Source organism: Wickerhamomyces ciferrii, contig 00180 (genome assembly GCF_000313485.1).
Source record: "Wickerhamomyces ciferrii WGS project CAIF00000000 data, strain NRRL Y-1031 F-60-10, contig 00180, whole genome shotgun sequence".
NCBI classification, from domain to species: Eukaryota; Fungi; Ascomycota; class Saccharomycetes; order Phaffomycetales; family Wickerhamomycetaceae; genus Hansenula; species Hansenula ciferrii.
Genome location: NW_011887560.1, coordinates 1 through 130,276, shown reverse-complemented (window position 1 = coordinate 130,276; position 130,276 = coordinate 1). Strand labels below are relative to the sequence as shown.

The 130,276-nt window shown below is 31.1% G+C and overlaps 52 protein-coding genes across 52 annotated transcripts; 21 read left to right on the top strand and 31 right to left on the bottom strand.

Moving 5' to 3' along the window:
• Positions 1 to 3,557: 3,557 nt before the first annotated feature.
• On the top strand, positions 3,558 to 4,772 carry BN7_4736 (glycosyltransferase family 15 protein; the record flags this gene model as incomplete). The annotated part of the gene is made up of 1 exon (XM_011274735.1): positions 3,558 to 4,772. One exon carries the CDS (start codon positions 3,558 to 3,560, stop codon positions 4,770 to 4,772), a length of 1,215 nt encoding a protein of 404 aa, XP_011273037.1.
• Positions 4,773 to 6,230: 1,458 nt separating this feature from the next.
• FTH1 (Fth1p) lies at positions 6,231 to 7,469 on the bottom strand (the record flags this gene model as incomplete). Its single annotated transcript, XM_011274734.1, has 1 exon — positions 6,231 to 7,469. The coding sequence occupies one exon, from the start codon at positions 7,467 to 7,469 to the stop codon at positions 6,231 to 6,233; it is 1,239 nt and encodes a 412-aa protein (XP_011273036.1).
• A 284-nt stretch (positions 7,470 to 7,753) lies between these two features.
• Positions 7,754 to 8,983, bottom strand: MFM1 (Mfm1p; the record flags this gene model as incomplete). Its single annotated transcript, XM_011274733.1, has 1 exon — positions 7,754 to 8,983. The coding sequence occupies one exon, from the start codon at positions 8,981 to 8,983 to the stop codon at positions 7,754 to 7,756; it is 1,230 nt and encodes a 409-aa protein (XP_011273035.1).
• A 390-nt stretch (positions 8,984 to 9,373) lies between these two features.
• Positions 9,374 to 10,981, top strand: BN7_4733 (uncharacterized protein; the record flags this gene model as incomplete). The annotated part of the gene is made up of 1 exon (XM_011274732.1): positions 9,374 to 10,981. The coding sequence occupies one exon, from the start codon at positions 9,374 to 9,376 to the stop codon at positions 10,979 to 10,981; it is 1,608 nt and encodes a 535-aa protein (XP_011273034.1).
• Positions 10,982 to 11,155: 174 nt separating this feature from the next.
• SUI2 (translation initiation factor eIF2 subunit alpha) lies at positions 11,156 to 12,064 on the bottom strand (the record flags this gene model as incomplete). Its single annotated transcript, XM_011274731.1, has 1 exon — positions 11,156 to 12,064. One exon carries the CDS (start codon positions 12,062 to 12,064, stop codon positions 11,156 to 11,158), a length of 909 nt encoding a protein of 302 aa, XP_011273033.1.
• A 407-nt stretch (positions 12,065 to 12,471) lies between these two features.
• BN7_4731 (Helicase domino) lies at positions 12,472 to 14,090 on the bottom strand (the record flags this gene model as incomplete). The annotated part of the gene is made up of 2 exons (XM_011274730.1): positions 12,472 to 13,586; positions 13,964 to 14,090. The coding sequence occupies 2 exons, from the start codon at positions 14,088 to 14,090 to the stop codon at positions 12,472 to 12,474; spliced, it is 1,242 nt and encodes a 413-aa protein (XP_011273032.1).
• Positions 14,091 to 15,383: 1,293 nt separating this feature from the next.
• BN7_4730 (Oligopeptide transporter) lies at positions 15,384 to 18,026 on the top strand (the record flags this gene model as incomplete). The annotated part of the gene is made up of 1 exon (XM_011274729.1): positions 15,384 to 18,026. The coding sequence occupies one exon, from the start codon at positions 15,384 to 15,386 to the stop codon at positions 18,024 to 18,026; it is 2,643 nt and encodes an 880-aa protein (XP_011273031.1).
• Positions 18,027 to 18,606: 580 nt separating this feature from the next.
• Positions 18,607 to 19,872, bottom strand: BN7_4729 (Ribonucleoside-diphosphate reductase small chain; the record flags this gene model as incomplete). The annotated part of the gene is made up of 1 exon (XM_011274728.1): positions 18,607 to 19,872. The coding sequence occupies one exon, from the start codon at positions 19,870 to 19,872 to the stop codon at positions 18,607 to 18,609; it is 1,266 nt and encodes a 421-aa protein (XP_011273030.1).
• Positions 19,873 to 21,682: 1,810 nt separating this feature from the next.
• Positions 21,683 to 22,972, top strand: PCT1 (choline-phosphate cytidylyltransferase; the record flags this gene model as incomplete). Its single annotated transcript, XM_011274727.1, has 1 exon — positions 21,683 to 22,972. The coding sequence occupies one exon, from the start codon at positions 21,683 to 21,685 to the stop codon at positions 22,970 to 22,972; it is 1,290 nt and encodes a 429-aa protein (XP_011273029.1).
• A 232-nt stretch (positions 22,973 to 23,204) lies between these two features.
• On the top strand, positions 23,205 to 23,688 carry BN7_4727 (uncharacterized protein; the record flags this gene model as incomplete). Its single annotated transcript, XM_011274726.1, has 2 exons — positions 23,205 to 23,333; positions 23,398 to 23,688. 2 exons carry the CDS (start codon positions 23,205 to 23,207, stop codon positions 23,686 to 23,688), a joined length of 420 nt encoding a protein of 139 aa, XP_011273028.1.
• A 418-nt stretch (positions 23,689 to 24,106) lies between these two features.
• Positions 24,107 to 28,690, bottom strand: BN7_4726 (pleiotropic drug resistance family ABC transporter; the record flags this gene model as incomplete). Its single annotated transcript, XM_011274725.1, has 1 exon — positions 24,107 to 28,690. The coding sequence occupies one exon, from the start codon at positions 28,688 to 28,690 to the stop codon at positions 24,107 to 24,109; it is 4,584 nt and encodes a 1,527-aa protein (XP_011273027.1).
• A 1,930-nt stretch (positions 28,691 to 30,620) lies between these two features.
• Positions 30,621 to 33,440, top strand: ADE3 (trifunctional formate-tetrahydrofolate ligase/methenyltetrahydrofolate cyclohydrolase/methylenetetrahydrofolate dehydrogenase ADE3; the record flags this gene model as incomplete). The annotated part of the gene is made up of 1 exon (XM_011274724.1): positions 30,621 to 33,440. One exon carries the CDS (start codon positions 30,621 to 30,623, stop codon positions 33,438 to 33,440), a length of 2,820 nt encoding a protein of 939 aa, XP_011273026.1.
• A 167-nt stretch (positions 33,441 to 33,607) lies between these two features.
• Positions 33,608 to 34,579, bottom strand: TES1 (palmitoyl-CoA hydrolase; the record flags this gene model as incomplete). Its single annotated transcript, XM_011274723.1, has 1 exon — positions 33,608 to 34,579. The coding sequence occupies one exon, from the start codon at positions 34,577 to 34,579 to the stop codon at positions 33,608 to 33,610; it is 972 nt and encodes a 323-aa protein (XP_011273025.1).
• Positions 34,580 to 35,218: 639 nt separating this feature from the next.
• On the bottom strand, positions 35,219 to 35,768 carry ESS1 (peptidylprolyl isomerase ESS1; the record flags this gene model as incomplete). The annotated part of the gene is made up of 2 exons (XM_011274722.1): positions 35,219 to 35,704; positions 35,766 to 35,768. The coding sequence occupies 2 exons, from the start codon at positions 35,766 to 35,768 to the stop codon at positions 35,219 to 35,221; spliced, it is 489 nt and encodes a 162-aa protein (XP_011273024.1).
• A 554-nt stretch (positions 35,769 to 36,322) lies between these two features.
• Positions 36,323 to 39,425, top strand: APE2 (M1 family metallopeptidase; the record flags this gene model as incomplete). Its single annotated transcript, XM_011274721.1, has 2 exons — positions 36,323 to 36,399; positions 36,842 to 39,425. 2 exons carry the CDS (start codon positions 36,323 to 36,325, stop codon positions 39,423 to 39,425), a joined length of 2,661 nt encoding a protein of 886 aa, XP_011273023.1.
• Positions 39,426 to 40,163: 738 nt separating this feature from the next.
• Positions 40,164 to 42,698, top strand: BUB1 (protein kinase BUB1; the record flags this gene model as incomplete). Its single annotated transcript, XM_011274720.1, has 1 exon — positions 40,164 to 42,698. One exon carries the CDS (start codon positions 40,164 to 40,166, stop codon positions 42,696 to 42,698), a length of 2,535 nt encoding a protein of 844 aa, XP_011273022.1.
• A 66-nt stretch (positions 42,699 to 42,764) lies between these two features.
• On the bottom strand, positions 42,765 to 44,573 carry GPI16 (GPI-anchor transamidase subunit GPI16; the record flags this gene model as incomplete). Its single annotated transcript, XM_011274719.1, has 1 exon — positions 42,765 to 44,573. The coding sequence occupies one exon, from the start codon at positions 44,571 to 44,573 to the stop codon at positions 42,765 to 42,767; it is 1,809 nt and encodes a 602-aa protein (XP_011273021.1).
• Positions 44,574 to 44,843: 270 nt separating this feature from the next.
• HSH155 (U2 snRNP complex subunit HSH155) lies at positions 44,844 to 47,990 on the top strand (the record flags this gene model as incomplete). The annotated part of the gene is made up of 3 exons (XM_011274718.1): positions 44,844 to 44,854; positions 44,916 to 45,244; positions 45,340 to 47,990. 3 exons carry the CDS (start codon positions 44,844 to 44,846, stop codon positions 47,988 to 47,990), a joined length of 2,991 nt encoding a protein of 996 aa, XP_011273020.1.
• A 28-nt stretch (positions 47,991 to 48,018) lies between these two features.
• Positions 48,019 to 50,454, bottom strand: APL6 (AP-3 complex subunit beta; the record flags this gene model as incomplete). The annotated part of the gene is made up of 1 exon (XM_011274717.1): positions 48,019 to 50,454. One exon carries the CDS (start codon positions 50,452 to 50,454, stop codon positions 48,019 to 48,021), a length of 2,436 nt encoding a protein of 811 aa, XP_011273019.1.
• A 327-nt stretch (positions 50,455 to 50,781) lies between these two features.
• On the bottom strand, positions 50,782 to 52,548 carry PUT2 (1-pyrroline-5-carboxylate dehydrogenase; the record flags this gene model as incomplete). The annotated part of the gene is made up of 1 exon (XM_011274716.1): positions 50,782 to 52,548. One exon carries the CDS (start codon positions 52,546 to 52,548, stop codon positions 50,782 to 50,784), a length of 1,767 nt encoding a protein of 588 aa, XP_011273018.1.
• Positions 52,549 to 52,914: 366 nt separating this feature from the next.
• BN7_4716 (putative sucrose transport protein SUC7) lies at positions 52,915 to 54,792 on the bottom strand (the record flags this gene model as incomplete). Its single annotated transcript, XM_011274715.1, has 1 exon — positions 52,915 to 54,792. One exon carries the CDS (start codon positions 54,790 to 54,792, stop codon positions 52,915 to 52,917), a length of 1,878 nt encoding a protein of 625 aa, XP_011273017.1.
• A 7,316-nt stretch (positions 54,793 to 62,108) lies between these two features.
• On the bottom strand, positions 62,109 to 62,663 carry BN7_4715 (uncharacterized protein; the record flags this gene model as incomplete). Its single annotated transcript, XM_011274714.1, has 1 exon — positions 62,109 to 62,663. The coding sequence occupies one exon, from the start codon at positions 62,661 to 62,663 to the stop codon at positions 62,109 to 62,111; it is 555 nt and encodes a 184-aa protein (XP_011273016.1).
• A 1,404-nt stretch (positions 62,664 to 64,067) lies between these two features.
• On the top strand, positions 64,068 to 67,241 carry DOA4 (ubiquitin-specific protease DOA4; the record flags this gene model as incomplete). The annotated part of the gene is made up of 2 exons (XM_011274713.1): positions 64,068 to 64,399; positions 65,126 to 67,241. The coding sequence occupies 2 exons, from the start codon at positions 64,068 to 64,070 to the stop codon at positions 67,239 to 67,241; spliced, it is 2,448 nt and encodes an 815-aa protein (XP_011273015.1).
• A 109-nt stretch (positions 67,242 to 67,350) lies between these two features.
• DOS2 (Dos2p) lies at positions 67,351 to 68,511 on the bottom strand (the record flags this gene model as incomplete). Its single annotated transcript, XM_011274712.1, has 1 exon — positions 67,351 to 68,511. The coding sequence occupies one exon, from the start codon at positions 68,509 to 68,511 to the stop codon at positions 67,351 to 67,353; it is 1,161 nt and encodes a 386-aa protein (XP_011273014.1).
• Positions 68,512 to 68,783: 272 nt separating this feature from the next.
• On the top strand, positions 68,784 to 69,398 carry OCA6 (protein-tyrosine-phosphatase; the record flags this gene model as incomplete). The annotated part of the gene is made up of 1 exon (XM_011274711.1): positions 68,784 to 69,398. One exon carries the CDS (start codon positions 68,784 to 68,786, stop codon positions 69,396 to 69,398), a length of 615 nt encoding a protein of 204 aa, XP_011273013.1.
• A 4-nt stretch (positions 69,399 to 69,402) lies between these two features.
• Positions 69,403 to 70,707, bottom strand: DDI1 (Ddi1p; the record flags this gene model as incomplete). Its single annotated transcript, XM_011274710.1, has 1 exon — positions 69,403 to 70,707. The coding sequence occupies one exon, from the start codon at positions 70,705 to 70,707 to the stop codon at positions 69,403 to 69,405; it is 1,305 nt and encodes a 434-aa protein (XP_011273012.1).
• A 228-nt stretch (positions 70,708 to 70,935) lies between these two features.
• Positions 70,936 to 71,961, top strand: MAG1 (DNA-3-methyladenine glycosylase II; the record flags this gene model as incomplete). Its single annotated transcript, XM_011274709.1, has 1 exon — positions 70,936 to 71,961. The coding sequence occupies one exon, from the start codon at positions 70,936 to 70,938 to the stop codon at positions 71,959 to 71,961; it is 1,026 nt and encodes a 341-aa protein (XP_011273011.1).
• Positions 71,962 to 72,786: 825 nt separating this feature from the next.
• On the top strand, positions 72,787 to 73,485 carry PAA1 (polyamine acetyltransferase; the record flags this gene model as incomplete). The annotated part of the gene is made up of 1 exon (XM_011274708.1): positions 72,787 to 73,485. One exon carries the CDS (start codon positions 72,787 to 72,789, stop codon positions 73,483 to 73,485), a length of 699 nt encoding a protein of 232 aa, XP_011273010.1.
• Positions 73,486 to 74,102: 617 nt separating this feature from the next.
• On the bottom strand, positions 74,103 to 76,451 carry BN7_4708 (SLC26/SulP family anion transporter; the record flags this gene model as incomplete). Its single annotated transcript, XM_011274707.1, has 1 exon — positions 74,103 to 76,451. The coding sequence occupies one exon, from the start codon at positions 76,449 to 76,451 to the stop codon at positions 74,103 to 74,105; it is 2,349 nt and encodes a 782-aa protein (XP_011273009.1).
• Positions 76,452 to 79,978: 3,527 nt separating this feature from the next.
• Positions 79,979 to 81,139, bottom strand: BN7_4707 (gag protein; the record flags this gene model as incomplete). The annotated part of the gene is made up of 1 exon (XM_011274706.1): positions 79,979 to 81,139. One exon carries the CDS (start codon positions 81,137 to 81,139, stop codon positions 79,979 to 79,981), a length of 1,161 nt encoding a protein of 386 aa, XP_011273008.1.
• An 814-nt stretch (positions 81,140 to 81,953) lies between these two features.
• BN7_4706 (uncharacterized protein) lies at positions 81,954 to 82,601 on the top strand (the record flags this gene model as incomplete). Its single annotated transcript, XM_011274705.1, has 1 exon — positions 81,954 to 82,601. The coding sequence occupies one exon, from the start codon at positions 81,954 to 81,956 to the stop codon at positions 82,599 to 82,601; it is 648 nt and encodes a 215-aa protein (XP_011273007.1).
• A 661-nt stretch (positions 82,602 to 83,262) lies between these two features.
• NDI1 (NADH-ubiquinone reductase (H(+)-translocating) NDI1) lies at positions 83,263 to 84,894 on the top strand (the record flags this gene model as incomplete). Its single annotated transcript, XM_011274704.1, has 1 exon — positions 83,263 to 84,894. One exon carries the CDS (start codon positions 83,263 to 83,265, stop codon positions 84,892 to 84,894), a length of 1,632 nt encoding a protein of 543 aa, XP_011273006.1.
• Positions 84,895 to 85,378: 484 nt separating this feature from the next.
• Positions 85,379 to 86,407, bottom strand: INP54 (phosphoinositide 5-phosphatase INP54; the record flags this gene model as incomplete). Its single annotated transcript, XM_011274703.1, has 1 exon — positions 85,379 to 86,407. One exon carries the CDS (start codon positions 86,405 to 86,407, stop codon positions 85,379 to 85,381), a length of 1,029 nt encoding a protein of 342 aa, XP_011273005.1.
• Positions 86,408 to 87,150: 743 nt separating this feature from the next.
• On the bottom strand, positions 87,151 to 88,620 carry PRP9 (SF3a splicing factor complex subunit PRP9; the record flags this gene model as incomplete). The annotated part of the gene is made up of 1 exon (XM_011274702.1): positions 87,151 to 88,620. One exon carries the CDS (start codon positions 88,618 to 88,620, stop codon positions 87,151 to 87,153), a length of 1,470 nt encoding a protein of 489 aa, XP_011273004.1.
• A 234-nt stretch (positions 88,621 to 88,854) lies between these two features.
• On the top strand, positions 88,855 to 89,562 carry TRP1 (phosphoribosylanthranilate isomerase TRP1; the record flags this gene model as incomplete). Its single annotated transcript, XM_011274701.1, has 1 exon — positions 88,855 to 89,562. The coding sequence occupies one exon, from the start codon at positions 88,855 to 88,857 to the stop codon at positions 89,560 to 89,562; it is 708 nt and encodes a 235-aa protein (XP_011273003.1).
• Positions 89,563 to 89,619: 57 nt separating this feature from the next.
• On the bottom strand, positions 89,620 to 90,486 carry IPP1 (inorganic diphosphatase IPP1; the record flags this gene model as incomplete). The annotated part of the gene is made up of 1 exon (XM_011274700.1): positions 89,620 to 90,486. One exon carries the CDS (start codon positions 90,484 to 90,486, stop codon positions 89,620 to 89,622), a length of 867 nt encoding a protein of 288 aa, XP_011273002.1.
• A 771-nt stretch (positions 90,487 to 91,257) lies between these two features.
• Positions 91,258 to 93,370, top strand: BN7_4700 (Mg-dependent acid phosphatase; the record flags this gene model as incomplete). Its single annotated transcript, XM_011274699.1, has 2 exons — positions 91,258 to 91,539; positions 92,264 to 93,370. 2 exons carry the CDS (start codon positions 91,258 to 91,260, stop codon positions 93,368 to 93,370), a joined length of 1,389 nt encoding a protein of 462 aa, XP_011273001.1.
• Positions 93,371 to 93,722: 352 nt separating this feature from the next.
• ERV14 (cornichon family protein) lies at positions 93,723 to 94,133 on the bottom strand (the record flags this gene model as incomplete). Its single annotated transcript, XM_011274698.1, has 1 exon — positions 93,723 to 94,133. The coding sequence occupies one exon, from the start codon at positions 94,131 to 94,133 to the stop codon at positions 93,723 to 93,725; it is 411 nt and encodes a 136-aa protein (XP_011273000.1).
• A 301-nt stretch (positions 94,134 to 94,434) lies between these two features.
• ULS1 (translocase ULS1) lies at positions 94,435 to 97,959 on the bottom strand (the record flags this gene model as incomplete). Its single annotated transcript, XM_011274697.1, has 1 exon — positions 94,435 to 97,959. One exon carries the CDS (start codon positions 97,957 to 97,959, stop codon positions 94,435 to 94,437), a length of 3,525 nt encoding a protein of 1,174 aa, XP_011272999.1.
• A 413-nt stretch (positions 97,960 to 98,372) lies between these two features.
• BN7_4697 (uncharacterized protein) lies at positions 98,373 to 99,413 on the top strand (the record flags this gene model as incomplete). Its single annotated transcript, XM_011274696.1, has 1 exon — positions 98,373 to 99,413. One exon carries the CDS (start codon positions 98,373 to 98,375, stop codon positions 99,411 to 99,413), a length of 1,041 nt encoding a protein of 346 aa, XP_011272998.1.
• A 436-nt stretch (positions 99,414 to 99,849) lies between these two features.
• Positions 99,850 to 100,893, top strand: BN7_4696 (L-threonine 3-dehydrogenase; the record flags this gene model as incomplete). The annotated part of the gene is made up of 1 exon (XM_011274695.1): positions 99,850 to 100,893. The coding sequence occupies one exon, from the start codon at positions 99,850 to 99,852 to the stop codon at positions 100,891 to 100,893; it is 1,044 nt and encodes a 347-aa protein (XP_011272997.1).
• Positions 100,894 to 101,275: 382 nt separating this feature from the next.
• On the bottom strand, positions 101,276 to 101,695 carry BN7_4695 (uncharacterized protein; the record flags this gene model as incomplete). The annotated part of the gene is made up of 1 exon (XM_011274694.1): positions 101,276 to 101,695. One exon carries the CDS (start codon positions 101,693 to 101,695, stop codon positions 101,276 to 101,278), a length of 420 nt encoding a protein of 139 aa, XP_011272996.1.
• A 333-nt stretch (positions 101,696 to 102,028) lies between these two features.
• Positions 102,029 to 102,682, bottom strand: BN7_4694 (uncharacterized protein; the record flags this gene model as incomplete). Its single annotated transcript, XM_011274693.1, has 1 exon — positions 102,029 to 102,682. The coding sequence occupies one exon, from the start codon at positions 102,680 to 102,682 to the stop codon at positions 102,029 to 102,031; it is 654 nt and encodes a 217-aa protein (XP_011272995.1).
• Positions 102,683 to 103,448: 766 nt separating this feature from the next.
• Positions 103,449 to 104,336, top strand: BN7_4693 (sucrase/ferredoxin-like domain-containing protein; the record flags this gene model as incomplete). The annotated part of the gene is made up of 1 exon (XM_011274692.1): positions 103,449 to 104,336. One exon carries the CDS (start codon positions 103,449 to 103,451, stop codon positions 104,334 to 104,336), a length of 888 nt encoding a protein of 295 aa, XP_011272994.1.
• A 521-nt stretch (positions 104,337 to 104,857) lies between these two features.
• Positions 104,858 to 106,444, top strand: BN7_4692 (putative transporter SEO1; the record flags this gene model as incomplete). The annotated part of the gene is made up of 1 exon (XM_011274691.1): positions 104,858 to 106,444. One exon carries the CDS (start codon positions 104,858 to 104,860, stop codon positions 106,442 to 106,444), a length of 1,587 nt encoding a protein of 528 aa, XP_011272993.1.
• Positions 106,445 to 106,564: 120 nt separating this feature from the next.
• Positions 106,565 to 107,641, bottom strand: BN7_4691 (uncharacterized protein; the record flags this gene model as incomplete). The annotated part of the gene is made up of 1 exon (XM_011274690.1): positions 106,565 to 107,641. The coding sequence occupies one exon, from the start codon at positions 107,639 to 107,641 to the stop codon at positions 106,565 to 106,567; it is 1,077 nt and encodes a 358-aa protein (XP_011272992.1).
• Positions 107,642 to 108,889: 1,248 nt separating this feature from the next.
• KHT15 (sugar porter family MFS transporter) lies at positions 108,890 to 110,578 on the bottom strand (the record flags this gene model as incomplete). Its single annotated transcript, XM_011274689.1, has 1 exon — positions 108,890 to 110,578. One exon carries the CDS (start codon positions 110,576 to 110,578, stop codon positions 108,890 to 108,892), a length of 1,689 nt encoding a protein of 562 aa, XP_011272991.1.
• Positions 110,579 to 114,273: 3,695 nt separating this feature from the next.
• BN7_4689 (uncharacterized protein) lies at positions 114,274 to 114,666 on the bottom strand (the record flags this gene model as incomplete). The annotated part of the gene is made up of 1 exon (XM_011274688.1): positions 114,274 to 114,666. The coding sequence occupies one exon, from the start codon at positions 114,664 to 114,666 to the stop codon at positions 114,274 to 114,276; it is 393 nt and encodes a 130-aa protein (XP_011272990.1).
• Positions 114,667 to 115,264: 598 nt separating this feature from the next.
• On the bottom strand, positions 115,265 to 119,809 carry BN7_4688 (uncharacterized protein; the record flags this gene model as incomplete). The annotated part of the gene is made up of 1 exon (XM_011274687.1): positions 115,265 to 119,809. The coding sequence occupies one exon, from the start codon at positions 119,807 to 119,809 to the stop codon at positions 115,265 to 115,267; it is 4,545 nt and encodes a 1,514-aa protein (XP_011272989.1).
• Positions 119,810 to 120,889: 1,080 nt separating this feature from the next.
• Positions 120,890 to 125,359, bottom strand: BN7_4687 (uncharacterized protein; the record flags this gene model as incomplete). The annotated part of the gene is made up of 1 exon (XM_011274686.1): positions 120,890 to 125,359. One exon carries the CDS (start codon positions 125,357 to 125,359, stop codon positions 120,890 to 120,892), a length of 4,470 nt encoding a protein of 1,489 aa, XP_011272988.1.
• A 508-nt stretch (positions 125,360 to 125,867) lies between these two features.
• Positions 125,868 to 126,116, bottom strand: BN7_4686 (uncharacterized protein; the record flags this gene model as incomplete). Its single annotated transcript, XM_011274685.1, has 1 exon — positions 125,868 to 126,116. The coding sequence occupies one exon, from the start codon at positions 126,114 to 126,116 to the stop codon at positions 125,868 to 125,870; it is 249 nt and encodes an 82-aa protein (XP_011272987.1).
• Positions 126,117 to 127,974: 1,858 nt separating this feature from the next.
• On the bottom strand, positions 127,975 to 129,537 carry ERG9 (bifunctional farnesyl-diphosphate farnesyltransferase/squalene synthase; the record flags this gene model as incomplete). The annotated part of the gene is made up of 2 exons (XM_011274684.1): positions 127,975 to 129,229; positions 129,479 to 129,537. The coding sequence occupies 2 exons, from the start codon at positions 129,535 to 129,537 to the stop codon at positions 127,975 to 127,977; spliced, it is 1,314 nt and encodes a 437-aa protein (XP_011272986.1).
• Between the last annotated feature and the right edge of the window lie 739 nt (positions 129,538 to 130,276).

Here is a 130,276-nt window from a genome sequence, read left to right as displayed (position 1 = left end):
TATATATCTCCATCAAATAGATAGTATGATTATCGATGACTGATAGTTCCTTATACGAAAGTTTAGTAATTCTACGTGCAGTCACTTATTTGTTTGAAGATAAAACAAATCACAAATCCCTTCAAAGAAAGTATGGGGTAATTGTGATTGATTAACCCGGGGATTGGATCACGACAGGGAAAGGATCCCGATTTTCGAGCTAGCTGCTAACTTCTAACTTCTAACTTCAAACTTCCAGCTTTCATTTGTCAACTAGCCTATTAAAGTTTACGTTAGGAGCTTTATAATATCGGCAAAATAAGTAGCGTGTTTCTTTAAACTTTAAATTTCTCCATAATGGTTATACTTTTACAGCTTAGCGCCTATTTTAAAGTTCAATTAACCTTTTTAAAGAAGGCTATCTTAATATCCTTGTAGAAAATAATTAGGCAGAATAGGCAGGTATTCAAGTAAATTTAAGCTACCGGAGAATTGATAAAGTTTCATTGGAAGTTCTTGTGAACGCGTAAATTGAAAATTATTATTTAGTAACTTCTAAGTAAGGTACTCTTGATCATGTATCTAGGCATTACATTGGCTAACTAATAGGCACTTGGTACCAGGTAGTCTTGACTCTTAACTCTTGAGTACTCTTGAATATGAGCCTAGAGGGCTTAGTATGCTTAATAGAGTTTTCAAGCATGGCATAGGCATAGCATTAACATACGAAACAATTGGTTTTGTCTAGAAAAAGCTGAAGCGGCGCTCCCCAGTTAGTTCCAAGAATCAAGAATTCTTCGCAGGGCTGCCTAGCTTTTCCGTCTACAAAACAATTAATTGAACCTTCTTTTGCCAATTAACATCGACTCCGATGAAATGCTCTCTTAATTGGTTGTTGTATACATAATTCAACAATCACTACCAGCCTAATTCGGGCCTTTTTAAAGTCAACAAATACTGTAGGTGTTTATGTACTTACATATTTCTGCCCCGGATACTTACATTTCAAACCTTCTTCAAAAATATTACAGCTTGGTGGCAAAAAAAAAGGATTCCACCGATCACCGATTCATACAAATCTGTGGAACGTACATTTCTGGGTAGTACCATGGTACTTTCAATTTGTTTTTGTTTACTATTTTTAATACAGTCATGTTTTAAATTAAGCTGTCGTGCTGCTAATGTTTAGCTGCTTAAACCTTCTAGATTCTATTAAGATATGGGTTTATCAACTAAAAGGTCAAAACTTATGAATCGATTTTGTGGGGTGTATGACTCTAAATTAACAACTCTAGGCCTCAATTTCAAGACTTGTAATCTTCAAAATTTCTCTTTACTTTATCAAATTACAAAATCTTCAGGAACCACTGACCAGGAGGAAAATAGAGGCCCGTTTAGTGCTAAATTTACTTTGAAATGAGACTGATATTCACTGTTAATCATACAAAGTTGTATTCCGAGGGTATTTATTAATTTGTAGATTTTTGATACGCGCTCGCTAAACATAAAAATTGATATTTTGTGATTTGTCAAAAGCATGAAGCATGAACTTGAGCTACCTAGGTACCTACTACTACCTACCCATATCAAACAGAGCAGCCATTATTGAAGGCACAACGTATTCTCAAAGTCTGTGGGGAATTTATATAAATGTTATCTTCAACTAGTGAAAGCTCAAGAGTCAAGACCCAACATAAGCAATATGTAAGTGATATATGAATGATGTTAATCAAAGATGTTCAAATTGAAATGCCAACCAAGTTCAACCAAAGCCTATAGAAAAACAAAGAAAAATTAACGTTGATTTATAATTTACGCGTAATAAAATTTAAGTATATACTATGATTGAATATATACGTATCAACTTCTAACAATTACTAGTTGATTAAATGAAATCTGGAGAAGGCTAAGGCTGAATCTTGAGTCCAAAATGAGAGCAATCAAGAAATTGACATTAATTATAATGACGTCAAAATAGAGTACCTAGTATATACAGACTACCTATAAGCTATAGATCATTAAGCATACGTTTGAAGCTTCTAGTAAACGTCCTTCAAAGCTCAGAACTTAACCAACTCTAGTTTTGCACTACCAAATGTAATCTTTGTAATTTTATATACTGGAACTGCTGCTTATAAGTTTGAGACTCGAAATTCAAATATTCAAAGTTTAGACCCAACTTGAAAATTTAGCCCCAAAATTCAAATCAGGTACGGCAAAAGAAATGAAAGTTAAAACTTAACACAGAAAGCTGGCAGATTTTAGACTATAATTTCGCGGGTTTTGAAAATGTGATATTTTTTTAGACTAGATACATTCAAAAGCTGTAAAATTTTCTGAAGATGAAAAGACCTGAAAGCTCACACGCTCACACGTCAAAAACTATAGACAACTTCAAAAGATTGTGTCTTGATTATATCTGAAAAGTAGACAGATATCATGCGATTAATTAAACTGAAAAGTTTTAAATAAGAATAATGCCTGGATTCGACTGATGTTCATTTCTTTTACTATTGCTACTTTCTTTTGAAAATTTTTATTCAGAAGAAAAAAAACCGATTAAACTCAAAAGTTTAAAATACAGTATTACGACATTCCAACATTAACTAAAATTCATCCAGCTTTGAGTCTAAGATTTGTTGATCAATAGTCTTTGAATTTGTAATGTATTTTATTTGGTCTTGACTTTTGACTCAATTTATAACTCTTTAGTATTGTAATTACTTCGACATTTAATTAATTGACCGTGATTCTACAAATCTAACGTAAACTCTTCGAAAAAAACTAGATCGAACTTTTTCTTAAATTTCTATTATATTTATCAACTCTCGAATGTCAAGAGCTTCAGGTGGATTGTTGGTTTCTGGATTTTATCATGCTGAGTGGACCCTGGGAACTGATCATTCTCTCAAAATATGCAAAGAATAATTTAAAGCAGGGTCAATTACGATATTTTTTTTGTCATGAAGAGCTTATACCAAAAACAGCTGCCTCATTATAATCCAAATAGTCACATATGTACTAAACAGGTATCATTGAATTTCTTTCTTTGGTGATTATAATAGATGATCTTCAAGATAGTTTTTGCTTTTTCCACTATGTTATTGTGTCAATTTGCTGGTTTGTTTATATATATTATCAGCTAATTAACTAATTTGGGAAAAAGGTCTCGCTTATCGTGAAATCATCAACAATAGAAAACGGTGAAGTGCTCCAAATTTAGAACACAACTTGAACTATGAAATGGAAATTGATTAAAATTTCCAGAGTGTCATAAAAGTAAAAGACAGCAGTTCAGTTACCAATAATAGGCTCACAAACTTCCTGAAGATGCCTACTTCTTAAACTCTTTGGCGTCTAGCCCAGCTTATTAAAGTCGCGATCGCGATCGCGTTTTCCATTATAAACAGGGATTAAAAAAAGACACGTCCAGTTTAAAAATACTACAATTTATTGGAAAAACTTCGTTGTTGATCAAAATTTGTTACATCGTCTGATTCATTTAATCTAGCAGAAAGAAACATTTCTCATCCTGTCAAGTCATCAACACCTTTAGGAAGTGAGAAGTTGTATCTATCATGGCTCGTTCAGATGCTCGTTTGATTAGGTTTGCTGCCGTAGCTGCTGCTGTCCTTTTAACCATATTCATCTTATCAAAAGGTTCAACGACTACTTATGTCCCATCAACATCAAATAATAACAATCAACAAAGTTCAAATGCTGCTCCAGTTGATCCTGCTTTAGCTGCTGCTCAAAAGGAAAAACAAGAAAAATCTGAAGAAAAAACTAAAGCTAAAACTCCTGCTGTGGGTTCTGGTGGTAAAGTTGCAGCTACATTTGTTTCATTAGCTAGAAATCAAGATTTATGGTCTTTAATCGGTTCAATTAGATCAGTTGAAGATCGTTTCAACAGACAATTCAAACATGATTGGGTTTTCTTAAATGATGAACCGTTTACTGAAGAATTTAAAAGAGTTACTAGTGCTTTAGTTTCAGGTAATACTAAATATGGTTTGATTCCAAAAGAACATTGGTCATTCCCAGAATGGATTGATTTAGAAAAAGCTGCTGCTACAAGAGAAGAAATGAAGAAAAACAAGATCATTTATGGTGATTCTATTTCTTATAGACATATGTGTCGTTATGAATCTGGTTTCTTTTATAGACATGAATTATTACAAGATTATGAATATTACTGGAGAGTTGAACCTGATGTTAAAATTTATTGTGATATTGATTATGATATTTTCCAATGGATGAAAGATAACAACAAACAATATGGTTTTACTATTTCTTTACATGAATATGCTGCTACTATCGAAACTTTATGGCAAGAAACTAGAACTTTCATCAAAGAACATCCAGAATATTTACCAGCTGATAACATGATGGATTTCGTTTCTGATGATGGTGGTTTCTCTTATAACTTGTGTCATTTCTGGTCCAATTTTGAAATTGGTAATTTGAACTTCTGGAGAGGTAAAGCTTATTCAGACTATTTCGAACATTTAGATAAAGCAGGTGGGTTCTTTTATGAAAGATGGGGTGATGCTCCAGTTCATTCCATCGCTGCTGCTTTATTCTTACCAAGAGACCAAGTCCACTATTTCCCAGATGTTGGTTATTATCATGTTCCTTTCCATAACTGTCCTATTGATGATAAATTTAGATTGGAACATAAATGTATGTGTAATCCAAAAGATGATTTCACTTTCAGAGGTTATTCATGTGGTCAAAAATTCCATACTGTTAACAAATTGGAAAAGCCTTCCAACTGGCAAGATTATTCATAGATTTTTTTCCCAAATGTTTTTTACATTTGAAGAAAATTTATGATGTAATTTATTGTATATCTTTTTCTTAAATTAACAATTAGTTCAATTCGATTATTAAATATTTTTAAACAATACAAGTTCGAACATTGAAAAAGTTCTAGTTGGGTGATTGTAGTTATATTTCATTAAAATTACGATAGCTTGACAATGTAATTCGGCTTTATCAGCCACATACCTCATACGTCCCCCAACTTATAATATATATCGAGAATTTATACATCTTTAAATGCTTTGATACACGAGCCTTCAACTGTATATCAATTTAATTCTAGAAAACTAGATTAATGTAGGTGTTAATATGATCTATATTGTGATTTATGTACAGGCGCATGACAATATTAATTATCAAAGATCGATCAGCTTATGCTATATAATAATTTAATTATTCAATTGGGCTAATATCATTATAATATTATATATATATAATATATAATATTTAAATAATATAATATAATATATTTATATTTTTTATAACCAACAATTTTTTAATTTTACTTTAAAATTTAATATTTTAAATAAAAACGGAATTCCGAACAGCAAAAAACAAGACATTAAGACGTAAAAAACAAATAATTATACTCCTAAAATTTCAAATATTCATCTAATATATTCAAAACATCAAAATTCAGTCAGCGGCTTTAAGTTTTTTTTAAGCCAATTTTTCGATTTTAAAATTACAGATCCTAGTAAACACCAATTTTATAAGTCAACAAGCAAAGCTTTTATGGCCAAGTTGGTAAGGCGCTACACTAGTAATGTAGCGATCCTCAGTTCGACTCTGAGTGAAAGCAAGCTTTTCTTTTTTGCCAAATTTCCGGGCGATTTTCCTTTTTATTTCAATGATTTTTGCTTCAAAATGCCAGATAAACATAGAATATCATCTTTCTAGTATAAATTCTTTATAGTTTGTTTTTTGTTGAAGATTATTTTGATGTATTTTTTTGGTTTTTATTAATGAACATTGTTATAAATAGTATAAGTAGTACCCAAAGTCACTAAAAGGATTAATAAATTAAAGCCGACCCGACATTATCTTTAAACAATCTTTGATAAATCTTTTCAGTTGTTGTTCATCCATAATGGCATAAGTCTTCTTTAATTTCTTCGACTTCATACTTGAATCAGAGAGTTTTAAAGGATACTTCCAAGTATTTATATATAAAATTTGGTCTCCTTGTTTTCCTAATCAGTATAGCAATTGAAACTTTAATTTTAAAAGATTGGTTAGACTTCCAAATATAGTAAGTTTGACAATATAAGGATTAATCTAGAATTTGGATTATATATGGTACCTACATTTGTGTCATTTGTGTTATATGGTATAAATATTCATTAAAATTTGTGAGAATTTAAAAAGTGATTCACAAAATATTGATGTCAATGGAGTCAATGATACAATGTTATATGTAATAACCATTATTGATTATTTGATAATAAATGACTTGAAATATAAGTATTTTTATTTGAAATTTTTTGACGATCTTTTAAGAAATTATATTTTTTCAATAATCTTTTTTTCTGAAATTTAATTGGTACCCATGGGAAATAACCATTTGTTTCTTCAAATTGTAAATTTTTTAATGTGAAAATTATAATACTCCAATAAACAATATAACTTATTACTGAACCATAAGTTGCACTATTTGTCCAACCAAAGATTGCAGTGAAAAGCATCCATAATCCATCCATTTCACCATTACAACAATTAACATGCCATACTGAATTTGTTACATCATATGAACCAGGACCAGAACCAACTTCTGACATATCTTGACCATGACATAAATTGATATATCTTTGTAATTCAAATTGCCATATACCTTTTGAGAAAAGACCAGCTGCAATTAAATAAAGTAAACATGTTGTTGAAATTAAAAAAACTTTTAATGAAAAAGATTCAGTTCTTTTATATAAAGAAACACCAACAATTGCACTTACTGCAATACCTAAGATTGATGATAATGGTAATGTACTTAATGGTTGACCAACACCAACACCTCCAATAAAGACAAAAGCTTCTAAAGATTCTCTTAAACATGTAATGAATGGTAAAATAAATAACGCATATTTTTCAGCATATATCTTGAATTTTGATCTTTTGTCACTTGCAATTTGTTCAGGAGTTTTATTTATTAATATATTTGCTAATTTAACTCTAAATTTTTCTTTTAATTTTGATAATCTTAGGAAGAATAAACCCATAATTGAAATAACAACAGATGCAAGTAAACTTAAAGAACCTTCATAATAATGTTCACTTAAAGACCATAAATCAGTACCAATTAAATAGAAAACAGTAATGAAGATACCACCAATGATTAATGATACGAATAATCCTAATAAACTACCAGACCAAATCTGTAGTCTAAATTGTTTATATAATTTTTCACCAGTCTCTGTAAGTCCTTCAACATTATCATCTGGGTATCTAGTAGTAGCACCTGCACCTGCACCATCTTGTTGATCTAGAAGTAAATCCACTTCTTCGTTATTCAATTCATCAGAGCTAGATGCAACACTATCTCTTGAATGATGTAAAATCAATGATTGTTTCAAGAATGCTAATAAGATTGAGACAATAATGATAATTTCCAAAGATTCTCTAAGGATGATGAAGAAGATCTCAAAGGAGAAAATGTCTTCAAAGTCCACCATATTAAACAGCTAGTAATTATACCTTTTTCAATCTGATTGTTTACCAATGGACCCTGTTTTTATTTGCTCAGATTGTGGATTCTCAACTGCTTTAATAAAGAAACCGTTCTTGATTGAAAAGATAAAACACCCTTTATTCTTGGGGGCTTACATAAGAGCGGCCGAGCGTATATACACTTTTACCAGATCAGGCCATAAATGCGCTAAAATACTAATATTTTACAAAGCTTTTCAATTTTAAAGTCATAAACGTCGTTCAATTTTATTCTATTTAAATAGGATTCTTAAAATAACTGATCTTTAATCTTCTGCCTATAATGGTCTCCAATTGTGATTTTTTGTAATTTATTTAGATTCTTAAGACTATATGCAAATAATATCACAATGGAAACCATGGAAATTCCCACAATTAATCCAAATCCATAATCATCTTCTTCTATGAAATTTTCTAAATTCATACCATATGCAGCTGCGACAAATAATCCAGCACCCATACTTAATAATCCAATAGAAAATCGAAGTCCTAATAACATAAGTTGATTTCTATTAGAATCTAAAATAATATTTATAATTTCCTCAGTTGTTCGAACATTTGATATTGTACTATTTATTGTTTGAACAATTTCATCACAATGCATATAATAAGATTCTAATAACATTTCCACTTCAGCATGATCATCAACATTTCTTGGTGTACCTTTTAATTTTTCAGTTAAATACATACCAGCAAGATCATCATCATTATCTAAAATTTCATCAATAACATCTCTTACTAATGTAGCTCTTTGTGAAAATGTTGAAATTTTTTTATTTTGAATTAATAAATATCGAAGTTTTTCTCTTGTAATATCATCTTCTAATTCATTTAATATTCCCTTTGTTACAGTAGTTTGAACTTTCATTTCTGCATCAAGATTTGTCATTGCAGATACCATAACAGCTTCTAAAGCTCTAATTTCATAAGGTAATCCAACATTCTTAGCTTTTAATTTATTTTCCAAATCATTAATGAATTGAGTTTGAGCATGTGAATTTCTTGAACCTAAATCATCAAATATAATAACTGTATCTGCTTTAATTAAAGCTCTAATATGTAATAATGTAATAACAATAGAATCTTTTCTAACAGATATTGATGGTGCAATCTCAGTATTATATCCAATTTTTTCAATTTTCCTCAAATCTCTTGGAAATAATCCATGGTTTGATATTAAATCAGCTCTTTTAACATCTGTTGATAATGCTTCTAATTTACCTTCAGCATCAAACACCGTACATCTTAAAACAGTGGCTTCTGTTGGATTTAAATGATTTCTATGAACTAAATTCTTTTCTAGCAGTACTGAAGTGTATTCATAACTTTTCAAACTATTTTTACTTTGATCAACTTTGAAATGATTTGTATTACCAAAATATCTTTTAATTGTGGGTATTAATATTGGATTATTTGTTATTTTTTGTGGTTTCAAGCAATTTGAAAGCAAAGAACGAGCATTTGACACTAATAAGCTCATGATTATACCTTTTTAAACCCACAATACCTATTATCAACCACTTTTGTCTCTTTAAAATGTGTCAAAACTTGTAAAACTTCATAAAACTTTACTGATTAATTGAAAAAAAGCAGTTTATCCCGTCCCGGAATTCAAAATAAGTCCCAGTTTTCCCAATTCCGACCACGTATAATTAAAAAGATCTCAAATTTCGCTCAAAACAGAAAATTTGTTAACTCAAAATTCAACTCAGATTTAAAAATGAGAAGTAAAATTATATGATGGAGTGAATTAATGAGTGGAAAATGATTCTGGTGCTTAAATACTGGGAATTCCCAGTTTTCCTCTGTTCATTTCATATCTTGATACCATCATAGATCAGCAGACAAAAAGAATAAAGCTATACTCATCATGCCTTCAATATTTGCATTAAATGATCCCAATAAAAACTTCTTCACACATATTGGTGAAGAAAATCTCAAATTCATAAGCTCTCAACTCAATCAAAAGGATAAGCTAAACTTGGCCAAGTGCAGTACTTTAATTTATAGGCAAATTATTCCTAAACTTTATGAAAGTATCATAATTGTTATTAGTTATAATGGTAAGAATATATCACAACAAACTAAAGTTCCATTTGTTTATTCTAATGATGTTTCAATAATTTCAAGCAGATTAGCATTAAAGAAATTTTTCAAAACTGTTAATAAAAACATTTTGGATTATAATAAACGTATAAAATTTTCACTTTTAATTAAATTATTTCATGTTTATTTTTCCATGGTTCCCAAGAATCATAAATTTATTGATTTAAATTCAAATGATACTTTCATTTCATTAGAAAATTTTGAAGATACATTTATTGATTGTTATGAATATTCTCATGAATCAAATAGGAAATTAAATTCAATTCCAAATATAATTGTTATAAATTTATTAAAATTAACTTCAAATTTATCATTTTGTCAAGATATTTCTTATCCTTCTTCAATTTATACAAAATTATATCATAATACTCAATGTTATGATTTTATCAAAAGGAAAAAAGTTGTTCGTGGTATTGATTCAAATATAAGTACTTATTATAGACAATGGCGTGAAGGTGAATTTTTACTTGATTTGAAAAAAATTGGATCTGGATTAAAATTTACATTTTTACATTTAACCACATTAAGATTATCATTTGCTGATCCATTTAATGCTAAAAAAATATTGGAATTATGTAATTCAGATATACTTAGAACTTTAACTTTAGATCATTTAAATTGTGCATATACATGTCGTGATAGTGTTTGTTCAAGTTCAAGAAATTTAAATAATGAACAAATGAATAGGAAATTTGAATTATATGAACAATTTTTCCATAGTTCCAAGATTACAAAAATTTTTAAAAATTTAAAAAATTTACAAATTATTACACATAATGGTTATAATAGAATTTTATTTAGACAATTTTTATATTGTATTTTTAAACATGTTGTTAGATATAAAGTTGGTGAATTTGGACCTGGGAAATTAAAATTAAAATCATTCCAGATTAGAGAATCTACAACTGATTTTAGTATTGTTAATCAAGTTGAAAATACATTTTCATCAAATCCATATGTTAAAAGAATGGCATTTGATAATCATCATTCAAGTACATTAACCATATTAACTGATCTTTTAAAAATTTCTCAAAGCAATGTATCAATTTTTGATATTTTAGATTTTAATTATTTACAAAATTTTACAATATTTGCAAGATGTTTACCAAATATGATGTATCGGAAAAGATATGAATATGAAATTGTTAATAAATTCAAAAGAAAAATGATGAAACAAACTTCTAAATTGAAAAATAATATTTGTATTCGTATAAAAGTTGATTGTTATGATAAAGGTTTAATGATTCCAAGAGATGTTGTTTATGATGATGTTGATACTGATGATGAAGAAGTTAGACTATCATCTGAAGTAAATGATAGTAATGGCATAAAGATGAAACAGATTATTCAATCTGTGGTGACTCGTAATTAATCAATGATATATATATTTACATGTTCATATTTAATTAAATAAAATCATAAAATTTTGACACAATATACAAATAAACAAAATATATAAATTTTGTTTTAAATAAAGAAAATTATTAATAATAGTAATGCAATGTTTTTATTTCTCTTCTCCTATCTAGAAAATACCCATTAAAATCTATTCGTCTTCTTCTTCAGAATCTTCATCAGATTCTTGAGCTTCTAATTCTTTACGTTCTAATAAAGCTTGTAATTCAGCATCTTCAGTAGCAGTAACAGCTTTTGGAGCCATTGTAACAGTTGCAGTACCACCAGAAGCTGTAATTTTTTCTTCAATAACTTCTAAGGCTTTAGTTAAGATATCAATACCTTGTTGTTTTTCTAAAGCTTGAGTTGTAACAACATACAGAGGAGCAGCAACTAATTTAACTTTAACTTGTAAATGTTCAGTTGATAAATCTTCAGCAGCTCTTAAAGCATTTTTAATAGCATCAATACCTTCGTAACTAAAACATGAAACTTCAATATCAGAACGGATTTTAATAGCTTGTGGAGTTAAACGACGTGAAATATAAGATCTTAATTCTTGTAAAACATCAGGATTTGGAATTTCAACATCATCGAAAACAGTTTCATCAGTAATTGAAATTTTAAAAGCATCATAAGCATGACCATATTTTCGACTTAATGGCCAACCAATAGTTTGATACAGAGATTCTAATGGGATACCGAATTTTTCAGCACAGTGACGTAAAATTGAATGAGCAGCTTTTGATTTAGTATATCTTTCTTCACATTTTATAACATCTTCAGCAGAAACACGACGTTTTGATAAATCAATATAACCTTTTTCTTTATCAACACGTAAAACAACAACAACTTCATTTTTACCAACACGGATTAATTTTTGAATAGATCTAATACGTCTTCTTGACAATTCACTAAGTAAAACCATACCTTCAATATTATCATATTCTAATAATTTAACATAAGCACCCATTTCAGCAATTTGTTGAACATTGACCATGACAACATCGTCAATTTCAGGGTATTTGTTTTCGTAGAATCTGCAGCTTGAAGTACTCATCTTGTAAAACTATATTGATCCAAATGTTAGTATTAATTTATTCTTCAAGACTTTTCTTATTAAAATGAATCATTTAACAGAAAGGGTAATTACCACAAAACCATCAAAACTCAAAGCGTATGAAACACCCCCATTTTTGATCTCATATGTAACATAATTCTCCCAACAAGAACATACCTTCGTCTATAAGTATCTATGATCAACTCTAAAGATAAAAGATTCTAAACTATCTAAATTCAATTTCTATTATACCATTATGCTATTTTTTTTCATTCATTTGGCCATCAACGAAAAAAAAATTCAAGCGCGAAAAAAATTATTATCAAATAAATTATGTAATCAATTTCGCGAAGTAGTTAAGGGACACAGAGGTATACATAAATTTCAATTTATTTATCATTTTATTTCTAATTTCTATCTTTATATTGTTGTAATAGATGGAGAGATTTGTTCAATTGACCTATAGCAGTATCAACATCTTCATAATTAATAGCTGAGATTGCAAATTTAGCATTTTTCGAGGCATTATTTAAAAGTTCACCATCTTGTAAGAATTGTTCAATATCTTCTTTTTCCAATTGTTTATGTATTGGTTTGGAATCTGATAAAGATTGTTCTTCATCTTCAATATCTTCTTCACGTTTTTCAAGCTCCTCCTCTTCCTCTTCCTTTTCATCCTCATTCTCTATTTGATCATTTGGAATAGATGTTGGTAATTCTGGGAATTTAATCTCCTTTTCATCATCTTCATCAGGTTCATTAAGTGCAAATTTTAAAACTTTTTCAATATCTTCATTTGAAATAGGTTTATTATCAATATTATCACCATGGAAAGGATTTATTTGAGGATTTTCACCTTTTTTAATTGATGTTATTATTCTTTTGGAATTTTTTTTACAATATTGAATTCTTTCATTAATTTCATCATCTGTAATTCTATTGAGATCTGTATTAATTATTTTATTAATTATTTCATCTTCTTTAGATACTTGGTCTTGATAATCAATTGGGGATAAATGTTTTATACTTTGAGATATATGATCTTCTATATTGGTATCATCTGTTACTGATTGTACTAGTTTGGCTAAGCTTCCTGTAAGGTCATCGTCTTGTTCATCAGGTTTTTGTTTCTCGTCAAGCTGGCTTGATTCATTAGAGTTCTCTGCTGGTTTATCTTCACTAGACTTATCTTCTTTGGTTTCTTCCTTTTGGGACTCACTTTCATTAGATTCCACTCTTTCAACTTGACTTTCATTACTTTGATCTTCTTTAATTTCATCAGTTTTATCAGTTTCTGAAACATTTTTTTTGAAATCAGTTGGAACATTTAGTAAATTAAGCTCTTTTGTCTCATCAATATCTTTAATATCATCATTTTTGGGGACTTTAGGTAAATTTAATTCAACTTCTTCTTCTTCTTCTGGTTGACTTTTAATTGATATATTTGAACCAATGATTTCTTCAAATGGGAACAAACCTCTAACAATTTCATAAATAACTGCACAATCTAATAAATCTGTTACTGTTTTCCTATCATTATGGTTAGACACTATTTTCTTAATGAATATATAAGTTCAAACTCACCCAGATGCTTGACCAGTTTCTATTAAAGTTGTAACATTTTCAAAAGGTTCATTAATAAAATTCAAGATATATTCTCTTGAAATTTGATGAGATTGTAAAATTTCTTTGAAATCTTGATTTTTTTCAAGTTTTAAACGTTCATTTTCTAATATATTTATTAAATGAGTTGTTATATCTTTTTCATCTTGGACTAATGGTTCACCAGTGATTGAATTTTTGGAAGTAACTAAGTCTATAAGTATCTGAACAGTGAATAACCCAGCTATATCATCCCAGTTAGTATTAATTACAAAGGGTATACAATGATAAACATACCAAAATACGAGATTAATGGATCTTTTGAATGATATTCTTTAAACCTAAGGAAAGATGCATTTGCTTGTTTGAAATATGAAGGTAATTTATCCAATGACTTGATTATTTTCAAAGATTTGACACTCATTTGTTGATATAATGAATGAAGAATATGGTGAACCACTATTTGAATTAATACTGGAGTTTTTCATGACATTTTTTAAAACGAGTAAATACCCGATAATGGTAGTTTACCCTTTGTAGTAATACCAATCAACTAATAGTACTGATTGAATAGATAGGTGAATAATTTGATTTCTACTTTATTCTACTTTATTAATCGCTTATGTTCAATTTGATTGATTATACAATAAAGATACTAAGATACTCCTTTATTGTGTATGACATTTTAATTTGAAATAATTGGTTGATTAAATAGGATTTTATACTGTTTTTAGACTTTGTGCATATACTTCTTTTAAGGTTAATCAAGTAATCAAGGTTTAAGGAATATTTTAACGTTGAAGTTGTACAGTCATATCATGAGTCATGAATCATGTTTATCAGTTTAAATCGAAAGTTTATTGAAGCTGTACTAGTAATTAAGAGGTATATACAATAGAGATCCAGGAACTTAGACGTCAGTTGAAACATATATTCCCGTAATTAACACTAGTTTTAATGGTTGCTGATCAAATTGAAAATGGCCGCTAATCAAGGTCAAACAAAGTACCTTAAATCACCGACAAACTTATATTTATATCTCAAACTGGGTGTATATAGTTGTTTGAGTCTACCATGAATCTTCGGGCAACTTAATTTGAATCATTGATTATCCAATAGAACTTCTTTACAATTACGAGTCACCACTGATTCACAAACAAGAGCATTATCAGGAATTATAAACGGCTTCTTGAATCCAATCAATATCACTTGTACTGATTCGATATCGAAAATTTCCCCGAAGGTTTCAATTTTGACCTTTGGCTGCTTTTATGGGAAATTGAAATTGTTATCAAAGATATGAAACGAATATATCAAATGGTACGCTAATAGCTATACACTGATACTATGGATAAGTTGAGTATATTATATCAAGACTTCATCTTCCAAGACAACACACTTGACACTTTTTAGCTTGGCTTTGAATATAATAATCTCAAGTTTATAATTGTGTTTCAAGCCATGGTTCTACTTTCCCTGTATCGGGATTCGGTAAACTTGTTTTCTTATCAATGCAACAATCACGCGCAAGAAGCCATATATTTCTCTGCAAGGCTGCCTATCGCAGAACTTGTACCATCACATCATTATCCGATTAAGTACACACAGAATAAACCATGTATCCGATGATCATATTGTATATAAATGAAACAATATACCCTTTGGATTCTATGTACTCTGTAGTTGTTTGTTGTTTGTCCATCAAAACATTTTAATTATGTCCGACATTAAAGAATTATCTTCGTCGGGTTCTGATCAAGAGAAAAATTATGATTACGATCCAAACAACAAGGAAACAGTCCTTACCAAGCATGCTTCTCATGATACAATCTCTATTGAAGAACATGATCCAAATTTAAATGCTGCTGATGAAACTTATGGAATTCCAAAATTTGATGATGAAAAAATTAAAGAATTTTTTGAAACTCTAAGTGATGAACAAATTGAATTATTTTTACATCAAACTGGTCATGGTTCAGATTTAAATAATGATGATAAAGATGATTTAACTGATGATTTAAAATTCATCTTGACAAAAATTATTAGTATTTCTGATACAGAAGCTTTAGATATTTTCCAAACTACATCGAAAAATCATCAAAGAGATGCAAATTTCCCCAAATTAGATTGGGATTATGTTCAAGATGTCTTAAATCATAATATTAATATTAATGAATCACCATATGACCAATTCAAAACTAAATTATTAGCTGTCTTATTCCATTATCATTCTCCATATCCAGAAGTTAGATCTGTCACTGATATTTTCAATAATCCTGATGAACCTGTTGAAACTATAAGATCTTATACCATTGCAATGATTTGGTTAATTATTGGTTCAGGTGTTTATGAATTTTTTTATCATAGACAACCAAAAATTTCTTTACCACCTGCAGTTTTATCAATTTTAATGTATCCATGTGGTAAAGCATGGGAATTTATCATACCAAATTGGCATATAAATTTCTTTGGTAAAAAAATTCCATTAAATCCAGGTCCTTATTCATACAAGGAACAAATGTTTGCATCAACTATAACAAATGTTTCATATATGGGTGTTTATGTTACTTCAAATATTATTGTTCAAAAAAAATTTTATGGTCATGATTGGGTTTCATTTGGTTATCAAGTTTTATTAGCTTTATCAACTCAATTTATGGGTATTTCATTTGCTGGTGTCTTAAGAAAATTTGTTATTTATCCACAAAGAGCTGTATGGCCAACTATTTTACCTTCATTAGCTTTAAATCGTGCTTTATTAAAACCTGAAAGAAGAGAAGTTATTAATGGTTGGAAAATTTCAAAATATAAATTTTTTTGGGTTGTTTTCGGTGCAATGTTTGTTTATTTTTGGTTACCAAATTATTTATTTACTGCATTATCAATTTTCAGTTGGATGACTTGGATTAAACCTGATAATTTTAATTTAGCTGTTGTAACAGGGTTCCAATCTGGGTTAGGTATTAATCCAATCTCAACTTTTGATTGGTCTAATGTTATTAATCTTGTAAACCCATTAGCCGTTCCATTTTATGCAACTGCAAATATGGTTATTGGTATGTTTATTGGTACTTTTGCCATCTTGGGAGTTTATTATTCAAATGTTAAATGGTCAGCTTATTTACCACCAAATAGTGTTTCAATTTTTACAAATCAAGGTGAAGAATTTGATGTTTCTGAAATTATTACAAATGGTTTATTAGATCCTGTTAAATATCAAGATTATTCACCACCTTTTTATACTGCTGGTAATATAGTTGTTTATTCTGTTTTTTTTTTATTTTATCCATTTGGATTCTTATTTAATACTTATAAAGAATGGGATACCGTTGGGTTTGCTTTAAAATTTATTAAAAAAGATGTTTTTGAATTATTTCATAATTTGAAAAATTTTAAATCAATCTTTTCCAAAAATACCAGAGAAAAACGTCCAGCTGCTATTGAAAGATATAATGATCCTCATTCAAGAGCTTTATCTAAATATAAAGAAGTTCCAGATAGTTATTATTGGGCAATTTTATTAATTTCATTAATCTTTGGTATCTTAACTGTTAAATTATATCCAAAAACTGAAACTCCAGTATGGGGTATTTTTTTTGCAATTGGTATAAATTTTGTATTTTTAATTCCATTAGCTTTACTTTATGCAGTTACAGGTGTTCAAATTGGTTTAAATGTTTTAGTTGAATTAATTGTTGGTTATGCCCTTCCTGGTAATGGTGTTGCTTTAATGACTATTAAAGCTTTAGGTTATAATATTGATGGACAAGCTGATAATTTTATTTCATGTCAAAAAATGGCTCATTATGCAAGAATCCCAACAAGAGCTTTATTTAGAGGTCAAATTATTGCAATTTTTTTCCAAACTTTTACTGCTTTGGGTGTTGTTAATTGGTCTTTATCAAATATTAAAGATTTTTGTTCACCACATCAAGCTCAAAAATTTACTTGTGTTGAAGATCGTATTTTTTATTCAGCAAGTGTGCTTTGGGGTGTTATTGGTCCTAAAAAAGTTTTCGATGGTCTTTATCCAACTATGAAGTATGCATTCTTGATTGGATTTTTATTAGCTTTATTATTCATTGGAATTATTCATTTTTTCCCAAAATATTTCCCACAAAGTTTTGAACCACAAGTTGTTATTAATGGTATTTTGAATGTTTGTCCATATAATTTATCATATGGTTTACCACCATTATATTTTGGTTTCATTTTCATGTATTATATCAAGAGAAGATATTTAGCTTGGTTTGAAAAATATAACTATGTATTATCTTCAGCTTTAAATGCAGGTGTTGCATTTGGTGCTGTGATTATTTTCTTTGCAGTTCAATATCATGCTAAAGATGTCGTGTGGTGAGGTAATACAGTGGTTTCAAGTGGTGTTGATGGTGGTGAAGGTCAACAAGCATTATTAGATCCAACTTCTTTAGCTGCTGGTTATTTTGGTCCAACAAAAGGTCATTTCCCATGAGTTTAGTACTCATCGTTTGGTTATGATTTATATAATTTCAATTCTTCGAGTTACTTTCCTTTATAATGTTTAATTTTTAATATTTGTATATAATATTTTTAAATTTGTTGATATTTCATTTTGTTGATGTAGTAGTTTGAATATTATTCACGATTGTAGGATTTAAGTGAGAACGAACCAAAAAAGAAACCATGGAATTTATAAACTTATTCGACACAAGAGAAAACCATATTTTTAAGTGCTTAGGGTAAGGCGAATTAAGAGACTCTACATTTTGTTTTAAATCATATCAAAAATTAAATTCTTTCGAAATATTATACACTAGTTTTAAACCCCCTTTATACCTTTATAACCTGATAAAACATTAATGGGTAAAACAATCTTTTAAAAAAAAAACACCAAAAGGAAAAATATTAAAAGTCATAAAAATTCATTAAAAAGCCAAATATGCATAATTGGGCAAAGATTAGAAATCTTCATCAAAAGCGAAAGCATCTTTAGATTCAGTCTTTTCAGTACCAGCCATAACACCAGCTTTTTGATAATCTGAAACTCTTTTTTCAAAGAAATTAGTTTTACCAGCTAATGAAATGTTTTCCATAAAATCAAATGGATTTGTAACATTATAGAATTTTTTATTACCTAAAGCAACTAATAAACGATCAGCACAGAACTCAACATATTGACACATTAATTTAGCATTCATACCTAATAAAGAAGCTGGTAAAGCATCAGTGAAATATTCAGATTCAATTGAAACAGCTTCAGTAATAATTTTTTCAACAATTTCTTCAGATGGTTTATTTTTTAAATGAGCAAATAATAAACAAGCAAAATCAGTATGTAAACCTTCATCACGACAAATTAATTCATTTGAAAAAGTTAAACCAGGCATTAAACCTCTTTTTTTCAACCAAAAAATTGAAGCAAATGAACCAGAAAAGAAAATACCTTCAACAGCAGCAAAAGCAACTAATCTTTCACCGAATAAAGCTTCTTCATCAGCAATCCATCTTAAAGCCCAATCAGCTTTTTCTTTAATACATGGAATGGTTTCAATAGCATTGAATAAATATTCAGCTTGTTTTGGATCTTTAATATAAGTATCAATTAATAATGAATAAGTTTCTGAATGAATATTTTCCATCATAATTTGGAAACCATAAAAACATTTAGCTTCTGGAATTTGAACTTCAGCAGAGAAATTTTCAACTAAATTTTCATTAACAATACCATCTGAAGCAGCAAAGAAAGCTAAAACTCTTGAAATAAAGAAACGTTCATTATCATTTAATCTTTCATTCCAATCATGAATATCTTTTGATAAATCAATTTCTTCAGCAGTCCAAAATGAAGCTTCAGCTTTTTTATATGCTTGCCAGATTTCATGATATTTAATTGGGAATAAAACAAAACGACGTTTATTTTCAACTAATAATGGTTCATCTTTTTCTTGTTCTTTTAATTCATGACGATGAGATCTATGTTTTGATAAAAATTGTTGATGTCTTTCTTCAGAAGCTTTTAATCTTTTTTCAATTTCAGCATCATCATATTCTTGATCTTTACCAACAACTTCTTTTGGAACAGTTGAAGAATTTTTAGAAGAAGCTTCTTTTCTTGCAGCAGCAGCAGTTAATTCAGCTCTTAAATCTTTTTGAGAATTAGCACCAAGATCCAAATTGGATAAAACGTTGGCGGTAACTTTTGATGGTGTTTCTTGTGTAGACATTGTGTGGTATGTGTGTAATTAATGAACGACTAGGTTGTTATTCAAAAAGATTCTTCAAAGAGATGGATTGATATTCTTCTTTGATGATGATTAAATAAAAGTTTTGAAAATGGATAAAAAATACGTCTTTGGACCTCTTTATATATAAAAGAACGCGTTCGAATAGATCCAAATGATGAAATTGTTTTTAATGCAATAAAGCGTGTGTCAAGATCCGGATCTTGTTTACTTTTATCCAAATGAATCAAGTTTATATGGTAAATCTTAACTTTAAACCGTGTTTTCGTGTTTTATGTGTTAAATTTTTTTGAAACGCGTGTTTTTTTATAAGAAAATTTTTCTTTTAAAAGTGGGCTTTTCTGGAAAAGACACGAAAAATGAACAGCAATCATCGGGTAAACTACACTTTTAAACGAGTTTTAATGGGTTTAATAATTAGATTTCAATGGTTTTAATGAGATATATAGAATTATCAGTCAAATATAACATATTATACTAAGTTTTCCTAAGTTTTTACCTTTAATTTTGGTGTTTATACACTTAATTTAATGGAGAATCACGCGTCGCAAAATCATGTGACTGACGCGTTCTCGGCGTGTAAAAGACGCGTAGCAAACTTTCCCGATTAGGGCAGAGAACCACTAATTTTGGAAATCTCACTGGTCTTTGCACCCAGATATAAACAATCAATTTGTAAGTAAATATAGACTGTACATACAGAGAAGCCCATCGTTCAATTTAAAACACATCCTTGACTTGATTTGTTCCCTTTTGTTTGATATATTCACCCAAATTTCAAACCTTGTTACTTAATGCATTCAATGTAAATTTTAATAATGGAACTTATCGATAAGTGATAAGTGTGATGTATTACAAACAGGTTCGAATTCACCTGGAAATCTAGCTATATACACGGGGTTCTTCACCAATGGAGTACTGGATCATAACTTCTGGGGTTTATTGGTTTTAGTACATGGATTAAATTAAAGTACCTGCCACAAAATTTAAAAGGTCACCAATTGTGAAGCAGTCTTGAAACGTCTTCTTAGTATAAACATCCTGTGACTCTTTCGTTTAGTAGTTCAACTCTATGATTTGATATATCAGATATGATAATATTTGGATCACGGTTTACTGATTGCTGGACCAGGCTGGTTGTACTTTATTAAGATTGTGGTCTCACGTTCGTAACAGCTGATGTTAATTGTTCAGTTATTGACAAGTTACAATCTACAACTAGTAGAGAGAGTTGACTTAGATATTATTTGAAAATAGATTAATTACGTACATAGGGGTAGACTTCAAGATCCAATTAGTATTCAATTCTTTAATTCATCCCAGGCTTCAGCCCTATCTGATTAAATATATTCATGATCAAAACTAGTTGATGAAGTAATTGTATATAACTTTCAAGATAATATCAGATCATTAGAATTCAATTCAATCAAACGTGGATTCCTAGTAACTACACAATACTATCACCTGATAAACTCCCAGAGCACCCCAAACTACAATAAAAAGACCTTATTCAAACCAAAATTGTTAGAAATCAGTTGAAAAATTGTATAAAATCTGCCAAAATTACAAGGTTATTTGTGTATTATATTATTTCCGAGGGTTGAATATCACATGTTTTCGCACTCTGAATTCCGACCAGTGCACAAGTTCAAAATTCGCTGCCTTTTTTTTTGAAATGTGACATCCGAAACGTTCTAAGCAATACCAAAAATTAAAAGTATTAAGACATTGTTTTGAGTTGCAGGTTGATTCACAACAAGGTATACTTTGTCAATTCTTCAAGTCCTATATCATGTCAGGTGCAGGCTCTCCAAATAACAACAACAATGGCCCTGGTGGTCTTCTGAGATCAGCTTCAATTTCAAATTTATTCGGATTAAGAAATAAAAGATCATTTGAATCAGATGATAATAATGAAGAAAGTACAAATGAAAGTTCTGATATTGATGAAGAAGTTGCTCATAAAAGACGTAAAACTGAAATTGATGCACAAAAAAAATTTAATGAACAAGAAAAACAATATAATGATGAATTACCTGAAGAATATCGTAAATTTAGACCAACAGGTTATAAATTTAATTTACCTCCAACTGATCGTCCTGTTAGAGTTTTTGCTGATGGTATTTTTGATCTTTTCCATTTAGGTCATATGAGACAATTAGAACAATCCAAAAAAGCTTTACCAAATGCTCAATTAATTGTTGGTATTCCATCTGATGTTGTTACTCATAAAAAAAAAGGTTTAACTGTTTTATCTGATTATCAACGTGTTGAAACTATAAAACATTGTAAATGGGTTGATGAAGTTATTCCAGATTCTCCATGGTCTGTTACTCCAGAATTTTTGGAAAAACATAAAATTGATTATGTTGCTCATGATGATGCTCCTTATGCTTCAACTGATTCTGATGATGTTTATAAACCAATTAAAGAAAGAGGTCAATTCTTAGCTACACAAAGAACTGAAGGTATTTCAACTTCTGATATTATTACTAAAATCATTAGAGATTATGATAAGTATTTAATGAGAAATTTTGCAAGAGGTGCAACAAGACAAGAATTAAATGTTTCATGGTTGAAAAAAAATGAATTAGAATTTAAAAAACATATTAATGAATTTAGATCTTATTGGAAAAAAACAAATGATTCATTAAATATTGCATCAAAAGATCTTTATTTTGAAGTTCGTGAATATTTATTGAAAAAATCTATATTAAAACAAAATGAAAATGATAATAATAATTCAAGATCAAATCAACATGAAGGTAGTCCTGCAACTGAATTTGCTTTAAATTATACAGGTGATAAAAATGAAAGATCAAGAATTAAAAGATCTCCTTCATTTATTGAAAATTTTAAAGAATGGATGGCTAAAAATGATAATGATAATAGTTCAGATAGAGAAACTATAACTTCAAATTCAAAAGAAAATATAAATCCAAATAAATCAATAGATAAACCTTCATCATCAAATAATAATCAAAAAATTAGAACAAGTAAAAGAAGTAATAAAGGTAAAAATTCAAAATATGATGAAGAATCTGATGATGATAATAAAACTTTAACTTCTCAAGATTCTTAATTTTGATTTAATTTATAGAAATTGTTTTGTTTTCCCTTTGTTTATGCTTAATTACATAGTTTTATTTAATCATTTTTTATGTCTATACTTGTATATTGTTAATTAATTCATAACGTTCTTCCATGATTTTGTGTATGATGTTTCGCGTAACGAATTCATCAAGTTGATTAAAAGATATTAATCTTAAACTAGAACATTGAAAATTTCAACAACTTTTATTAACGAACAAATAATGTCATATTCAATCTCAAACTTAAGATATATTGAACCACAAACTCTACGAAATTGGTTTTCTAAAGGTTCACCAACTGGAAATGGGAAATTTTCAGTTGTTGATGTTCGTGATTCAGATCATATTGGTGTATGTTGAAAACAATCAAAATTCATAAATCAAATTAAACTTTCACTAACCATACTTAAATCAGGGTCATATTAAAAATTCATTACATTTCCCTTCAAATAGACTAAGTGATACAATTCAAGATGTTATAAATCAAGTTGAAAATTCTGATGATATTGTTTTCCATTGTGCTTTAAGTCAACAAAGAGGTCCTTCTGCTGCAATGAAATTTCTTAGATCTGTTGAAGATGGGAAATTAGATGGCAAATCAGTTTGGATATTAAAAGGTGGTTTTACTAAATGGCAAGAATTATATGGTGAAGATCAAGAAGTTACTGAAGGTTATCAAAAAGATATTTGGAAATTTGGTTATTAAGATGGGATGAAAAAAAAGCATCTTACTGATTTAGATTCATATGATACAAGTTGTCTCACTGACATTTTGAATTTCAATTAATATATGATATGCTGTTCTTGGTTAAATGCTCATAGAAAGATATATACAAAGTGCACTGAAACCAGGTTTTCAATACTGCACGTCCTAATAATGATTTGTATCATTCAATATACATTTACTACAGTTTAATTTATTGAAGTAAATCAAATCTCTAATATATTAAATTAGTTATTATTATATATACGTATATGTGAAAACTCAAAGGTATCATAAATATGAGTTAAAAAAATCATGATTGAATATTAATTAAATCAATCAAATATAAAAAAAACAAATGTACAAATTTAAAATTAACACCAGAAAAACCAAAAACACCAGGAATTATAGTTCATCAAGTTTAAGCTTTGCTATTAGAAGATGATTCTTCTTTTTCAATGATAGAAGCAGTTTCTTGTTTTTGAACTGTTTTATTTGTTGATTCAGCTTCAGCACCACTTTTAACTCTATCATTCTTCTTTGGAACTCTTGCTAACCAGTAGAAGAAAACAGCCAAGATCCAATTAATAACAATAAAAGCAATGAAAATACCAACATTTCTCCATCTTCTACCATAATCTAATTTAACAACTTTTAAGAAAGCATCAGTTGAAGAAATAGAACAGAATCCACATTCACTTGTTGATGATGGATCTTCAACGTAACCAGTACCAGCTTTTTCTAAATATTCCTTCATATAATCACCACATGTTGCACCTTGAGGTGGAGAGAAATGAACCAATTCTGAATCTGAACATTTAACAACATTATGAGCAACAGCATTAGATAAGAAACCATCAATGAAATAAGTGAAAGGTGAAACACGATACATGAAAATCCAGAAACCTGGTAATCCTTCTGATGTAACTAAAACACCACAGAATGTTAAACATAAGGTGAAAATCAATGAAGCTAAATTACCAGCAGCATCAGCCAATTCTAATGGTGCAATAACAAGATGAGCAAATGAACCTGTATAAACAAAGAATAAAACAGTCAAGAACCAAGCATAAGCACCTCTATCATGAACTTCAGCAGAACCATTTGGTGCTGCATTATTGTAGAAACCAACAGGGTAGTAAAACACTAAGAAGGCAATTGTACCAACAAGAGCATTCCATGGAACTTCTGAAGTGATTTGAGCAGTGATAAATGCCTTCCAAGAAAACGTTTTAGATGGACGTTCTCTAACTTCATATAATTCTCTTTGACGAACATATTCTGGTAAAGTTTGTTGAATTAAAGCATTGAAAATAACTAAAAACATGAAAAGTGCAAACATTTGATTTTGTAAACCTTGTCTTGTATTTTTAGCTTTGAAAAATGCAAACCCAATAAACATAGATGATGAAATGGCCAAAAATAATTTAGAATAGATATAAATTGGTGATCTCCAATATTGTTGGAAAACTCTTTGAGTAACAATACCATATTGTTTCCAGAAAGGAGCAGCATATTCATTATGATCAATACTATCATCACGAGGTAATTGAGATAATTCACGTTCCATTCTATCCAATTCTTGTTTAACTTCTTGACGTTCAGTTGAATTTAACCAAACTTGATAATAATCTTGATTAGCATGAGAACCTGGAGCAGCACCAATAACGTGTAACATCCATTCAGCTGGATTAGCTTCTGGTGGACATTTTGGAGCACCATATTTTTCAAAATAATCAATCAAAGTTTGACAATTTTTACCTAAATCACCAAAATAAACAGTTTTACCACCTCTTGCTAAGAATAATAATCTATCAAATTCTTGCATCAAAATAGCTGAAGGTTGATGAATAGTACATAAAATAGCTTGACCATGGTTAGCTAATTTTCTCATCAATTGACAAATAGACCAAGCAGTTTGGGAATCTAAACCTGAAGTTGGTTCATCCAAGAATAATAATAATTTAGGTTTAGCAGCCAATTCAACACCAATAGTCAATCTTTTTCTTTGTTCAACATTTAAACCTTCACCAGCAACACCAACAACAGCATCAGCATATTTTTCCATATCTAAAATAGAAATAACTTCTTCAACATATTGATCTTTTTCAGCTGTTGAAACTGAAGCTGGTTGTCTTAAATAAGCTGAGAATTTTAATGCTTCACGAACAGTTGCTGTTCTTAAATGTAAATCTTGTTGTTGAACATAACCAGTTGATCTTTGGAATGAATTATCTCTTAAATGACCATTAACAAACATATCACCAGTGACAACACCCATAGTAACTCTGTTAGCTAAAACATCCAATAATGTGGTTTTACCAGCACCGGATGCACCCATTAAAGCAGTTAAAGTACCTGGTTTAACCCAACCATCAACACCACTTAAAATTTCACGATCTTCCTTTTTAATCTTAACAGTATAATGAACATCTCTCCAATGGAATGTTTGAGTACCAGCATGAATAACATCAACATCTTTGTCAACATCTTCACCGTTTGGAACAACACCTTTTTCATTACCAGATTCAAGTTCATTTTGAGATGCAGCTTTTTCTTTTTTCAATTTTCTCAAAGTTGATCTTTGGAATAATAAAACTTCACCCTTTTGCATAGCAGATTCATTATATTCACTGAAAACTAAATAAATAGCTAAAAAGAATAATGCAAAAGCTAAAGTAATACCCCAATTTCTCCATCTATGTGAATTCTTGTATTTATATGCAACTTCCAAATATGTTGTACCATCAACAGTAAATTCACCAGTTTGAGCACCAACAGCATTACAAATGAAACCATCTGATGGAATATTTGGGATAGATCTTGGATCACCAGGAACAAATGATGAACAATCATAAGTAACACCAGCAAATTCATTAGCCATTAAAGCTTCAAAAGCATAAGCTAAAGGATCAAGATAATTAATCCATCTTGACCAACCAAGCATATAATTAACAGGAATAGTGAAACCAACGAAAATAGTTAAAGCTAACAACAAAACTTGTGCTGGAACTAAAGCTTCAGGTAATGAAGTAGCAGCAGAACCAACTAATCTGAAAAGATGTGACATTGAGAATGTAGCAGTTAAATTAACTAAATAATAAAAGAAGAAACGACCAGGATTTCTTCTAAAATTAACCATAAAGTAGAAAACTAAATTAAATGCAATTGATGTGAAAATTTTGGCAGGTAATTGAGATAAAACAGATGATAATGCATTAGCAGATGGATGATAAAGTGAATATTGTTTATGTTTTTCAATAATTGGTCTAGCTTCGAAAAGTGTCATAATTTCTAAAAATGATGAAAACCCATTGAAAAGAACAGCAAAAAACATAGCTGCACCACGATAATAAAATGAGTCTGTTGTTTTAGGTAAATTATAGAAAATTGATGATAAAATTAACGCCATAAATGAATTGGCAAACACTTGGAAAGAATTGAATCCAAAATCATTCCAAATTCTTTGGAAATCACGAGTTAATAAATAACGAGTTTGCATCCAAAATGAGACTGTATATGAAGAGGTTGGTCTAATATGTTTAGCTTGTTTTTTGTTATGAGCTTCTTTAACTAAACCTTTTGAATTTTGTTCATGTTGATGTTTAAATTCTGAATCAATATCTTTGATTAATTTAGCATATTCAGGTGAATTTTTCCAATAAGTTTCAAATTCTTGTGGAGTTTTTGGAACTTTATTTTCAAAACCTTCTTGAGGAACTCTTTCTCTTGGAGAAGTAACAGAAGTTAAGAAATCAGCAGTAGTTTGACGTTGAGGACAATACCAACCCATTTTAATGAAATATTCTCTTGCTTCATCACCTCTACCGAAATAAATTTGATGACCTTCATATAAAACAGTAACTTTATCGAATAAATCATATGCATCTTGAGAACATTGATAAATAGCAACAAAAGCTGTAGTATCTAAGACATCAGCTTGAGTTCTTAAAGCTCTAATGAATTCCAAAGCAGTAGCTGCATCTAAACCTCTAGTGGCATTATCCCAACATTGTAATCTTGCACCTGAAAGTGAAACTTCAGCAATTGAAACTCTTTTACGTTCACCACCTGAAACACCACGAACATTTTCATTACCAACTTTTGTGTTTTTTGTATGTGATAACCCATAAGTTGCCATATAAACTTCAGTTAAATGATTTGCATAATCTTCTCTTGAAATACCAGGAATTCTATTTTGTGGAGTTCTAAATTTGGCAACAGTTGATAAAGTTTGCCAAACAGTTAAATGAGGGAAATGGATATCAGATTCAGCATTATAAACAACTTCACCTCTATAATGTTTTCTGATATCTTTTGGACTGAGACCTTCATAACTAATTTCAGCTTCTTCACCAATGGCAAAACCATGAGTATTTGAAGCAATTGTTTTCAATAAAGTTGAACAACCAGAACCTGGTCTACCTAAGACAACAACAACTTCACCAGGTCTAACTAAAGCATCCATAGATTTCAAAATATCAAATCTACCAGCTTCTTTTTTAGCTTTTGAAGTGAAAAATGCCTTTTTAGCAAGATTTGCATATTTTAATGGTGCATTCATAACAGTGGTTTGATAATCAGCACCTGCAGCTTCACCTGTAGCTCTAAGGTTTTTATAAGCGATACCAAGAGAATAAGATTTATAATGTTCTGGATCCTTATCCATCAAATTTTTAAAATTCTTAACCCAAAATCTTGAATTGAATTGATCAGAATTAGGGTCTAATCTAGGATCAATATCAGGGTTGTTGATGGCAACAACACCTGGTGCAATTGTAGAGACTCTTGAAAGAGATTGTTGAGCTTCTAAATCATTATTATTTTGATAATATTGTTGATCTTCACCAGCAGCAGCAGGTAATGAAGATTGAGATGCATTTGTTAATTTTCTAGCTAAATGTTGAATATTGTCATCAACATTTGAATCAAAACCTTTATATTCTTCCACACTTTGTGCCGAAGTCTTGGAGACTTGATCACCCAGATGGATATTCTCAGTCATTGTTGATAAGACTTTGAATATTAACTTAGTGTTTCTTCAATTATAGTAAGAGTATAACACTAAAATTTGTGGGTGATGCAATTATTTTATACTTTTGAAGTGAAAATTTCTTTGTTTTGGTTTTTTGGAATAATCCAGCATAATCAACATGTTTAGAAAACAAAAAAATCGGAAGGATTGGCGTAATTTTGCTACTTAATTTGGTTCCGAGCACCGAGTAACGCCAGACAGGATACACGGAGGCTGGCTGAGCCTGAATCGTTCGAGTTTTTTGCCTGTCTCTGTCTATCCCTGTCTATCTCTGTCTAGGGTCTCGGAATCTCGCCTAGCCTAAAGAAGACACCCGAGGCTCCGTTCTGATCAGGTTATAACTTACAAAACAGTAAAATAGAATATAAATTTAAACGGTTTATCAACAATTCTAAATTTGACATATTCTGAAAGGGAATAGATAAACAATCTCGGAAGCTCATACTGATCAACAATATCAATATAGTTAAATTTGATCGTACGTGGGTTTCGATGTCAGCAAAGTACTTTTTCATTTGTATGTCAGCTGGGTAAAATTTAAGTCGACTGCAAATTTGTTGTAAATAGCTAGAGCAAATAGTAGAAGCAGATATATATTCACTGACTTCTGAGTCCTGACTCATGCTATAGACATATTAATGACTTCTGGAAACTTCAATGTTATACGTTCTATCGAATAGAATCCTTTCATTCTCAAAACTTTGTCGCTTACCTAATGTGAATAGCACTTAATATTAATTATCATCATGCGGATCACTTTCATTATAATTAAATGTCTTGAAAGAACGGAATCAGTTCGATGATCGATCAACTTGATCAAATTAAAGTTACAGTTAGACTTTAGTCATCGCCATATAATTACGACGTATATCGAGGCTACGTTGTTACTTGTATAACGTATTCCAAGTGATCAATTGAGCTCCCGAACCGTCCTAGGGTCCTAGAGTATAACAGCTTAATTGATTCAATAGTTGTCATATGAAATGGGGTATACATCAATTGGCATGGTATATATAAGTATATAGGTATAAAACTAGAACGTCTAGACGATTAATAGTCTTTAAATATATTGAACCCCGATGAATATATAAGCTATTTATTAATCCTTCCGTTTAGTTATCTGAAGATCAAGAAGAATGTTTACAAATCACTTAACGTCTTACTGTATTAGACGGTTTTAACGCATTTACATTGAAGCTTCGGAAGCGGAAGCTTAAATTTTCATATTTTCATTCAATAATTTTCAAATTTCTTAGTGTAGCTTATGTAAGCGCCATAGTTTAAAACTTTTTGATGCAAAACTATTACCTAAGTAACTTGATCGTAAAATTTAAACGAATTACACAAAGTATTTGAATCATATATACAGGCTGAGCTACGTTGAAAAGTTAATCTCCGTTGAAAAAACTACACCTGTTGACATCTAAGAGTTTGTGCTGGCTTGAATAGAAACAACTTTTAGTATTTGTATTTCGCTCTATAAAATTGATTTACACCAGCAATTTTAAGTTCCTAAATCCATGATCCAATTTGTTTGTTACGTTCGTTCATCGTTCATCTTTTATGATCCCTGGTCTTAGTCAGCTATTATGTAATACAATAATAAATAATAGTCACGTTTCTGATCACGTTGTGAAAAATTACCACTTTGGGTCAAGATGTACTGATAACCTGCAAAGTATAATCAGAGTCAATGAAAACCCGGGTTTTTCCCTCTGACTCAGTCACATAAATTCGTTGATTTAAATCTTCATATGCTAATTATTTGGAAAAGCGTGTATCTTTGACTTCTTTTGAAGCTTTGTCCAATTTTTTATTTTTTCATTCTTCTCCTTAGATCTAATCAAATTATCATCAATTCGATCAATTCATCAATTATAACATTTATCATTTCTTCAAAATGTCTGCTGAATTAATTGATGGTAAACTAATTGCTAAACAAATTAGAGAAAGAATTCATTCTGAAATCTCTGAACTTCAATCAAAAGATGCTTCTTTTAAACCAACTTTATACATCATTCAAGTTGGTTCAAGACCAGATTCTTCCACTTATGTTAAAATGAAATTAAAAGCTGCTACTGAAGCTAATATTACTTGTGTTCATGAATTATTACCAGAAGATGTTACTCAAACTGCTTTATTAAAACAAATTGATGATTTAAATAATGATTCATCCGTTCATGGTATTTTAATTCAATTACCAATTCCAAAACATCTTGATGAAACATTAATCACAAATAGAGTCGATCCAGCTAAAGATGTTGATGGATTTGGTTCTTTTAATGTTGGTGAATTATATAAAAAAGGTGGTGAACCAAATTTTATTCCATGTACTCCAAAAGGTATTATTGAATTATTACATCAATCAAAAGTTCAAATCGAAGGTTCAAATGCTGTTGTTCTTGGTAGATCTGAAATTGTTGGTGCTCCAGTTGCAAATTTATTAAAAAATGAAAATGCTACTGTTACAACTTTACATTCAAAATCTTCAAATATTGAATTTTATTTATCAAATGCTGATATTATCATTAGTGCAATTGGTAAACCAAATTTTGTTAAAGGTGAAATTTTGAAAAAAGGTTCTGTTGTTATTGATGTTGGTACTAATTATATTGATGATTCAACTAAAAAATCAGGTTCAAGATTAGTTGGTGATGTTGATTTCCAAAGTGCTTTACCAATTGTTTCTAAAATTACTCCAGTTCCAGGTGGTGTTGGTCCAATGACTGTTGCTATGTTATTAGATAATGTTATCATTAGTGCTAAAAGATTTTATGAAATATCAAATAAAGGTGATAATTTTTTTAATAATCCATTAACTTTAAATTTAAAAAAACCTGTTCCATCAGATTATGAAATTTCAAGAGAACAAACTCCAAAACATATTACTGAAATTGCTAATGAATCTGGTATTTTACCACAAGAATTGGAACCTTATGGTTCATATAAAGCTAAAGTTACTTTAGATTTATTAGATCGTTTACAAAATAAAAAAAATGGTAAATATGTTTTAGTCACTGGTATTACTCCAACTCCTTTAGGTGAAGGTAAATCAACAACTACTGTTGGTTTAGCTCAAGCTTTAGGTGCTCATTTAAACAAAAGAGCTTTTGCTAATGTTAGACAACCATCAATGGGTCCAACTTTTGGTATTAAAGGTGGTGCTGCCGGTGGTGGTTATTCTCAAGTTATTCCAATGGATGAATTTAACATGCATGTCACTGGTGATATTCATGCTATTTCAATGGCTAATAATCTTTTAGCTGCTGCTATTGATACTAGAATGTTTCATGAAAATACTCAAAAAGATGGTCCTTTATATAAAAGATTAGTTCCTTCTAAAAAAGGTGAACGTAAATTTACAAAAGGTATGCTTAGAAGATTAGAAAAATTAGGTATTGATAAAACAAATCCTGATGATTTAACTCAAGAAGAAATTTCTAAATTTGTTAGATTAGATATTGATCCTGAAACTATTACATGGCGTCGTGTTGTTGATATGAATGATCGTTTCTTAAGAGGTATTACCGTGGGTCAAGCACCAACTGAACGTGGTTTCACAAGAGAAACAGGATTTGATATCTCTGTTGCTTCAGAATGTATGGCTGTTTTAGCTTTATCTAATTCTTTACAAGATATGAGAGAAAGATTAGGTCGTATTGTTATTGGTGCTTCCAAAGCAGGTGTTCCAGTTACTTGTGAAGATATTGGTGCTGCTGGTGCTTTAACTGCTTTATTAAAAGATGCTATTAAACCAAATATTATGCAAACATTAGAAGGTACTCCAGTTTTCATTCATGCTGGTCCATTTGCAAACATTTCAATTGGTGCTAATTCTGTTCTTGCTGATAAAATGGCATTAAAATTAGCTGGTACTGATGAAGGTTCCAAAGCTCAAGAAGGTTATGTTGTTACTGAAGCAGGTTTCGATTTTACAATGGGTGGTGAAAGATTTATTAATATTAAAGCACGTTCATCAGGTTTAATTCCAGATGTTATTGTTATTGTTGCAACTGTTCGTGCTTTGAAAGTTCATGGTGGTGGTGCAGAAGTTAAAGCTGGTGCTCCATTACCATCAGAATATTTAACAGAAAATTTAGAATTATTAGAAAAAGGTACAGAAAATTTACAAAAACATATTTCAAATGCTAAACAATATGGTTTACCAGTTCTTGTTGCAATTAATGCAATGAGTTCAGATACTAAAGCTGAACATGAAATTATTAGAAAACAATCATTAGCAGCTGGTGCAGTTGATGCTATTGTTTCTAATCATTGGGAAGAAGGTGGTAAAGGTGCAGTTGATTTAGCAGAAGGTGTTGTTAAAGCTGCAAATGAACCAAAAGATTTTAAATTTTTATATGAATTAGAAGGTTCAATTGAAAATAAAGTTGAAAGTATTGCTAAAAAAATGTATGGAGCTGGTGAAGTTGAATATTTACCAGAAGCTGCTAAAAAAATTGAATTATATACAAAACAAGGTTTTAATAATTTACCAATTTGTATTGCTAAAACTCAATATTCTTTATCACATGATGCTGCTTTAAAAGGTGTTCCAACTGGTTTTAAATTCCCAATTAGAGATATTAGAGCAAGTATTGGTGCTGGTTACTTATATGCTTTAGCTGCTGAAATTCAAACCATTCCTGGTTTACCAACTCATTGTGGTTTTATGAATGTTGAAGTTAATGATGATGGTGAAATTGAAGGTTTATTCTAAGTTTATGAGATATGACTAGAGAATATAACAACTTAATGTGTATACTACAAATAAAAATTTAATAAAAAGAAGTAATGAATAAAGAAAAAAATTAATAATATCTATAATCTATGTAATTATTATACTTATGCAAATGAACTGAAAGAAAAAAAGCTTTTAAATTTTCTTTATAATTTTGGTTTAACAATATCATCTTTCAATACAATTAAACCTTCTTGTATAATTGTAGTTAATAATTCACCATTTCTATTGAAAAGATTACCTTTTAATAAAGTTCTATTATCACCAGATTTTTCATGTTCCACAGTAAATAAATTATAATCATTAGCTTCAATTGGTTTATGGAAATAAAGAGTATGATCTAAACTAACACTCATAAATGCACTATAAAGAGGTCTTTTATGAAATTTCATAGTTGTAACTAAAAGATATGAATCACTATAGTAAGCTTCTGCAACGTAGTGGAACATTGGATCTTGAATTTGTTCTTTAACTTTAACATACATATCAACATGAATATCATCAGCATCTTTATGTTCATCTGGATGACCAGCTTCACGACCACTTTTCCAGAAATCAGTAGTTAATCTATAATCTAAAGCACCTTGTTTAAAACGTTTTAAAAAATTATGAATTATTGCAGATGCTGTAGGTTTAAAACTTGCAATATTATCTTTAATAACTTGTCTAAAAGAATCTTCACTTGATAAGAATTGATCAAATGGTTTTAAATCTTTTGGAACTGATTTTGAAAGTGTTAATTGTTTTTTTGGTTTTGAATTACCTAAATCTGCTAAAGTAAATGATAAAGATTGAGTAAACATTAAAACATCTTTTTGATATGCTTTAACTTCTCTTGAAATGAATTTATTACCATCACGTAGTCTATGAACATGATAATAGATAGGGCTTTTATCATCTGGACCGCTCAAGAAATAAGAATGTAATGAACTTGGAACAAAACCTTCAGGAACAGTCTTTATTGCAGCCCATAAAGATTGTGCGATTAAAGTACCACCAAAGACACCTCTAGCGCCTGGAGGAACATAAGCACGTTCTTTATTGATGAAGACATCTGGTTTGATTTTAACCAATGCTAATGATTTTTCAATATTTGATCTATATGTGAACTCTGGCATGACTTTTGATAATGTTATAAATGACATACTCAAATAATGAAAACTGAAATAATTATAATATTGGTGATGTTTTGCTTTTTAAATAAACAGTAAAGTGAAAAACTTTGGTGGAGAAGTAAACTAAATTAAGCGGTTGAGCTTATGAGAATCTCCAAGTAACTTTAGGCAGGTCACTTGGTTTGGTCACTTCGTCACTCCCTTTGGATGGTTGGAAATTGGGAAAAGTGTTGATGAATTTTGAAATGTTTTAAATAATTTAAATACAATTGATTTGATGGATCGCTGATCTTATCTGAAAGACTTTAAAAGACGTTATAATACAAGCCAATCACGATAGAAAAGATGCTTTTTATTACAAGAAATCGGTGTTTCCACAAAGCCAAATTGCAAATTTTAGGCAGAGAAGGACTTTGAGCCGAGGTACATCTAGGAAGGATTCAGGAACAATTAGGCAAAAGTATCTTAGGCAGAATCATAGGCAGACAACTTGGAAGGACAGCCGGAACCTAACCGAGGTCAACTAGACGTATAACGTATAATGGTTAATTCCCTTTACGTATTTAACCTCATTTTTAGAATTAGGTAGAATTATAGATACTTAGATATCAATACTGTCACATTCATTAACTACTTTCCTATTTAACCTGTTCTTTCAATTAAATGAACACCACTATCTGTTTCAACAATATCACTTATTTGACCAATTTCTAAATCAAATGTAGCATTTTCAAATGGTGGTTGCATTTGACCTCTTTCAAATGGTCCTAAATCACCATTTCTTTTAGCTGAAGAACAATCACTTTCTGTTTTAGCAATTTCACCTAATGTAGCTTCACCATTTTTAATTCTTTCTTGATGTTTTTTCAAAATTTCAATAGCTTCTTCTTTAGTTCTTGTAATATTTTCAGATTTCCATGATGCTGGTCTTCTTGAATCTTTATGTTTAATTAATAAATGACTTGCTTTAACTTTTTTTGGTTGATTTAAATATTTTTGTAATTGATCTAAATCTGTACCTGCTGGTGGTTCCCAAACTGATTCTTTTGTTGAATCTTTAAAATAATAATCTTTATTATGAGTACGTGATTTTCTTAGAGTCCAACCTTCTGGTAATCCTGTGGCAACCTATAAAGAGGGAATTAGCATCTTATTATAATCAATTGGCAATTGAAAAAAATCTACTTACCATTTTTTTGTAATTTTAATCGTGGTATATATATATATATATATGTGTGTTATGTGATGAAATAATATATCTCACTTATATTATAGTGTATCTTTTATCCTTGTTATGTGTTGAATTACTTGATGGCAAGATTTAAATTCAAAACATTGTGTAGACACGCTTTAAATTGGCAGATATTTTGTGATTTTTTTAATATTTTATGTTTTAAATAAACTACAATTGATTCATTATTAAATTGAGTTCTTTAAATATTTAATATATGAATGAATGAAATCCATATACACTTGTGCCTTATATTCAAATGAATCATAACTTTCTCACGTTTACATTTATATAACACCATCGCGAAACAGATACCATATTATTTATTGTACGGGGCGACGCAAATATTCAACTCAAAAAAAAATAGAGAGCGTATATTCAAAGTTTCCAACTAGGGCTTAAAGAATAGTACTCAAATAACCACTCATTTGTATCCCTTCTGTTTGGAGAATAAGCAACGGCACTATCTGATACACTAAACCATTTGATTTCATATTCTCATTGGACAATAAACCATGCTGATTTCTAGAATCAGTACGCCTATCAGACTGCAAAGCGTGAAAAATTCTGTCAATATTTTCAGTTCACAAAAGTATTATTTGCCTCTGAAATCATCAACATCATCTCCTTCAAGACAATTGAGCTCATTAAACAGAAAATCAATCAAAGCGGATTTATTTAAAAAGGACAAATATTTTTCCAATTCAAAAACTTATTCATCTTTCAATTCATTAAACGTCCGCTCAATTCATTATCATTCCAAAATGTGTAAAGCTTGTTTAGGTGGAGGTGTTTCCACAAAGTGAGTATTTATATATATGATACCTTTGACTTTTAAAAACAAATAAAAAATTGTGTTTTCAACAATTGCAATGGTATTAATCAGATTTAGGTTTATACAATTGATACTATGGGTTACTTTATTTATACAATTATGTTTCACAGAAAAGTTTGATTTGATACCCCCTTGTCTAATTAAAAGTCCGATGGTTATCAAAAATTGATCATAATTCAATTACTAACTATATAATCAGTGTCCCATCTGGTCGTGAATTATTACCAACTAATGTCAAACCAATCAAATATGATTTAACTTTAGATCCAAATTTTGAAACTTTTAAATTTAATGGTAATGTTAAAATTGATCTTGAAGTTCAAGAAGAATCAAATTATGTCACTTTAAATACTTTTGAAATTGAAGTTAATTCTGCTAAAGTTGGTGATTTAAAAGCTACTGATATTTCTTATAATGAATCTACTCAAACTGCAACTTTTAAATTTCCAGAAAATTTCACTAAAGGCTCTTCAATTACTCTTGATTTAGATTTCATTGGTATCTTGAATGATAATATGGCTGGTTTTTACAAATCTTCTTATAAAGAAGATGGTGTCGTTAAATACTTGGCTACAACTCAAATGGAACCAACTGATGCTCGTCGTGCTTTCCCATCTTTTGATGAACCTGCTTTGAAAGCTATTTTTGATATCACATTAATCTCTGATAAACATTTAACCGCAATTTCAAATATGGATATTAAAGAAGAAAAAATCTTAGATGATGGTAGAAAAGCCACTTCTTTCAATTCAACTCCTTTAATCTCAACTTATTTAATTGCTTTTATTGTTGGTGAATTAAAATATGTTGAAAATCATGATTTTAGAGTCCCAATTAAAGTTTGGGCTACAAGAGGTCAAGAATCTCAAGGTAAATTTTCTGCAGAATTAATTTCTAAAACTTTAGCTTTTTTTGAAAAATCATTTGGTATTGATTATCCATTCCCTAAATTAGATTATGTTGCAATCCCAGATTTCTCTGCTGGTGCTATGGAAAATTGGGGTGCTGTTTTCTCAAGAGAAGTTGATGTTTTATTTGATGAAGAAAATTCAAATTTAGCTACAAAACAAAGAGTTGCTGAAGTTGTTCAACATGAATTGGCACATCAATGGTTTGGTAACTTGGTCACCATGGAATGGTGGGAAGGTTTATGGTTAAATGAAGGTTTTGCCACTTGGATGTCATGGTATTCATGTAATGAATTTTACCCAGATTGGAAAGTTTGGCAATCATATATTTCTGATACTTTACAAGGTGCTTTACAATTAGATGCTTTAAGATCATCACATCCAATTGAAGTTCCAGTTCAAAAAGCTGAAGAAATTAATCAAATTTTCGATGCCATTTCTTATTCAAAAGGTTCATCTTTATTAAAAATGATTTCTGGTTGGTTAGGTGAAGAAACTTTTATTAGAGGTGTTTCCAATTATTTGAAAAAACATCAATATGGTAACACTAAAACTTCAGATTTATGGGAAGCTTTATCAGAAGCTTCTGGTGAAGATGTTGTTAAGGTTATGAGTGTATGGACCCAAAAAGTTGGTTATCCAGTCCTTACTGTAACTGAAGATGCTTCATCAAACACCATTTCTGTCAAACAAAACCGTTATTTAACAACTGGTGATGTTAAACCTGAAGAAGATGAAACTATTTTCCCAGTTTTCCTTGGTTTGAAAACTAAAAATAATGTTGATGAATCATTAAGATTAGATAAAAGAGAAGATCAATATAAAATTGAAGAAGGTTTAGATTTCTATAAATTAAATGCTGATCAATTTGGTATTTATCGTACATCTTATTCACCAGAACGTTGGATCAAATTAGGTAAAGCTGGTGTTGAAGGTTTATTATCAGTTGAAGATAGAACTGGTCTTGTTGCTGATGCTGGTGCATTAGCTACTTCTGGTTATCAATCTACTTCAAACTTGTTGAACTTAGTTCATGGATGGAAAGAAGAAAATAATTATGTTGTTTGGGGTGAAATCTTAGCAAGAGTCACTGCTATCAAAAATGCATGGATTTTCGAAGATAAAGCTACTGTTGAAGCATTAGAAGCATTTATTAGATCTCTTGTTGAAACAAAAGTTCATTCATTAGGTTGGGAATTCAATGAATCTGATTCTTTTGAAGATCAAAGCTTAAAATCTGTTCTATTTGCTGCCGCTGCAGGTGCTAAAGATGAAAAAGTTGTTGCTTCAGCTTTAGAATCTTTCCAAAAATATGTTGAAGGTGATAAAAAAGCTATTCATCCAAACATCAGAGCTTCTGTTTTTGGTACAGTTGCACGTACTGGTGGTGAAAAGGAATATGATCAAATTTTTAACATTTATCAAAATCCTGTTTCCGTTGACGAAAAAATTACAGCTTTAAGAACTTTAGGTAGATTTGAAGATGAAGCTTTAATTCAAAGAACATTATCAATTGTTTTAGACGAACACGTTGTTAAATCACAAGATCTTTACATTCCAATGCAAGGTCTACGTGCTCATCAAAATGGTATTAATGCATTATGGAAATGGGCTCAAGAAAATTGGGACACTTTGGTTGTTAAATTACCACCTGGGTTATCAATGTTGGGTACAATTGTTCAAATTTCTACTGTTTCATTCACCTCTGAAGCTAAAATTCAAGAAATTCAAAAATTCTTTGAAAATAAAGATACTAAAGGTTTCAATCAAGGTTTAGCTCAATCTATTGATACCATCAGATCTAAAAGTCAATGGATTACAAGAGACAGTGAAGATGTTAACAAATGGTTATCATCAAACAATTTCAAAAATTAACTATCTAAGTTGTAATAATGACCCATTTGAAAAATTCTTGTAAATGAAATTTACATTTATATACGAACTGTCAATACATAAAAACATTGTTTTGATCTATTTTTCAGTAGTCTGATTTGATATGTACCAAAAAAATCTCGGATTATAAATTATAATTTTATAGATTATATACATTACTTAACGTCTTATTAAACTAGTATAAAAAAATCTCAAAGCATATAATAATTTACGAATTTCGATAATATAAGGGATAGTAATATTAAGTACGTAGCAATTATAAATCATAAATATATTGTCGAATATATAAATTATTAAAATTACTATATATTTAAGTTGATTAAAATTATTTATAATAATATAAAATAATTAATAATTTAAATTAATGCTATTATATGCTATATAATATATATAATTTAAGTTTACAATTATATATTGCATGGACGTAATATATTATAAATTTAATATATAAATATAAATATATACAATTTATATCATTTAAACTAATTGTAATTTAAATATATGTACCATATTATAACGTCTATAATGTTTTGTGTATTGTATAATGTAATCACTGGGGCAACCAATTTCGGTAAATCCAGCAAAATTAAAAAGGTAAACAAAAAATCGCGTACTGATCACAATTAAATAAATAATTATCTAGATCGGAAAGTATAATACAATTCTAAGTCTAAAGAAGACTAGACAATTATAATCGTCCAGTAAAGATACATTTTTGTTATGGAGGTGATCAATTTTGATGCTATAGAGGAACAAAAGGAGAATATAGAGCCAGTTAAAGAGGGGCGCTCCGCATCATCATTGAAAGGAATATTTTCTATACCTCATAATCAACTGAAAAAACAACAACTTGAAGAGAGACTCAAAATTGAAAAAGAACTAGAATCTATAGATGAACTAGATGATCCTATACAACCATTCTTAGATTATATACATTGGATACGAACAAATTATCCTTCAGGTGCTTCGGTTGAAAGTGGTCTAGTTCAGGTATTAGAGAGATGTACTTCACAATTTAGAGATTTTGACTTCTATAAAAATGATGCAAGGTATTTGAACGTATGGCTGACTTATGCTAAGTATTCAGAAAACCCCAGAGATATCTTCATTTATCTAGCTAGAAAGGAAATAGGTACAAACTTGGCGTTATATTATGAAGAATATGCAAATTATCTTGAATTAAATAAAAGAATATTTCAAGCGGGAAAAGTTTACGAGGAAGGTGTTCGTTTCAAAGCTAGACCTTTGGCTAGACTTGAAAGAAGGTATAATGAGTTCAAAATGAGGACCGATAGCGTATCATTACAGGATAATGAACCACATTCGCCAGTCTTCCCAGTTAGATCAGCCTTATCTCTGAAAAGTGGTGGATCTTTGTTTTCAGTTCAAGATGGCCCTCGTCTTCAAAAGAGAAAACTGGAGATATTCAATGATGGAGATAATGATCATGGTAATAATGGAGAGGTTGATGCACCAAGAACCAAAGGATGGGATACACTAGGGACTGCTGCTTTTAGAAACAAGGAAAATAAATTGGAAGCCACACCATGGGTTGGTGAAACTTTAGAACAAACAAATAGAAAAAGACAACATTTGAATAAAATAAGCGTCTTTCAGGATGGTGGTGGTGATGATTCTGCTGGCAAAGTGTTTAAATTCATTGAAAATCCTGGAAGAAAGACGGAAAAGGTTGATCTGAACTTCGATCTTCTTTACAGGGAAAGTGAAGAGTGCAGCATACAAGAAGTTTTATTCCAATTGAGAACATACTCAAAAAAGATTGGAAGTTCAAAGAAGTCATTGAAAGAAAGCAATGGAAATTATGATGATCAAGCTGTCTCGTTGTTGGACACGAAGCCCAAAACTCTTGATAAAAGCAATGATGCTACAATACATTTGAATAACAAAATGGATACAGTTATAAGACCATCATCACCAACAATGACTATGTTCACAAGAGAGGCAAAAGATGAAGTGTATTCAATGTTCAATCAAAAACCAGTGGAGACTGATACAAGTGTAATGGAGAATGATCATCAGCTGGTTTATGACGATTTTACTGAACAATTGACTCGTCCCAATTTGAATGATTTGACAGAAAAGGTGCCTCATATGAAAATTGAAGAAAACATGACTCAAAGTAATAAAGAAGACTATTACGGGGTAAATCACAATGAAGATATTGGTATGTTTGATCCTGTCAATGAGGAATTCAAGGAAAAATGGCTCCTCGAAATGAACCCTCATGTATCATCCTACAAGGGCTTCCATTATCATGAAAAAGATATGAAAATGTGTAATACATTAAAAAAGTTATCATCAAACAACAAACAGTTTAAAAATTTGTTTTTAGACTTCACAAAAAGTAATTATAACATGGTTTCGTTATTAGGGCATGGTGGTTTTGCTTCAGTTTACTTAGCAGAAAGTATGGATGGGGAATTCAAAGCTATAAAGGGTCAACAACCAGCAAGTGCTTGGGAGTTTTATATTATCAAACAACTTGAACAAAGACTAGCTGGACACAAAGTACTCAACTCAATAATTGTAATCGATGAAGTGCATTTGTTTAAAGATGAGAGCTACTTGATTATGGAATATGAGAAACAAGGGACTATTCTTGATGTTGTGAATTTATACAAGGCGACTGGTAGAAATGTCGATGAAGCTCTTGTTATATTTCTCACGGTTGAAATATTGAAATTAATTGAAGAGATGCACGAAGTTGGAATTCTACACGGTGATTTGAAACCTGATAATTGTATGTTGCGATTAGATCCTGGAAGCACCGGTGAATATGATAAAAATGGGTCAAATGGATGGTCGAAAAAGGGGATTAAGCTCATTGATTTTGGAAGGTCGATAGATATGACTATGTTTCCACCTAATTCACGCTTTAAAACAAATATTAAAACAGATAATCAGGATTGCCCAGAAATGAGAAACGATGAGTCTTGGTCATTTGAGGTAGATTACTTTGGAATAGCAGGAATTCTTCACACAATGCTTTTTGGTACTTTTATAGAGACCATACAGAAAGATGGAAAATACAAATTGGCATCTCCTTTCAAAAGATATTGGAATCATGAGTTATGGAGTCCATTGTTTGATTTATTGATAAATTCGAGGAGTCATGGAGACTTTCCTATAACACAAAAACTAAGAGACCAGCGACTAGTTCTGGAAAGATGGCTAGAAGCACATGGATCAATACTATCTGGGATTATAAGAGACATAGAAACAGGGCTAAACTAATAAAAATAAAATATTACATGTATCTTTTAATTCATATATAGTAGCATCGTGTATATTCTATAAAATTTAATTAGAATCCTTAGATGTCAAAGGGCTTGATTTTTTTAGTACAGATATCTTTGATTTAAGTTTTTGAATAGCAGCTTTAGGACCCGAAACTTCAATAACCAAATCTGCTTCCTCTTCTGTAACTAGACGCTTAACCAACAAATTGAATAAAGTACCAAATGCCAGTGCCATGATAGTGGATGATAAAATGATCACATTATAAGGCATACTGAAATCAGGCGTTGGTAAAGTCAAAAGTGCCGATGAAGTTCTCAGTGAATATTTCACAGGTTCTAGAACATTGACAACACCAGGCTCCACCGAAAAACCATGATTGGCATCTGGGGGATACTCAGAGTAAAGTAATAATGATTTGTCAAAAGAATATGATAGCGCAATAGTAGAGTTAGCAGGTATAATCAATTCAAATTCAATATGTGTAGGTCTCTCACGATCAACCTCTGGAGAGTAGTAAACAGATTTGACTAACTCATTTGCTCCACCACCTGATACTGACACTGTGTGTAAATAAACCCTCATAAACCATGGTAGTGACTCAAAATACAAAAGCCTAACTGGTTCATTGAGTGGATTGTTGAAGACAGTACGTGAGCCACCTTTATCTTGACCATAGCCAGTCAATGACCTTGAAACAAAGATTGGCACATCTTTGATGGATTGCACATTAGTACTATCCCCTGTCTGAAAATATAAGTCATAAACATCATCACCAGTAACATCAAAACAGTTGGAAGGTGTTCCAAAGTAATTTCCATCTACCTTTAAATAAGTGTCCCAGTTATCTGTTACATGTGCACACACTTTTGCAGGCTTTTCAGAAAACTTGCTTCCACCCAAAATAGAGCGATGCAATAAGTCAGACAACGTAAAATCCAACTTGTTTGAGTCACCTAATGGAAAGCATTCAAAAGCGTCATTTGGTTTATCAAGATCACAATTAAGCTCATTTCCTGAAACAGGCTTAGGTATAGGGTTCTTTTTGGTTCTAATTGCTCTTGGTATATCAATAACAGCATCAATTTTCTGAGACATAACATAGCGACAAAGCTCACCATCACATCGTGTTTCGATATCAATGGACATTTTGTGCCACTCAGATTCAAAAACTCTATGGCCATCTAGTAATGATGACAAACCTGACTTACCTCTTCCTGGCAGAAACTTAACGAAGGGGGTCAAGTTTTCAGTACAAACAGGTTCTGAAGCTAGGGCTGCACGTATTAAGTGTAATTCATTTCTATCATCAAATAAAGTTATATTGTTCTCGGGTTTGAAGGAACGAACAGGATAAGTAGTTTTGGAACTATCAATGAAGTTCAATGAAGCACAAAATAATCCAGATAACGAATTCACCAACGATGTCCATTTTTCGAAGCTTTGTTCACGACCTGCTGCTTCAATAACGGACCAGACTTCAACACCAACACCCCCAGAATGTTCACCAGAATAGGGAAGCTGACCCCATTCTTCAGAATCCCACCAACCTTGTCCAAATCGAAGATGTAACTCTCTGGTATCTGTGCTTTCCAATATTGGGGCGAGTGATCTTGGAAATGCTCTATATTGATGGTGTGATTTTGACTCACTGACATTGATATATTCAGAGGCTATATTGAAGTTGAATGAAATTAACAAATTGTTCCTAGGTAATGGGGTTATGTCAAGGGTTTCCTCATATGGATAAGCAGTGGCATTTTCAAACACGTCTTCGTTGATTGAATGTGAATGATTGCTTGCAGGACCATCTGCGACTACCGAATGCGAAAGAGCTAGAAGTCCTAGTAATGCCTCCAGCTGAATTTTCATTTCAGCAGTTAAAGTTCAGTATAGTTGAATTGATTGATTTATCACAGTTCCCGTAATAACGTATAAATAATGATGTTATTAATGTTAATATTATAAACATCTCGATCGCGAGTTAGATTTATTTAGCCTCGGAACTGCCCTCGGATATTATATAATTTTAAACCATGAAGAAATTAAAATAATTATATGTTATATAATGTGCATAGAATTTGCCTTTTTAAAGCGATACTTTCCAAGGAATAACTTAGCAAAAGCAAATTACTTTCAACAATGTCTAGTGAGTAGATTTGTATTTTGACTTACCGGACATAAACTAATAGGAAAACTTTTAGGAGATAATAGACTTGTTTTTAGAAAGTCTTCTGATCAACAAGATCAATCTTATAATCTTGCTGGTCAATATTCAGTACCCAAAGAAATAAAAGATGGTTTAGAAATTGAAGAGATTGATCCACTTAAAGATAAACAACAGAGACTTTCTAAGTTTGAGCGGGAGAGCTCTTATCATAAACAAAGATATCAAAGAGAGTTATCACCAGAACGTGATCCAAACATCAATGATGAAGAGTTATTAAAGATAAGAGAACAAGAAAGAAATGAACAAACAAATTCAATAGTCTTGAAACAAAATGAAGACACACATGAGGATGATGGAAGCAAAACACCTCCTCGTACAAGCAAAAAAAAAGAAGGTGGGATGTTGGTGATTCTGAAGCAAATGAGTCAAAGGATCAAATGAAGAAATCGAGATGGAATCAAACAATAGATAGCTCGGATTCTACTAAAATTGTGGAAATTAATCAAGAGTCTTCTAAGGTGTATGAAATTCCTAAAGAGAATAAGGTGTCAGTAAGGGCAATGAACAAATCTCTAATTACTGAAGTACCGGGTGTCAAAGATTTACAATTCTTTAAGGAGCAGGATGAAGTTTATTTTGGTAAGTTATTAGATGGTAAAACAGAAACGGAGCTTTCTCTTGATGAGTTGAAAGAACGAAAAATTATGAGGCTTCTATTAAAAGTGAAAAATGGAACACCACCAGTACGAAAGGTAGCATTAAGACAGATAACTGATAATGCAAGGTCGTTTGGTGCTAAAGCCCTTTTCAACCAAATATTACCACTTTTACTAGAAAAAACTTTAGATGATCAAGAGAGACACTTGCTTGTAAAAGTCGTTGATAGAATACTTTACAAACTTGATGATATGATTCGTCCATATACGCATAAAATATTGATGGTGATTTCTCCTTTACTTATTGATGAAGAATACATTACAAGGACTGAAGGTAAAGAGATAATTTCGAACCTTTCAAAAGCAGCTGGACTTTCCCACATGATATCAACTATGCGACCTGATATTGATCATAGTGATGAGTACATTAGAAACATAACTTCAAGGTCGTTGGCCGTTGTTGCTGGAGCTTTAGGAATACCAGCTATGATTCCCTTTTTGAAAGCAGTTTGTCATTCAAAAAAATCATGGCAAGCAAGGCATACTGGTATGAGAACAATCCAACAAATAGCTAATATATCAGGATGTGGTGTTCTTCCGCACTTGAATGGTCTAGTACAATGTGTTTCCAAAGGGTTGAGTGACGAACAGCTTTCGGTTAGAACAACTTCTGCTAATGCTCTATCTGCTTTGGCCCAAGCTTCAGCTACTTATGGTATTGAATCCTTCGAGACAATATTAGAGCCTTTATGGAACGGTATCAAAAGACACAGAGGAAGAAGCTTATCAGCTTTTCTAAAATGTATTGGATTTATAATTCCTCTGATGGATCCTGAGTATGCTAGTTATTACACTAAGGAAATAATGTTTATTTTAATACGTGAGTTCAAGTCTCCAGATGACGAAATGAGAAAAGTGGTATTGAAAGTTATTCAACAATGCGCATCCACAGACGGTGTTCAGCCAAATTATTTGAAGAGAAGTGTGTTACCATCATTTTTCGATAATTTTTGGGTTAGAAGGATGGCACTGGATCGCCAATCATACAGACTTGTTGTTGAAACTTCTGCTGTTCTTTCTGAAAAGGTGGGGGCCAGTGAAATCGTCGAAAGGCTTTTGGTAGCATTGAAAGACGAATCTGAACCTTTCAGAAAAATGGCAGTGGAAACTATATACAAAATTGTTTTGAACCTAGGATCAATAGGTTTTTCGGAGAGAACTGAGTCTTTATTGATAGATGGTTTACTGGTGGCATTTCAGGAACAAAGTGGTAATGATTCCATGATATTAATAGGATTTTCCACCGTTGTTAATTCTTTGGGATTGAGATGTCAACCTTTCATAGGTCCCATAGTTACAACAATACTCCATAGGCTTAAAAACAAATCTGCAGAGATACGTCAACAGGCATCTGATTTTATTGCACAAATAGCACCTGTTATCATGACATGTGGAGAAGAGGACATTTTGAATAAATTATCTGTGATCTTATTTGAATCTCTAGGTGAGGTTTACCCTGAGGTTTTGGGATCACTGTTGGGTGCCTTAAAAAACATTGCAACAGTTGTGGGTATATCATCAATGCAACCACCTGTTAATCAAATACTTCCGTCGCTAACTCCAATTTTAAGAAACAGACACGAAAAGGTCCAAGAAAATGCTATAGATTTGGTCGGTAGGATTGCTGATAGAGGTGCCGATTATGTTTCTCCGAAAGAATGGATGAGAATTTGTTTTGAGCTATTAGATATGTTGAAAAGCACTAAAAAAGGAATAAGAAGGGCTGCCAATAATACATTCGGGTATATAGCTAAAGCTGTTGGCCCACAGGAGGTTCTTGTGACATTGTTGAATAATTTGAGAGTTCAAGAGCGTCAACTTAGGGTATGTACAGCTGTTGCTATTGGTATAGTTGCTGAAACATGCTCACCCTTTACTGTTTTACCAGCACTAATGAACGAATACCGAACACCAGAAGTTAATGTTCAAAATGGTGTATTGAAAGCAATGACTTTCATGTTTGAATACATTGGGAGTATTTCTAATGATTACATTTACTCTATAACTCCCCTGCTAGAAGATGCTTTAACAGATAGGGATCAGGTTCATAGACAGACAGCTGCAAGCGTTGTTAGACATATCGCACTTGGATGTATCGGTCTAGGTAGAGAGGATGCATTCATTCATTTCTTAAATTTGTTGATTCCCAACATCTTTGAAACCTCTCCTCACGTCATAAACAGAATATTGGACGGGATAGAAGGTGTACGAAATGCTGTTGGTCCTGGTCTTGTTTTAAATTACACTTGGAATGGATTATTTCACCCAGCAAGGAAAGTGAGAAAGCCTTATTGGAAAATATATAACAGTGCTTATGTTCAAAACTTGGATTCATTGGTTCCTTACTACCCACTTATAGAACAAGAAGACTACAAGATTGATATATTTGAGTATGTGCTATAAATTTATATATGTTCGATATGCAAAATAATTAAATTAATGGTTTTTTTAAGTAGTCACCCTCTTCATACTGGCCTGTACTATCACTAGAACCATCTTCACTTTCTCCAGATTCACCTTCAAAGCTGCCTTCACCAAATTCATCTTCGTCTTTTTTTCCTTCATCGTCGTCATCTTCATCTTCACCGTCATCATCATCATCTTCTTCTTCTTCTTCATCATCATCATCATCTTCTTCCTCATCACTAGTATCACTTTCCTCCACAATCACTGTTTTTCTTGGAAAATTCTCGAGCCTTAAATCATCTTCAGCAAAAAAATCATCCAAACTTTGAAGCTTGAATTTTCTATTGGCCGGTTTTGTGATATCGTTTTTTGAGTTTATAAAGTTTTGACGGCTTGAGACACTTTGCTGCGAGAAGCTTTTTGGTGCAACGCTGACATCTATTTCATCTCTGATAGATTTCTCAGGTATTTCACCTTCAGCAGACCATTCTGGAAGAGTATTGAAATTTTTAATCATTTCCTCGATCCCTAAATAACCCCAATCATCATCAGTGAATCCAGCAGTATTATTTTTATCATTCGTATTTCTGAGAGCAACGACTGGAACAGGTTTTGGTGCTTGAAGTATTAAAGTTGCAAGCTGTGTTTCTCTGGAGCTCAAAAGAGAATTCAATAATCTTGATCTATCTCTCACATCATAATCGTCATCGTATTTGGCCAAATTAATTATATGATTGAAAAGTTTACAAACAATGCGATTTTCATTTCTATAGTTTTCTAGACCATGATCTCCAGTCTCTAGTTTGTAAGTTTCAACATCATACGAGTATAATTTAGCTGATAGTAGCAAAATCTGTTGTCTAACTGGCTTTTGTTCAAAAGCGAATGTTTTTGCAAGTTTTCTCAAAACGTCTGGTCCAATTCTTGACTCAATTCCAGCAAATTCACCGACAAGCCAAATGATACTTTCCTTAGCGTTTGAATCCAAAAGAGATATATCATCCAGAAAATTTGCTAGTTTAATGACCACTTTGACGTTGTTTTCAGGATTTTGCTGAACAAGGTATCTAATGACCGTCAAAAATTCAGCTGTTACAGATTTTTCATATCCAGGAACAGGAACTTGGGATAACAGCCATTTCAACGCCTTTGAACTCCAATAGTCACTAACATGTGAGCACGCGCCCAATGATTTCACAGATTCAACAGCAATTTTTGGATCTGTTGTATTTAAGACATAATATTGTAGCTCATTCGTAATTTGTCTTATATTGTTTTCATTGCAAATAATTGATAAAACTTTTAACTTGAACTGTGCTGTCAGGAAATGATCTCCAGGAAATAAATAAAATCTTTTTTCATACTGGACAAATAGTGTTGGATCATGTGCAGCCATATATAATATGCTCTGAAGTATAAAAACTTGAATTTCACTTGTACTTGTTTGTAGAGCCCTGACAAAGGCAGCTGATATTTGTGACTCTTTGAAAGTTTTTGGTGGAGTTAGGTGAAAGTATGCTCTACCAACAGCTAATATTACAGCCTCATTGGAGCTGTATACAAGATACTTTATAGAATCTAAGAATAATTTCAAGTCAGAGTCATATTCAACATCATATACTGGATAAGGAATTTCATTGTAGTTATCTGGGAGATCAATGAATTCTTTTTCGTTGGTGGCACCATTGTATATCTTTGGTTTTGGAATGTACAGTCTGCAATAATCTGTGAAAATTTCAATCAAATAAACTTGTGCCCATTCATCCAAGTTCCCAAAAATGGAGCAAAACCTTCTGAAGTGACCATGTAAAAGCTCGAATTTGTCAGGAGTAATGGTTCTGAAGGCCAATATAGCCGAACTCAATACTTTTGAGTCTTTGTCCTTTAACAATTTCTTTAAATGATCCGTGAGCTCATCAACCGAGCTTTCACCGTGATTATAATATACTTTAGCTAATGATAAAGCGGCAGCTTTTCTGACGTTTGGTGAGATATCATTAATACATTTCTTGATTCCTAATTGAACAATAGGATATATTGATGAGATTTTGATCTCCGACATCACTCTAATAGCTAAAGCTCTCACTTGATCGTTCGTATCACCCAATGACTTTTGAATGGCGTTTATTGAGAGGAGTGCCACATCATTCTCTTTGTCAGCATATCTCAATAAGTATGTATAAACCAGTTTTCTAGTTTTAAGGTTTGTTGAAGTCACGTTCTTCACGACATCTGTAAAGTACTTAGAAGCATCTTCACCACTAGATATCAAGGATATGACATATTTCAACCCTTTAAGCACATCTCTATCATATCGAGAGTTTAACAATGCACTGACTTCCTTTGGTCTTACACTGTCTGGTGTTTCAGCAAGTTTAGCAGAGGCAGCAGCAGCAGCTTCAAGTGTAAGATCCCTAGCTGATTCAAGCATTGAGGTGATTCTGGTGATTGATTCAGACATTGTTATAGAGCTGAAAAGGGCAATGAGAATATATTAGTTTAGCAGACTTCCATCAATATCACCAGTTTTTCTCTGTGATTCTTTATATGGTGGTTATTTTCATGATGTTTTCAGTTTCGTTAATTTAGCAGGCGCGCCGCTGGGCGTCCACGACTGCTTCGTGATTACATAACAATATGTAGATATACATCGCGGTTAATATAGATCAAATAATCAGAGAGTCGAGAGGTGACTGGGACAGCAGTTGTGTTCTTGTGTATAATAAACCTACAGTAGTCTCGAAGTTTTGTTTGAACATCAATTAATCATTCATTAAAATCTTATTTACTAATTATAGTTACTTGGATATTTATAATCTGAAATTTCGTAAAAGTTTTCTTTCACATTTCTAATTGAAACGAATCTTGAAAGAATATTACCAGAACCTGCTTTATCATTGGTACCACTAGCTCTAGCCCCACCGAACCATTGTTGCCCAACAACTGCACCTGTTGATTTATCGTTAATGTAAAAGTTACCAGCAGAATATCTCAATTTTTCTTCAGCTAATCTAACAGCATCTCTGTCTTTAGCAAAAACTGAACCAGTTAAACCATAAGTAGTAGTTGTATCAATTTTTTCGATTATTGATTCATATTCAGCATCTTTGTAAACATAAGTGGTTAAAAGTGGACCAAAAAATTCATTTTTTAAGAAAGGATGATTTGGGTTTGTGGTTTCAACAACTGTAGGTTCAATAAAGAAACCTTTAGATTTATCATATCTACCACCAGCAACAATCTTCAATTCTGGATCAGTTTTAGCAGATTCGATAGCTGAGGAAACTTTGTCAAAACTTTGTTCATGAATGACAGGACCATAGAATCCACTTAAGCCTTCGTACGATGATGTGTTAAGAGGTTGGATTTCTTTTAAATGTTCAGTTAACACGGTTTTGAAATCTTCCCAAACAGAGCTTGCGACATATAATCTAGAAGTGGCAGAACACTTTTGACCTTGATATTCAAAAGCACCACGTAATGTGGATAAAGCTGAATGTGTAACTGATGCAGAAGGATGGACCAAATGAAAATTTTTACCACCAGTTTCACCAACAATTCTTGGGAAATCTTTATATTTATCAAGAGCAACGTTATCAGAGATTTTCTTATATAAGTCCTTGAAAACTCTAGTTGAACCAGTGAAATGCAATGCAGAAAATTCAGAATCATTTAAAACAACATCAGTAACTAAATTTGGTTCACCTGGAACAAAATTAACAACACCTTTAGGTAAACCAGCTTCTTCTAAGATTGTCAATAGTAAATAATTTGATAAAGCAGCAGTCTTTGATGGTTTCCAAACAACAGTGTTACCTACAAGAGCAGGTGCACCGACAAGATTAGCGGCAATTGCAGTAAAGTTGAATGGAGTGACAGCATAGACAAAACCTTCCAAAGGTCTATATTCTGCCCTATTCCAAATACCAGCACTAGTTTCAGCAGGTTGTGTTTCGTATAGTTCTTGAGCATATTTGACATTGAACTTGAAGAAATCAATCAATTCCGCAACAGCGTCGATTTCAGCTTGATAAACATTTTTTCCTTGGCCCAAAATAGTTGCAGCTAACATGTCATAACGGTATTTAGTGCTAATAAGATCAGCTGCTTTTAAAAAGATAGCTGCTCTGTCGACAAATGGGGTTGAAAGCCACTTTTGTTTGGCACTTTTGGCAGCAGAGATAGCAGCTTCAATATCTTCTTTAGAAGCTTGTGTGATATTTGCTAGTTCTTGAGATGTTTTTGCAGGGTTGATTTGTGGAACAACGGCTCTTTGGGTACCTTTACCATAAATTCTTTCACCATTAATAACTAGTGGAATATCCAAGGATCCATTATCAGTGAATTTTAAAATTGAAGCTCTCAACAAATCCCAATCCACAGTGTCGGTCTTACCAAATGGTTTAACAGCTTCATTTTTAATTGGTGGAACCTTAACACCAGCTAATTGAGCAACAGATCTTCTGATAGATCTGTTTTGAGCTCCATATCTAGGTGCTACAAATGCACATCTGTTCAAGCTTGCACGAACATGTAGCAATGTATTTGTACTCATCTTCAGTGATTCTTGATGATTTTTGAAAGCTTGTGAGTCTTTTTGAAGAATCCAACTTTTAGAGTCTTTAAATATCTTATTGGGGTCCAAAGTTGAGGACGGACATTGATTCGTTTATTATTACCGTGCTTCCTCTAACATGTATTGTACTAGCGTGGGAAAAGTCAAGCGATTAGTTTTCGGAAATAATTTCCCAAGGACCTGTTGTTATCTACAAAACTACATAACTAACATATACCAAAAGATTAATGTTGAACATTCGTGAAATTATGAGAGCTATAGTTATTCCTTGTGGACATTTGGTCAATTAGGTTATTAGTTATTAGTAAGACTAATATTAGGGGGAAGAGCTTCAAACCAGTAAAATTATGCGTCTTCTGTAAATATTCTTGATTCTTCCTCGTGAAGCTGTTCATCTGTTCTAACTTTGATACTGAAAATTAAGGCACCGACCGTAGCTAATCCGCCAAATCTGAAAACCCAACCCAAGCTATCATCATAAACAGCATGATTTGCTGAATCATTGGAAGACAAGAGCTTGAATAATATACTACTGAACAACGAGCTGATAACCTGGGGTGCAGCAACAAAGAAATTATGGATGCCTAATATTATACCAGCCTCATGCTCCAAGTCTTCGTATTCGCGAGAAACTGATTTGTTTATACCAGAAGCTGAAATACCATCACTCTGTGATTGATTGATTTTGTGTTGATGTAGCTTCGTTTTAATTTCCTTTATTCTTGAAATTTCTTCTGAGATTAAAACGAAAGGTGCCCATAATGCGTTCCCCCAAGTAATACCAAGTATTGCAAATAAAAATATGGCAGCATTTGAAGACCTTACGACAAAAGTGGATATAGTACACATTATGAAAATAATATGGGAAATATACCACGATCTTCTAACAGTTAACCAGCTGCAATATCGAGTTCTAAAACCTTCGATAAATCTTGAAACACCATTATAACCGGTTGGCATTAGGTCATTATTGAAGTTAACATCCGTTGAGTTTTTCGGTCTGGCTAGTAACGGAAGAAGAAGGTCAATACCGAAAGATGTAATGGAATGTAAGAGAAGGGCCAGTGCACCTTTTCTAGTGCTTTCATCCAGTAGTTCCTGCTGTTCATGAGGTGTCAACGGAGGCAAACCTGGTTCTCTATTCTTGTAAAACTCAAACTTGTAAAGTTCACCAACGTAAGTTGTTGTGTAAAATAACATTGGAAAATATCCAATCCAAGCAAAAAATTCAGCCAAACAGACTATTTTCACCTGAGGAGGAAGTCTGGTTATACTATGGCTAGTTTGCTTATAAAGCGACAAAATGGTCCCAGATATTGTTTGAGGATTTTCAATCCCTAATTCTTGGAGCCTTTTTCTATTTTTTTTACGTTCAGCTTTGATGACAAGGTCTTGTGTAGGGTCCCTTTCTTTAACGAACAACAAAGAAATAGTGGTGGTCAGAATTAAGACCAAGCTTGCAAAAGTTGCTAGAACTTTGAATTGGGTGTTTCCAAGGAAAAACAAAAACTTAGTAAGTTTGAGGGAGCCCAAAATGTATCCAAATATGTTGAATCCACCGATCATTATAGCAGCCATTGCATTCGCAATTTGTTGTTGGTGAGTGGCAACATTATCAACTATGAAAGCTCTAGCAGCAGCTTGAATGGCACTAATTGAGAAATCCAATAAGTAAACACCTAAAGCAGCAAAAGGAATTGTTCTTCTTTTTACTTCATCTTCATTGAGTGCTGGTGAAATCAATTTAATTAGATCCACGGAATTACTCAAGTACAACAATGATAGACAGGTAGCTAAGCAGCCACCGATTATGAATGGTTTTCTCCTTCCATATCTATATTGACAATTATCACTGAATATCCCAATAATAGGTTGACCTAGAGATCCACTCAATGGACCAGCAATCCAAACAAGAGCTAGGGTATGTTTAGATATACCTAATGACAAAAGAAATGGGGTTCCTTCCGTAAATTCTGTGCACCATGATAATTGAAGACCACCAATGATTAAAGTTAATAAAATAATGTATAAAAAAGATCTGTTTGGGTTGATAGAGTCTTGTAGGTTCGTAGTTTCATTGAAACTAATCATACTTGAAGTATCAGCGGCTTGATCAGTGCTGTTATTTTCATGGCGACTAGCGTCTACTGAACTATTGGAATCATTACCAGCTTCTCCATTAACATCAGGAATGAGTTTTGTGGCCTCTTCATTTGATTTCATGATAGTTCTGACAATCCTATTCTTGTATAATGCTATTTGAATTGAAGGGTCTTGTACAATCTATTGTTATTATCCCCAGATTGAAACTGGATTTATTCTGAATAATCGTAGTGGTTCGCACACCGTACATTTAGCAAACGCGGGAATCATTTTAAAATTATAGACTCAATCAAACGCGTCTTGTTTCTTTATAGCATCATTGTGGTAGTGAATTTATTCAAGGAAACTAGTTATTAGGCAGATGAACTCATACATAGGAAGAAAAAGAGCATTAGATGACGAGATTGATACTTCAGCTCCGCTGTTTTCCAATGAGCTAAAGAAACACCAAGAAAAGCTGATAACAACTTCAACACATAGTGAGTATTTTACTAGTAAGCATTTTGATCCAGGACTGGGAGCTAACCTTAGAAGATAGAACCGTGGAAATACTAATGGATTCTGCTCGGAATTTCCATGCTATAAATTCAAAATTTGGGAATGATACAGAACTAAAGGAAAATGAGGCGCCATATCTCAACTTTCATCAAAGGCCTTATTGGCCTCAAATTACTAGAGCTAATGTCTCTTGAAATCAGTATTTCAAGCATAAGCATCACACTTATTTTCACTCTAGTTCCAAAATACATTAAAAACCAGTTACTCGTCAGCAGTCATTGGATATAGCAGGTTGATCGACTACACCAACAATATTGCGCTATATGAATTGATTCTTCGTCGTGTTGATATTTAATGGTAGCATAACAATGATATCCATGGAACATGCCAGGAATATAAATAGCAAAAATACAGTATAAAACTTTTGATATTGATGGTTCCAACCTCCCAGCCACGAACTGTGTAGATACTTCTATGTCATTATCTATTATCCACTGTGAGAGGCGTTTATTAGTAAATTGTTATCACACGGTATTCAATATTGGACCTTGTTTCAAAAATTTTAATATTGATTCATAACTTTAGTGATCAGCTGAATACACAACTAGTACGGGAAGATTATATCTCGAAGAATGTCTACTCAATTTGACACAAGTACAAACTTCACTTTTGCACAAAATGCTTACATCTTCTAGTTGCGGGTTCCATAAACCGATTTAAAAAGTGTGTATATCTAATGTGAGATGATCCTGAACTTGTGTGTCCTCCAATTTAAGAGCTAAACAGGCTCTCATTTCAATTATATTTTGATTAATTTTTGGAGTCTGAACCCTGGGATTAAGCGCCATGGAGTTGCAGCAAAGCTGTATGATGCTGATTTAAACATATCGATCAAAATCGAAAATTAGATCATTTAAAATATTACTATAGTTAAAATAATTTTCGCAAGCTTAACAATTACCACATAAAAATATAATAATAAGTTGTACAGTACATCCACGGTTAACAATGATCACATATTATGTATCTTCCTCCTATTATTATGGGATAATGCAGAATATTGATTTAAAGCTTAATCAATTTTCAGACAGTCGTTTTCAGCGCGAAAATATTTATAAGAACAGGCGCCCCAAGATATCTTTGTGAAAAATTCGATGTGATATATATATATACTATATCGCAAATTTCCAAACTTTTTTGTGCTTCATAATTATTTGGCACATAAATCATAAATAAGCTCGTGATTGTTCTAATTATTCACATTGCAAGTTACCGTGATGAAAGGTCTATGATCAATTCAAAATCATTAATTTAGTTGTTATTCTACATTGGGATTCCCATTGCATGTTCATTCATATACACACTGCTGCTTACTGAATTTATTCCATTGTGATACATCAACATTGCTCATATGATGTGGTTTCTTTAACTAAATTCTATCCAATTGCTATATTAGCCAATCCTTCAAGGGTACCAAACCATACACTGATCCGATATTTTTGGGTAACTTGATATTTTACTAATTTTTATACAAGCTCTTTTTGGCTAAATTTTCAGTCAGGTCCATTTTCTGATGCTAGAAGTCCCCTTTTAAGGCTTAACATAGTTATTCAATCCATTTGTGGCTATTTTTCAATAACTATTTGATTTATGGTACTTTTGGCTCTTTACATTTCCAAGTCCATTATGTAAACGTATTGGAAAAGCTTTTATTGAAGGCAAAAAATTATGCTAGCTTGATTTTGATTACCCACTGTTACTATATTACAAGATTGTTGGTCAAATTTAAATATATATACTGTTCAAAGATTATTTAAAGTCACAATATCGCATTAATTTAAAGCTCGCTGGTAATGTCACTGATTTGCAATGAAAAAATACTTAAGGCTGGTTGGTTAAATATTTGACCTTGAATTAAACGCCTGGCTTCTTGGAAAATCAAGAAATATGGTCGAAGTTTCAAGAAAATACTTTGCACTTCAGTTGATCTATTGAGCTTAATATATAGATGTGACTAATTTATGAATGATTGGGTGGTCAATTTGGTTCATGTTAACTCGGTGTATTACTCCAGTTTAGTGGACACTTGGGGTCAATCGCGAGAGTTAACGAAAGAAGGAGCTTTGAGGTAGATATTTATTGCTTAGACACACTAGGTGATCGATTTATAACTAAAAACTAAATACAATAGCGATCAATAGCGACATCAAAGCTAATATACTTGAATTATATAAGATCCACTTCTATTGGTTAAAAGCTTTGAGGTTTTGATGGACAGTGCTATTGTTATAAACTATTCTTTGTTATAATTAAGGTTGTCCAGATAGAGCAGTATAAGACCCTTGTATGTAATCGATCTTTTTAGATTTGAAAGACAATAAATCAACTACGTAAGACATGGACGTAAAAGTACTTTACAAATAATAATTAAACCTAAATTGAACAGATTCTGATCTTAACAGGTGTTTGAGTGGTTACGCTTTCTATCACCTTGAACGTGCTGGAGAACCTATGTTGGTATTTCTCATTATAAAAAAGCGGTCTTACAATCAAATTGACGCATGGACCATCTGTCTTTTACAGGAAATAGTAACACGGTTCTTATGGAAGCAACTAAAGAGAGTATAGTTCTCTTTCATTCTGCTCTTGAAACCCCTAACGGCCACCCTTGATCTGAATATCTCACCTTTGGCTGTTGTTTTGATTGAGACTAATCATCTCGTGGTAATATTTTAGCCTTTTAGCAACTTCTCCGCTGACATCAAATGGTTCAATGATGAAAGTTCCTCTGCTCACCAAGAATATATATATATATTCAGCATTACTTTCAGAGTTATGATTTCCTTATGCTACACTAACTGAGCTTTCTGTTCAAAAGAATTATTCTGTATTTAATAGATAAAGGGAGTAGCTATATTACTATAATATCCTTGTACGTAATAAAGGTATATATGATTATAAGGGACTGTAAAATGTATACCAAATTATTACCTATATAACATAATATATCATAAAGACTTGAATGAAAAGTTTTCTTTAAGAACAAATGTATTTTCAATATTATACGTGTGATCATAATTGAAGTTATGTTGAAATTAGAATAAAGTAAAAAGTACTACAAAGCTTGTGGGCGCTTTATCTGAAACTCCATAGCAAGATACCTTGGGAGATGAAATATAGGGCCAGTGGTAGAAATTAATTAAATATATTTACTTCGTCACAAGTTCAACGACTCATGAAATACGCTTGCCAACTGATTTCCAGAGAACCTAGAGCCTTTTAAACAGGGTATACTGCTAGGGGAAGGTTGTGCCTGATAGACTCAGAAACGACTGGGAGCTAATAACATGCAGTTAGTTAACCATAAGAAAGCTGAAGCTAACATTGCTAAGATTTATATTCTCAGATAGAATCGAATTTTCACAGCTTCGTGTAATTAATTCTTCCTCGTATTATATTGTTAATCGAATTCAAAAGTGTGTTGTGGTGTGCGACAAAGTTAGTTTGGAAAACATAATCGAAGTAGCCTTATTGTGCTTCGAAAATCATAGAAAGTACAATTGATCTACTAATTCAACCGAACACTTCGGATCATAATCCACTGAACTAATACTGAACTGAAAATTATAAATGAAAAGCCTTTGTTCTTTATAATATAACAAATTTGTCCCAAAGATGTTCTCAAAATTCCATCAATATGTTGGAGGTTAGCGATCATACCTAAGACAGACATTTTTCTTTGACAGATTCTATATTGAACTTATACAAAACTTAACTATATAACTAGTAGACAATTTGATCTCTTTATTTGATATCGGATCATAACATTCAACAGAATACTGTAAATCTTCGAATTTGCCTATACATCGACATTCCAAAGAACTTCAGGCGGATATATTAATAGAACACCATTATATTGTTAGAAAGCTTTGAGGCACTAGCTTTAAGTGATTAAGACGGTTGGTGAATAGTTTGAATTTTGTTCTCAAATACTAATCAATCTAATAAAAAACTCTATATATTATAGCTTAATGTAAAGGTGCTAACCACGCAGCTCTTCATCCAGTGTGTTATGCTTGAATGTCAAGAAAACTAAACATGTGCTGTGATCATAAAATGGAATATGTCGTCATATCTAATTGTTGATCAGATGGTGAAGTAGATTTTTCTCTCAGTAGTATTAGTACAAGATTATTCGTTTCAACCTTATATTTACACCTTCATTACCTTCATTGATCATATATAATAATACTTCATAGTTACACCACTTCCACGACTTTAACTTTATACCTAGTACAGAAACAAAAAATTTAGTGTATATTTTACTTCCCTTCTCGATCTTGATGATGGTTCCAAAACATTTGTCAGTTTCGGTGGTTTGATGACTTGATCTTCGACTGTGTCTAATTTGATTTATTCAATAAAAACATGCAATGCAGGCAAAATTTTGAAAGATTATTCAAATGTCATTTAAATGACTACTTTTTGCTCTATCATAGTCAGCACAATTAATGGGAAGTTCTTGATACTTTTTGCTGATTTTTGCCGAATTGAAGCTAAACTTATGAATACCCTTGTGACTGCAAAGGCTAAGTTTATGCTGGAAACCTATATTGCATATTATTAGAATTTGACAACTGATCTAAAAAGACTTTATATTGAATATGTAGATATTAAGCTTTGCAAGTGCTACTACATGTTGGATCTAAATAGAACCTTGCTATGAGAAACTAGTGATCAGAAATAGAGATAAAATATATAATAAACTCATATTGTCTTATGATCTTGTCTCACTTTATCTTTGTGCTGAAACTGAAGCATCCTTACGTAGAAAATGCTCATTAATGGTGGGATTATTAATAAAACAATTCAGAAAGAAGTTGAAAAAGAAACAAATACCAAATGTAGTCTGTTATAATTATAGAAATATTGTACAACAAATAGAATACAGAGAAAAGATATTTTTGGTCTATTATAAGTCTACTCTTATGGAATTGATGCGCTTAAAGAAAAAAACGTAAATTATAGAAAGACCAAGTGATAAATTTAAGAGATTTTGAATTAGGATAGCAAAAGAAAACTGGATAAATAAATACGCAAGGAGTGCATATTTTCTATCTTACCTCTATTTATTTTGCAGGAATTGAATAATGTCTATCTAGTGTAAGCTCAATTGTGAATGAACACCTATATAAATCCGATATCTAGCCTCTGCAACTTGGCTAAGTATATTTTTTACTAGGCATATTTCAGTCTATATTATTATCCAGTAGTAAATAATGTTCACAAATAGATCGTATATATGCTTCATTATGTGCTAGAAAATGTCGTCATTAGTAGGATTGATCTCTAACCTCCAACACTAATTGTAGAGTTCTAAAGATTGTTGTAGGTTAGAGATCGTACCAGATATTGTACTCATTTTTCTATAACAAACTCTATATTAAACTTATACAAAACTTAACTAATAACTAACAGACAATTTGGACTCTTTATATATTCTTTTAATCTTCTAATCTTTCTTTTACAATTTCCTTTAACCACATAGTATATATCTTGTTTAACCATTTATGCACAATTCGTGCATAACAAATGTATAATCTATACCTTAATTTAATCTGTATCTTGTGTGCATATCAAATGCGGGATTTGTGCATAATTCATCTTTACATAATCAAAACCATTTATAATCACATTTATTTTGATAATGGATCATAATATTCAACAAAGATTACATGCAGTTTAAAAGTTCAAAAAAGAGTATATCGATAACTTACGACAGGAGTTCCTTTTATTGACGTATAATTAGAACCTCGAATAGGTTTGTATTAACGACTTCGTATTTTGAAGTATAGACTCATATTTTTATTAGCTACCAACGGCTGGTCCAATTAGCTGTTGAGAGATGTTCATCAGTGCAGAATTTTGTATTAAAATATTTTAACGAATTTACATCAAAAATTTACTTTGTTTGAATTGAATATCAAGTAAGATGATTATACTACAATTATATCATCCTGTGATATTTTCTTTCTAGCTGTAAATCTAGTTTTGAAGAAAATTTTTTTTCACTAGGAAGTAACTCTGATCAGTTATATCAATAAGTATCTCCTTCCAGAAAGTTAAAACCCTTCAGAATCACTTTATTCAACTTATATTTACTCCTCAACCTTATAAATTGTTCATATTAGGTATATACTTTTAGTTTTACAATTTACTTTTCTTTGAAAAAAGTTCCCATGCTTACTTACTTACATATTGACAAGAAATAGACATAAATGATTTAATGGGATATTTCAATGTATAGGATTCTCTTTATTAATATGTGTAACTTTCTTCTTTTCATCCCGGAATTAACTTGATGGTATACCAGAGCGTAACCTTTGAGCTGATTCACAATAGAGTATAACTGTAAGTATGTTAGTTTTGGAATTAATACTTGAGTTGGAAGTATTATTTTAGGTAAGTCAACTATTTGAATTGTAAGTTTAAATGAGGTTCATTCAGCCTCGGGATGATATATCATTTCAGCGTATTGCTAGAATCGATAATTTTTGAAGTTAATTTTATTTTTTTAAATAAAACCAACTTGTATAATTATTATAAATTTATATAAAATTATTTAACATGTATCACCTCATCAAAAGTTCAATTTATTATTAATTAATGTTTCCTGCAGTTTTCACCATCATCTAAAATGATGTCAAAAACATTTTTTACTTTATTTTTCTTTTAATCCAGCGAATCTCTCTTTTCCTTTGGGTTTAAGTTTGACAATTAATCTAAAATGTAAAGGGTAATATAGGCCAGGCCGTTGAACATTTAAAACTTTCTTTGTAACATCGTAGGATGTTGATTACATCTTCCTTGATATTCATTCTATACTTCTTGTTTCACTTCAAACTTACTTGGTGTCTTTAATTTAGTGAAGGCTTTAATTAAACATAACTTCCAAACCCATATTTTCTTTCTGCAATCTTCATTTGGAATTTTGTAGCTGTAATTGCCTCTCTAGATGACAATCCATTTCTTCTTAGACCTCTACTCTTAATTAAAACTTCAGTGTAAATTGACATACGTCTCATAATCTTGACATTTGTTGTATGTTCAGCTGGAGTGGTAAGACCTTTTAGACTAAAAGGTGAACATAAAATTCTCCCAAACCCTATTCCATTTGATAATTCATTGGAGAAAGAGCATCTTTTAAATGGATGTAATAAGGTTTCTTGTTGAGCATCACAACCATAGCAGTTTCTTTTTGCTTTATTTGAGAAGTAATAATGTTTTATATGTCCCAGATTGAACATATGTAGGTTTTCCATCAAGCCAGGTGTTAATTCGTTTTTTTCAATAACAAATTTCCAGGTTTTTTCATATCTGGCTCTTTTCACTTGTTCTGATTGAGATTCTATCCTGATTTGTAGTTTGAACTTGATAAAATTGTATTTATAAAAAATGATCATTATACATGATAAATCAATGACCAAAGTCATCTAATAAAGCACTTAGTAAATTTGTCACTGTTGATTTCCTGTAAATCATCATCCAAAAACTTTCAATTGAACTTATTACAAAATATTCACGTATGTTTTCAATTCTGATTTAGGATTTGCGATATCATCCAACAAATGCTTTGGGGATTTTGTTATGATCTTTGCAAGATTGATATCCCTCTGAGCGCTAAATTACCTTGCCGGTATGATTAATCTATCATAGTTTGTTCCGGTAAAATAACTGAGTAATAACTTATACCATCAAAATTTCTTTTAAACATTTATTATTGGGTTTCCTTTGGTCAACAGAAAAGATGAAAACATTTGGGATCTAAAAAACATGCACAGCTCCCATGTACCGTACCATCAGTTAGTTAAATTTTGCCTTGGGAAGGAAAATTACTAATTTTCCACAAATCATTTGATTCCATGTGCCCTTTTGAACTTTTCAACATAATAGTGGAAATTCAGATGAGAGTGAACACGAAAGTGAAATTGAAATGTAAACCCATAACATTCAAATGCAATCAATGTGCGATGAGATACCCTAGCAAGTAATCATAATAAGAAGTTGAAATAGAATCCTAAAAATTGTCAGCCATCAAGCCATATGGGTACATATAGCTATCAACCATCCATTGAAAAACCATTGAAAAAACATTGACTTTAATCATGTTGATGTATGGGTACATCATAAGCAAATAAAGAGGTATATGGAGCAAGATATTGGTAACCAAATAATAATTCATCTTAACTCGTGGCTTCTTTGCAAGTTCTTTTTCAACATCTAACGAAAACGTCAACATCTAACGAAAACGTCAATAGTTGACACAGATATGTCTTTGTGGCAATTCATTCAATGTTGATAAAATCTTTACAGTATTAGCCTCCTTAACATGATAATATGATATCAGATTTGAAAAGAAACAGTTGTATCCCTAAGCATCAATCATCCTGTATAATGAATTAAATATGACAATAGAGTGATAATATTTACCTACTACCTACTACCAAATTCACATAAATTAATTCACATTTGTACGATATTTCGATCGCAGAAATTAATTAATCTTATGAAAAAGATTATGTAAACATTGCTTTGAATTGTAATTAACGTAACGCCCAGTCTACTTATTTTGGCGGGTTGAATAGCAATCAAAGTCGAACTTCACTATTAAATACATCTCTAAGAATTGGTACCTAAGACCTAAGGCCCATCCACCCACATGATATAGTGTTGATTTTCGTTATCGGCTTTATTAAGCAAACTTGCTAATTGGTTAAAAGTGTGTTTATTATTTATAATCTATACATATAAAAAGCCTTTAAGTTCCTTGAATTTTTTAATATATCTTACAATATATGTAGAAACACATTTTAAACAATTATTATACCTCATAAGAAATGTTATCAATGTACAGAAAAAATATTTTGAAATCTTTAGCAAGATCAAGATCTATTCCAGTTACACAACCACGTCGCTTTCAAACCGTTTGGTCACATTCAACAAATGAAAAAGTGAAAACTTCAGCTGATGTTAACACAGACAAGAAACCATTCAATGAAGAGGTTTCACAAGAAAAATTAGACGAAATGAAAAAGCACTCGGATTCATTTGAACAGTCCTCTAAGAAGGAGACCACTGAGTACACTAAGAAGTACTCGGAGGGTTTTAAGAATCTAAAAGATAAAGGTAAAAGAACAGCCGAAGAGCAGGCTCGTGCTGAGGATTATATGTAGCGCCGGTCCATATACAAGATATGTAAACAGTTAATATTTATAAGATTTATGATTTATGTTAAATGCTTCAAACTACTTGTAATTTGTAAGTCGTGTAGGTAAATTTTACTTCCACATTATGAGATTCGAGAATCCAGTAGTTTTCCAGTCTTTTTGTGGAGCATGATTGATAGCGCACATTCGCGCGTGTCTGCAATAATCAATTCAAGAAAATTACAAAATCTTGGAGCCTGGAGGTATCGTGTACTATTAGAGGTTAAAAATTTCATTGATCATAAAGAAGGAATCAAGTTTAGACATCGCTTGAAACTTTTGAAGTACTATATAAACTTTGATATTATCTTGCTGGTACTAGAACTTGATCTTCAATTGCTTCTCAAATTCAAATTGATTCACAAAAAGTTTGGCCAATTTTGCCATTTGAAATAGTCAAATTGAATAGATGACAGGCCCTTTAAGTGATAATAAAACGCAGAAGTTCAAAAGTATTTTTGAGCTAACGAGTCTTGTTAAAACTTTTATAGAAGGACTAGAGAATAATTCATTTGAAAAGCTCCTGAATGATGCTTTTGAAAGCTTTGAAAATGTAAGTTCACATAATTGTTTCCATCTCAAAACTCACATTAAACTAACAGTTGAATATTAAAGTATATAAAGGAAGTCAACAACTCAGAAGGCCCAAATTATGAGGAAGCATTTATATACTATGAGATTGCGGTTAGCATTGCAGCAAAGATAATACCCAAATTGCCGGATTATACTAAATTTTCAGAGGCTAAGAATTGCAAAGAAGCGGATTATTACACTCTTTATACTGATTTGGTATCGAAGTTATTACATGATAAACATATAAAGAACATAAAGAATCATTTAAACAGCAGTTGTGCTTTAAATACTGAAAATGATGTATGTGTTGAACATAGTGAAATTGACGAAGTAAATGGAGAGATAATAGAACCTCAGACTTTGAAAGTCTTTTTAGAGAAGCATAGATCCAGCATTTTATTGGTTGACGTGAGACCAAGGGAAGACTTTAAAAAAAACCACATATTAACAGAGAATATAATTTGTCTAGAGCCTATATCCATAAGATCTCAATATTTCGATCACGATATTGAAAACTTATCACTTTTGAATTCTCCAGATCATGAAAAGGCTCTCTTTAAACATAGAGATAACTTTGATTTAGTGATTATTTATGATGAAACTTCCCAATTTCCTCATGACTCAAAATCATCCGAAAACCTGATGAAAATTTTGTGCCAAAAATCTTTTGAAAAACCATTGAAAAGGAAGCCAATGTTTCTTAAAGGTGGTATTCAAGGATGGATGAATGTATTTGGACTTTCAAGCTTTGGGCATAATCATGGATTTTTGACACACCCGGGGAAACACAGACCAAGAACTTCTAGTCGGTCAAGCTCATTCTCAAATCAACCAATTGCAAGAAATTTTCATGATTATCTTTCAAATCCAATTAAGAATGATTTCCATTCTTCTACACCTCAGTTTTACGTTCAAAGACCGACATCTCCTAATATAAAAAGATCGAGCAGCTTCAAACTTCCTAGCTTGAGACCAGTATCATCCCCAGGGAATATATTCAATAATAAATCACCAAAATCTGGCAATACGGTCTCTCCTAAGAGCCTAAATGGAATTACAGATTCTAAACAAAATGCAAATCAGAAGATTGAACCTACCTTACCAAGCGTATCAAAGATTTTGAATACAAATGATTTACATTGCACTACGGGCTTATACAATATTGGAAACACATGCTATATGAATTCTATAATTCAATGCTTATTGGGGACACCGCCATTTTTGCAATTCTTTCTAAATGGCTCTTATAAAGAGCATGTCAACATAAATAGTAAGCTTGGAACCAAAGGTATCATGGCAAAATTTTTTGCTGAGTTAGCTCAGGCTGTTTTTAAACAGAATGGACGTGTGTATGAGCCAAAAAACTTTAAAATTGCTATAGGCTCATTGAATACTTCATTCAAGAATAACGATCAGCAGGACTGCTCTGAATTTTTGAATTTCGTTCTAGATGGTTTACATGAAGATCTAAATGAAGAAGGTAATAGACCAAGGCTTGGTGATTTGACCACAGAGGAAGAAGAGTTGAGAGAGAGAATGCCTATCAGATTGGCATCAGTCATAGAATGGGAAAGATATCTCAAGACTAATTATAGTGCTGTTGTTGCACTATTTCAGGGGCAATATTTGAGTCAATTGAAATGTCTAGAATGTGGCACGACATCTACAACTTATCAAGCCTTTTCGGTGTTGAGTCTTCCTATTCCTCAAGAATTAGTTCAAAGTCCTTTGGAAAAAATATCATTGAAGAGATGCTTAGAAGAATTCACTAAACTGGAAGTTTTGGATGGTGATGACAGATGGAACTGCTCAAAGTGTAAACAACTGAGAAAGTCTACAAAAAAGATCACTATAACTAGACTTCCTTCGAATTTAGTTATTCATCTCAAAAGATTCAAGACTGGAGTGAATCTACAAAAAATCACAACATTTATAGAATATCCATTTGAAATGGACTTGACAGACTATTGGCCCAAAGTGGTAAGTAAAGAAGAATCAAAGAAGCTACTCACATTTCCATTGAGGGGACAAACTCCTCCTTTCAAATACAATTTATACGGTGTATCAAATCATTCGGGTACATTAGTTGGTGGGCATTATACTTCGTATGTTTGGAAAGGTACAAATAAGAAATGGTGTTACTTTGATGATACAAGGATAGTACAGAATTTTACTAAAACCAATGTCATCAACTCGAATGCATATGTTTTGTTCTACACCAGGGTGAACTAATAAATGCCATGCTGGATTTCAATTCGTAATAGATTATTTATTTCAAATGTATATAAAAAGGCATATAATTACTATTTTGGTTAATAACCTTTCTCGTAAGTTTGTAAAGTCACTCCCAATCATCATCTTCCTCTTCTTCATCCGCAATGTTATCATCATTGATTTTAGAATTCGATTCTTTTTCGTTTTCTTTTTGACTTGAAACCTTATGTTCTTTGGATACATCAAGAGTGGAAGAGTTAACAGATTTCAGTTCATAAGTACCTTCACTTGATGTTGTTGATTTATCATTTTTGGAAGAACTAGCAGTATTATTTTCATTGTCTTCATCGTCTTCATCATCGCTCCATTGTAAATTTTTAGTTTTTGAATCATTTGGCTGAACTTCTTTGTTGAGCAATTTTTTGCGATTTGTTTCATCCTTCAATATTTTATCAAATAAGTAGTAATATCTCGTCCAAAATTCTTCATAAGTAGACTTTTCAGGAACAATTGTAGTGGATAATTTCTTTAGATCATTGTTTTGTTTTAACAATTTTGATATATCTTCAGTCTTAGAATTTAGATTAAATTCTTTTTTAAATAGCTCAAAGGATTGGTCATTTGCAGTTGTTAAAAATAATTCTGGAGAAGTATGTAAGGCATAAAGCTGAGCTTCTGTTCTTGTGGAGGTGACCTTCTGAGGTTTGGATTTTCCGCTACCAGTGACATTGAACAGCAAATTTCCTTCGTCATCATCAATCAATTCATCTCTGTCCTCAGGTGGAGCAACAACAATCGAATCTTTAATAAATTGTCCAAATTTGTTAACGTAAGACCCGGCGAATGTTTCGACTTGTTCTAATTCCTTATCCAATTCATCAAGATATGTGTTTGTTTTTGTTGATAATAAAGACCACATGTTCTGTGATTTTTCAAAGCTTTCCTCATTCACCACTCTTTTTTGTACTTCACTGAATTTTTTGGTAACTGTGGACTTTGTTAAATTCAATTTATCATTTAGGTGTAAATTTTCAACATGTTTTTTAGTTTCATTTAAATAATCATTGATTTTGAGATTACTAACTAGAGATCCGAAAGACGCTCCCCATGTTGAAGCTTTCGACTCGATGACATTATAAGTGTTTGCAATTCCATCTTCAAGCTCTTCAAAGGATTTCTCAGTTTTTTGATTAATTGTATTTGATCGATCATCAGAGGTTGCTTTTAATGTTTCTTGAGACTCATTATTGGATTTAGAGCCAGCATATTGTTCGTAAACAAGATCCATTGTCAAATAAAGATTTAATGAAAATTAAAAAAAGGCTTTTTCCACAAGATTAAGATGATGATGGAAGATGTTAAGGGTTTTTTTTTATGCTTCAATCGTGTCAAAATACTTATTGTTTGTACAAGAAAGGCTATTTTTTCTCCAAAAACTCAAAAATCACGAAATTTAAACTTCTGACAAAAAAAACACATAACTAAAACCACCATCAAAAACAACAGTGAAAATAAAGCAACGTCAACTTCAGAATTCTGCCAATATTCTACTCGTCCAAAATGACTCAAGATAAATTGGGTCCTTTAGTTCCACCTTTACGTTTTGCTGCTCTCCAGCCACGTCTTTATAGAGGGTCGTATCCTCGACAGATAAACTACCGTTTTCTCAAAAGATTAGGATTGAAATACATAGTCTCATTAACTCCTGACCCAATAACCCCTGAAAATGATAAAGAATTTTATGAATTTGCACAAGAGAACAATATTCAATTGGTCCATATAGAATGTGGTAAAGAAGGCGGTAAAAGAAAGAAGCGTGGTGTTCCAATAGGCTATTCAGCAGTTGTTAAAGCTTTGGAATTGATGATTAATGTTGATTACTCGCCACTTTATGTCCACTGCTTAAATGGAGGGCAGGTTTCATCATTGGCTATCGCTTGCTTGAGAAAACTTTCATTCTGGTCTTCAGTTACAATCTTTAATGAGTTTCTGGTTTATACAAACTCAATCAACTTGCATGATCGGACCTTTATTGAGAATTTTATAGCAGAAATCAATGTTCCAGAACATAAAGTTAATTGGATTTGGACTGGGCTGTCAAAAGATATAATCGGAAGTCATCCTACATTGAAATTTGTCAATACAAATGATAAAAAGTATTCAGATATTAGTTAGATCTTTATGAAAAAAGTATGGAAGCAGCCAGTTCAGCATTTCCACCAGTTTGATCCAATGCTCTTATTACTTGATCTCTTGAAAATCCCAATCCCATCAAGTTGGTTATCACTGCATCATCGAAATTTGGTCTTGATGCTTGATGATTCCCTGCAGAAAAGGAAGAGCTAGTTTGGTTGTTTCTTGTTACTGCTGCATTTGCTGCTGCATTTGCTGCTGATGGTCTATTCAATGATGATGGTGGTTCTGTTGCTGTTGCTGTTTGATTATTAGAAGAGGGTAAAGGTCCACCGCCCAATTGTTGGCCAATTGTTCCTGAAGGATTAAACATACTTGGAATTTCAGCATCTCCTAAAAACGGGGTTTCAACATCTGCAATCACTAATACATTTCTTTTCAAATCAATATTTGCTTGGTGTCTTTTTAGCATATCCAAACCTAAAAGCATATCAACCCCAGTATCCAAAACTGTGAAACTACATGGGACAAATTGATCCTCAATTTTTAATGGAGCACTATGGATTCTACCTAAAATTTCTGTTCTACCAACACCACGAGCTTCACCTCTAAATCTTCTATCGATTAACCTTGAAATATTACATTCTTCAGCTAACTTGGTACTTATAATCGTAGATTGTGCACCCGAATCAACAAATGCTTTAATTGGATGACCGTTAACTTCAACATTAATATAAAGCATTGAAACACTGGCAAAACTTTCAGGTGTTAATTCCCAAGCATTTCTCATATTCTCTTCAATTTGATCCTGCTCAATCAACTCTAAAATTCTTCTTTGGTTTTCTGGATTATCTGGATCACTTTGCAGTTGTAACCATTCATCTTGAGAAACTCCACCAGGATAATTCGATTGATCATGTTGTACTAAAGTTGATTTCACAGCTTCTCTAAATTGAACTGGATCATCCAAAACATTCTCAATACCTGGGTTTAGAGTTGTAATTTGTCTTCTTGCTAGTGGGTTATTTAAAAGTTGTAGTCTTAATTGTTCAGTCTGTTGATCCATAGCATCTTGAGATTGATTAGAAATTGCGGCTGAATTTGATGGTGTATTTTTGATTGAGTTCTTATTTCTGACAATCAACATTTCATTATCTGTAAAGTTCAACTGAGATAGAGTTTTACTATCACCTTGTAATTCTTTACCATTTAAAATTAAGATTTGATCATTTGGTTCGATGTCACTTTCAGCACTAATATAAGCTTTGAAGTCTAAAAGTGAAAGATCGCCACTAATATCAATTGGAATTAGCTGATCAGTATCCTCGACTGTTGCTGTAATGTTCACCATTCTTTGTCTTTCTACTTGGATACGGTTTTATTGTTGCGAGTAATGTATCAGGAATTCTGGTTTGAAAGCTGTATTTATATTTGCCTCCAAAAATTACAAATGCGCTCAAGAAATTATTGAACGTCAAAACAATTACAAATCGCTGCAAATTGAAAATAGATAACACAAGTCAAAATGATGACAAAAGGAGGTTATTGAATGACAGTATACCAAATTCAGCTACTAAAAATGTCAAAGACTACTATTTCATCTGGAAAGAGATTATTGAGATCTAGTTCGACCATTATCAAGAATTTCCCTAAAGATGGAAACAAAATTGGTCCAATACAAGATGAAGATATACCAAGCTTAGAACCACCGTCTACTCCAAAAAAGAAGGTCAAAAGAGATCACAATGTAAACAAATCTCCAAAGAGCCCTGATAAAGTATCTTTTAGGCAAAGAGAAGCACATTTACTCGAAAAGTTCCCAATCCCTTCAGATCTTTCGTTACCAGAATCATTCACCTCCCTACACAAACCTGGTTTTAACGATGCACTAAAATACATCATTACCAAAGATCCTTCGCTATATCCATTGATTATAAGCGAACCATTCAAGCAGTTTCATATTGATGAAATACCAGGCTCGTCCGATCAAGAGCATTTTATAAAACTATGTCATAGTGTCATTGGTCAACAAGTTAGTGGTGCTGCTGCAAAATCAATAGAAAACAAAGTTGTCGCTGTTTTTAATGACGAGGGAATCTTTCCGACTCCAAAAGAGTTATTTGATAAAGATGACCAGTTACTTAGATCTGCTGGGTTATCAACGAGGAAAACTGAATATATCAATGAAATTTGCAAAAAATTCATTAATAAAGAAATATCAAATGATTTTTTTCAAACTGCTTCAGATGAAGAAATTTTAGAAAGATTGATTAGTATCAAAGGTATTGGAGAATGGAGTGCAAAGATGTTTTTGGTATTTGGGCTGCACAAGCTCGATGTATTTGCACATGATGATCTTGGTGTTGCAAGGGGAATATCTAGATATTTGGAAACAAGGCCTGAACTATTACACGATGCTAAAAAAAATGTCGACACCACAATTCAAAGGAAAAAATCAAAGTTCGATGATGGTAAGAAAAGGGACTGGAAAGTAATTCATGATTTATATGTACAGCACATAGCTCAAAATTTTGCTCCTTTTCGTTCAGCTTTTATGTTGATCTGTTGGAGAGCTAGTTCAACAAACATTGATATTTTATCTTAAAACTACTTTGACAATAAACTAGAAAAACTATTTCATGAAAAAAAAAAACATATAATGTACAACATTTTGACTTAATTATTAAAATTTATTCGTAAATCTATCTCTTTGGACCTTCTCCACCTGGAATTAGCATCACAATATGATTACCACTTAGTAGTATTTTGCTTCTTTTAGTGGTAGTACCATCAACATCACTGAAAAATTACTATGTTAGTACCGAAAGCACGCAAAGGTGATCAAAGATACAGAATTTTCGATACTCACTATTCTGTAACATCTTCTAAAACCATATTAACAAAATCATCAAACCCTATTAATGTACCAGTAAACTCTTTCTCACCACTCAATAAAACCCATATTCTTGATCCGATGCACTTGTCAACCAATTCCAAAGGAAGTACTTGATTCAACGGTGTAGATTCTATAGCTTCAGCAGACATCGTATGTAAAAACTTTATAATACGCAGTTGAAGAACTCTATGTTGATTCTTTTGAAGTGTATATAAACTATCGAAACTTAGCTTTTGTGTACTTCATATTTTAAATGAAGAACCGCAAAATATTCGCGGTTTTTGCACAATATTTAGACAATATATTACTGAATCTAGTAATTATGATACTAGACACTTTAGCCATTCTCAGGAGAAATGTTGCGCAAAAGGTGTTCGGATGTTGGGTATTGGCTTTTTTTGTTGATAACGTTGAGCTCAGTTGACCAAAGACAAAAAGACAATAAGAACCTTTGGAAAATCAACGACTTTTGGACTATTCCATTTCTTCAACTGAGGAACACTCCCCTTGATCCACCGATATAAGTTATACACAATGAGTTCAGATCTTCCTTTACATCTAGCTATCAGACCATTGACTTTAGAAGACGTTGATAAAGTATTAGAACTAGAAGCTATTGGATTTCCGCCATCTGAAAGATGCAGTTTGAAAAGTGCCAATTATAGATTATCAGCATGCCCTGAATTATCATCTGGGCTATTTATTAGAGAATTCAAATCTAAGTACAATACAAAAGATCAAAAAGATGATGATCATGATGATGATGATAAAAATAAATCAAGTATTGATGATGATTACTTACCTGAACCAAGAACTACAATTGTTCATGAAAGATTAATTGGTCAAATTATAGGTACAAAAATCTATGGTGATTTTGTGACTAATGGATCAATGGAAGTCCCTGAACTGAACGAGAATGGTACTCCAGTAAATGAAGAAGAAACTAGAAAGGGTCATATTGAATCATCAAATACTATTGGTATACATTCAGTTGTTGTTCATCCAGAATATCAAAAGAAAAATTTAGCCACTTTGTTATTACATGATTATATTCAAAAATTATCCAATCAACAAGTTGGTGAAAAAATTGCTATTATTGCAAAAGAAAATTTGTTACCATTTTATAATAGAATCGGCTTCATTACAAAAGGTTTGAGTGATTGTAAACATGGTGGTGAAACTTGGTATGATTTACATTGTGCTTTAGCTCCTGAAGATGAATTAGATGCATAAATTGATGATTTTTAACCCATAGATACAAATAATGAGAATATATGGATGAAAATGTAATAAACCTAGTCATATTCTTTTAAATTCAAGAACATTTGCTACAATGATTATTTAGATAACACAGTGAATAATTTTAAGGTTATTTATGATTGCTATATAGTTTAAAGTTTTTATAACGTGTCACGATATTATTATAAATAGAGAGTTATGTATTACAATTTTGAATTTATTTGCATGTATCGTATCAACTATGGGCTTTACTATGATGATATTCGTGTAATTCTTTTAATAATTAGATACAGTGGCCCTGTAGTTACAATTTATCAAACTTATTAAAGATGTAGTAATTCCATAGCTCACTACTTAACAAATTCGATTTGTTGGTGTCTACTAATTGTACGTCTTAAGAACTTCAAAATCTATAAATAATTTAAATTAACACTATATATATAAATAAAAGCCGAATTGAAAAATGAAAAAAGAATGATACCAAAGAAAAAAAACCGAAATGAAAAACAAAAAAAAGTGTAATTAAATAAAGCATTATTAATATAAAACATTTAATTCTAACCCAAATAATATGCAAGCTCCTAAGTCATAAAATATCAATGAATATGCAACTATATATCATTATCCTGATAATGATCCAATGAAGGTATATCTAAATGGAAAAATGGTGTACTGGTACTAACAGCAGCATTATATCCAAACACAGCTTCCTCATCTTGAACAATATCGACATGATTGTTATTTGATCTAGCATCGTTTTGTTCAACGCCAAATCCACCCCCAATTAAAGCTCTTCTAATCCAAGGACTTAAAATACCAGTGAAATGGAACTCAACTTCACGGTCAGCATACTTATTAACAGCTTTTCTTAAATCGATAAGAGCTTGAACACCAGATGCATCAATTTGTGAAACTGTTGAAAAATCAAAAACGAAAACTTTCAAGACTGGTCTTTCATCTTGAGGTAAGTTTGATAAAATTGATGGGTCAGCCTTTTTCCAAAATGGTCTCCATGGACCTGGGTCATTCCATGGTCTATCAATATCTTTTAATGATAAATTGATTTTGCCTCTTCTTGTTCTAGTTTTAATTTCATCGAAAATTTTATCAAACAAATGTGAACAATTTAAATATGTCCAAGATTCAGTAGGTCTGAAAACTAAAACACCAGGTGGTGGAGGTAAAACATTGATATCTTGATTTAAATTTCTTTTGGATAATGGAATCCATCTTGTAACATAATTGAATCTACCACGTTGACCACCATCTTGATCATTTTTAGAATTGGAACTGATAGTTTTGCTTTTAATATATTCCTTTTTGTTTTCTGAGCTCAAGTTTTCATATTGATCAGATTCAACATTTGAATCATTTGAATATTCATCTAATGATTTAACTTCAGGATTCAAAGCTTGTGCAACTTTGACTCTTCCTAAAAATTCACCTGTTGGGAATGCAACATTGAATAATAAAACAGCACATGAAGCTGCAATAGCAAAATAGATACCAATTTCAATAGTGGCAAAAACAGTGATAATAACTGCAATGATAAAAATACCTGCATCAATTGGAGCAATTTTCCAGAAATTCAAAGTTGTTTGATAGTTTGCAATTAAATCACTAACAGCGTGGATGATAACAGCAGATAAAGTTGCCTTTGGAATGTAATAAAATGCATCAGTTAAACAATAAAGAGCTAAAAGAACACAAGCACCAGTGAAAATACCAGCCAATGGAGTTTTCACATTACATTTAGCTTTCAATGCAGATCTTGAAAAAGAACCTGTAGCAGGATAAGCATTGAAAAAAGTACCAATTAAATTTGTAACACCAATAGCAACTAATTCTTGATCTGGGACAATTTTATAATCATTGATACGACCAAAAGATTTTGAGATTGAAATATGTTCTAATAATAAAACAATAGTAGCAGCTGGTAATTCAGGTGCCAATGAAGACATAACACCTGTTGGAAATTCCATAAGACCAACATCTCTAAGACCAGAAGGAACAGAACCTAAGACTGATATTTTCTTAGATTTTTTATCATGTCTAATTAAACCCCAAGAAATCAAAGTGAAAACAACAATGATAACACCGTTTCTTAAAGCTTGGGTGTAAAAAAACCATAATCTTGCCTTTGGCCATCTTTTTGGGCCAACATTACAAATGTATTTCCAAGAATAAAGTAAAAACAATGGAATTAACCCAAATACAGCATCTAATTTAGTATCTGGTAAATGCTTTAAAGTTTCAATAATAACTTTATAAGTAGCAGCTCTTGTGTTAACTTTTTTGTTGTAACCCATTAAAGCAGGAACTTGACCAGAAATGATATTTAAAGCTGAACCAGTCATGAAACCTAACACGGAAGGCATAGAGATAAATTCTAAAATGAACCCTAATCTTAATAAACCCAAACCTAAAGCAATACAACCACAAATCAATGATAATACAGTTGCGATAACAGGCGCAGGTAAAGAAGGATCTCTTTCTTGGACTCTAGTAATAACCTTTGCAACTTCTAATGACATAACAGCAACAGGACCAATTGAAACATCCTTTGAGGTAGCGAAAAAACAATAAATGAAAACACCAACAAATGCAGAGTATAAACCATATTGAGGTTCAAGACCAGCAATTTGAGCATAAGACATACTTTGAGGGACCATAACAACACCAACAGTAACACCAGCCACTATATCAGCATAAGCCCAAGCAGGATTATAATGATAGATCCATCTATGTATTGGAAATAAAGATCTAAGATATTGTACTGATTTTGAGCCAGGTGAGTGGAAATGATGTTTAGCCCAATCTACCACATTTGTATTCTCTTGATGATTTTCTAAAACTGGGATGGAATTGTAATTTTGAAATTCATATAACTCATTTGAAGAATTTGAGTTATAATCTTCTTGATGAGGATTAATAGAAGAATTTTCAATATCAGCACCCATAATTAAGATTTTATCCTTTTTCCGAGATTTGGGTTTGAAAAATCTGATAAATCTTAAACAAAGTATAAAAGTGTGATAGTATTAAATCTTAAATCTTATAACGTATTTGTAAATCTATGGGATATGTGATACTTTTATAATGAATAAAATAGAAGGGAAAGAATAAAATAAAGAAGATCAACTCCATTCGCCACATTATGGCTCAAGAGTTGCAGCATTTTCAAAGAATCCACAATTTTGATTCACAATCTTACAAATCTACTGTGGCTATTGAAAAGTTTTATGTATGGTCAAATTCGCAAAATGTATGAGGATTGTGGAAAGTCACGTGAATGGTATTAGTAAATTCGCGGGTGATGTCAACGGTTTTTATCTCAATTCGGAATTTACTATGGCTTGACTTCTTGACTATGGCTTGTGAATAGGTTGGAATAGTGGTGATCAGCCACATAAAGAGGCTAATAAGCAGTCAAATATGGCTAGTATCTAGTATTCTACTGAAGGATCACTGTATGGTCACTGGTCAGTAAAGAAACAGTTGAATTGGTTTAAGCTGAATGGCGTTGATTGGAACTTGTTGCGATTGACATATCGATTAGCTGCTTCATCTTGCTTTATGCTTCATGGCCTATTGTTTGTTGGTTTGCAATTTGTGCTGGTGAGTCGTGACGATGTAACTATGTACTTTTAAAATCAGGGGAGCAGTGGCTGAAATTTTAAGAAGAATCAAGTAAGGCTTTACACTTGGTCATTGGTCAGTTGGCTAGTAAAGTAAAAACGTATGTACTGTTGGTTCATTAAAAAAATTTCAAAAATATTTAAATCTGTCATTCCATTGATGACTTACGAATTTTGTTTTTTCTTTATCAGAATAATCAATTATTCATATCAGTTATTAAGATACTCAGAAAACCCTGTAAATCGCCACAAATTCATTCATTCGTTAATACGACTCAAATTATTATTAACAATGCACATGCATTACTCCACTTCAAGTTTCAGATCATAGATGAGGAATCAGAATAGAGGATCAGTGATAAATCTTGCATCCAATTATTAAACACTATCATCACCCGTAATTATGATAAGAAACGTACAAATTACGAATCAAGTACTTAATTAATATTTTTGAAGTCAGAATTATAGAAAAAGAAAAATATCGCTGAAGTATATTCAAATTTCATTCATTAGCCACAAATTGATACAAACAATTAAGCATTTTATACCAAGCTCTATAGCAATCAATTAATATTTATACATTTATTAATTTTTCCTTGAAAAACATAATTTATGGCTTTTTTGATGATCATTGAAATCGAAAATTTTACTATGACAGGTGCAAGACAGGTTTGGATAACGGTTTTTGTCTCACCAAGCTATTATCTTGACATTAATTGATCCAAGTGATAAAAGCTGGAACTTGATATGCCTACTTGGTTAAGCATGGTATTGAAAAGGTTTTGAGTGAAGAGTTAGTACGGTCTTTAAAAGTACTGAATGTTGATAAATAGTGTATTGCGATAGTTATTACAATATACTATAAAGTGCAGGTTGGTGATACCAGAGCTTTAGGTCATATTTTAATCATTCAGATACCAATACATACGAAATGAGCTGGAAACTCAATTGAATAGTTAATTATTGGAATTTTTATTGACTCACAGTTTTATCTGGAATAATAATCTCGATGGATCAGGTATCTTTTATTAAAAAACACCATTAATATAAACCATAGTGCTTCTCATTTGGCATATGATTTGGAATGTGGGTTTTTTTATTTTTGGTATCAGTATAAAAAGAGTTATATATATATGAAGCAGTATGGATTAGCAAAGTGTGCAAGACCACTAGCTAATCTGATCACCAAATAAAAAGATTAGATGATTTTAATGAATCACTTTCAAATAATTGAGTTTATGCTTCAAATTTGCAGATACATAAAAGGTCTGTATAAAAAGGTATATGTGTTCCTCCTTTTTTGAGCAGTCTATAGTGTTTCAAATCGATATCACTACGAATCCTTTAAATCCAAAAAAATCAACAATTTTTCAGATAAAAATGAAATTATATATCAACAGTTATAGCTCAAGGTTTATTATTGTTTGGTATAATTGCAACTGCCAGATGCTACTGAAGATTCAATTGTTAGTCAAGATCCAATTCCTGAATCTTATAACTCAACTGGTGGCTTTTCCATGGTAGAATACAATCTCACCTTTGTTTTGATGCAAATAAAATACATCTTGTGTCGGTAATAGTGTTGAAGATTGTACTAGATTATATTGAAGACAAAAAGATTCTTAATGTTGATGAAATCAAAGCACTGTGTTCTTTTTAAAGCACTTTGTTCTTTCTGGTGTAGTGACATCAAAACTTCTGTTGATTGTAAATATCCCATTATTGATCAAGGTTTGCTTATGATGATCAAATCTTTTGTTAATTATATCTTTAATTTGGTATATTGCTTCAGGTTTGAGGCAAGGATCTACATGATTAAATACTAGGCTTTACTTTTAATGTACATAACCCTAGTGTTGCAGTAGAGTTGATAGTAAATTAATTATATTCTTAAAGTAAATTTTTGATGGAATCTATATTTAAATATACAAATCATTAGTATATATCGGTGAATATATACCTAATATAATTCTGATTCAATTTAATTATATATATGAATTGAATTATATATAAATTTTAATTCGAGTTAAGATCGAGTGCAGTTATATATAATGATATATCGGAATTAAGTTATAGGTTTCGGACGAGTCGGCGACGTACGTTTTCATATATATTTAAATTAAATATACAATTATCTTTTATAATATTCATAATTTAAAATATTATCTGGCCAGCATTATTTGAAGTATTTATTGAGTTTATATGTAATTATTAGCCATATATTATATTGCAGCGACGTACAGCTGATCATGAATTTTAACTATATATATATATATATAATATTAATTTTTAAAATTATATAATATTATTTAAATATTATATATTTAATTATATATTAATTATATAATTTAATAAAATATTATTTATATAATCAAAAATATTAATTAAATATATATAATTTTATATATATATCTAGTAAATATATATATTTAATTTAATTTTTAATATTATATATATTATAAAATATTATTATAATATATTATAAATTTTGGTATATAAAGCTTATAAAATTCATGAGCCGGAATATATAGGATCAATATATTATAATAAATAATTATAAAAATATATACATAATATATTATATATTGATATAATTAATAGAATTGGATCCAATTACAATATCATCAATCAATTTTCATACCAAGTTGACACCAAACAATATTGTAATCTAGGTGAATTATATAGTACCTCATAACTAAACTATTAACATATAACGTACATTTTTAACAAATTGATCCATGTGAATTAGCTCTATAAATGTGTATTGAAATAATTGTGCTATAATCGTGAACAAAGTATTAATTAAATCTAATACATACAACATATTGGAATAAATTTAAAACTCATTATCACCATTGTATATTATTCCCATTTGAATAATATTGATTTGTATTTGGATCATAAATTAATCCATTATTTTTAGAATTATATATATAATTATAATTAGTATTATAATTAGTATTATTCAGATGATGAGATGTTGGTGGTGGATAATAAAACCCTTGTTGTGGTGTATGATTAGCTAATTGCTGAGTAGAATATTGATAGTATTGATTATATGGATAACCATATTGATAATAATTGGGTTGATATCCATATTGTGTTGGAGGTATTGAATTTGGTTGTTTATGGGGTTGTGGTTTTGGTTGTGATTGTGATTTTGATTGTGCATGGGTTTGCTGTTGTGATTTTGGTTGTGATTGGGTTTGTGGTTTTGGTTGTGGTTGTGGTTGTGATTGTGATGTTGTATTGAATTGTGGGTTTGCATTACCATTTATATGTTTAATTGGACTAGTATTAATACTAGTTGTACTATTTGTATTTTGTAGATATGGTTCTTTTGATAAAATTTTTAAAATTGATTCTTTTGAAGTAGTTTTCCTATCAATTTTCAATTTTGCTAATTCCATTGTTGCAATTGCATCTTCAACTGAACTATGAGGACCTTTTTGAATTGTTCTACCAAGATATTTTTCAGTTAATTTTTTCAATGAAGTTTCTTTTAAAGTACCATTTTTAGAAATAAATTTATAAATTTGTTGAGTATCTATAATTAAAGGATGTTTTAAATTTAAAACTTTTAAATCATTTTCAATTGAATGACCAATTAATATATCATTTGCTTTTAATTTAGAAAGTATTAGATCTTGACAATTTTTTAAATCATATGGGGTATTATTAAGATGTATTGGTTTTAATCCACTAAATCTATATTTATAATCTCTTATTTTACCATTTGGTTTAACATAAATATCAAAAACAACGTTAAAATCTTCATCAATCATTGAAACACGACCAACTTGTTGAGAAAAATCCATCATTGAAACCATTTCACAATCTATAGCATAATAAGTTGGAAAATCATCATTTTGTGGATTTAATTCAGTCTCCACATAATTTAAATATTTTGTGGGACAAGTACGATTTTTAATATTTGCAAATCTATGAATTGGATATTTATTGTTTTTATAATGTTCAAACCGTATTAAATGTTTTAATAAATCTTCCATTGCATGTAAAGACTTTAATAAGTCTTCAATGGTTTTGTGGTTGTTTAATGTGTATGTCTTTATCAGATTTATCTATTATTTTTCTCACCCTTGCATCTGTCATAGATACGGGTCAATGAAATATTTAACTATTAACTATATATTAAGAGCTAAAAATTAGCTTATATTTTACTTTAGTTAAAATCATATTTACTATAGTAGATTAATGTATTTAATATAATTTAATTGATTATATGAGAACAATTATATGTAGTTATTATATTTATAATAGATTATATTAGTTATATATCTAATAGTTGATTATCATGCACATGTTTCAAACAGTCTTCTGATCAACCATTAAACCGTTAAGATATAAATTACTTTATTAAGAGGCGACTCGCGAGTATTACTTTATTAAAAATAGTTTTCATTTGTTTATTCGCTTAATTGTTTTATTATTCGTTAATTTAATTTAAAATATTAAACACATGGTTAAATTAGTCTCTGATTATAAGCGATTATACAGGGTCTATTAGTCCCAGGGGTCATAAAAATCACTCGGTAGTCCCAGGAACTTGATACCGATTTCCGAGTTACCCATATAAATTATGAATTCTAGTCTTTTTTCTTTTGATCAGTCCCAATAACTAGTAGACTAGTAGACCCTTAAGTTGTTGATGTTTTCCATTAATTTAAAAGAATAAGCACGTTTTATATGACAAGATTTTAAAAGATGTTTTGTATATAAGAGTTGAAGGATATCTCTCTAATCAAAAGATGATATACCTAGTAGTACTACAACTACATTAGTATCACAAAATTATAATACACCATGTCCAAACAAGATGAAGAACAATTATTTAGAAGAAATTCTGAATTTGAAATGGAATCAGCTTTAGAATTGAAAAATGAAGAATTAAATCAATATAAATTAAAATTAATAACCAAGACCAATTTAAACAATATATCACCAAACAAGATATTAGAAAATCAACATCATATGAATATTGAAAATAAAATATTAAATATATTTATTGGGTTATTTACCTTGTTTGTTATATGTCAATATACTTTATTAAGTTTGATAAATATTGAAGATACAGATTTATATTTCACAATGAGTGTTTTAAGTTTTATAATGATTACCATGGGTAAATTGATAACATATTTTGGATTAATAAATTTTATAAGAAGATGTTATATTGGTGTTAAAATTTTCCAAACAAATGTTCAAACAAATATTTTGTTTAAATTGATTAATTATCAATTTATTGGTTTTTTCCAAACTTGTGGATTAACTATAGGTATAATATCAATTAATATGATGTTGCAACATGTATTAATTAATCATCAAGAGTTATATAGTAATGATGTTATTGTTGATATAACACAAGTTGTTGATTATGTGTTGTATGGGGTGTTGATTGTTGGAGGTGTTGTTAGTATATTGTATAGAAGTGTTAGACTGATGACGAGATAACAACACTAATTAATATATAGATAGTATAGATAGTATGGATTATGACATTATGTAAGGTGTACTTAACCCCATGATACTCCAGAAAGGGACGTATTGAGTCAGGAGTCATTAAACAAAGATAACAGAATAGTAATCATTTAAAGGAAACATACGGTACTCTTTGATCCGTGATTACCATGGTCCATGATTACTTTCAACTTCAATTCTTAATTATTCTTTAAACAGGATCCACTTTACCGGACACCAACATATTTAATTTCAACAGGAATCCGAATATTAAGCGTAGAATTATATGAAAACCACGGTGGGAAACAGGAGAAAAAGGGTAATAACAATGGAATGATATAGAGATAATATAAACAATATACAATCATAAAATAACCAATTAATTCCTATTAAAACCACCATTTAAAATCACCTTTTCAGCCTTTCAATCCCACATTTTTTGCGTTGTTAAAACCGATTTTAAAATCACTAAAAATTTACCGCCAAAAAAAAAAAAAAGAATTTAAAAAATCCACCAATAAAACAAAAATTAAAAAACTGCGAAAAAAGAAAAAGAAAAAAATCAAAACATTTATAAATATCGGAATTTCTTCAACAAAATACAAACCATTGTAAGAGTTACTATTTGGACATATCATCAATTCAATATTCCACAATGTTAAACAGAAGTGTTGTTAGAGGCCTTAAAGCCAGAGCCAATGTCAACACATTCAACTCCATTAGATCCTCTTCTCTCGCTGCATCAAGATCTTTAAATTTACCAATCAATAGATCAATAACTCACACGACAAATTTAAATGCTGCTGCTTTAAATCAATCAAATTCAAAAGTTAATTCAGGTTCTGCTTCTTTCCATAAAGCTCCAAAAATCATTTCAAACCATACCGATAGACCTTCAATTGTTATCTTGGGTTCTGGTTGGGGTGCTATTTCATTTTTAAAACATATCGATTCAACAAGATATAACGTTATTATTATTTCTCCAAGAAATTATTTCCTTTTCACTCCTTTATTACCTTCATGTCCAGTTGGTACTGTTGATGAAAAATCAATTATGGAACCAGTTGTTTCATTTGCTAATAAGAAAAAGGGAGATGTTACTTATTATGAAGCTGAAGCTACAGATATTAATCCAAATGATAAAACTGTTACAATTAAATCTTTTTCAAATATGAATTCAACAATTACTACAAATGAAGGTGTTGGTTTAAACATTGGTTTAGAAGCTAATGAAATTGCTCAAATTAAATATGATTATTTAGTTACTGCTGTTGGTGCTGAACCAAATACTTTTGGTATTCCAGGTGTTGAAACTCATGGTTGTTTCTTGAAAGAAATTTCTGATTCAAGAAAAATTAGACATAAATTCATTGAAGCTGTAGAAAGAGCTAATTTATTACCAAAAGATGATCCTGAAAGAAAAAGATTATTAACTTTAGTTGTTGTTGGTGGTGGTCCAACTGGTGTTGAAACTGCTGGTGAATTACAAGATTATATTGATCAAGATTTGAAAACTTTTATGCCAAATATTGTTGATGAAGTTCAAATTGTCTTGATTGAAGCTTTACCAGTTGTTTTAAATATGTTTGAAAAAAAATTAACTTCATATGCTGAAAAAGTCTTGAAAGAAACTTCAATTGATTTGAAAACAAGAACTGCTGTTTCAAAAGTTGAAGATGAATATTTAATTGCTAAAACCAAGAATGAAGATGGTTCAGTTGAAGAAACTAAAATCCCATATGGTGTTTTAGTTTGGGCTACTGGTAATAAACCAAGACCTTTAATCACCAACTTATTTAAAAAAATCCCAGAACAAAATCATGCAAACCGTGGGTTAATTGTTAATGAAAATTTATTAGTTGAAGGTACAAATTCTATTTTCGCTATTGGTGATAATGCTTTTGCTAAATTACCACCAACTGCTCAAGTTGCTCATCAAGAAGCTGAATATTTATGTAAAGTTTTCTCCAAAATTGCTAAAACTCCAGGTTTCCATGAAAAATTATCAACTACATCAGAAAAAGTTGATTTATTATTCCAAGAACATGGTATTAAACCATTCAAATATATTCATTTAGGTGCTTTAGCTTATTTAGGTGCTGAAAAAGCTATTGCTAATATTACTTATGGTTCAAGATCATTCTATTCAGGTGGTGGTATCTTCACCTTCTTTGTTTGGAGAGTCTTGTACGTTTCAATGATTTTATCTGTTAGATCAAGATTTAAAGTTATTGCTGATTGGTTAAAAATTTCATTCTTTGGTAGAGATGCTTTTAAAGAATTATAGATTAATTCGTTGAAAAGTAAACTTATAAGAAACAATATATCCAATCATAGAAAAAAAAAAGGAAGAACAAAATGTTTTGATTTGTTAATTAATTAATATCCAGATCAATAGTTTTTTTTTTCTTTATTAATGTCAGTCATTTATTAATGTGTTATAATACGAATTGTGTTTAAAATTTTATTTTATTAGATATTCAATAGTCATGTATTTAGAATTTATTTAAAGAGAATTGTAGATTATAATAGAATATTATCAAACTAAAACTCTTATTTTTGATCATTTAATCATGTTTAAATTGTGGGTTAAATGGAGTCCGAATAACTAAACACCGATTAACATAACTACAAAAGTAAGAAACTAAAAGTACAAATATTTATAAATTTCTATTGATCAACAACCGTTTCATAAGGCTGAATGGAAAAGAGTAAACTAAATATACAAATCATAAAAGATATTATAACGTCATAAAGGTTTAATGGAATATTTAAAACAACCAAAAAATAAATGCCAAAATTAAACATATCAATACAAAATACCCCCACGGTGTACCAACAAGTGTTAAAGTTGAACCAATAATTAAATCTCCTAAAATCATTAAAAAATTATTCAATTTACTTAATGAAGTTGATTTTAAATAAATATCTGAATTTATTAAATAACCTCTTGAATCAATAATATCTTTTGGTAAAATTTTTGGTAATGATATATTTAAATAAACAGGTTTATGATCTGAAGTCTTGAACGAAGGTATTGAATCATATATTGGTTTATCAGCCTGTTCTTCATCTTCATGTTTCAAGTACAGGATCCGATCACACCATGAACTTATTCTTTTAGTATTATAATCATCACTACCAATATGAAACTTATAAGTTGGTTCAAAATTTAAATCTTCTTCAATAAACCCTGGAAATGCTTCACCATCATTAATTTGTTTTGATAATTCATCACCATATATAGCTTTCCTATAATTTAAATCACCCATAAAATAAGTATGAACCCCAGGTTTTAAAACACTCCAATCATCATTAAATTCAATATTTTTTAAAATTTTCCAAGAATCTTGATTTCTTCTTTCAACTTGTCCTTCATTTGCACTTAAATGTGCAACAACAAATGTGTATTCTTGATCCAAATAATTAAATCTTAAACCAATCCCACCTTTTAAACTTGAATATAAAATCCCACATGAGGTAAAACCTTTCTTTAAATTTAAAATTCTTGTTGGGTTTAAACTCATTAAAATCATTCCAATACCACCCATATGATGTATTTCAACAGTATGTATTAAATTATCACCATATTTTTGTACAAGAACATTATGAATATGATCATTTATACGTAATAATTCTTCATTAACTTTATGTGGAATTGTTGATTCTAATATTGGTACTAATTCTTGGAATCCAAATATTAATAAATTTGGTGGAGTTGAAGGTAAAATTGGGTTTAAATCTTGGAATTTTGATTGTGGTACTTTAGCACAATTGAATGTGAAGAGGAATAGTGACATTGAATGGATTGTTCTATATAATTGTAGAGATATTTGGCTCTTTTTTGGTATCTCTTTTGATGAGTATTATTTAATTTGTTGTTTATATTTCATGTAAGATATATAAATTCGCGATTTTTTTATATAAATTGACAATTTGAAATTTGTACTTCGAAGTTTTGTAAATATTAATCATTAATCACTGATGTCAAACTCCCCGTGAGTTTGAAATACCTTGCTGTCCAGCTTGTAATTAATCTCGGCATATGAGAGAGACTCATTTTTTTGGGTTGTTCCAACGTAACCCTTATCACCTAGTACTTTGACCTAGTACTTGAAGTATTTTTTGTCAGATAGTATAAAAAATCATGTGTTGGTATTTCATATTGTGATGTTGTGATTTTAGATATCATTGGACCCACATAATACTCAATAAACATGAGTTTAATAAATGATAGACGTTTATTCATCACTGCATTCATTTTCACATGGAAATTTAATTCATAAGATGATCAGTTTTGGATTTAAATGTTTAATTGATTTTTCCAATGATTTAGTATTACAATATTAATGTAGAGAATTTAGACTAATTTGAAGTCTTGATATTTCGATATTCTTCTCGTACATGACATTCTTATATTAGTTCATCTATTGACCAATAAATATTCCATCAGATTTGAAATATCATGAGATTTACAATTGAATGAAAATAAATATAAATTAAATAGCATTGATTATATAGTTGATTCTATGTATTATTTTCACTATATCAATCCTTGTTTCTTCAAATCATTATAAACTTTTTCACTCATAACATTCCCATCTTCATCTTCAACTTCAACAGCATTTTCCTTTTCACCTTCTTCTTTTCTTTTATCTTTTTTCAATCCATTCCACAAATTTCTTGCTTCTTCAATACTTATAATATCTTTAAAAATATTTGAAGGTTCAATACCTAAACATTTTAATCCATGAATATGTCTTGGTTCTAAAAAATGTTTTTCAAATGCCTTACGACCTTGATATGTATAATCACCACAAATTTCACAATTATATTTTTTACCTAATCCATGTAATTTCCATAACCAATATGGTATAGGTTGTCCATCAAATCCAATTGGTAAATTTAATGGATTATAAACTCCATTATTAAAATCTTGATTTTCCTCATCATTTGAATCCCCATTTTCTTCATCATCATCAGATGAAGATAATTCTTCATCTTTTTCTAATTGTGATAATTCTATTATTCTTTCACGTTCTGTTAATGCTTTTCTTCTTTCTGTATTTAATTTTGTATCTTGAATCTTGGTTTGTAAAGGCTCAACAAGTTTTTGTATTTGAAATTCATAATATTCATAATTTTTCTTTGAAGAACTTGGATTTGATTGATTTTGATCTTCTGTTAACGATGATTTCTTTTTTTCAACATTTTTTAAATGTTTTTTACCATTTAAATGACCATCATAAACAGTTTTTTTAGCAAATTCCCTTTCACAATACTCACAATATAATTCATTTGATTGATTTTTATCATTCCATTCATTATCAATATTTGTTATTAATTCATCAATTTTATATAATGGTAATGATTTTTTAATAAAATTTATTAAATAATTTGATAAATTTTGTAGATATTTTAAATAATCATCATTTTTTTTAGTGATTTTCTCAAATTTTGTAAACTCTCCTAAAAATTTAACATAACTTATTGTAGGATCTCCAATCAAATTTAACCATTTTTCATAAAATTCAAATAAATCTAAATATTTACCAAAATATTCTTCACCTGAAAACATTAAACCTAATTCTAAATCGGATGAAAATTCACTTAGGATATTTATTTTAGAAGTTTTCAAACCATATATCGAATTCAAAGGTTTAACAATATTTGAATCATTCTGGTTTTTCAAATTTTGATAAATTTCATCAAATTTAATTAATTCTAATGTTGGATCTTTTAATGATTGAATTTCTTGATTTCTTGATTCAGCATCATTTAAGCTTTGTTGTAAATTTGATTTTTGTTTTTTATATTGATCAATAAATCTATTAATTTCATGTTGTTGTAATAAAACTTCTCTAAATGATCTCTTCTTCTTATTATTTAAATTTGAATTTAAATCTTCATTAAACTTTGGATATAACTCCGGATTTCTTTGAATTCTTGATGAAATCTCTTGTTCCAAAAAATGTAATTCTTCCAATGCACTTCTCTCCTGTTCCAATGACATTCTAAGACCAATCTAAACAACTATTTCTATTCTAAAAACTATAAATCTTCCAGAAGTTGTGTATCTACTTTATTTAATATTTACTTTTTTAAAAAATCTATGAGAGTTTATTGAACAGACGTAAATTGACAGTACATTCGCGAATTTTTTGTAGTATACGTATAAATTATTTAATACTCATCAACTGATTTCAATTGCTCAAGTAGAAACCAACAAGAACAAAAGCTTTAAATCATGGTTTTAGTCAAGATTTGTGGTATTAAAGACGTGGAAAGTGCACAAGTTGCATTGGATGCCGGTGCTAATTTGATAGGGATGATTCTTGTTCCTGGTAAAAAACGTACTATTGATCATGGTATTGCTAAAGAAATTACACAATTAGTTAAATCTAAAAGATTTCCAATAACTTCAAATGAATTTTATAGATCATTTGGTGGTCGTGGTGATTCACCTAAATGGTTCGAGGAGGTTTCTAAAGAATTAAAAGAAAAAGGTCCTTTCAGTGTTGGAGTTTTCAAAGATCAAAGTATTGAAGAAATTAATAAATTAATTGATGAATTAGATTTAGATTTTGTTCAATTACATGGTAAAGAAAATCATGATGATTATATTCCAAATTTAAAAGTTCCTACAATTGCAAGATTTATACCTGATGAAGATAATGTATTAGATAGTTTAAAACCAAATAAACAAATTTTATCATTATTTGATAGTGAAGCTGGTGGTGAAGGTATTAAATTAAATTGGGAAAATTTAAGTAAATGGGCTAATGAAAATAATGCAAAATATATTCTTGCAGGTGGATTAACACCTGAAAATGTCAGTGAAGCTATAAAATTAAATGGTGTTATTGGTGTTGATGTTTCAGGTGGTGTTGAAACTGATGGTGTAAAAGATCATTCCAAAATTATAAAATTTATACAAAATACAAGAAGTTTATAAGATAAAATAAGATAACTTTGTTTATTCAACTATTTAATATCATAGATGACTTTGTAGTTAAGCAGAAGCACCAGAAATGAAGAACCATTTATCAATTGATTTATCAATTGGAGCATCTCTTAAATCTTCACCACCAGCTGGGACTTCTTTAGCAGCAGCTTCTTCATATGAAGCAACGTTTGGTAAAGCAGTTGAAGTTAATGAGATTTCATCTGGTTGAGTTTTACCTTGGATTAAGTTTTCCCAAGCTTCATTTGTTTCTCTAATAACTTCTTCAGCATATTTTTTATTTTTAGCTTCACCAGAGAAAGCAAATTGATTTTCTGGTTTTCCATCAGGAATTTTATAAACTCTGAACCATTCATTAGTAGCTCTTAATAAACCTGGTAAATGACGTTCAACATCTTCAATATCGTTTAATTTTGGAGCTAATGGATCATTAATATCAATAACAATAACTTTCCAATCAGTTTCACCTTCATCTAATAAAGCCATGACACCTAAAACTTTAACTTGTTTGACTTGACCAGTGTAACCGACAGCTTCACCAATTTCACAAACATCTAAAGGATCGTTATCACCTTTAGCTTTAGTTTCTGGATGAGATTGGTTTGGATCTTCCCAAGTTTGAGGGAAAGCACCATAATTATGAATATAACCATGATGAGGGAAAACATTTCTAACAAATCTTAATTTACCCTTTTTAGTATCTTGAATAATTGGGTTTAATTTTTGTTCTTTTGAAATTTCTAATTTAGCATTTGACCATCTTGGAATTTCAACAACAAAATTTAAGATTTTTTTTGATTCATCAGCATATAATGGGATATCATGGAATGGAGAGATTGGTTTACCATCTTGTTCAACGTAGACTTTGTAGTCTAAGGTGTTTTTAGCACCGATTTGTCTGGCAGTGTAGACCATTTTGCAATTGAGTATGAATTGAGTATTGGTGACTTCCAAATCAATGTGTGTTTTAAAGGTAGAAAAGAAGGAAATTTTGTTGAATTTGTTTTTGTCGACGAAGTTCCAACGTGAACAATTTGAGCACATTCGCCACAGAAATTACTTCTTTGGGAAACGGTGGCTCATTTCACGTGAAACACTAGCCACTGGATTACTGGATTAGGTAATATTCAAGCTCAATGTGGCTAGTGAGATAATCTGGATCTTTTAAAATGATGAATATTGAATTCAATGTAAAAGCAACGTATTTATTGTTTAGAGTTATCAACATGTCGTATCCTAAAGTTGTTGTGTTTGACTTGGACTATACACTCTGGCGTGAGTACCAGACCTTTTTTTCTAGAAGTTTTGGGAGGATTCACTAACAAATATAACATAGCTGTGGGTATTAATTATATAGGTTGAATGGAAAATTATAATACTAACAAAAGTGGAAAGTGCTGGTGTGATACTCATATTTCACCTCCAATCAAGTCAAGAAATAATGATACTATAGTGGATAAGTGAGTAGTGTTGTATTGTTCAATCATACTGAGTATGACTAACTTTAAGAAAGATATGGATTCACTTTATCTTTTTATAAAGATGTTGCAGATATAATCGAAGAATTAAAACAAAACAATGTTTATATTGTTGCTGCTAGTAGGACTTCAGCTCCAGGTAAGTATTACTTTCAATAATTTTCAGAGATTGGCCTATTAACACACATATATAGCATTGGCTAGAAAGATGTTGAAATCATTACATTTAAATGGTCAACCAGCAATAAATTATTTTGATGATTTACAATTTGGTACAGGTTCTAAAAAAGGTCATATTAGATCTGCAATGAAAAATTTACCAGATGAAATAGAATTGAAACATGTTGTGCTATTTGATGATGAATTAAGAAATAAAGATGTTGAAACTATTGGAGTTCAATTTGCTCATATATTTGATGAAGATCGTGGTTTAACAAAACAAATTTTTCAAAATGCATTGAAGAAATATAATGATAGATTGCCTACAGATGTATAAAAGATAAGTATTAGAATATATTTAGATAGATTGAATTGTCATTAAGTGTATATTATATTATATTATATTATATTGTATTATATTATATTGATTTTGCTAATGAAATCAAATTTTCTCTTGTAGCATCTTCAGGAACTGTTATTTTATTCTAAAGAGTATTGTTAGTAAAGTACAATATACAATGAATTACCAGTATCATAAACTCACTTTTAATAACCATTCTTTCAATTCTTCATCATTTAAATCTTCAAAAACTGGTTTTTCTTCAGTTTCTTGTTCTGTTAAATGTGGAAATGTCTTGAGCACCAAATAAGCACCACCAACCACTGCAACTGCTGCTAACCCGATAAAAGAATACTTTCTGTTGAATTTGACCATCGTTACCTTTGTGAATTATGGGATATCGAATCTTTCAAAAGAGAAGAAGAAATTGATCTTTTAATTTATTTACTGAAAAGTGCTTAGATAAGGGAAATAATTGAAAAATTCGTGGTTTAACTTTCCTAAAACGCGTCGGTATTAAATTTATTTGATTGTTTACATTAAACTCTCCAATCTCCAATATTGTTAAATTCATTTATGACATTTGTGTATATTAAAGAAGTGTGATGGATCGTGAAGAGAGAAGAGAAATACGGAAAAGAGGAGCTGCGTGAGTTTTAGTGGATCTAGTTTTTTTCAAGCCTTTATACTAACATTATGGGTCAGTTCACGTCAGTTAACAACAGGAAATGATATTGTCATCAAGACTCCCAAGACAAGAAGATCAAGTTCCCATTCAACACAGAAATCGCATAAGGCATCAAGAGCTGCTGTTACTCCCAAGTGGGTACCCGTATCTCAGGATTCTGGTGCTTTGATTACTGAAGAATTATCTTTAGCTAATAGTCCTATAACTCCAAGGGAATCTATTCAAAAAACCAAAAAAATCAAACAAAGGAAACCTGTTACACCGAAGCAAAATATTATTGAAGAATATGAACCAAGAATAAGCCAGAATGTATCGAAGAATTTGAATGTAAAGACAAAATCACAATCAAAACCAAAACCAAAGTTGAAGAAAGTTGTAGATAAGCAAGATTCTAAATTAAAACCCAAACCAAAACCAAAGACCAAAACAAAACCAATCAAAAAAGAACCAATACTCAAACCTCAAAAATCCAAGACAAAAGTTTTTGATCGGGCTTCAAATTATAATGAAGAAATTGAAGATGAAGATGAAGATGAAGATTTTTATGAAAATTATGAAAATCGTTTCCAAGCAAATTTACCAAATGATGAATCTCAAGATGAAGATCTAGATGATACTTATTCACTTGGTTCCAAAGAAATCAAAATATCAAGATTACCAACTTCAACGGCAAGACTAACATCATTAGATCTTGTATTACAAAGTTTAAATGAATCATTAGAAAATGAAACTGAATCTCATTTTAAAAATTTTCAAAATTTGAATAAATCATATTTTAATAAAACTTTAGATTTAAATTTAACAAATAATAATCATATTAATAAATTAAAAGATATTAAATTTGAAAAACAACAATTAAGAAAAGATTTATTTGATACAAGACAAGAAATTAATGAAAATTTAAGAAATTTAGAAAAAATTAGATTAAAATATAATCAAACAAAACAAAAAATTAAAACAAAGAAAAAAATTAATGATTCTTTAAATAATTTACCAAATAAAGATTCTTTAAATACTAATGATTCAATTTTAATAAAATTGAACAACTTAAATAACATAATTGATCCAAATTATGGACTTTTGGAAAAATTAAAACAATTGAATTCAAAATTTTATGAAGTTGAAGAATCTTAATATATATATAAATATATATAACATAAGTTTAATGAATAATGATTAATTGATATCTACGTATTATACTCGTAATTATGCACCATTCCTTAACTACAAACAACAATAAAACATACTAAAAAACCTCTTGATTTGATACATCATTATATTATACAATGCGAATACTTCATATATATGTTGATCCCTTGAATTTACTTATCAACACAATTTGTATTAAAATTTGATCCAAATATTTTAACCTTCTTTCATCATTTATCACCACCACCACCACCACATTCACCAAATGTTCTTATCTTTAAAGATCATTGATTTCAATCTTTTTCTTGAAAATTTAAAATTACCAAAATTGAAAAATCTAATCTTCAGCAATTAAAGCCATAATCATTCTATACAGATAGAAGAAGAATAAGAACAAATAGAAACCTAATTTAACAAATGATTCCTTTTTATGTTTACTTAAAGTTCTGAAAATTTCAGTAGCATCTAATAAATAAGTCTTGTTTAAAACTTTATTAGCATTGAATGCTAATAATGGAGCATTAAGTAAAAACACAAACCAGTAACCATTGACCAAGAATAAAGCAGTTAAAAATGCATGTAAACCAGCTTCTGGAATAATGTAGACATTTAATTTGTTACATAATTCAACAGGATTAATGTAATCACATTCTAAATCTGAATACATGATTGTGAAGAAAACTTGGAAAAACAATCCAACAGCATTCAAGATGACTGAAAGAATAAATAAAATAGATTCACCACTCATTTTAATATTAAGTTAATTTGATTAATAATTGAATAAGCTTAAAATGTTAAATCCCTTTGATTTAATTTTGAAATTTATCACTTTGATTTTTTTGCTGTTCACGAAAAAAAGACGACCATTGAAAAAATTCGCGGAAATTGTGGATAAATTTCTACATTCTAGATTACCCGATTAGGTAATAATGTTGTACAACAAAATATAATTTAAATACTAAAATTCCAAATATATAAAACTAAACAAAAACTTATACATAAATAATACAAAACCATTAAAAAACAATTCAAATAATATCAAATAAAACTTAACGTGGACGGTCATTAAGGGCAAAAAGATACATGATTTCATTACGACTTAAACCACCAGCACTCTTCATACCTTGTTCATCTAATGCACCTTCAACTAATTCTTTCTTTTGTTTTTGTAATTCCATAATACGATCTTCTACTGTACCTTTTGTTAATAATCTATAAACTTTAACATTCTTCTCTTGCCCAATTCTATGAGCTCTATCTTGTGCTTGTTCTTCAACATATGGATTCCAAAATGGATCCATTATAATAACATGATTTGCACAAGTTAATGTTAAACCCACATTACCAGCTTTTAAAGAAATCAATAATAATCTTTTATCTGCCATCTTATAAAAATCTTTAATAACATCATTTCTTTCATCAGCTTTCATTGAACCATCATAACGTAATGAGTTAATTTGTCTATCTTGTAAAAATTTCTCAAAAACATCAAATAATGTAGTAAATTGTGAAAACAAAATAATTTTTTCATCTGGTTTTTCCTTCAATATTTTTTCAATTAATTCTAAAGCTCTTTTGAATTTTGGTGATATTCCTAATTTCTTAATTTCATCTTGAATTTCATCATTAACTTTTGCTAAATCCTTTTTAGCTTTCTCTTGCATAATGGATATAACTGATTTACTCAGTTTCTTATTGACAACATCATTAAACATCTTGAAAGTGAAAATACCATTTTCTTTAATTTCCATTCTACACTGAGTACAACTTGCCAATTTGACACCTTGTTTTTCACCAGTTTGAAATTTTTCAAAAAAATCACCAACACATTCTTTACATAACCCATGACCACAAGGATGAAACATGGTCCATTCTTCATCTGGTGGTGTATCTAGACAAATTGAACATGTGAAACGACCACCATTTTCTTCATCATCACTATTAGTACCACCTTGTTCTTGATTATTAATTCTTCTAATAACTTCTGGTTTTAATGATTTACAGAAATCAAACATCATTTCCCATGTAGCACTTGCCTTCAGATTACCATCTTGGTCATACACAATACCTTGTTTCCTTTCACCAATACGAACTAATTCAGAATGTAAACAAGCTTGACGTAATCTAAGTAATAATGTTAAGATTGAACTGTAATTACCTTTAGCAAAACCTTTACTTGAATTCATTAATCTTTCAACTTCAACTTGGGATTTACCTTCCAAATGACGATAGAATTCAGATTCATCATGATCAGATTCAATAATAACTTCATCATAAATAACTTCTTTTGGTGGTAGTTTCAAAATTGGTTCACCATCAACTTTAGAATCTTTAGTACGACGTAATAAAATAGCTTTAATCATGATTCTTAATTTTTTCATAGATCTTTCTCTATCCATTTCATCATAATTCCCATTTTTACTTTTCAATGGAATTGAAATATCAGATCTAAATTTATCTTCAAAACAATATGGTCTAATATTTAAAAATCTAATTAATGGGAAAATTTCTTCAAAATTATTTTGCATTGGTGTACCTGTTAAACACCATCTATTCTTAGATTTTAATAACCAACAGGCAATTGAATTTTTAGCTAATTTGTTTTTAATCCAATGTGCTTCATCTAAGATAACACGATGGAAAACTGAATCTTGACAGAAAAATGGACTCCAGTAAGTTCCTTTTTCATTTTCTTTTTTAGTATTAATTCTTGGTAAACCCATTTCTTTAATTTCATAACCTTTTATGTGCTTTTTCATTTCAGAAGCTAAAGTTTGATATGAAATTAAAACTGCATCATATTTACCTAATTGTTGAAAATTTGTGAATCTTTTACCATTCGAACTTGGATGATAAACCATAACTGAAAAATCTGCAGATTCTTTAATTTTAGTATTAATTTCTGATTCCCATTGACGCATCATAGCAACTGGACAAACAATCAAATTCGTTTTACTCATTTCATCTTCAGAACGACGACTTAACATTATAGAAATAGCTTGAACAGTCTTACCAAGACCCATAGCATCAGCTAAAATACCACCCTTTTTCTTTGGATCATCCTCGTTCATTTCTAACCAATGAAGACCCATTCTTTGATGTTTCATTAAGTTAACAGTCAACGACTCTGGGGTATTTGATTCACCATCGATATCTTCTTCAATAGTTTTAAAAGATTCCAAGAATGATCTTAAATCATCAGCATTTTCAGTATATAAATTTGGACGATTATTATTATAGATACCACCATCATCTTCACTATCATCGCCAAAGGTTCCATGAGGATTGAAACGATTATTTCTATTAGCAAACATATGATAAGGTAATTCATCATCTTCACCATCTTCATCTTCACTATCTATTTGTAAGAAATGGCGTTGATTTTGATTTTGGTGCAAATTTTGCAGCATATCACCAAAGACACCACCTGGGAGATTAGCTAAAGCTGCATTACCGCCAAATTGATTTTGCTGTTGGATACGTTGTTGTTGTTGCTGTTGTTCCATATCTTTTTTGATTTTATTCAAATGTGTAACTAATTGTGGTTTAACGGTATTTGTAAAGTTTAATAAGTTTCTTGTATCATCTTTAACTTTCTTCTCAAGTAGTTTTGATTTTTGAACATCTTTTGAAATAATCTCTGATAACTCTTTTCTTGATTTTACTAGATCAACATACTGTGGAATTGTTTTGGATACACCAGATTTTTCTAATCTTTCAAGTGATTCAATAACACGTTTCATCAGTTCAGTATGACTGTGTTTTTCCTTTTCATGTGAATTTTCTTGTGATTTACTGTCATTCAACTTTAATTTAAATTCATATTCCTTCTTTGTAACATCTTCAACACTTTTGAAAGGAATATTATTCCATTTAACAATTTTTTGTTGAACTGGAGTAGGTCTTCGCATGGTCAACTGTTGCTGTTGTTGTAGTAGTTGCTGCTGCTGTTGGTTCTGTTGTTGTCTCGCGAGTATTTGTTGCCTCTGTTGATCCAGTTGTTGTTGAACTCTTTGTTGAGCTGTCAGTGACTGTGTGTTGCTTCTTAAATTGAACTTTTCAATTAAAAATTGCCTAGTTGACTCAGCAATATATGGAGCGCTCAACTTCTGCATTCTTTGTTCATGTGTTAAGGTATGGAAATCTGCTAGTATTGAAGAGAAATCATTCGGAGCATTTGTAGTAGATTGTGGAGTTGGACGATATGGATTATTATTCTGTATAGGACCTGCAGTAGCTTTATCTTTAGGCTTTACCAGTGACATCTGTGGACTATTTGAACGATTCCCTGATAATCCAACCAAACGTGAAGGTCCACCAGGAGTGCTAGTAGCAGCGACAGCAGCACCATTTATATTTCCATCACTCGAGCTTGTACCAGGTCTAGACAAATCCCTAAAACCAGTAATCATCACATCGTCTTCATCACTACTGTCCTGGGTATCACTCAGAATCTCTTCGAAATCGTCTTCTTCATTAGTCAAGTCTATAACAGCTTCATCTGGAATATTTGGTTTGAACCTTTTAGCAGCACTAGTACCATCAGACAGTGGTAATGAATCTAACGTACTCATTTTTGACGCTTATGTACACTCTTCAAATCAGATCACAGCAAGTATGGTTCCCTTGAAAATCCTAAAGTGTATCTCTATCGCTTTTGAGCAGCCGCTGTGTCTTTGAAGTGTTTTCTTCTTTCGATTAAATTGGTGATTTTTATCTTTTTTGATTGTTTGAGTAACCGCATTTTTGTTTTTTTTGATGGCGTTTATTTTTTTTTTACGCGTACTTTTCGTGACTTACATAATTTCAAGCGCGCCGATTATGTAAGTGAATAAGAAACCGAATAACACCGAATAACACCGAATAGATAATAAACTTTTCCACTTATTTGCTTTGTGTTTATTAATCAATAAAAAGTATATAAACGCATGGAAAGTTGCTAATATTGATAGAAGTTGATATCTTTTGTTTCAATAAGCATATCAAAATGTCAATCAACTACAAACAAGTCACATATACCAGTGGTAATCCATTAGAACTAAAAAACAAAACATTCAACATCAAAAATTTGAAATCAGATGAGATTTTAGTTAGAGTCAGTCATGCTGCTTTGAATCCAATCGATTTATTACTTTATCATTCATCATCATATTTCTTCTATAAGCGTGGCTATAAAGGTATTGGCCGTGATTTTTCAGGTACTGTTGAAGAAGTTGGTTCCAAAATCACTGATTATGTTAAAGGTGATGAAATTTCCGGTCTTTTCGAACCAATTTATACAAGTCAAGGTACTGTTACACAATATTTAATTATGAAACCATCAGAATCTTCAATTGGTAAAATACCAAAAAATTTGTCATTAGCTGAATCTGCTTCATTTCCTTTGGTATTATCAACTGCTTACAATACAATAAGATCTTTCCATAAACCAAAAGAGCGATCAAGAGTTTTAGTTATTGGAGGTGCTACATCAGTTGGTAATTATGTAATTCAATTGCTAAAAAACTACTCAAAAGCTAAAAGTATTGTTAGTATAAATTCTGGCTCAACTGCCAAACATGTTAAAAATCTTGGTGCTGATATTATTGTTGATTATCGTACAGAAGATGTTGCAAAATCAGTTAAATCAATTGTTGAAAATGATTTCCAAGGTGAAAAGTTTGATTTAATTATTGATTGTGTTGGTAGTGGTGATTTATTCCCTATTATTGACGATGTATTGAAACCAAAAAGTACAGAATCTGGGTTTGTTACGATTGTTGGTGATCAAATTGCAGATTATAATCAATCATTATTTAGTTTTTTCAGATGGGGGTTGATTAAAAAGATGATTCCATTTTTAAGAAACTATAACTATGGATTTGTATCAACTTCACAGGATTATTATCCTTTAGCTAGGGAATTATTTGAAAAGGGTCAATTGAAAACCTATATTGATTCTGTTTATGAATTGGATGATTATAAAGAAGCTTTTGAAAAACTTTCAACTCATAAAGCTAAAGGTAAGATTTTAGTGAAGTCAAGCTAGGGGAAATAATGATTTCACACTTAAAGACTTTAATTTGTTTGTTAAATTTATCCACAGACGTATATATATATATAGTAGTTTTAATTTTAATATTTGATTTTTGATTTCAATAATTGATTCAATCATGTAATTCTCAAGACTTGGTCGACCAGCTAGCTATAGTATTTGATCATTTGATCACCACAATATAGTTGTAATTCTCTATTGAGTATATATCAGAGCCTGATCTATCAAATAATCTAAACTTCACTCGCTTATAATTTAATTACATGTCAGTTTACTCAAAAATCAAGATCTATTAATTCTCGTAAAAATTTCCGGCGATCGAATTTTTTTTTTCATGGTGTCAAATTTCAGCTGTAATAATTAACTCCCTACTTAAAAGTGAAGACATAAACAAATAGATCTATATAATAACCATAACTACAAGATCAAAATGTCTGTGGTCAACTTCAAAAGAGTCAATTATTTTAATGGTAAGCCATTGGAAATCAAGGATGTCAAATTAGACACCGCAAATTTGAAAGATGATGAAATTTTAGTTAAAATTAGCCATGCTGCTTTAAATCCAGTTGATTTAATCTTACACCATTCTTCATGGGCTTTTTTCTGGAAAACAAATGTTAAAGGTATTGGTCGTGATTATTCAGGTGTCGTGGAACAAGTTGGCTCTAAAATCACAGAGTTTGTTGTTGGTGATCAAGTCTCAGGTCTTTTTGAACCAATTTATACCGAACAAGGTACAGTTTCACAATATTTAATTGTTAAACCATCAGAATCTCCATCTGGAAAAATCCCAAAGAGTTTGACTTTAGCTGAAGCTGCATCATTCCCATTAGTCTTTGCAACTGCTTATAGCACTGTTAGATCATTCCATAAACCAACTGAGAGTTCAAGAGTTCTAGTCATTGGTGGTGCCACAGCTGTTGGTTACTATACCATTCAATTATTAAAAAATTATTATCAAGTCAAGAGTATTGTCAGTATCAACTCATCATCATCTGAACCTTTAGTCAAAGAAATTGGTGCTGATCTTGTTGTTGATTATGCTAAAGGTAATGTTGGTCAAGCTGTTAAATCAATTGTTGATAATGAATACCAAGGTGAAAAATTCGATTTAATCATCGATTGTGTCGGTAGTAGTGATATTTTCCCAGTTGTCAATGATGTTCTGAAACCAAAAACCACTGAATCTGGTTTTGTTACTATTGTTGGTGATAAAATTGCTGATTATAATCAATCTATGTTCAAATTTTTTTCTTGGTCGCTTATTTCTAAATTAATTCCATATTTTAGAACATATAATTATGGATTTGTTACAACTTGTTCAGATTTCTATCCATTAGCTACAAAATTATTTGATGAAGGTAAATTGAAAACATACATTGATTCAGAATTCGAATTAGAAGACTATACAGTTGCTTTCAAGAAATTAGCCACCCATAAAGCCAGAGGTAAGGTTTTAATCAAACCAAATTAATCAGTTAATAGGAAACAAAACATAATACAAACATTCTAAAAACTATTTTACACGCACTTGGTAATTCACAGACGGTATCCATAATCAAACTTTTTTACCAGATATTAATATTAAAAATTTCCAGCTTAATACTAGACGTCGAATTAAATTTTTTTTTTATTGTTAGATTTCGGTCTAATATAAAGATCATTTAATTATATTGGAGAATTATAGTGGGACAGGTGAGGAGTAAAATGATTTGTATCTTGTTAATTTTTAAAACTTATCAATCTTATCTTGAATACTGATAAATCCATGATTCTGTTTAATGAACTGCATAATCATGGTTTGAATATTTATAAAATGGCATTAACTCTGATTCTGAAATCCTCTTTGAGTATATTTAAAATCCATATCCAAATTCATTTAATAGACCGTTCGCCCATTCAATGAATTTCATTACTTCATGTATTGTGTTGATAGTCTTAGCCCAACCGTTATTCTTTTTCTGCACAACACCTTCTTCAGTTTCTTGAAACTCTTTCTGAAGCTCTTCTAGAAGCTCTTCTTGAATTTCTTGAATGCTGTCTGTCCTCTCAATTAACTGATGAAGTCCGTTTATGTAATATTGTTGATCTAACGTAGGTTTTTCCCCAGATCCTGCATTTTTACCAATATTGATGATATCTTTGGTATAATAATAAGAGACGTGACATGTTTTGTCATTAACACATTTAGCTAAAGAATCGTCAATAACTTGAGCTGATGATACACTACTCAAAAGTAGCGTGACGTATAATAAAGGTTTGAAGAGATTCATCATATGATTGTTATTATAATTGTGTTTGATTGTAAGCGTATAGTGAAGTTGGTGAAGAGTTAAATAGAAGTAAACATAAGAAATAGTTTTGGAAAAGCTTTATTATATATATATATATATGCTTTCTGTTTTCTGTTTGAGTTTTTTACTGGTTTTAAATCATCTCTTTAAAGAACTCAGATATTCCGAACAGTCAAGTTATCAACTGGTTAAAGAGAATAAGTGAGCTTTAAGAAACAAAGAAATTGCGCAAAAACTACGAGAAGTGACTTTAAAGCTGGTCCATGACTCACAATATTTAATTAACTAAAACTATCAAAGTTAATATGCTATCATCTAATTACCTTGAGTTGGTGATGGTGCCAAAGTGGTGGTTACATGAACTCTGGTAGATGTATCATCTCTACTTTCCACATTGGAATTCTTTTTAATCTCGTCTTTAACTTTAATACCAAGTCTAGTGAAATATTTTTTTAAGCTTTCATTGAAACTATTCACTGATAATTTATCAATTTTTGAGCCACGAGTTCTAATATAAACGTCCAAAGCATTTGATAAATCTTCAGATGTTAATGAGTTAATTTTCAAAGCGTCATGATCATTGATGTAATTTTTTATATCATTTTTAATATCATTTTTTACTTTAGCTTCAATACCAAGTCTAGTGAAACATTTTTTTAAGCTTTCATTGAAACTATTCACTGATAATTTATCAATTTTTGAGCCACGAGTTCTAATATAAACGTCCAAAGCATTTGATAAATCTTCAGATGTTAATGAGTTAATTTTCAAAGCGTCATGATCATTAATGTAATTTTTAATATCATTTTTTAAATTGAATCCGTAGTTTATAGAGTGAGTGTGTTGAAGTGATTTATGATCTTGAAGAATTGAATTTAATAATGAATGGATATCATTTTTAAGATCAACACCAGAAGTTAATGCTGCTATAGCTGGTAAAATTGCTGTAAAAATCTTAAGTAATCTCATTTTCAATTGATCTCTTAAATATAATTATTAAATTTAAATGTACGTTGGTGTAAAAGGACAGCTAATAATATCTCATATTACAATTAAGAGAGGTTCATGAACTTATATAGTTTTCTTTGTAAACCACTCAGAGTTAATTCAATTAATCTTTAAAGCTTCTCATTCTCAAACAAAAACCACTCACATTATTGCGTTATTCAAATGAGTGAAACATTATGACCGTTACTGTATAACTAATTCTGGCAATTGAATTAAGACTTTGACGCAGGTCAATATAATATAATAAATAACTGAACTAATATCACTTAACACCTAACACCTAAGGGAATAATTAATTGACTATTGATACGAGTATGGCTATTTTGACCAGTGACTGAGTTGTCCAACGTATCTAGTATATGATAATGCCAACTTGACCAACACCCCTATAATTGATTTTGATATTGCATATACTGAATCATTGAGATAACCTTTCAAATCATATTATCGCCTGTTAAATTCGTGTAAAACCGATATCTTCCAAATAATTCCAACGTCTTTACGGGTAAATAAACACAAACAATGGCTATTATTTATTTAACCGCTATAAGTTCGGCCGTGTATCCAATTTAGGAAACTGTCTCCATCGCGCAGCCAAAAATTTCATTATTTTGATTTTTTTTTAGTAGTACTATAAAGTTATCAGATTTGTCGTATCTTTTCGATCCCACTAAAATTAATTTAAAAAATAGCGGTTGAACAACGGATAAAAGAAAGCCAATTCATAATGTTTGCACTCAAGAATATTTGGAAAGGGAAGCCAGACCTTTCAGAAAGAGATCAAGAAATTTCACAGACAGTACCAATTTCGTCTTGTGATTCAGAATGTGGAAGTTGTACCACAAAGTTCCCTCCAAGTGTAAAAGTTGATGATGGTGATATATACAAAAGTGCACAACCAACAGGGCTACATTTCATAGTACCGACATCCAAGGCTGACTGGGCTCATGATGCTACTGGTACTTCAAATACCATAGAAAATAAAATTTCTCAATGGATAGGAAAGCATGGTGCAGATTTCGTTAAAGAAGGTAGTGTAAAAGTTTCAGCCTCTTCTTTACCATTTGATTCTATGGATCCAAGGTGCTATAAAGGTGAAGTTAATGATGTCCTTATATTGCCGTATTTTGTATGGATCAAAAAAGTAGATTTAGACAATGTTTTCCCATTATTAAATGAGCTAATTCCAATTTTAATAAAATCTAGAGATGATAAGATTTCACCACCAACAGAGATTCAAAGGTTTAAAATAGAGATTGCAGTGGAACAGGCTTATGTCTTTTTATGCTCACATAGAACAAGAGATAAAAGATGTGGTATAACCGCACCATTAATGAAAAAAGAGATGGACCATCGTCTTAGAGAATTAGAATTATACAGAGATATTGGTGATGATAGACCAAATGGTGTTAAAGTTTGCTACGTGAATCATGTGGGTGGTCATAAATTTGTTGCTAATGTTCAAGTTTATATGAAAACTGGTGAAATCATATGGCTAGCTAAATGTAATCCTGCAAATGCAATTCCTATAATTGATGAAACTGTTTTGGGAGGTGGTAAAGTTTGGAGTAAATTTGTTAGAGTTGTTCAAAAAACAAAAGGAATTGAATGGTGAGGATCCATAATGTCAAATAACTTATTCATATTTATTTAATAATTAATTGCTTATAAAAAAGATTGTTATTTATAATTTTACTGGAAATTGTAGATGACAAAGTCATCGTATGAAAAACATTAATTCCGGAAAAAAATCAGAATTATTAGCTCGCACGAATTAATTCTTCGTTGGGTATTTTAGCCTCTAACAAAGATAGTCAATGGTTTTCATTAAAATTACAAACACAGGAAACACCGAACCGTTATGGAGCTTTAGTGTGATACTAGTTAGAAAATATGTTCAATGGAAGCTCTTTGCTTATAATAACGAATTCAAAATCACAAGCCACAATTCTAGTATTGCAATTTTCAGCAGAATAGGAACCCGTAAAGCAGTCAAACAAGATAATGTGGCATCAAGAGTGTACTAAAGATCATGTCAATGGCTAAAAAATACCAAGAACTATAAAGCTTTGAATCTGTCCTATTAAATCTAATTAGGATTGAAATGTTGAAAAGTCAGAAGATCATTAAACTGTTATGACAGAGCCAAGAGAAAGAAGAAACCATGATAGTCTTAAGCAAAACAAGTTCATCAAATCATTGAAGTCTATGTTTGTATGGTATCCTAATGGATACTCCAAAGCTGAGAAAAGATTGTTGTTTAAATTAGATTTAAGTTTACTGGTTTATGGATGTCTTTCATTTTTCGTTAAATCCTTAGATAGTTCAAACATCACAAATGCCTATGTTTCGGGAATGAAAGAAGATTTATCTCTATATGGTAATGAGCTAAATTGGTTACAGATCACATATTTACTAGGTTATGTGATTGGACAGGTTCCATTTTTAGTATTGATGTCAAGACCAAAATTTTCAAAATATGTTTTACCAACTTTGGAAGTCTTATATGGTATTTGTACATTTGCACAATCACGTATAGTCACAGTTAACCAATTATATGCTGTTAGGTTTCTTCTAGGACTCCTTGAAGCTCCTTCGTTTACAGGAGTTCATCAAACATTGGGCTTCTTTTATGGAACAAAGTCTTATAAAGGGAATAGCACAGAAATATATGTTAGAAGTGGAACTTGGTTTTTATCATCTCATGCAGCTAATATGTTTTCGGGTTATTTACAATCTGCAGCTTATACAAATTTATCTGGGGTTAATGGATTAAAAGGATGGCAATGGCTATTTATTATTGATGGTATCATCACATTACCTATTGCATTAATAGGGTATGCATTTTGGCCCGGATTACCAGAGAGTGGTAAACCTTGGTATTTAACGGATGATGAGTATAAGTTAGTATTGAAGCGAACTGAAAGATATAAAGTTTCCAAAGCTGGCAAATTGGACCGAGATGTATTAAAAAGAACATTCACACAATGGAAATGGTATGTTTGTGTTTTTGGGTATATTTGTATGTTATTAGGCCATCACACAGCAGGTTATATGTCATTATGGCTGAAAGCTCAGAAAAGATATTCAGTTGTTCAAATTAATAATTATCCAACTGCTGTTAGTGCTATATCTATAGTGACAAGTTTTGTTGGTGCATCATTAGCAGCAGTTTATTCACCTTGGAAAATATTCATGATTTCCATCACGGGTGGTATTGTTCAAAGTTTAATAATGACTATTTATAATGTCCCCACGGGACTTGTATTTTTTGCATTTTATGCAAGTGGATTAACTTCATGTGGATCACCAATATTGTATGCAAGTGTTAACAGAATTTTAAAAAATGATCCAGAACAGAAATCAATTGTCATGGGGTCAATGATGGGTATTGGATATTTTGTTTATACGTGGGCTCCCTTGGGACTTTTCCCAACAGGAGAAAAATATGGGGAAAGAGCTGCACCAAGATGGAAAATTGGTTATCCTGCTTCCCTAGGTTTCAACATAGCAATGGCATTATCGTTTTTGGCTATTACCTGGTTAGATAAAAGAGATAGACGGAAAAGAGGTGAAGTGGAAAATGTTGAGGATGATGTGGTATATAGTGATGACGAGGAAGAAGAGGAAGTCGGTGAAGAATATGAGCTAACAAATGAAAATGTTTCAAAGGGCGATGTTAAGGAAGTAATAAGACTGAAAACAAATTCGATTTCTGAGTGATTTAAAACTCATATGGCTACATAATTGAATAATTCTTTCCATATTTGATGTATTTTTTTTTTGGAATAAACAAATCATAACAACTTTATTTTTTCTTCATTTGCCGTAAAATCAACTGGGTTATTTATTGAAAACTTTCAAGATATTTAATCTTTCTTGTAAATAATCTGATTTTTCTTTTGGTAAAGATTTTGTAGATTCCAAAATTTTGGAAATTCTTTTATATTCTTTATTGAAGAAAGCTTCTTCACCATTGATGACCTTATTTAATAATTTTTTATAATATTCAGCTGATCTATCAGTTGAGTGACTTAATCCACTCAAAATGTTAGTAGCTAATTCATTTGCTTGTTGAGGAGCAGCTTTAAATAATTCTGAAATTTTGGAATCAACATCTGATTTTCTACCAGCTGATGGTAAAAGACCACCATCAGTTGATCTATGTAAGCCAGAATATTGATTGACCCAGCTGACTAAACCTTCCAAACTTCTTGAAGAAGCAAATGGGATGTGATTCTTAGAATTTGCTTCAAATGTTAAAATTGTTGGGAAACCTGTAATACCATATCTTTTAGTAATTTCGTCACTTGGTGCATCAGATGTAGAAACTTCAGCAATGATGACATTATCTTCATCTTTGTATAATTCAGCTAATTGTTCCCAGGTTGGATGTAAACTTTTACAATGACCACACCAATCAGCAGTGAAAACAACGAAAACATTCTTACCACTTTCAATTAAAGTCTTGTCAAAATCTAAATCAGAAACTTGAACGATGTTTGATTTGACTTTTGGAATATAAACATAGGCATCAGAATTTTTACCAATGAACTTTGTAAAAGATTCAACATCTCTTCCATCATTATAATCAATTGGTTCATCTTGACCATTTTTGAAAAATTTCAAAGTTGGGAACCCCTTTATACCAAATTGTTTACAAGTTGCACTGTTTTGATCACATTCAATCTTGACGATTTGAACATCTTTAGTGTTTTTATAAACATCAGCTAATTCATCATAAATTGGAGCTAATTTCTTACAATGTCCACACCAAGAAGCATAAAAATCCACTAATGAATCTTTTCCAGATTTGTAGACGATATCATCAAATGTTTTGTCAGTTGCTTCAATGACACGTGAAGCAGCAGATGCAACAGAAACAACAGCAGCGATAATAGCGATTGATGAGAACTTCATTGTTACCTTGGTTGATCTTGAAGTTGTTTGAGTTTTGAGTATAAAAGATTATAAATTGACACGTTGAAATTATAAGCAGTTGAACCGCGAATTTGGCCACTGGTTGTTATCGGGAATTAGCAGGTACGCGTTCAGTGGATCAGATGCTGATTGGGATTTGGTCAAATTGAGTTGTTTCAGCGTAGAAAAGTTAGTTGTACGTTAGTGTTTGAAGGGAAATTTTATGTGGTACGTAGTGAGAGGTTTTTATGGTTACAACTTACACTCTGAGAAAATAATCCTTAATCTAGCTAGTACAACTCTAATATTCAGGTCGCTTCCCCAGATTATGCGAACTTATATGGTATGTTGGTCAAGCAAGCTGTAGTGTAATTGGTGCGTACAAGGAGTTAAACCATAGATTGACAGCTAGGAATCCGATAAATCTTGTATAATAATAGCTCTTTCGTACACATCTACATCTATGTATTAATAGAAATGATTCCCTGGTTAAATTCCAGCTCAATATACGTTATTGACATTACTGACCTTCTAGTCTCTAGTCCACACTAGATTTCTTTTTATGATAGCAATATAGTATATTATATTGACTTCGAAGCATGGGACCAAATAAGCTTCCTCACCAACCCTTATAAGTTAGCAAATGACCAACTTACCGAACAAAATCGTCATTTTTTTGTCATATTTTAACGGTTTTGCATCAAAAGGAAAAAGGACCCCGCGAATTTGTACTTTGATAGATGTCATCTGCACATCATTTCATGTCAACTCTTAAGGATTCAGGATCAAAATTAGATACATAGTCTATGTACTTATATAAGATTGTAATCGGCCGGCTGCATAACTAAATCTTCAATCATCATGGTGTAGTGTTGATTAACTATCATATATAAAGAAGCTACATCTGTACTTTGATTGTACCTGAAACTTGGGAACCACTTAAATAATTATGTTCAAGATCTCTGAGCTGTCAATTAAGATGAAGACATAATTTGTTGCGTAACTACTAAATAATGAACAAGTTTACATAACAATCATATAAACAAACTTTTAACATTTTTATATATATAAATTGTAAAATACAGATAGAAGCTGTAATGAAGGCTTCTTAAATTCTCTAATATGTTGTATATAGTATGCGTTTTTTTATTCTTACTTTTTTATATTTTAATTCATAAACCAATCATGCAATGTATATATCATAATATCATATATGTTAATGTATAACGAAGGTAATTAGCCAATAATTTATGCTTCGACTTCTTCATCACTTTCAATTGGTTTGGCATGTTTCTTATATTGGAAAATGTGACCTTCGGCATAAATATCATCAATTTGTTTACTTGTTAAACCTTTAGTTTCTGGAACAAACATATAAACTATGAAGATTGCAGCAGTTAAACAACCAGCGAAGACATAACCAAATTTGAAACCAATAGCTTTGGTGATTAATGGCGTGAACAAAGAAATCAAAAAATTCCAAATCCAATTACAAGCGGTAGCTAAAGCCATTGATGTACCTCTAACACGAATTGGATATAATTCTGATACCATAACATAAGCAACTGGACCCCAAGTTGTTGCAAAACCAACAATTGAGAAACATGAAAAGACAATCATTGCACAACCAGCTGAATAACTTGCTTCCCCATTTGAATCATAAAGACCAAAACCACCAACTGAGGCGTAGATATACATACATGTCATCATACCAATGGAACCAGCCATTAAACATTGTTTTCTACCAAATCTTTCAACTAAATATGCACTGAAAAATGTTGGTGCACAATTGACTGTAGCTAAAATAATTGATGTAATATAAGTATCTTGTAAACCAACTGATGTGAATAATGAAGTACCATAATAGAAGAAATAATTAGCACCTGATAATTGTTGCATAGCCATAATAAACATACCAATACATAATCTCCAACCCAACATTGGATGACCTGTAAGGAATTCATGCCATGAAACATTTTCAGTTTCTTCTTTCATTGCATCAGATTTAGCCATGAAATCATTAACTTCATGTAAAACTGCTGGATCATCATTTGGTAATCTATTTAATTTGGCAACTGAGTTTATAGCACCTTGTTTATCATTTTTGAACGCTAAATAAAATGGTGATTCTGGCATCATTGCAGTACCCAAGATAGCTAAAGCTGCCCAAACATAACCTAAACCAATTGGGATTAGCCATTCAGCATTTGTACCTGGATGATAAGTTTTACAACCAAAATCTGCAACATTACCAAACAGAATACCCAAAGTATTCATTAATTGATAGACACAAACCATAGCACCTCTAATCTTTAATGGGGATGATTCTGAAATAAACATTGGTGTCAAAACTGATGTAGCACCAACAGCTAAACCTGTAATAATTCTACCAATCATATATTGATACCATTTCTTAGAAGGAGCTGAAGCCATTTGAACAACACAACCAATAATATAAATAATCATACTAACGAAAATTGCAAATCTTCTACCTTTCCAGTCACCCATTTTAGATAAAATATAAGAACCAACAGCACAACCAACATTGAACAAGGAAATGATCAAACCTTGTGTTATAGTACTGAATTCATATGTATCTGTGCTTGCATTATATGGAGCGAAATTTTTTTTGAAACCATCCATATTAGTTATACCACCAATGGTACCTGTATCCCAACCGAATAAAAATCCTGTGAATGTGTTTGCAACTAATAAAATAATAACAGCTCTTAATTGCCATAATGATTGATCACCTAAACCACCTTTTTCTTCGTTGAAGGAATTGCCTTCTTCTGGTGATTTACCGATTTGATTTATAGCTGATGAGTTATCTGAAGTATATTGTCCCATATTTTCATTCTGTTGATTTGTTGGTTTATTTGAATCCATGTCATATTCTTCATGACTTATTGAATGTTTTCTTCTGAAAAGACCCATGATCTTTGTATAGGTATATGTAAGTCTTTGTATATGTGAAGTGTAAATAAAGATGTAGTCGATGAGTGTTAATCCTTTGAACTGATTATTATATAACTTATTGTTACAAAGCACTAAACTTTTAGAAACATCATATATAAACAATAAATATTGAGGAATTTCAAAACTTTTTATATACTCCCGTATCAGATCTATGTTCAAAGTGGTATGGTATCCAGTTCCAAATTATGTTAAACTTTTGACGAATAATACGTAGTCTCTAAGTAGGCAACTTGAATATGCATATTACCTGAGACTGCCCGCAACGTCAAAACATATCAAAGACTCTAGACTAATTCCGAAATGCAAAACTTATAAAAAGAAAGAGACTAAATAAGTGTTAAAATCAGTTGATTTCATCATACAAATCTGGTTTAGTAAGAGCCTGGAATATAGGCAAGTTAATCAGCTCACACACCCAGATATTCAAGCCTTTTTAGGATCAAATTTGATGCACTCTGAGCTCAATGAACATGATTCAATATCTACCAAGTTCCAACAGATAGCAAATTCAAACTTATAATGCTTACTTCTGAGTCTTGACCCGATCCCCTTTTAACTTCTAGACGTTGTAACTTGTCAGTATCTCACAGTTATCACGATTCCTCACAGGCTATAGCTATACTTAAAGTCTGAACTAGCTTATGAGCAACACCGACGTGCTACTATTAACTCGCGCTAAAATGACGTCGGATCAAGATAAGTTGAAACTAAAACCATGTCACACATATAAGTTGAAACTAAAACCATGTCACACATATAAGTTATAACGGCTCAAATGGTGGCAAAAACGGCCCTAATATAGATACGACTTTGACTTATGGTATGTGATCAGTTTGATATTTGTACGTATGTAATAGCAAACTTGATCTTGCTAGAAAAATATGACATCAAATTAATTAAGGTTTTTAAGAATTTTAACGGTCCAAACTTAAAAAGAAACGCACCTCGAAACCTTAACTACTCGCGACTGAGTTCTGTATGCCCGGTCACTGCAGATGTTTGCATGGTTCTTTCAAATTGATGTCTTATTTCCAGCTTTTCAAGATTTGGATCAGTGTAGCGTTATAATTGTCTGAGGAAATCATATCTTGATAATTATTTACATGCGTAGCTCACTATTTAGATCTATTTTAAATGCTTAGACCAAAAAGCAATAACAACGTTTGTAATATAGAGGTGGTATTCAATATATCGTATTAAGCAGCTTATATATATATATAGTGCCAGCTTATATAATATAGCGAAACCCAGCTAGCTATATATAGATGTATATACATGTGTAATACGTATATGTAAATATGAAAAGTATTTAATGATCACAAGTTGTTAATGTACATATCAAAGTGCAAAGTATTGTATTTTCCATGAATACTGGTGCCTTCGTAGGGTATTTAATCAGTAATGAAGCACGATATAATAAATTATTCACAATAGCATGGCGTTGATTCCCGATCAGCTCGCTAGAGCGCAATTAATTGGTATCTAGCTCTGCTAGTTATATTACTGTACGTCTATAGTTAGATATATGTATAGTATCAAGCGACCAGCTCTATTTTATGTGGCAGTATCGAGTGTGTTTACTCTATATATAGTGTGTTACTATAAGCTGAGCTCATTGAATCAATCAACGATGTATCTTCAATTACAATTAAATTTAAAATCGAGTATGCAGCTATACAATATAAAGACGTATATTTATATAATATAATACCATGTGAATGTTTCAAGACCCAATAATATATATGATCGTATAATTTTATATAAATATATTTGTATATATTATAATTGATACGTAGCTGCGGCTTTATAAAAATATATAATAGTATAGATGATATTATCATGGCTTTATATATATAATATATATATAAAGTTTTAGATGTACAGCTAGTAGTAATTAGCAGCTGTAATATAAGCGCGCGTCGAAAAGTTACAAATCACAAATGCAATATTATTATATTGTGCTAGCTGCTTATATATATAATATTAATATTAAGCTGGGATATTTTTAGATCTAATTAGACGTCAAAAAACCTGTAAGCTATTGGCGGTGGTATAATATCGATCGCACTCTCAAAAATAGCCATGTGTATATATTAATATAAATAATTATGGAATTCTTTGATCATCTCATTATATATAATATATATATATACGTAGCTAGCGCCGGCTTATAACATATATATTATGTTAAATTTAACTACATTTAATTTCTCAGCTCATGGGACGTAAACATTTTCTAGAAACTAATTAGGTTTGATAATACCACATAATGTATAAACATGAATGATCAGCTTGATGTTAATAGACTAATTGCTCAAACTAATACCAGCTATATAATTAATTACGATTTACCACACAGCTACAAAGAATTTTGTACAAGTGTACCAGCGCACCAGTATCCAGATACACCGTACACCGTACCAGCTATCATATTTGTAATATGTATGCACCACTCCACGGGACACCCCAATTCTCCAGTGATTTCTCCAGGACTATTACTGCAAAACTCAGGAGAGAATAGGTTCCCATTGCCAATGCCCATTGGCTGATAACTCCATATTTTCTATACTTTTGTCTGCCACCGGAAAAACTATCTTTTCTACTTTGAGCACTCCTCACAGCTTGCATGGGCAACAAAGAAAAAGACTTCGAACAAGAGATTAAAGGTATTAGGAAAGGGATAAAGCTGCGAGAAGTTTCCGGTCATAATTTATACATAGCGTATTAGTTTAAAACACTACACTCTAACACTCTAGAGTCTAAACTGCTACTACAACTTTATTCAGCGCTTAAATTATCAGCTGAAACTAGAAAATTGAACTAATATCGAATTTCAAAATCGACTTCGCGTATATGTGTAATGTTTTTCCGAACCAGATCATTTCTTCAAAGATATGTCCAATGTTGTAATTGCTTCTGGACAAACCACTGGCTATGTATGCCCACTCCGAGACTAAGGGTCTGGAAAAACTTTTAACTGGTCTGGAAAAACTTCGTGTTCCGGAAAAACAGGAGCCGGAAAAACTATTTTCAAGAATAATTGGATAACTGGACAAATGAGCATCTTCGGAGAATTGCAAGAGCTGATGGAAATTTAGAATTGCAATATACGTGTAGCGTGTACTAACGTGTACCAAGCTACAAAATTATAGTATGAAGATTGTTAGCCCATATCGAATTTTAAGTTTATAAAATATACAATTTGGAGACTTGTGTTCCCTTCCTTAGCTTATTGATATTCACTGCTCATTACCTAGTACTTAGTTTAACTTGTGTGTCTTGTCACAGTATCAAGATTCAATAATACTCATCTCTTCAAGCATACTAGCGATCAATTGTGTTCAGTTGATTTCTGAATTTAACCCCACTTTCTCAGCGAATAAATAATTCATGCGACACTGGAGAAAGTCTACTACGCGTACTTTGTACTTTAACACTAGTTCAACCCTTGTTATTGTATTCATACATGATAATTTTCACGACATTAATTAATATATTTATAAACATAATATAAATTTAGGACCCATTCAAAGGGCTCAATATAAATTTACATCAATAACATTCATGATCTTGAGTATTGATATCGATCAATTAATATAATTAACTACCCGACTATTTTTTAAATATGTAATACCTAAAGGCCATTGGTGGGATCATAGGTAGTAAAGCTTAATTAGCTTCCATAACAGCCATTCCTTTGCTTTGACGAATGTTGTCTTGTAGAAACAGCTTGCCATTTCAATACCAATCAATTTGAGGAACAACCATAAAACCAAAAAAACCAACACAGAGGTAACCAGTTTAGATCGTTTACCGATAATAATTATTGTTAAAGAAACCAAAATCAAAAGTGGTATTAGTCTAATTTCCTCGGGAATATTTGTATCAACTATGAATATTGAAGAGAGCTTTCCAAATATAATAGAAAGGACAATCAATTGGATTGTTTGTAGTTGATCAGGTGGAATATATGCTGTACCTTGTTGGCCGATATCTGGTACATCACTTTCATGATCCGGTACAATGTAATCAGTTGCTTCAGACATAGTGATTCTAGTTGTGACTTGTACTGAAAGAGAACTCTAATTGATGCTAAGCTTAATTTATCTCAAACGAATATAAACTGTTTTATAGTGCCCGAAGATGCTCTGTAATTAAGGTATCAAAATATTGGATACTATTCACCTAAATTGAGCGATCATTTGTTTACATTTCCGAGTTTTGGTCGCGCGAGTGTTCATGATTATGAGGTGTAGCATAGTTGGTATAGAGGAAACCTATCTTATAAGATTAGAAATATAATAGTTCAAATATAAACAACAGCGCTAGATGTGAAATAATTAATGGATCGTGCCATGTACGCTCATTTGTATAATTCGGCATAAATATACTACAGTCGACATGATCATATACTTATAACTTATACATACACATGCCAATAATTACATCCAGAAAGGTCAGGATATAGTAATTACGTAAAAAATCTTGAATTAAATTGATATTATCATAAATATATATTATTGGAAATAGATTAAAAAATTAAACAGAACACTATTTATAGGACAGGATTGGATTGTATTATAAGACATACAAATGCATGAGCTGTATGTAAAATGTTTTTCTAAATTAATAAGGTATTAGGTATTAGGCTGATTTTTCTAATGATGATTCAGATTGAACAGTAGAAGCATTTTTTTTAGCTTCTTTCTTAGACTTTTGAGCTTCTAATCTGTTTTTAATGAATCCGAAAGGTGAAACTTTTGAAACTCTCAACAAATAGTACATTGTACACATGGCAGCTAAATTGAAAATGATGTAAACCCACATAAAACCAAAATTTCTCCATCTATAGCTATATTTAACACCAACAGTTGACATGTATTCATCAGCAACTGAATATTGACAATAACCACAGTTTGAAGTAGCACTTGGATTTTGTAGATAACCTGTTCTATGCTCAACAAATGGACCTGCGAACTCTTGACATGTCATTCCAGAAGGTGGGTCAAAATAATTATATTCATCTTTGCTGCAAACAACTTTTTTCTCATGAAGGATTAAACTCATTAGTGTTTGGATAATGTATGTCAATGGCGAAACCTTGTACATGAAAGTCCAGAATCCAGGCATCAAGGAAGCAGGTTGAACAACACCACAAAATGAAACCATGAATGAAAAGACTAAACCAGTCAAAACAGATGCAGAGGCCAAATCAGGGGCCATATAAACAATTAATAGAGCCAAAGACACATAATAAAATTGGAACACAACTGAATAGTTCAAATACCAAACACCAGCTCTATCAGTGGCATTATTGATTCTTAATGGGAAGTATAAACAGCAGAAGTATAAAGCATTGATAACTAAATGATATGGAATTTCGTTCATATATTGTGCCAATAACAATGTTGACCAATGATATGTGTTTGATTTAGATTCTCTAACTTCAAATAATTCTCTGGATGCAATAGCACGTTCTTGGATTTGATTCATAGCAGGAGCAGAAACAATAATGGATAAGAAAACAACAAACATACCATTTTGCATACCGATAATAGAATCATTCATAGCCCAAAAAGTAAACCCAATGAATAAACCACCAATGATGATTAAAAAGAATTTTGCACTAATATACTGTGGATCTCTCCAGAATTGAGTACCTGTACGTCTTGTAACATACATTAATTGGTCCCAGTATGGTAAAGCATAGGTACCTTCCAATTCTTTGTTATGCTCCACTGGTTTTGAAGCACCATCGGCAACCAATTGTTGAATTTCACGAGTTGTAGATTCATATTCTGCGGAATTGCACCATTTTTCATACCAATCTTCATGGACAGAAGCAGTAGCACCTGCACCAATAGATTCCAAGATATATTCAGCAGGATTTTCATGTCTTTCACAATGTCTAGCACCATTTCTTTCAAAATAGTCTAGTAAAACTCTTGAATTCTTACCAATATCACCAAAGTAAACAGTTTGACCACCTTTCTTCAATAATAATAAACGATCAAAAGCTTCAAATAATGTAGCTGAAGGTTGATGAATTGTACACAAAATGGATTGTCCAGCTTCAGCTAACTTTCTAAGTAAATTAACAATAGCCCATGATGATTGAGAATCTAAACCTGATGTAGGTTCATCCAAGAACAACAACAATGATGGTTTAGCGACTAATTCAGTACCAATGGATAATTTTTTTCTTTGTTCAACATTCAAACCAGATCCTAAAGTACCAACAAGAGCTTCTGCATAAGCATCCATTTGTAAAATCTTAATGATTTTTTCAACATAGTCTAATTTTTCTTCATCAGGAACAGATTTTGGTCTTCTTAATCTAGCAGCAAATTGCAATGATTCTCTAACAGTCAATTCAGCAATATGTAGATCTTGTTGTTGAACATAACCAGTAGATCTTTGGAAACTATTGTCTAAAGGACGACCATTAACAAGCATATCACCTGTAACTGTACCCATATCAATACGTTGAGCTAATGTATTCAACAAAGTTGTTTTACCAGCACCAGATTCACCCATTAAAGCAGTTAAAGTACCAGGTTTAACATAACCTTGAACATTATCTAATAACTTTCTTTCACCACCTTTATATGGGATGACATAATCAACATTTTGCCATGAGAAAACAGAAGTTGAACCTAAACCTTCAAACACTTCATTTTCAGATGATGATTGATCTTTCAAATCTTGATCTCTATTTGAACCCACTTGAGGACCACCAGCTTCTAAATCATCTGCAGCAACTGGTCCTTCACCAACAGCAGCAGCAGCAGCATCAGATGATAAAAGGACTTCATCTGATGGAACCTTTTTACCACGCTTGAAATATAAATGATCACCACCACCTTTGACTGGTCTTTTGAATTCAGTACAAACAGCATTAACAGCTAAGAAAGCAATCAAGAAAGCAATTAAAATACCAAAGTTTCTCCAGATATGATTATAACTGAAACCATATTGAACTCTCATATAATCATCACCACTAACATATGGAACACCTGGTTTAGAACCAACAAAGGCACAAACTTGATTTTCAGTAGAGACAGATTCATAACCTGGACCACTTGGAACTAAAGTATTAGCACAACTCATCTTTCTACCTTGAAATTCATCAACAAGTAAATTTTCAAACCCATATCTGATTGGGTTGATATAGGAAATCCATTTAAACCAAGGATGCATTGATTTCAATTGAATCATATAACATGTGTAAATGGAGATGGCTAACATTAAAACACCAGAAACGGCGTTAGCACCTGCAACATTTTGAGAAAGAGCAGCAACAGCTTGGAATAAAGCGGCAATAGCTTCAGCAGAAAGGATTAAGAACAAATAATTCAAGAAAAATTTACCAGCTTGACGATTCATGTTTGATAAAAAGTAAATCAAAAGATAGAAAACAGTCAATGATAACAACTTAAATGGGAACTTTGTTAAAGCAGAAGCAAAAGTCTCAGTTGATGGATGAAACATTGAGTAAGATTTTTGTTTTAACAAGATTGGACGTTCAGCAAATTGTCCAGCAACTTCAGCCAATGCCATAAGAGAATAATACAAAATCATAAAGAATAATGTACCAGCTCTTGAAAATGCACCATTAGTCGAGTCTGGGGTATTATAATACAATGAACCGACAACTAAAGCTTGAATAGTAGCAGCGACACAAGTAACAATGGTATATGCTTTATCACCATAAATTCTATCAAAACCTCTTTTAACAACTAATTTCAATTGTTGAGGATAAGTTAATGTATAACGATAATGAACTCTTGGTTTTTCTTGTTTGAATGACTTATCATAAACGTCTCTTGTATTATCAGCATTTGTAACAGATTCATATTCTTTGATCTCATCAACAAGTGCTTTATATTCAGGTGAGTTTAGCCAATAACGTTCAAAATCATCAACAGTTTTTGGAACTCTTGATTCAAAGCCTGGTTTTGGGAAACGACCCGCAGGATCTGTAACTGCAGTAAGGAATTCAGCTGTTGTTTGTCTAGCAGGTGCTTCGAAACCCATGTTTTCGAAAAAAGCTTTGGCATTTTCTGTTGTACCAAAATAAACTTGACGACCATCATATAAGACGGTAACTTTATCAAAAGTTTCATAAATATTTTCACCAGCTTGGTATAAAGTAATGAATGCAACATTCTTTGATAAAGATGTTGAAGTTCTAATAGCTTGAGCATATTCTAAAGCAGTTGAGGCATCTAAACCTCTAGTAGCATTATCCCAACAATAGACAGTAGCTTTAGTAGCTAAAGCTTCAGCAATGGAAACTCTCTTTCTTTCACCACCTGAAACACCTCTAACGAAATCATTACCAACTTTGGTGTTATAAGTATGTCTTAACCCGAAAATTGTGGCTAAAAGATCTCTATTAGCAGTGATATATTGTTCTCTTGTAGCATTGTTAACTCTTGTGTGTGGAGTTTTACAAGCAATTGCAAATCTCAAAGTTTGATCAACAGTTAAATGAGGGAAATGAGTATCCAATTCACCATTATAAATAACATCAGATTTATATTTCTTCATCATTTCATCTTGTGGAATTTGATCATAATGGATATCACCAGAGACATCAACAAATTGATCATGTTCACCAGCAACTGTTTTCAAAAAAGTTGAACAACCAGCACCTGGTCTACCTAAAACCAAACACATTTCACCAGGTTTAACAACCCCTGTAATGTTACTAATAATTTTACGTTTTTTGCTTGATTTAGCAGCTTTAATACCTTTATAAATGGTTACTGGCATTAATAACATATCTTGAACAGTTGGAGCATAAGAACTAGCAGAATCAACACCTAAAGTTGTAACATCTTTGAAAACCACACCAGTAGATCTTAAATGAATACCTTGTTCATCAGCGGATCTTAAAAAAGTGGATAAAACTCTTTGGAAATCAAAATCTTCAGGATCTATATCATAAGGACCTTGTCTATTACTTCTTTTTGATAATTTTTTGGATAAAGTTTCTAATTTAGCTAAAACACCACCATCTGGGTCTGTATGAGATCTTGAGACGATTCTTGCAATGTCTTCATATTCAGACTCAGCGTCTTGGAATGGTGTTGTGGTACCATTGGATCCCAAACCAGCGATTTGAGAAGGTGTTGGTTCCAAAGGTTTTATTTCCTCTGCTTGTTGTTGTGGCTGTTGTGACATTATAGTATTTAATAGTGTCCACCCAAAACACAGTTGTAAGTTGAAGCCCTAACTACCCAAAACAATCTCAGTGAAAGTCAAGACAAATTGGATATCTTTCAGTTTAAATACAACTTGTAAGTGAAAATAACAATTCATTGGCCACTTAAAATGACAATGTTTTAATAATAATCTTTTTTTGTTTTTCTCTGGTTTAATTTCCCAAAAGCGAAATTAAATTCGAAGAAATGTTGACATAACTGAATTCTGATTAATCATTCGCACGGTAACGGTTTCAATGGGCCTTGGACACAAATATCTCAACACTTTAGTATGAACAATGCCAGATTTTATGAGCGGGATCGATAGCTCTCTTCATTAGCTATCCAACGATACCAATATTACCGCACAATGATTGCAACTATGAAGACACATTCCAACGGATTCAAACGTTCAAACTCTTCTGAAAACTTTTCGTATTTCAACGTATGTGGCTGACGTAAGCATCTGAGCAATAGTATAACTTCATTTATCCGGCAATTCAATCCAGAATCTAAAAAAGAAGAAACAATTATAAAGCAACTGATGATTAATGATGGGTCTGGCTGGGCCTTGGGATTCATTAACTTCATACTGTACATCAATTATATTCACTTAACAAAACACCACATGTTTTCTTGATTCTCAAAGTTCAAAGCCGTTAAACCCACCGCTTACCAACAATATCGATCTCCAAACCCCCAAGAATGATAAGTACTCATATTACATATTAAAGTTTAATAATTCACCTGAAAACTGAGTCAAAGACCGAGTAACCCCATATTTAATCATGGCTTGAACCCTGCATAAATTTTGTTAGTATAATATAATTCATATAATTAGAATATTCTAAAGCCAACTTACAGCCCAGCTAAATACTGGGTGAGAATTAAAGCAGCTACAATAGCCAACTAATATTCAACTATATGGTTATATATTAATTAATATTATAAATAACTATTGCAATATAAAAATTAAAATTCTCTATCCTTGATGATATATATAAATGGGTATATTAATTGCATATAATATAATGTACACGATCAATGATCATTCATCTTTTTAGTTAGATCCTTTTTTAGCAGCTTGTTTTTTCAACTTGTAAGCTTCAATCTTACTCTTGATCAAACTAACTGGATCAGTTTTAAGAACTCTTAAGGTATAATATAAGAAACACATTGCAAATAAATTGAAAATAATGTAAACCCACATGAAACCAAAATTTCTCCATCTATAACTATACTTCATACCAACTGATGACATGTATTCATCAGCAACTGAATATTGACAGTAACCACAATCAGAAGTATCATTTGGATTTTTCAAATAACCAGTAGTATTTTCAACAAATGGACCAGCAAATTCTTGACATGTCATTCCTGAAGGTGGTTCAAAATAACTGTATTCTTCTGTTTTGCAAACAACTTTCTTTTCATGTAAAACTAAACCCATAAGAGTTTGAACAACATATGTTAATGGTGAAACTTTATACATAAAAGTCCAGAAACCAGGCATCAATTTAAGTGGTTGAACAACACCACAGAATGAAATTAACAACGAAAACACTAACCCAGTCAAAACTGATGATGAAGCTAAATCAGGTGCAGCATAAACAATTAATAAACCAAGTGAAACATAATATAATTGGAAAATAATTGAATAATTCAAATACCAAACACCAGCTCTTGTTGCAGAGGTATCAATCTTCAATGGGAAATAAACACAACAGAAAAATACTGCATTAATAACAAAATGATATGGTAACTCATTCAAAAATTGTGCCAATAACAAAGTGGACCAATGATAAGTATTAGATTTGGATTCTCTAACTTCAAATAATTCTCTTGATGCAATAGCACGTTCTTGAATTTGATTGATAGCAGGAGCAGAAAGAATAATTGATAAAAACACAACAAACATACCATTTTGCATACCAACAACAGAATCATCCAAATCCCAAAATGTAAAACCAATGAATAAACCAGCAACGACAAGTAAAATCACTTTAGCCATAATATATTGAGGATCTCTCCAGAATTGAGTAGCAGTTCTCTTGGTAACAGCAGTAAATTGATCCCAATAAGGTGATGCATAAGTACCTTCCAATTCTTTGTTATGTTCAACTGGTTTAGAAGCACCTTCAGCTACTAACTTTTGAATTTCACGAGTTGTAGCTTCATATTCTGCAGAGTTACACCATTTAACATACCAATTTTCATGGACAGAAGCAGTAGCACCTGCACCAATAGCTTCAAGAATATATTCAGCTGGATTTTCATGTTTTTCACAATGTCTAGCACCATTTCTTTCAAAGTAACTCAACAATGTTTCAGAATTCTTACCAATATCACCAAAATAAACAGTTTGACCACCTTTTCTTAATAATAATAAACGATCAAAAGCTTCAAATAATGTAGCTGAAGGTTGATGAATTGTACACAAGATGGATTGACCAGCTTCGGCTAATTTTCTTAACAAGTTAACAATAGCCCATGATGATTGAGAATCTAAACCTGATGTAGGTTCATCCAAGAACAACAATAATGATGGTTTAGCGACCAATTCAGTACCAATTGATAATTTCTTTCTTTGCTCAACATTTAAACCAGATCCTAAAGAACCAACAAGAGCTTCTGAATAAGCATCCATTTGTAAGATCTTGATGATTTTTTCAACATAATCTAATTTTTCTTCATCAGGAACAGATTGTGGTCTTCTTAATCTAGCAGCAAATTGTAATGATTCTCTGACAGTCAATTCAGCAATATGTAAATCTTGTTGTTGAACATAACCAGTGGATCTTTGGAAACTATTGTCCAATGGACGACCGTTAACAAGCATATCACCTGTTATAGTACCCATGTCAATACGTTGAGCCAATGTATTCAATAATGTTGTTTTACCAGCACCGGATTCACCCATTAAAGCAGTTAAAGTACCAGGTTTAACATAACCTTGAACGTTATCTAATAACTTTCTTTCACCGCCTTTATATGGGATAACATAATCCACATTTTGCCATGAAAAAACAGAAGTTGAACCTAAACCTTCAAAAACTTCATTTTCAGATGATGATTGATCTTTTAAGTCTTGATCATGAGTATTTGGAACACCACCAGCTTCAATGTCTCTAGGCTTTTCATTTTCAGAAATAATAACGTCATCTAATTTCTTTTCACCACGTTTGAAATATAAATGATCACCACCACCAGAAACTGGTCTTTTAAATTCAGTAGCAATGGCATTCACAGCTAAAAATAAGATTAAAAATGCAATGATAATACCAAAGTTTCTCCAGAGATGACTATAACTGAAACCATATTGAACTCTCATATAATCATCACCACTAACATATGGCACACCTGTTTTGGAACCAACAAAGGCACAGACTTGATTTGCAGTTGTGATAGATTCATAACCAGGACCACTTGGAACTAAACTACCACCACAGTCCATCTTTCTTCCATGAAATTCAGTAGTAATCATGTTTTCAAAACCATATCTGATTGGGTTGATATAGGAAATCCATTTGAACCAAGGGTGCATTTCCTTCAATTGAATCATATAAGAAGTATATAAGGAAATAGCCAAGACTAAGACACCTGAGATAGCATTAGCACCAGCGACATTTTGTGATAAAGCAGCAACAGCTTGGAATAAAGCAGAAATTGTCTCAGATGATAACATCAAAAACAAGAAACTGAGGAAAAATTTACCAGCATCACGTCTCATATTTGCTAAAAAGTAAATTAGAATGTAAAAGACAGTTAATGATAGCAGCTTGAAAGGGAACTTTGTTAGAGCAGAAGCAAAAGTTTCACATGAAGGATGGAACATTGAATAAGATTTCTGTTTCAATAAGATTGGACGTTCAGCAAATTGACCAGAAACTTCAGCAAGACCCATTAAGGAATAGTACAAGATCATGAAGAAAAGAACACCTGATCTTGAGAAAGAACCGATAGTACTATCCGGTGTATTATAAAATAAAGAACCACAAACAAGTGCTTGAATAGTAGCAGCAACACAAGTAACAATTGTATATGCTTTATCACCATAAATTCTATCAAAACCTCTTCTAACAACCAATTTCAATTGTTGAGGGTAAGTCAATGTATAACGAGTATGAGATTTTGTCTTTTCTTGCTTCAATGATTGATCATAAATTTGTCTTGTTTGAGAAGCATCTTTATCTGATTCATATTCTTTAATTTCATCAACAAGAGCTTTATATTCAGGTGAGTTTAACCAATATTGTTCAAATTCATCAGCTGTTCTTGGAACTCTTGATTCAAAACCAGGTTGTGGGAAACGACCAGCTGGATCTGTAACTGCAGTAAGGAATTCAGCTGTTGTTTGTCTAGAAGGAGCTTCGAAACCCATATTGACAAAGTATGCTTTAGCTTCTTCAACTGGACCGAAATAAATTTGACGGCCATCATATAAAATTGTGACTTTATCAAAAGTTTGATAGATATTTTCACCAGCTTGGTATAAAGTAATGAATGCAACATTTTTTGATAAGGAAGTTGAAGTTCTAATAGCTTGAGCATATTCTAAAGCAGTTGAGGCATCTAAACCTCTAGTGGCATTATCCCAACAATAGACAGTAGCTTTAGTAGCTAAAGCTTCAGCAATGGAAACTCTCTTTCTTTCACCACCTGAAACACCTCTAACGAAATCATTACCAACTTTAGTGTTATAAGTATGTCTTAATCCAAAAATTGTAGCTAAAAGATCTCTATTAGCAGTAATATAATGTTCTCTTGTGGCATTGTTGATTCTTGTGTGTGGAGTTTTACAACCAATTGCAAATCTTAAAGTTTGATCAACAGTTAAATGAGGGAAATGAGTATCTAATTCACCGTTATAGATAACATCAGATTTATATTTTTGCATCATTTCAGATTGTGGAATTTGATCATAATGGATATCACCAGAAACATTAATAAATTGATCATGTTCACCAGCAACAGTTTTCAAGAAAGTTGAGCAACCAGCACCTGGTCTACCTAAAACCAAACACATTTCACCAGGTTTAACAACACCTGTAACATCTTGAATAATATTTCTATGAGCTTTGGAATCCCTAATGGATTTCACATGTTCATAAACTGCGAGTGGAGCAAGTAACAAGTTTCCAACAGTTGGAGCATATGAATTTGCAGCATCAATACCTGTAGTGGTGACATTTTTGAAAACAACACCAGTAGATCTCAAATGAATACCTTGTTCACTAGAAGATCTTAAAAAACTTGATAAAATTCTTTGAAAATCAAAATCTTCAGGGTCAATGTTTAATGGATCTTGATGTTTTAAATTTTTATTTGATATTCTTTTTGAAAGTGTTTCTAATTTTGTTAAAACACCACCATCTGGATCATTTTGTGAATTTGTAACAATTCTTGCAATTTCTTCATAATCTTCAGGAGTGTCACCAACTTGTCCTTGAGATTGAGGATTATAAGCAGCAATATTTTCAGTATCCACAGATTGGGAACGTTGAATTTGTTCCAATTGATTTGAGGACATGACTGATGATAATTACTTATATTTTCAAACGACACAAATTAAAATTAATGAAAATCGACAAAACATTGGGATTGAGCCTTTATTTAAATAGAAAGTTGTTGAGCGGATGAATATCAATCACTCATGTTTCTTTTACCCAAGCCATATTACTAATTTGTGTTCACATTCTAGAAATGGTTTCTTTATTTGCAGAATTGTGCTCAATACCTTGATTCACACCAAAACCTTCAATTCCATATAAGTCAACCAAAATTGATGCTATAAACTAGCTGAAAGCTGCAGAATGACCATCAGACACCACAGATTATAATCCGGTAACTTTGGAGTATTATAAGAGCATTATCAGCAGCGTTTAGCTATCTTTATTTCTCTAGTTCACTGTTATATGGCATATCAAGTCAACCGTTGTCAGGGATTCTATGATAACTTCTTGCATGGTGTTGATTCCCCTTTTGGGTAATTAAGATCGCCGCTGATCAAATTTAAGTTTTTTTTTTTTTTTTTTATTTCAACGCTTTTCAATTTCTTCACGAATTTCTAAATTACTTTGGAAACTGGGAAACTTCAAAAGTATACAAACGTTTTTGATGGATTGACTATAGCTAATTGGGATTTGGGACTCTTGCTGTGGAACAGCTCGTCGAAGATCATCATTATCTATATCAGCTGGTAGTCTACTAATTAGGTGGTAGCTTGATCGCAAAAGAGCCATAGAGTTAGGGTCAGTTTTATACCCAGTGATGATTATAGCACTCATCGACTAGCTATATCTACTTTGTGTCTGTAAACTAAGACATCCGTTGCACCATATAGTAATCGTCCAACAGCGTTAATCTAGCAGGTGGCTATCCATTAAACACTTGAATTATTAACACATAGCTTATCATGTGGTCTGGATTCCATATATAAGAAACTTGTATAAGTATAAAACCAGCTCTTAAGCTACGTCTTCTTCGACTGATTTGGATTTCTGTCTGGGCTTTGAATTCAAGGATTAACGGCCCTGCTATCTCAACCTTCAACTTCCAGCTCAATCCAGATTAATTATTAATGTTTATATGTTTACTTTTTCTTGAACCCATCAATCGTAAAAGGTAATTAACACCAGGTACCACCTACCACCTATCACCTCAAAACTCAAAAGTTAAAAACAAAAACGTAGTTACTACTTAAGCTTCCATGTTCCGACTGCTCGCAAAACTAGTTAGATTCCGAGACTCCGTTAGGCAGCTTGTAATACTAGTAACTACGGTATGGCTGTACTAGCCTCCAACTAGGTATTAAATTAGCCTTTAGGTAGCTGCTGGTAGGTTCATCTCGTACGTAAGCGTCTGGGAAGTTCACCGTTCAAGGCTCAGTTAACTGTACCCTATCTTTTTAATTACGATCCTGTCATCCAGCTATAAGTCTACCCAACTAATCAGGATTAACTTCAATCATGCCGGATTATATTAACAATAGCATCTCGATAGAATTTGTAATATGCTTATAAATTATGATGATATAATATTCTCGGGTTTATAACTATGAAAGTAACTACGTTACTATACAAAACTAATAATTAAAATTGGAGATACAATTATACCTCCACCATCTACTAAACTTGTCCAGACTGCTCCAAAGTTCAGCCTTGCTAAGACCAATATGCTGCTTATCAGCTGTATAATTGCTCAACGTAAGAATGTGCCAATACTATCGATATACGTCTTGAAATTAGCTCAACCTAGAAGTTAAAACTTGAGCTGACCGAGTGACTCCATGTATTTATGAAAGCATACTGTATTCACTTGATCCATGTATATAGTTTGAATTCTATAGCTTACATATGAAACAGCTAAACTATATGAAGATGTTAATATACCATATATCAAAACGCAAACTCATGACACTATTTCAAAGTTTGGATACAATCATATCATGACGCAATAAGTAAAGAGCGTTGATAAATTTTAAGATGATATGGTTATTTCCATTGAGCAAGGTAATGAAGTTGTTCAATCCTGATCTGGAAATGTATTCGTGATGGAATCTTCAAGCTCAAATGATTTTCTTAATACAATAGCATGATCTTGATTTGATTGATAGCTGTTTCAGAAAGTGCTAAAAATACAACAAACAAGCTGTATTTCCAACTTGTTTTTGATAAAGGGGACGGAAATAGACATCAATAGTTTCATTATCTATAAGAAATTACCTTTGAGTGGCCTGGGAGTAGTACCATAATTTTTCACAAACATTTAATCACCAGAAGGTCACTTCGGTCAACGGCGGTGAAGTTTCGGTTACTGCAATATACAAATCAGGAAAATACACAGATTCTATTATTAAGATTAATAATAAATTTAATTTAATTAATAATTGTAACGTCATATTAACATGTACGAGACAGCTGGACTTTTGAATAGAATAAGTGATATCCGAATCCGTTGATCTATATGATCTATCTTTATATAGTGCAAGTTGCAACTCGTGAGTTTCCGAGAATCCGGGGTTCCGTATATACCATATAATGAGTTATAGTGTTGTGGTCTGTTAATTACAATGAAAATTCTTAATATATATGTTATTCATTCATAAACTTAATCGACTATACTTAAATGGTATATTTATATAGATTATAATACTAATTTTGATAATAAAAACACAACACTTAAACCAACAACTCCCAATACTAAATTAACTTCAAAATTTTCTTTTGAAATAACTGGTTCAATTTTAGCATCAAATTTACTTCTTTTCAAAACTTGATCATAAACTTCATTACCTTTTAATGTAACACCTTCTGGAATATCATGTGGATAGATACTTTCAATAAATTGTTCAATTTTACCACATAATTGACCAATTTTTAAATAATTTGGATCATTTGGTGTTGATTTATGATGAATTTTTCTAATATAAGATCTGAAAATCCTTACAACATCATCAAATTTACGTGAATTTAAAATTAACCAACATGTTGTACCTTTTCTAATTTTAATGTTTCTTTTAAAAACTTCAGGATTTTGATAAACTAATTCTAAAGTTGCAATTGCCATAACTTGAGGTATTGAACAAAAATTAAAACTTGATTGATCTTCAATTAATGATAAGTATTGTAAGACATCAATAACATGTTCTAATGCATTAACAACTAGTTCACTAATACAATAAAGACCTTGTTGTTCATTTTTAGGATCCAAGAATGAACTTAAATCATTAGTATAATTACCCCATATTTCCTTTGGCCAAAATGAACGACCATCTCTTTGATCTTCTTCATAATCTCTAATAATATTTGTTTTTTGTAAGAAAAGACCCATACCAATTAAATGTTGTCTATCTTTATACAATTTTGAATCACCAAATTTAGCTAAAACAATTAATCTTGTAAGACCATCACCAACTAAACCTGCAACATAATAACAATAAAGATCATAATCTTTCTTAGTCAAAAGACCTTTAGCATTAAATTCTTCATTTTCAATATAATCAGCCATACCATTCCCCATTTGTAAAGTAATATCTTTAATAACATCTTGGTATTCTTCTTTTAATTTATGATATTCAATTAAAATTTGATCAAATTCAACCAAGACACAACGATCTTTTTCAGTTGGTGCATTACCATTGAATGTGAAGTCTTTAGTTAGTAATTTTTCATGGAACGAACGTAATAATGGAACTTTAATTGCTTGATCAATTGTCATATCATCTTCCACAGTATCTAAAGCTCTAAGGACTAAATAAAATAACATTATAACATTTCTTAATTCTGGATGTAATTCTTCAATAACTGCAGCGAATGATCTTGAAGTTATTTTTAATAATTCCCAACATCTTTTCAAAGATGGACCTTCATTTAATTGATCTCTTGGATGTAAATTTTTTCTAAAGAATTTTCTATATCAATTAGTTAGTATACAATGTCAACAATAAAGGATCAAGGAGTTTTTGGTATATGTACGAATATATAATATCTCCATCCGCCATATTACAAAAGCATAATATCGTGACAAAACCTCAATCATTCTCTTGATAAAGAGCACAATTTCAACATGATCAAATCAATAATACCTTCAACATTCTCATAATAATATAATACTCAAAGTCCCTCGATCCAAAAGGAAGTATACATACAATTGTAAAGCCGCTCTGAACTCCAATGGATGTAAAGCGAATTGTGCAACTTTCCCCATGATTGTATGATACCGTATATAATCTGTGGTTTATTGAATAGTATCGTTGTTGACGTTTATGAGAAGTTATTTTAATTTTGAATTTTTCGAGATTATATTGAAAAATTAAACGAAAATTGTACGAAGAGTTGAAAAATTCGCGGGTGATCAAAGGGTATAAAAAACATTGAACGCGTAAGAAAATTTCATTAAATTCAACATGATTTAATATTTTACTTGTTTTGACTATGACTTGTTTTAAATATATTTTCATAGATGTTGTTTGGGTTAGTTTGTATTTCAATATGTTATCATTTACGCTTTAATGACAATGATGGAACGTTTTAGATGTATTTCATTGGCTTCACCGTGTTAGTGATCGTTATAATGGCAAGATTAAAGATATTCATAGAGTATATTACCTTTTAAATACAAGGATGACTCATGATATTAAGTAACGATTTTGTCTATCAAAAATTGCAGGTTCAATGTGTTCGTTGGTATATTTTTATATATAAATGACCATTGATACTCTGTTCAATATATGATTATCATTTTTCATTAATATTCTAGTGTAGATAAATGTCGATTATAGTACACACAAATAACTACAATGTATAACCCAAGATGAAAAAGTATTAAATGAATTATGATAGTCTATCAAAACGTATAAAACTCATTCCGTATAAATCAAAGTGAGCAATACAGAAGTCATCTTATAACAATTTCAACGCACATCACACTTTTGTATATTATTAAT